The following is a 101,130-nucleotide window of genomic DNA, read 5'->3' as shown; positions in this document are numbered from 1 at the left end:
CTTCAGCTAAGATCATACTGTTCTTGTCTATAATGCATGTATATATTGATTATTCATTTGGGATCCTCTATGGGTTCTGACAAGTTTTAAAAAAATCATACAGAAGATAAGTTTAGTTGGTGTTACTTTAATTACAACAAGCATCACTTTAGACTCAATGACTCATTGAAAACATTCAACCTTTAGAAAATGACTAAAGAGTTTCTTTTTTTTTATTTCTCAGATGTTTGTGTTTTGATTTTGTACCCGTCAGTCTTCCTTCGCTCTAAAACTTACTGTGCACACTGCAACCATCTTGCAGGTTTTTCTCTCCCTGTATGTATTTTCTGCAGAGCACCAACAGATTGCTCAAGTAGAAAAAACCCAAAGGAAGCGAGGATGGCTCACTGTACATACAAAAATGTCTTTATCATGCATACTGGAGAGAAACTCAAATGAGGTCATTATTTGCCCTTAGGATTTGTACTATTGTTTCCAATGTGCGTTTATCCTGATCTCTTTTTTTTCTGCTGTTTGATATCAGTTCACTGCTAGAGCTCTTGATATAATCTCCATGATGTGAACACAAACTATCCTCTGTTGCCGGGTGGAAACATATTCTGCTGTGAATTATCCTCAAATGTCCATGATGTTGCAGAAACAGGGTTTGTCGGCAGAGAAGGTATACGCTGGAAATAATCCTTAAAGGTAAAACTTACACAGGAAGGGCCCACTTCTAAGCTTCAACCTCGTTAGCTCCTGTTGCTAGGCCAGAAAAATGTTTGCAAAAAGAAACCATGTTTATCTTTACAGCGCCAATTCATAACAAATGTTAGTTTGAGACACTTTACCAAAGAGCAGGTGTTAAACTTTACTGTGTGTTATGTTACAAAAGGCCAATTATTATCGTCCTTTTCAACCCTGCTCAGAACAGGCTGTTTCTGTGTCTGTAGCTTTAAATGTAAATGAGCTGTGTCTGACCACGCCCCCTCTCTGGAAGGGCTCGGGTGGCTTCCAGAGAGGGGTGACTCAGTCTTTCTCGCTTCATGTCTTATTGTTTACAGTGAGAAGACAGACTCAGAGGGCAGAACAAACACCGAGCTGTGGGAGTGTCACCCATCTGGGGGAGGGGTTACTGCCCTTTGTGATGTCATGAAGGCAAAATCTCCAAACGGCCTGTTTGAGCACACATTTACTGAAAAGTGGAGCAGGAAAAAGACAGTATGGACTTTTTTCATGATTGGGGGCTTTGTGGACAGACTAGGGGACATTGTTTTTAAAACATAGTATTTTGTATAACGTGACCTTTTATGGTTTTGTAAGTGTGATTCACTTAACGTACATGAAACTTCTTAAATAATACATTAGACTTATAAAGTGATTTTCTGAATACAAATAAATCAAAACGATGACCGGTACTGTGCATGATGTGAAGTCCTTGAAACGGGATGCATTGAATTTTTTTCACATTAAACTGTCTTCAAACTGTTTTTAATTTCAGCTACAACATCTGGAGTCAACAGATAAAGGAAGTGGGAGGCTGGATTACAGATGTGTCTTGAGAAAATTTGGATCTTTTTACCCTCGTTTTTCTGATCAAACTTAAAATAACTGACAATGAAATTAAGTTTGATTTAACCAAAATAGGCTTCAGTGTTTTTATATTAAGAGTATTTTCAGTGAATCATGAAGCTGTAGCTGTCTCTGGTCTTTTTTAAATCTGGTATCCGACTTCCAGTGGGATGGGCATCTGCAATTGGCCCCGACGACAATACTTCCTGGTCATCCCCACAGGATGCTCCAATTGAAACAGGCCATTGGACTGATGTGACCTGTTACAGTGCTAGTATACTAATACAGTATACTGTGTTGACATGTGGACAGATCTTGATTTGGCTAGTAATGCTCTCTAAACATTTAAAAGTGCTGTAAACTTCATAAGAAACGATGTGAAGGCAGACAGATGAGGACCTGTTCAGTTCAGAAAGTGTCAATCCTTTTAACTTTGCAAAGTGTCTCAGATGACTGTTTCGTTTCCCCAAGCGCTATTCCTTCAGTCAAACTAAAGTTGTAACATGCTTTATGTGGGACCAATAAAAGACGACCCAAAGTTTTGCTTATTGTTATGAGCCAGTCCCCAAGAGATCTCTGTCATTGAGTGTATTTATATAACACTGACAAACACTTTCGATCCTCTTCTGTAGCGATGCTCTTCAGTAGAGCGTCAAAAACAGAATACGCACAGAGAATCTGTCGACACTTAGACCAAGGTAGTCAAAAAGCTGTAAAACTTGTGTGCACTTTTGGACATTTTTTTCCTTTTGTACATACTAGCATTGAAGATGTTTGAGTTAACATGTCTGGTTATAGTGCAATATCTTTTGTATGCAAGCTGTTTCAATAAATAAAGGTTGTTTTTTCTTCTCCTGGAGCTCTGGCTGATGTATACATTTAAAGGAGTTCAAGGATGCGACCATCAGTTATCAATAAATAGTCACATGTGGCAATGGACCATCAGGCTGATGTCCTGAATTGAAATTAGTGAATGCTAAATGAACTGGAGCTTGTGCTCCTTACGTCTTCTGACTACTAAAAGTGCTTTTACACTGAGGGTCACACCTACACATTCACACATGGTGACCGCCAGAGGTAACTAGTCCATTCATACACATCCTTTGTTCACAGCTGGTCTTTTTTTTTTTTAAGTGCCAACAAGTCAAAATAAAAATTCATAAGCTGCATTGAAGCTACAATGATGTGATTGATGATTTTGTGTCAATCCATTTGAAACGTGCTGCAAAGCAGTATTTCTACTCTACTACTTATTTCTAGTCTGTAACCAAGAACAAATCCTGCTGGGGGCGCCGGTAGACTAGAGGATAGTGTGACGTACAGATGCATCTGTGGCTCCTTTCCTGCATGTCATTCCACACACTCTCTCTCTCTCCCTGATTTCTGACTCTATCCACCTATCTCTCTAAATAAAGGCGTACAAACAGGAACCTTTAAAACAATCTTGCTCCACTGATAAAACTTACCTTTCAGTGAGTCCTTATCTTGAAATAAGGAACTTAGAGTTTGCACACCTTAAATCTGCCTGTCCACATGTGTAAAATAAACACTGGTGACTGTTCTCCAAATTGCCTAAAAGCTGCCATGTGTAATGTCAGAGCGTCAATTAGGAAGATGAAGCTTCAATATAAGAATGAGTGGATCTTCAGAGACTTAACGACGTAAACAAATACAGTCTGGCCTCTTTGTTGTACCTTTGGCCTGCACATCTGTTTGCTTTCACTAAGACATGTTGGAACAAATGGTGTGGCTGTGGCTTAGTGGTAGAGTGAGATGTCTCTCTGCATCTCCTGCAGTCATGTGCACGGTTCCTGCTGATGCCAGTGTTAAAAGTTGGTGATGATGGAATTGGTACTGTTTGGTGGTTGGCACTTTATGCAGCAGCCTCCGCAGTAAATGGGTTAATCTGCCATAGTGCTTCGAGTAGTCGGGAAGAAAAGGGCTCAAATTAACCTGAAATACAGTATAATCTTATTCAATGAAGGAATAAAAATGGAGGGATTTTAAGAAACAAGGGTAGATCGTCCCCAAAAAAAAAAAAAAAAACTGTTTAGGCTAGAAAACTGTTTTTATTTTTACTTAGAAATAATTGATGATCAAAATCTAGATTTTTTTTATTTAGATTTTGTTTTGTTTGATCTTCACTTTATTAATACCGAAGGGGAAATTTGGGTTATATATGCTTCTCACATACACAGGCCTGACTCACACATGAATCAGACGACGCATGTTACGTACGTCACGGATGAGGAGGACAGAGGTACAGTTCTTTTCTTTTATACAATGACATACAAAGAGCCGATCTATCTGATGGAGGGCTTTGTCACAAGGTGCAACAGCAACCACCTGAAGCTCAACATCAGCAAGACCAAGAAGGTGGTCGTGGACTACCGGAGGCAGAGGAGGCCCCCTGCCCCAGTCATCATCCAGAGGGGTCCACATCAATAGTAAACTGGACTGGTCTCACAAACCTGACGCCCTCTTCAGGAAGAGACAATGCTGGCTGTTCTTCCTGAGGAGACTCAGGTCATTTAGTTTCTGAAACAGACTCCTGAAGACCATACCAGTCTGTGGTGGCCAGACTGGTAGTGTGCTGGTGGGGTGGCATTAAGACTGGTGAGGTCAGCAGGCTGGTGAGGAAGACACGCTCTGTTGTTGGCCTAGCACTGGACAGATGGAGACGGGGCTCACTTCATCTCATAATTGGTCACTTAATATGTCTCAATGTCCTGTATAGATTTAGTGTATCATTCACTCTTAATGGTATTTAGTTTACTTAATATTTTTTGATAATCATTGTAAATACACTCTAGCTTTATCTTTATTTTATTATATTTATACTCAAATGCATGCTCTTCTTCTCGTCATGCAACTCTTGAATTTCCTTATCAATAAAGGATTCTCTTATTTTACTGTTTGACTAACAAGAGTAAAGTAGAAAACACTGAGGCTTGAGTTATGCACTAGGTTTGGTAAAGTCTTTACTAAACCTGAAGCTACAAGTCCAGCTGGTCAGTCAGCAAGACACTTAAACCCCAACTCGCTGCTTTGATGGCAGACTTCTGATGGTCACTTTACATAGTAACCTCTACCATCAGTGTGTGAGTGTGTAGGTGTGACCTGCGGTGTAAAAGTGCTGAATAGTCAGAAGACTAGAACAGAATTAAACAAGCTCAAGTCCGTTTATCAACTCCATTTTTTTAAACATAATGGAAAAGAGCTAAAGGCACTTTTTTAAAGCTGTTACTGTTGTTTCTTTTTTGTCACGTTTCTGATGTCCAAACTGAACAACTTTTCATGAACTCAATCTGATTGGTTAAAAGTTTTCGAAATTTGGGTTGCAATTTTCACAATGGAGTTGGTAGAGGGTCCTGAGGCTAGACCAGTTGAGAACTACTGATCTAATACTTAATTTAACATCAGGACCCTGGACCAAACTGGACAGCCACAGACTGCAACGGACAATCAGGACTGCAGAAAAGATCATCGGTGTCACCCCCCCCCCCCCCCCCATCCAGGACTTATACCGGTCCAGGGTCAGGAAACAGGCGGGTAACATCACACACACAAACTGTTCAAGCTCCTCCCCTTCGGCAGGCATTACAGATCACTGCACGCCAAAACAACCCGTCATAAGAACAGTTTCTTCCTCCAGGCGGTCACTCTGATGAATGCTAAACAGAGTCAGACCTGCTGCTGTGAAATAACCCTGGAAGTAAACTGTCACTGTGAATGTACATATATTATTTAATTTAAATTATCATCTACACAGACTATATTATGTGAATGCTGTAAAAGATAACTACCTCATGTTTACTTTATCATCCTTATTGCACTACTCAAAACTTAGTCTCGTACATATTAGTCTGACTTGTTTATATTTTTAGTTGGTTCTAATTAAATATTTAATGTTTACATTTTACACAGAGAGCACAGTCTGCCAAAGTTAAATTCCTTCTGTGTTAAACACACCTGGCCAATAAAGCCGATTCTGATTTTAATCCAGAGGGGGGAGCTGTGGCTCTGCATTGATTCTCTGCAACTTTCATGGGGCTGGAAGCGAAAGAAAGTCTAGACACAGATTGAAAATTCATGACACGCACTCCCCAAAAATCTGCAAGATACACAGCAAGTGTAATGAGCTGAAAATGAGAACTTGGTCCTTCATGACTATTTTAGCAGTTTGTATTTCTTCTTCAGCCAAGTGTGTGTGTGTGTGTGTGTGTGTGTGTGTGTGTGTGTGTGTGTGTGACAGAGAGAGAGAGAGAGAGAGACTCTCACTGTATGTTTTGTCATTAAGATATGAATAACTGACACAGCTGTGGCCTGCACCAATCTGTAAATCACTTTTCACAAAGACAATAGAACATCTCTAAACATAAACTCTGATTGTAACGACTGTGCAATGAGTGGGCATTGAACTTTTGTGTGGGGCTCTCTTGACCTTACCAGATTCATCTTCATACCTCTCTGTCTGTTTTTATAATCTTGCTCTTTTTTTAGCTTTTCCTTCATTTCCTTTTTTTTTACATTCAGCCATGTCTCTGTCTTCTCCTCTCCCTCTCTCTAGTCATTCTCTCCCTCTCCCGGAGTCTGACCTAATTTTGGACAGCCCTTCTTATTCTCACAAACACGCACACGCACATACAGGCGTGCTCGCACACACACACACACACACACACACACACACACACACACACACACACACACACACACAACCATAAACATGCCCAACATCACACAGAATATCACAGTTCCTTGCAGGTGCATCCAATGTTTGACGAGTGGTCGAATGTAGAGTCTTTAAAGTCCAAGAAGATGTCTGGAATTTAGATTTGGGATGTCAAATGTAACTGAAATTGATCAAGGTCATAATATAACACTCTGAGACAGTATTGCATCATGCTGTGGTTCACTCTCCTCTCTTCTTGTCTCTTCAGCTCAGGCTGCTGTTCCTTCTGGTTGTTTGATGCAGAGCAGTGTTGGCACGTTGCCCCAGACCAGACCAAAACACACAACCGCACAACCACAACCCCACACACATAAACAAAATGACACGCCATCCTAAACAAAGACACACAACACACACACACACACACACACACACACACACACACACAGCCAGTATTTTCAAACATCACTTTAAATACATTTAGACTTCTTGTGCTCTTCCAGTTCAAGGAAAAGAAACACACGTGTTTGTGGGTTGAAGGACTTTTTAAAGGAACCAAATGTATGAGCCTGTTTCATATGCTGCTGTATTGTTGTTGCTGTAACTGTCTGCTACCTTGGCTGATCTGGGTGCATCAAGTAACCTGTCTATCAGTGTTTGAAATTTGATTTGAAGAGGCCAATCAAACAGATCTAACTCATTGCACGCAGAATTAGCTATTAAGACATGTATTTCTTTATTTAGGCCACAGCAGATATACAGCGACTGGATCAACATCGCCATTATTGGAACAGATATGAAGTTATAGTACCGCTATTACTAAAAATATGTGTCAAACACAAGAGAACAAAATAAAAGTTTTACATTCAGTGCAAACCAGTTTACAGAATGCAGCTTTTACAGACCAAATGAACAGGCGCATCAGCAAAAAACAAACCTGCATCTGAGCAAGGAGTAGGCTATATGAAAGCAAAAACAATGTCTGAGTTTTTCTTCTATCAGACTGCCCAGGTCCTCAAACTTGGCCAAGTACCCCCCCCCCCCATCCTCCAGTGCAGACCCCCCCTCTTGCAAAATGTCTTTAAATTCCTTCCTCTTTCCTGATTTTATTAACAATTAATAATCTCCCTATTCATTTACTTCATTCACTAACAGCCTTCTGTCATGTCATCATCAGACTGCACAGCAGACTCTGATATGCAATAACATCTCAAAAGACATATTGTAAAATGTATTTTACAATTGGACTGTGGGAGGAAACTGGAGTACCTGGAAACTCCAAAGAGAAGCTCCCATTCTCTGTACAGAGCTATAACCCCCTGTACAGGCCTGCAGCCCTTGTTACCTGATCTATGTATTTAATGTTGTTTCTATTGTCTGAGTCTACGTGCCGGTGTTTCTAGGCTAGTGTTGTTATTGTGTTTACATGGCTGCAAACCAAAATTCTCCTCGAGGACAATTAAAGTTGAAGTGGATCAAAGAAGCATATCTCAGCAAGCATTAGTTTGGCAATAGCATACTAGGTTAAAATAATTCAAATCAATCTAAATCACATTTTAAGATCATGAAGTGTAATCCTCTTAATGGTGTTTCTCTCATAAGAAAGCTGATTAATAGAAAGGCTGTATTAGAATTAGTTTTTAAATGTCACAGTTGTCCATCAGTCACTGTTCCACATGAAGTGTCATCTTTTTTTTGTTTTTAAGATTTTGTGGCACACAAAGCTGTAAGTGTGAGGGAGAAAATGTTTGCTATGAATATATCAGTGTATTCCCCAGCTCTTTTGTGTGTGTGGCGTGTGTGGAAGTGTGCACGTGTGCGCGCGCGCCCCCCTCTGCCCGCCTGTCAGCTCGCCTCGACCACGTAGCAGCTTCCTCGCAGCGGCCGCCGCTTGTCTCAACTCTGCCTCCTCTCTCTCTCTCTCTCTCTCTCTCTCTCTCTCTCAGTCACACACACTCACACAGCAGCAGGAAGCCCATGTAGAACCACGTAGCACCAGCTTCGGATTTTAAACACCACCAGCAGCAGCAGCAGCGGCGGCAGAAGCAGCACTGAAGCAAAGCAATGGATCTGTTTGAGTTCGACTTCTTCAGAGACTGGGAGATTGAACAACCATGGTAAGTCCTGGACGCACAGCTTGAAGATACTGTGACTTATTTGTGTTATATTAAATTAATAAGCTTACACTGGTGAATGAACGGACACCGAAGCCCTGCTTTAGAGTTAAAATGAATGGTTTCATGCTTTTCTTTCTTTTGGGGGGAGATGGAAAGGCAGCCAAAGAGAGTCCCTCAGAAATCGTGCAAACCTCCTCTCTTTGTCACCTTATAGCTGCCGTTGTTGCTCCAGACGTAATGTCCATACGCACAGTTTATGGCCAGAGTAACGCAGATGGAAAATAATGCAATGTCAGTGGATGGTATCCTCATACTTCAGGTGGCAGAACTGTGAGTCAAAGATCTAATGTTGAACAATGTTGGCCAACAGAGTTTAGGTGAGTTTGCTGCTGCTGCTGATGAGAGAGAGAGAGAGAGAGAGAGAGAGAGAGAGAGAGAGAGAGAGAGAGAGAGAGAGAGAGAGAGAGAGAGAGAGAGAGAGAGAGAGAGAGAGAGAGAGAGAGAGAGAGAGAGAGAGAGAGAGAGAGAGAGAGGGGATTGGTCAGCGGAGCCTTAATTAATTTTCCACGTGTGTTGTTGTGCATTTGTTGTGTCAGCCCGATTTGCCTGTTTGCAACTGGGAATAATGTTAATATTTCTTTATGAATTCAAGTTATCTTTTCAATTAATAAAACTTTTTATTTGTCCATTTGGTGCTGCTTTCAATAATTATTAAAGTCACGTGTTTCTTGATTAATAATAAATGTGAATATTAATATATTATTTTACAATTCGTTTAATATACAAGTTAACAGTTTGGAAACAGTGATTGTATAATCAATAGAATATTAATATCATGTTGCTTCTGTCAGCTGTATATTTGGACTATTTTCCACATTTTAGATTAATATTATAACAATCAAACCTAATTGCTCAGTAGTCTGTCGTCTCTGAACCGAAAGTTTAGGGGTTCGATTCCTAGCTCCTGCAGCCACATGTCTAATGTGTTTTTGGGCAAAACACTTAACCCTCCCGCTGCTTTGTCGGCGGCGTATGAATGGGTTTAGTGACTTCTGATGCCCAATGTTGTAATTTGTTGTTGTCATTTACGTATCAGATATATCAGACTGACTGTGCTGCTCAAGAAAGACGGAGGGGGAACATCAAATACAATTCTTACACATTAGTTTAAAAGATTTAATTTGGAAAACCTGTCATGTGAAGACAGCACAATGCAATGCTGGGATTAAATCTGTGCAGCCTCACACATACCAACAACAATAATAACATTATTCCTTAAAATAACAAAGTATTGGTATTGGGACATATGTATCAGAAACGGGGTCGGAGCTGAAGAAAAGTGGATCAATGCATCTCCACAGGACTGACAACCTGTGTGAACTATAGTGCTGACACTATTTTTTAAATGCTAAATTATTTAATGTTTGCGCTTAACACACATGTTAATGAATTAATTGTGAACAGTTTCAGACAGTTTTTTAATGTTAAGGAGGTTAAGTACATACTTTAAAAATGCCTCTTCAGTCCAACTGTGTATTGGGAGAACAATCACCTGGCAACCGTCTCCAGCGGGGAGAATCTCAGCGAAGACGGTGACGCACACTAGAAAAGAGCCCCGGAGAAGGTTACTTAGCACTGCTGAGGGCCAAACAACAGGCTCATGGCGTCTACACGTGTACCCTACATTTACCCCCCCCCCCCCCCCCCCCCCCCCATGTGCTCTACATGTACCTCTCCCATGTACCATGTTCTTTACAATGACCCCCCCCCCTTTTGTATTTAATGGTTCTTTTTTAACTTTGTTTTAAATGTTGTTGATACACAATTCTGACACCAATTTCACTAAACGCTGATGAGAACTTGTAACTCAAATGTTTCAAAGCCACCGAAGTCATCCCTCTTTACTAAACGGCAAAGAAAGCGCACAATCCTCAGGGATAAAACGTGCTAAAGATGCTGCGTTAACTATATTTGAGTTAGCCTATCCGCAGCATGAGCGAGCGCCAGCCACAAATCAGATTGATTTTTATTGTTTCCAATTATAGAGCGTAATAACTGCCCAGCAGCCCAACGCGTTTCCCCCCCCGACGCCATGTTTCTATTTCCTCGTTTGCTCATTGTAGACAAACAGGAAAGGAGAAAACAAGGGTGCACTACGAGGCGCCGGCACTTCCTTTTTCTTAATTATGTTGTTTTTCAAAGTGAAGATGAAAGTGCATAAATAATATCTACATTTGCATCAGCTTTGACTTGTGTCAACACCGGACACTGTCAAGTTATGTGCAAAGTACCAGAGCCATAAAGGCTTCCCAGAGAGAGACTGCCTGAAAGCCTGCACGGATATTTTGGACCCATCAAGTGCAGAACATGTTGATTCTCTATGTCTTCTGCCAGGCGCTCCAGGAAGCTGCTTTGATGTCACTGATGTCTCAGTGCTCATAAATGTTAAAAAGGATTTAACTGTCCAAGATTATTAGAAGAGAAACCGAGAGACCAACATGTAGAGATGGTCCTATGCTCTCAAATTCTATTGGTTTTTCAGGTATGAAAGCCGACACAATCGTCGAGTGGAAAATCTGTCAAATCGGACTTTAAAGTCTGCTATTGATGTATGGCTCAGGCTCGATAGCAGATCTTCCTTAAGAAAGATAAAAGAGAGAGAAAACAATCCTGAAACTCCCAACACCTTTGTTAAATCTGAATCAATCTGTAGGTTTTCCCCCCCTGAAGAAAAATGCTTTCACAGCTCCTCTCTTAGTTCCTCCTCCTCTCGCGCTCCTCAGGCTCGCTCAGAGATCTGAAGGTTTTGTATTCTTTCAATGGGACTTCAATTGAACGTTGCATGGCTCTTGTGGTAATTGCTGATTGTGTAGCTCACTAATCATGGCAGAAGATCATGGGGGAGATTGCTTTGAATGTTAATTGACACTAAATGGTGATTGGCTAAACCATTTAAGAAGTGAATTGTACCTGACTACACATTTTTCAGCATTGACATAAAATGTACCAGCAGACGGATGTTTAAGGACTTAAAAGACCCTTATTGTAATATTAACTTAAAGGCTATTCATCCCTTTATTTTAGAGACAGGACAGCGGATAGAGTCAGAAATCTAGGAGAGAGGTGAAGTGGAAAATTACATGCAAGAAGGGAGGCAAAGGTGGGATTCAAACCCATATATTTTTTATGTAATTTTATATGAAATTTGTTGTATTTAGTTTCCTTTATTGCTGATTCAAATGTTATGTTCAAAGTATTGTTTTTGTAAAATCCCTGGTCATTGTTGGTAAACCTGCGGTATAAAAGTGCTTTTACTAGTCAGAAGACTAGAAAAGAAATATACAAGCTCAAGTCCATTTGCCAAAGACTCTATGTAGCGAGCCTGAGTGATTAATTAAGCATGATGTTTTAATGCATCAGAGTTAACCAGTTCATCATTTAACCAGTTAATTGATTACTGGTTTAACTGGATGGCAGGTTCATCCTTAGTTTATACTGATCACTTAACATAGCATCCTCTGCCCTGTGTGTCAATGTGCTCTGAATGGGGGAATGTGACAGCGAGAGTAAAAGAGCTTTAATTGGTCAGAAGACGAGATGGTGCGTTTTATTTTTCAGTCCAAAAATGTGGTGAAACATTGATGATTGAAGTGTGCATCCTAGCTTAATGATGAGCCTCGGCTTGGCAGACCAACTCCACCAAATGTTATTTCACAACATCAGCTGCTGCTCAGAGGCTGTGAAAGGAAGTGGGTTCTTCCCAAACTGACAACAAATTACAACAAAAATGTAAGAGTGCTGGCAAGTGCAAAACAAAATGAAAAAGTAAGAAACACTAACTAAATGTGAGACAAATTTACATTTAAGAAAAAAAAAAAAACAATAACAAATTGAAAACACTTTTACCAAGGACAAAATGCATTTTATAAAACAAATTTGCGAAACACTTTTATACGCGCTGAGACAAATTTACAAGTGGCAGAATATTGATGGAAAGGGAATGTGTCATTGTGTTTGTTTGGCGGAAAGACTTGGCAACCAGTGATATGTAATTTGTGGTGACAGAAAGATGTTTTGTGGAAGTCACGTGAGCCAGATGATGTCAGTTGGCTTTTCCTGTAGACCAGGGGTGTCCAAAGTGCGGCCCGGGGGCCATTTGTGGCCCTTGAGTGGATTTTTTGTGGCCCTTGACTTCAAATCGAAGAAGCAGAAGATTTTGGCCCCAGGCCTCATCAGATGCCATATTTCATTCTTTTTTTCTTTTTCATGTTAGCGAGGGAGACCTATAAAAGCCTGAATATTCTTTCCAGAAAATTAGAACACAACAGTTTCCCACTGAAATTAGTTATTGTGTATTTACATTATTTTTTGAAGAGGTCAAAATACAAAAAGTTCCTTCCAATATTTAAAAAAAACAAACAAACAAACCCTGTGGCCCGTGAGCGATTCTAACACGACAATTTTGGCCCGCAAGAAAAAAAGTTTGGACACCACTGCTGTAGACGGTCTCTTTTAAAGGTCTCCATTGAGACCAGATTTGCACTTCCGGGTCACTTGCAGCATCTGGTGCATTTCCTTTCCGTCAAGATTCTGCCACTTGTTAATTTGTCTCAGCGCTCGTAGTGTTTGACATTTCCATTGGTGAAAGTGTTTTGGGTTTTGTAACTTTGCTTTATCAAATGTAAAAAAAAAAATTTTTAACACATTTTTCTCAAGCTTTATAAAAGTGTTTCACACTTTTTAATTTAGTTGCGTACTTCCCAGCCACAGTAGAGTTCAGCACAGCATCAGTTTTTTGAACAGGAGTTTAAAAACTCATCACTGAGCCGTGAGGTCCTCTCGTGCGTCTGCACTCTCTCCCTGTCTTTCACTCTCTCTCGTGCATGCAGCAATTTTAAGAAAACAGGTTGGAAATATACACAAGCAGCCGCCCAGGTATCGTCTATTTGTGGCTACTGTCCACGGTCCTGAAGGCATCCAATGACAGCAAATAATTGATTTTCTATTGTTCTTTAGATTAGGGAGATATGTGGATTATCTTTTTTTCACAGCACTTTCTTGGCCGTGCCATTTTAAGATGTTTTTTTGTTCTGCAGCCGATAAATGAAGAGAAGTTTGTCATGTTTATGATGCTGAAGCCTGAAGACTGAGAAGTCTTAAAGTTTCTTGAGATTATATTTCCAAACTGTAAAGAAAATATAATATTATATAATGAACGTATTTGTAGTTGACTTATTAAGATATTTCATGGAAACACATCAGCGTGCTAACACAAAACCTAAAAATAACATGAGTAAGTGAAGAGATAAAGAATACATTGAACCGGAGAGCTGCCATATTCCTTCAACAGCTCGGGTTAGGGGGCGGCTGCAGACTGTGACAAAGAAAACCAAATATTTGAGATCATACAGTATCGTGTTTCATAGAGCTGAAGGAGCATTCACATTACACACATTTCATCCATTCATAATAAACAAATCATTGAACAAGTGAAAGTGTTCCCAGATTTGAATTAACTGGCAATTGGGTGAATGCAAAGTAATAGTGAGAACTTGAGGACTGATTAGGCTCTAATATTCTACAGATGTTACTTGTTCATGCAGCATCTTTCAGGATTTAGCTGATGCATCATAGAAACATTACACAAGTTCACAAATAATCAGTTCAAGTCCCCCATCTGTGACATATTAAGATTAAAAAACATCCTACCTCACCTCATGAGACGACGGGAACAAGGTTTAACTCTTCTTACCTCAATCAGAACTGAACCGGGGAAACGTTTGCTGCTCCCTTTACTCGGAACCAATTACAAAAAGAGCTGAAACTTAACCACCTTCTCACATTAGATAATTTTAAGAGTAAGTTCAATGACTCTGTTGCTGTTTGTTATTTGTGTCTTTTAATGTCTAATCATGTTTCTTTATTGTCATTTGTATGCTTGACTGCTCGTTGTTTGTGCTGCTGCCTGTCTTAGCCAGGACTCTTGAAAAACAGATTTTATTCTCAGTGAGTTTCTTTCCTGGTTAAATAAAAAAAGAAAAGAATATGAGCTGAAAGGCTGTGTTACGATGAGATAGAGCTATTGCTTTATCAATATCAATTCAGCAAAAAAACATTAAGATATGATTTTTGGTCCATATCGCCTAGCCTTGTTTAAATATAAATAATTCTACTTATATGGTATTTCTATTGTTGCTACAGTGTTTGTCAGTTTAAGATAGATAGATAGATAGATAGATAGATAGATAGATAGATAGATAGATAGATAGATAGATAGATAGATAGATAGATAGATAGATAGATAGATAGAAGTAGTGAAACTAGTAAACTGGTGCTAATGAAATGAGGAGCGTACATGTGTTTGACAGGATTGGAGAAAGAGAGCACAACAGATACAGAGACTTGACAGTCAGTGCTCGGTAGCTTGTGCCCTCATCCACCTAAGATACTAATACAACACACACACGCACATACTAACACACACACTCACATGCACCATGTCAGGATGTCGGCAAAGCCTCTGCCAAGAGGAACATGGTGCTGCTTAAGAATGTTACCACACACGCCCCCTCACACACGCACACACACACACACATTTCTCTCCTGTGTTGTAGGAACAATAACTGTTGATTTTGTACATATATGTCCATGAGACTGTATTTGTGTGCTTTTTTCAGGCTTGTTTGGATTTGTGTTTGAGGCATCGATAGATTTTTTTTTTTATTATAAACTTTATTTGTAAAGGGACCATGTACAATTAAACATAAATGTTGCCATTTGATGTATTGCACCAGAGTTAGCTCAGAGCTAGTTTACATCTGCAGTCCCTCAGATGTCAGGGGGGCTTTGGATCAGCGGTAGAGATGATCCTCTTGGATCTCAGCTCCTGCAGTACACATCTCTGGGAAAGACACTGAAGCCCAAATTGCCCCAGGTGGCATAACCAGGGGTGTTTGAATGCATGTGAATGGGATTAGTAAATACCAATGGGCACTTTACGTAGAGTTGTCTTCAATCAGCGTTGGAATGTTTGTGAAAATGACGTAGGGTTAAAACCGTGCAGCCTGAGGTGGTTTAAATAGTGACTCTCTTTCTAAATGGCACAGATGCTGCCTCTGACTTCTCCTGTTCTCTTTAGAGATGGCATCATGAGGTGAAGACTTGATACAGTAAATGATGCCCAGTACTCTTCAGTTTCCTCCACTTCTGTTGTTTGCCACCAACAGGTGTTCTCTTATTTGCTATTTCCTCGGTCCTCGGCCGAACTGGAACTAGTTCCAGACCCGCCATGTTGAGGATCGTCCCTAAGCTCTTATAGTGAAAGGAGGAGAGAGGATCGAGGAGCGAGGAGGCAGATCTGAGGAGTAATGACCGAGGAGACACGAGTCCTGACTTCACCGAAGTCTTTTCACTGACAGACACGCCCCCTTCTGTCAGCTGTCAATGCAAACCAACACAAGTCCATTTTTAAATGTTTGAACTATGTAGTAATCATCTTGTCATGAATGCTACTGGCTATGACAGAAACTGTGCATTTCAACAGAACTTAAAATAAAAATGCATCCCCATACATTTGATTATAAAAACTGATTATCATAAATCAGTCAGATTTTTTTTTATTACTCTTATTGCTGCTGTTCCAATATTAAGAAGAGAAGCAGTTAGATAAACCTGAACTCTCAACATTGAAAAATGTTTTTTTTAAATCTACAACCAAATTAAATCTCAAAAGCTGCATAATTTCATAACAATATGTGAGTATTTGAACTGTTCGAATAGATTACAGATCAGCTGGGATCTGTTTCTCTACTAGCTGCCACACAACACTTTCATATCCAGTACAACATCAGACTCCTTCATAATGGCTGCTTCTGCTGCTCTGTGTCTGCGTACTGAATTCCCCCCGTCAAGAAATATCATCACGTTTTTCATATTGTGAGATTTCGTCACATGCTACGAGATGCAGAGAGTTTAGAGTTCTTCTATTTAAACAGTGATAGAAAATCTGAATTTGAAAGCAGGACGTCACAGAGAAAGTCAGAGTAAGATGGAGAGGTTTACTCTAGCCTACGCCAATTTACTGTGAGGTTTCAAAAGGTCATCCTCTATGGAGGCCTCTGAGGCAAATGACATTATTTACAGCGAGTCGACAGAGGCATCAAGACCCAGAGAAACACACAGAGTGAACGACGGAGTGGAAGGAAGAGAGTGGGTTTGAATGTAGCTGGTAGTGTTAACAGGAGAACTCGGATGACGTTTGTACTCTTTACTGATGATGAGCATGTCAACGCCGTGGGCTTGAGCATGCACAAAGCGTCTTGTAGTGCAGCCCAGGTGTCGTTCCTACTTTCTACCCTACTCAACTGTCATTTTAAGCCCAACGCTCTGTAGCGCCCAGGGGCGTGTTTGTCATGAAATGAGGCGTTGTCAGGCACAGTAAAGGCACGGTCCTCGTTTGAGGATGCAGGAAATGACCACCAGTCTGTTTGCGCTTTTACAGGATGTATAAGACAGATGAGCAGACGTTGGTGAGTTTGAGATTCACGTCCACTGAGCTCGTTTCAAACACGCAACAGTGCAGCTACTTTAGAGTTTGAATTCAGTGCTTTGCTGATACATTCAAATGAAGTGTTTATTGAAATTGTTTGTTTTTCAGCTCTCTGCGTGTTCACCCCAGATCATCTTCTGACTGACTGCTTAACTCCTCCAGATGTGTGTTCGGTCTGTCTTTATTTAATCCCCTTCATTCACATTTATACGCTACTGAAGAAGCATCGAAAGCAACTTGGGGTTGAGCATCTGAGTGTGTTGGGAGAGACGACCGACTGTACACAGCCTCCGCTCAGTGACTTTTAAATAGTTACTTTAGTGCATGAAATGCACATCCCTAGCATGCGTCAAGTTGAAAAGGAAGGGTTAAGGCAACCTGTGATACGCCTTGCAACACATACCGACTGTTAAGGTTAGGAAACGGGACTGGTTAAGGTTAGGAAACAAGACTGGTTAAGGTTAGGAAACAAGACTGGTTAAGGTTAGGAAACGGGACTGGTTAAGGTTAGGAAACAAGACTGGTTAAGGTTAGGAAACAAGACTGGTTAAGGTTAGGAAACAAGACTGGTTAAGGTTAGGAAACGGGACTGGTTAAGGTTAGGAAACAAGACTGGTTAAGGTTAGGAAACAAGACTGGTTAAGGTTAGGAAACGGGACTGGTTAAGGTTAGGAAACAAGACTGGTTAAGGTTAGGAAACGGGACTGGTTAAGGTTAGGAAACGGGACTGGTTAAGGTTAGGAAACAAGACTGGTTAAGGTTAGGAAACAAGACTGGTTAAGGTTAGGAAACGGGACTGGTTAAGGTTAGGAAACAAGACTGGTTAAGGTTAGGAAACGGGACTGGTTAAGGTTAGGAAACAAGACTGGTTAAGGTTAGGAAACAAGACTGGTTATGGTTAGGAAACAAGACTGGTTATGGTTAGGAAACGAGACTGGGAGAGGGTTAGGGTATAGTTGTCTATGGGTTGACTCCTCCTGATGAAAGTTAGGGATTGGCCTATCATATGCACGCAAAATTGCAATTTGGCGTATGCATTGCACGACATTTCAATGTTGTGTTATTTGTATGCAAACTGTGAGACTGGGCTGGTTAAGGGAAGGAGGAGGAAGGGAAGAGACGGTGGGTAGGTTGAAGAAATGAGAAAACACAGTTGAGCTTGTTGGCTGGTTGAAGGCTGGGTTTAGCTTTGCCCTCCTCCTGAATCAAATTAAAAACGTCAACTTTACTGAAACTCTTTATGACCCTCAAAATGATCTTCCTGAATCATATTTATTATCTGTTTTTCTCCAGAGGCAGAAAAGCCTTCATCAAGTAATGACACTGACATCTGTCACAACAGCGATTACAATACACTCAAATAAATAGTTTGATTTGTGTTTAATGACTTTTTCCCTAAACAGCTCATCATTTGAAAAAACATTAACTTAAGCTATCAACAGACAAATGGGATGTCTGGTGATTTACAAATGATAGTAAAACAAACAGATGATAAACTGAATGTGACTTCAGGGATTCGATAAACTCCTGATTTGTTTCCGTAAAAAATAAAGAAAATAGTGCTGTAACTCTGAATTTGCCCTTTGAGTCTGAAACAGCACAGGGCAAGGGTCTGTCAAACTTGAGAATATTAACCATTATTTTGCTGCGGGTAATGAACATCTTTAGACACAGTACATCTTATATCTTTGTAGACAGAGTTGAGTTTATAATTGTGTGGACTGACTGCCCTAATGCTTCAGTTAAGCCTCATTAGCCCGTTGATAGAGGGCGGTGGTTTGGTGAGGACACGCTGGAAGCTGTAGACCTTAACTCTGCCACTTCAACTATTGAAGAGAAAATTGTAAACAGGGAGCTCAATCAATAAGCTGTATGTGTGTGGGCCTCACTCTCACTGGCTGTGTGTAAATGTGCGTCTCTCGTGTCTATGCGTGATGCCCAGGCTGTCTAAATGTGTATTGATCCAGAGCTGGTGTTTTGTGTATCTGAGGGTCTGCTGTGATTTAATTTCATTAAGTCTGCCTCGCACACAAATGATGATGGATAAAACCGACTCAGGCATCATTTATCTGTATTTTTATGAAAAGTAGTCTCATGACCTTTAAGTCTCTCTGGATTTAAGCTTGATGCATTTTGGGTAGTTGGAGGACCATTCCTTTAATATTTGACTCCGTATTCTAGCACGTCAGGTGAGACAGGGCGGTCTGTGTCGATACTTAGGCTCATATTCAAAAGGTTTGTGTGCTTTTTCCTCTTGGACACAAACACGCCAACTCTGGACACATATTTGTGTGCTAATTTGTTGGTTCATCTGTTTGTGATCACACACTGTAATAGCCAATGAGAGCCTGAGTTAAAACAAGGGAAACGGTAAATGGCCTTGAGCTTGTGTAGTTCTTTTGCCTTCTGACTACACAAAGCACTATTACACCGCGAGTCACACCTACGCTATGAAGAAGGAGATAACTCATGTCAGAGGGATCAATCTTCCTGGATGACATCTAACTTGTAATAGATGAAGAATGTCGTTCCAGTGTAATGGTAAGCTCATCGGCTCCCCGAGCCTGTGTACAATGTGCAATCATCAAGAGCCTGCGTGTGCCTGTGTCGGGGTGACAATTGAAAGCAGGTCACGTCAACACATTTTGACAGAAATGACACTAAGGCTTTGTTCACATTGGACTTCCAAATCTCATTTTTAGCACATGTAGATTGTATGTCGAACGTTTTTTCGCCAGCCTGGACACAAAAAGCCACATAAGATCTGATTTTCCAAATCTGATTCAAAAGACATTGACATGTGGTTTCGAATGCGATTCAAATCTGATTCCTACAGATCCGATTCAATCTGAACGTCTTGGTCACTTCACTTCTTGGTGTCTTCTGCGTCACTCGCAATGCGACACCATTGACAATGACAACGACATAGATCCAGCAACTCGGAAGTTAACTCTGGTCTGGTGGTTTGTGTCAGAAATAGACACACTTCTCAGAAATAGACACACTTCTCTGTCATCCACTTTGCTGTTGTATTTCCTGGGAGTAACCTGTTACCATAGAAATCAATGTGGATTAGACTATGTCAATACGGATGGGCAGATCGGATCTGGTCACTTGCAATTTGTAATGTTGACAGTCAGTCAGTCAGATCGGATTCTTAACGGATTTGGGGAAAAATCGGATTGGGCGGCAGTCTGAAAAAAGCCTAAGTGCTTGTCTGTCTGGATCTGCTGAAGATTGAGGCCTTTTAAAACATGCACATCCCCAGTGTAGCAACCAGGTACGTGGGTGGCTCTGATGGTCTCATGCAGGAGGAAGTGACCGAGAAAACATCTGCTTTCCTGTCAGGCCCTTTTCTCGAGGCCCCAGGTGCAGTTTCACGAAACGGAAGGACAAGTAAGAGTGATTCACAGACTCCTCTGAGAGTCCTCGATTCAATGTTATTTCACCTCAGCTCACATTTCCAGTTCATTGACAACTTCAAACCTAAATGCTTCTCTTATAATTTGAAATCATGTCCTATTCAGAGTTATTTTATTTAGGTTGATTTAGTCTTGAACTGTGTCGCCTTTCTTCTAAGCTTATATTGCGTAGGAAAAGAACCTGTTTTACAAGACAGTTACATAATTGTAGTTTTCCAACACAGTGCTTCACACACACGATATTGCCTGTATATTTGTGTTGCTATTATTTCAATTTAATGGAAGTTATCAAGACTTATAAATCTGACATCTTGTATGCAAGCAGCTTTGCTTTTATGTGCCCATGGAGGGATCTGTATGCCGTTGCAGATAAGTGTTGTGTACTGTTGGGATGAATACAGAGGCAACATCAATCCTCTTATGTCAAGAACAGATAACATCACATCAGATTGAAAATGGCCAAACTGTGGATGTAAATCACCAGAGAGAAAAAGAGAGACCGGCACCACAACAGTATAATTCATATCATGTATTCATTTCGGTATATTAAGCCCCGTTTCCACACAGCAGTCCAGTACGGATCAGTACAGTTTGGTACGGTTTGGTTCAGTAAAGCCTGATCCGGTTTGTGTTTCCACAGCCACCTGTGCCCTATTTGGTAGGCGGCTTGTAAGCTGGATGACGATAGCCGCGTCAGCTACGTAATAGCGTCACATGATAGCAGCTAACAGCTAATCGCTAACTAATAAATTCAACAAAGGAGAAAAACAGGACACAAACAACCAACGATGACGACATTCAGCATTTTATCTACTTGGTCACTGGCATGTGACTCTTTATTGCAAAACTCATTCAAGCTTTGTTTCAGAGAAGGCTGTGTGCGGCGAGGACAAAGAAAGATGTAAACAATTGGCTGGGTATTTAAACACGGCGGGGTTGTGTTTACCGTTGTCAAACGGGAAGTGACGATTCTTTTGACCAATCAACGGACTGCAGTGTTTAGCTCCACCTTTTCGGGTCGGCTCGATATTCTTGGCACCCCAACTGAAGGGTCCCAAAAAGTAGAACGGTACGGTTCGGTTATTTGGGAACCTTTCCCAGGATTAGTCTCTGGAAACGCCACAAAATTCGTGCCGTACCGAGACAAACCGAACCGGACAGCTCGGGGGAGACGGGGCTTTAGACACCTTGTAAAATATATCAGCCATTGATTTATTTTCACGTACTTCTGCTCATAGACTACATTAAACAAGGACTGTGACATCACCGGTTGGTTTTTGAAGCCAAACAATGGCGGTCACCATGTTGAAAATTACTCTCCCCAACTTTTAGCCTTTTTGCAACCAGCTACATCACGGCTGCCTGTCAGTCACCAAGCCACGCCCCCATTTATGCAGATTTATGAACATTTGACACCAAATTGGTTTTATGAACCAGACTGTTTATTAAAATTGTAAATTGTAAAAATTGAAATGAATGGAAATTTCTTGGTTTCTGCAACCTCAAGTGGACACTCAGAGAACTGCAGTTTTTCACCTCAGCATTGATGTCATTTTTCAATACAGGATTTTTCTGCTTTGTTCTGGGGCTGTTGATATATATCTATTTATGTGTCACTCAGCTTCACCACCGCCCAAGCATCCACCTGTAGGCCCAGACTGGTGGTGTTCAGGTATCAATCCATCACTCCTCAGATTTCTGCATGTAAATTCAAGGAGAGGATTTATAAAGTCAGAGCCTAGACGCCAAACTGCTGTAATAAATAGTTGTCTGACTGAACTTGTACTTGCAATTGAAGTAGGATGAGGTAAGGTTAGACAATGACTGTAAACTTTAGCTTGTTATTGAATACCCAGTACCATACCATAAGTAAAGAAAGCAAATTATACAATACAAATGAGAAGTCAATTCTAACAATTGTGTACAAACAACTGGGTGCACTTAACAACAACAAAGTGGTAGTAGTGAACGAGTCAACATGCTAATCGTGAGCATCTTCCAACTAAACATACTATGTATATAAAATACGCCGCCAGGGTGCTCTCAATCGAAACAGTGAAAAGGTGGCGTCGAGGCTCACGGGAATGACTTTCAGAACGCGATGACACATCCAATCCGCAACATGGAAGCAACGTCTGTCGTTTGGATACATCAAACAAAAAGAAGTCAAATGTAAACACTGGAAAAACCGTTTGTAAGAAAGTTATTTGTTTTATGCTGTTTTAGAGAAGTTAATTTCTACTTTAAAACTAAAATGTTTTCATCTCAAGAGATGTTTTGAGTTTGAAACCTTCAATTAATAACCATACTGTAAAGTAGTTCATAATATATGCACTCTGACATTAGAAACCATATCCCAGCTATAATTGATCATATTTACAGTAGAGACCATGTCAGAGAACTATGAGGTCAAAAAACAACAACAAAGGTTCATTAATCATAATCAAGGTCAAATGTTTAGTTCACCGTGTTATTGATTTGAGGTAATATTGCCCAGCCTTATATTATTGTCATCATTAATATTATAAAAATTACTCATATTCTCATACTCACATATTATATGCATGTATTTAATTGCCTTGATGCTGTCATTGCACTTTTACTGCAATAAAATGCAGACAACAGAAAAGGCTGTTTCTCATAGTTGGCACTTGTGTAATGCTCCAGAATAATGTGCAGTGGTTAGAGCCAAGACCAAATGGCTTAAGGTCTGTAGTTGTACAGACACCAAGCAGCTGTTAACCCTCCCTGTGCCGAGGCAAGATAATTGGCTGGAAAAGCCTTTGTCTGAGACAGAGAAAAAAGGAGGTGGTGAGGAGGCATGTTTGCTCTGTGTGCGTGTGTGTGCGTGCGTGCGTGTGTGTGTGTGTAAATGTGTGTGTGTGTGTGTCCTTGGGGGTCTCTCTATCCATCTCTCTCGCTCTCCCTCTCCGGTCTGCTTGTTACCATAGCAACGTAGAAGAAAAGGTACTGCTGCTGGAGTCCAAAAATTTTTATCATCTTTTTCAGACACGTGCATACACACACACACAACACCAAGTACACACATACACACACACACACACACACATGCTTCTCCTTCTCTATGTAAGCCTCTCTTCCATACATACAAACCAACAGTCAGTGTGTGTGTTTATCTGCGTGTATGTGTGAGTCCAGTACAGCTTGCTAGTGCTGGCACGCAAAAGCAGACAGACACTGAGAAAGAGAGAAATTGGTTTATGGAAAAGGAGGACAGGCGGAGTGTTGCAGCAGACTAGATGAGGTCATGTAAGAACAGCAGGGTATATTTAAGCCATTGAAGGGTGATAATTGGCTTTTACTTGTTCATTATTTCTCATGTTTTTGTGGGCCAGCTGTCAGTGTATTGAACAACAAGTAGTTCTGCCTCTGCAAGGTGTAATGAAGCATTGTTAGCTGGCTTATGACAGTTCTGCAGAGTACCAAAAAAATGCACCCTCGCATCTAATAATGCCTGAATGTTACATGCCCACTTTTTTATAACAACAATTATCGGTTGGGTATTGATTATTTGTATTTTGTGTTTTATTTATTACAGTAAGCTCCTTGGGTTGTAACATCTTGTTTTCAAAGGGGTCCTAAAAGAAGACAATCCACAACATGACGTGATGATGAAAATTGACAACAATTCAAAAGAGGAAAGAAAAGAACAGAAGAAAAGGACAATGACAAAATGTTAACAATACACAGACAACAAACAGTAACCCACTAAGACAGAACAGAGTAGTGGGTGAAAAACAATTCAACCAAATGATGGCTAACAAAGGAAAGAACATGAGCGGATTCATATTTACAAATACGGATGGTGACAGTATTAGAGGTAACAATAACACTCCAGCACTGAGAATGAAGACAAAGCCTTCTGAAATGAACAAAATGGCTAAATAGATCTGATGTGTACAGGGAAGTTTTTCCAGTCCGCACCTTTAACTGTAAAAGCTTTTTTGCCACACACTCTTTTAAAACGTGGAACAAAAAATCAGTGTGTGGTAAAGTGTGGTTTACCTGCTTTCTGTAAACAAGAAAGATAAGTATGGTCTTTTTACCTGCTCTTTTCTAATGTTAACAGACCAAGAGCAAGATCCTTTACCTGTTGGTAGTGTCTTGAGATAACACTTGCTATGTATTGATGCTATAGAAATAAAAATTAATTGATTGATACACCGCGGTCACTTGATTTTGACGTGACAACCGTTAGGCTACGCTTCATCGATTTTTTTCAGCGGTTTTGACAAGCTAGTCAAACCGTAGCTTAATAAGTTATTTATTAACCTAATATTTACAAGAGCACTGAAAAACATGACTAGCTGTAAGGAGGACTAGTGAGAGAGTTCCCGGCGTGATGACATGTAATGTTAGCAACGCAGTTTTAAGTATGTGTAAAAACTTTAAAATTCACAAGTGGGGGGTCTTGGCTAACGTAGTTTATCTCAACAAAACGTAAACATCTCTTAAGCTTGTGTTAACCACAGATCTTATTTCAGGCGTCTAACCACAAACCCATTTAAAATCCCCATTGACTTTTGGAGTTTAGACCCCATGGCGCTAAAACAGCAACTCACGTCTGGGTTTTAGGACTCGTTCCTGTGTGTCTATAGCAGAGTGCTTTAAGGCGACATTAACGAAATCTGACATACTTTTATCAACTAATCAATTCTCCTCCGGTACTTATAAACTGTGACACAGACAGCAGTCTAATGAAATGGCCTGCGGGAGCTGTAACTAGCTGGACTTAAGTGTGCAGGTAAATGTTCAGACTGTCTCTGGCAGGAGTCTGTTCGTATGTAAGAGGAGACTGAAGTCCTGGGGGGAGGAGGGGTGTTGGAGAGCATGGTGATGGTTGTCAGCAGGGAAACAGAAAGTGTTCTGAGCTTTAATAGAGCTCTGTTTTTTATTTTCACTTCTACGCATTGTGTTAATTTTGTGTTAATTCTTTTTTTTTTTTTTTAGGATTTAAGTATTATTACCAAATAAGTTCACTGTAAATGTTACGTTGTTTTTTTAAGTCGTATGTATAATTAAAGGTTTTTGCTACCATCAGGATCCCTATAGCATCTTTCTGCACATTGTTTGAGACTTGCTCTAGTCTTAGCACTCTTTGTAACAAATGGATGAAAAATGTCCAGCAACAGCATGAAGCTGTTTACAGAGGAAAGATTCAACCAGTCAGTCAGATGCACAAGCTTAGTGACCTGTTATTATTTCTGGCTCATGCAAAGCCTCCTTTACTAAAACAACAGTAATAACATATGAAAGTCCTGTATTATAGGAAGAACAATTTGGAAGAAATGGGGACGAAACGATCTTATTGGTTTCGGGTTCCAATATTGATGTCATTTACAGATCGGATATTGGATTGACGGCGCAGATCGATATCACTGATTAAGATTGTCTTCCTTTGAAGACAGGACGAAATGCTGCATCATGTTGGTTGAGTTAGTAGATCCCTGTCTTCTTACAGTATTTGCACACAGTTTTTGTCTGTAATCGTCTCACCCCTTTTCATTTACTGTCTCAAGGAAGCCAAAATGCTTTCACACCTCCGATTTGAAACACGGTGGTGCATCCTGAATTTCTAAATCTTGCTCTGCAGCTGCTGAGGATCGCCATATTCTTGAGATTGATTTTTCTGAGCACTGAAGTGAACTTTGACACCTTGGAATTTCACAATTTTCAGATTAATCTTTACATCACTGTACAATAATAGTCTCGACAATATCACCAGTGCAAAGCAATGCTGCACAAACCCAGTGGTGCAACTGGTCACAAATCTTACAGTTTGGATCACACATTGTTTTTTTCTGATCAGCAAAGACGAAGAAACAATATATTGATGAAATAATTTTCTTACTCTGAAGTAAATAACAAATTAGCTGTTATGTGTAAAACATTTTTCTTGTATGAGCTTTGACAATGTTGAACACGTTACATACACTCATCGTTCATTGAGCCGGTTTGTGTGCGTTTCAGTCAAACAGAACAAACTGCAAGCGTGCGGCCTATATTTTTGGATTTTGGACCAAACACAGCGTTCTGTGACAAACTCAATTGGTTGGCTAAGTGTCCATGCATGCTGACATATTAACACCTTATGATTGTTTCTGTGTAAAAAAAAGTCTGTCAAAGTCTTTTTGAAAGACTGAATTGTTTCTTTTCACTGAGACTCTGTGCAAAGATTAAGCAGCAGTACATGTACTTTACAAATTGATCATACCTTTTTGGATCGAACACATCACTCACATCAGTCAGAACTGCGGGGGTTAATCAGAGGTTGCACCATGAACAAGAGCTTATAATGTAGTTTTACGTTTGATTCTAGAGATACAACCACAACTCAGAGCCTTTCACAGAAACATTGTCGTGTCCATGTATGCACACAAATGTTTAATCAATAGAGCAGCAGGCAAAACACATAAACAAACATGAACACAGACAGAATCCCAGAAGTGATGACAAGCATGTGACATCAGAGATACAGTCGACACAGAGATCATAAGCGTGATAATGACTGTGATCACATTAGTAATCCTGTTATGTGCAAGATGACAGATCTCATTACCATTAACAGCCTTAAACACTGCATCCACTGAGGATATGAACTGGCTCACACACACACACACACACACACACACACACACACACAAACACACACACGATGTATATATGCAGGGAGAGAGACAGACTGGAAAGCACAGGAATAATGTGATACAGATATTTACAACATTATGTCATAATGTTGAGAGACACACACACACTCACAGTGTTTATGGTCTTTAATCTTCCTCTGTCTCTTCCTGCCGGCCCCTATGATGAACTGCCTATCTGACATTGCTTTGTTATCGTAGTGTGCCTGTGTGTGTGTTTTAGCTTCACTGTGTTTTCAGAGCTCAGTCCTCTGAGCCACACTCCATCTTTTGTCCTCCTTTAATTCACCTGTTTTTATGATCGTTTGCTGTCTGAATCGATGAACCGCTCATTATAAGGTGTTAACGATACGGCCATGTAATGAATACAACTAATCTGTTTTTCCGTTAACAGCAAGCAGTAAAGGATGTTCACTTGTTTTTTGGGGTTGGCAGCTGGAGACCCATGTAGCCTCTTAGCTTGACACATTTCTGTGAAATGATTAGCCTGAAAACATTATAATTCAAGGAATATAATGCCACTGTTGCCTGTGAACATCCATTTTTCTCAGATTTCTTTTACGTGTATGAGAAGTTCGGAAGTCATTTGGCCGGCTGCCACATGAAAACAGCCGTCAGGCAGACTTTGGAGTTTTACACATCAAAGGCAGAGTGGAAGAAATCTTGAAATCAGATGATGGAAAGCAGCGCTCTGCAGCCTGAAAACATGAGAACAGCTGGGTGTAATCAGAGTTCATTGACAGCCTGTGAGAGGCAGGGCTGACGCAAGAAGGTACTGTGAGGGAGTTCACCGAAAATGTCTACAGTGACGCTAAATTACTCGATAAATACTTCAACTCAATTGGTAAATGATCAGGTATCTAATAAACAAAACAGTTTTACAGGTTTAAAATCCAAGAATTGCATTGTACCTTAAAGAGGCTCCATTTATCTGGGCGGCTGTGGCGACGTTAACACCTTTATGAAATTTGCCTGATGTAATTTCTTCACCGTCTTGAAGAAGGTGTCCATTAAATTATATTTGTAAGAATAAATAATATAATATGAAAAAAAAAGTATGGAATTATATATATATATGTGTGTGTGTATGTGTATATATATATATATATATATATATATATATATATATATATATACACACATGAACACTCAGCATCACCAACACAGAAAAGCAAGCGTTTTAAAGGGATACTTCACCCATTTACATGAAGCTTTGTATCATTAGAAACATGGTAGTAGTGTTGAATGGTCGTGAATCCAGCCCTCATTTTGCCCTGAGACGAGAAAAATATGTTTTTGCCTGGAAGTTTTCTTCATGTGATGCAATATGACGCTTTTTGCATCACATGAAGAAAACTTTGAAGCAAAGAAAAACATATTTTTATTCCTAATAAATATTCCAATAAGGATGTGAAAAAAAAAAAAAAAGGATCTCACCATAATGCATTATTTTTCTTTTTACAAACTTGTGAAAATTCTTTCCCACATTTCATCTGGCCATTTTCAACAACACCTAATTAAAAAAAGTTTCATTCTTAATGAAAACATTGAGATTCTTAACACCTGAGGTGTGAATTATCTCACATCTTTGTCAATGCTCTTTTTGTATTCTAATAGAAGAATAAGTCATCGTCACTGATGTGCTGGACCCAGATGGAAAGAACCTTTTTTTTTTTTTTTTTTTTTTTTTAAGAATTATATCTTCTACTTACAACTCGAAAATATCAATGTCTCTTGCACACACACACACACATACAATGTAATACAGTTTTGCTCAGCTTAGCATAAAAGGGCAACAGGTGAGCTCTGTTTTGGAGCAATGGATGCCAACATTGGAAAGAGAGGCAGAGCCAAAGCCAGAGGAGTAAGAGGAGAAGAAAGACGGGACAGCCAAGGACGGTAATCTCTGATAAAATCCGAGCTCTAACAATGAGGGAGGCAGGGCAAAGTGTGCAGCCACATTTGAGCAGGCATCCATCATCCAGACTTTCCAAAATGAGAATACAGAAGAAATCTACTCTCACTAGATAATTGCAGTACTGCATATCAATACAGCACTCAATGAGTACAGTATTGTATGTGGACTGTTCTGTAGGACTGTAAAAATAGGGTATGTTTCAAGTATTTGGGAAATGTATTCCTACTTTGTATTCCTACACAGTATTTACAGAATTTTACTTTTTGTTTGGCTGAACTAAGAGACTCATCATGACAGTAAATTATTATTTGTTGTATGTGCAAGTTTGTGTTGGTTGGGATGTACAGTGTGATTTTTTTTGGTGGTAAAAATAAAATAGATTTGATCGTGTATTTGTGTGTTCTGAGTATAAAAACAATATTCTCAAATATTTTACAACACACCGTCTGTATGTACTGTCTGTAGTAAGTGTAAAACTGAACAAAAAAAAGCCCAAGCCTTTATGATGAATGGATAAGTTTTTGATTCATTATAGTGTTTTACATTGAGAACATCAGTGTTCAATTAGTTTTTATAAATGTCTATTCATATGATGGTTTGTATCATTTGAAAACAAAAGACCATTTTGAGAATAAATTACATTAATTAAAATGTAAAGTTTAATTTTGCAGGAGAATTGAGGGGTTTTACCCATTGTGTGTTTTATTTTGGATTTGTGTGTAGAGTTCTGAGAGTATGAGGCATGCTTTCAGAAAATGTGCGTAAACATTCGAGAACCACTTCAAAGAGAAATGATTCAAAACGTTTTAATAGGTAAAGTCAGAATGTAAGGAACAGAGGTAAGACGCCTTTAGACTTCTACAATGACTATTGGGAAATGAGATGAGGTGAGGTGAGATACTGTAAGGCAGGGGTGCCCAACCCTGGATACATGTTTTAGATGTCTCCCTCTTCCAACACACCTGATTCAAATGATTACCTCGTCATCAAGCTCTGCAGAAGCCTGATAACGATCCTGATCATTTGAATCAGGTGTGTTGGAAGAGGGAGACATCTAAAACATGCAGGATAGTGGCCCTCGAGGACCAGGATTGGGCACCCCTGCTGTAAGGTGAGTTGAGGTAAGATATGGTGAAATTAGATGAGATATGGTAATGGGGAAGGCTCCCTTCTTTTTCAACATGTTGATGAACTACGTCTTCCTCACAGTCGAGCTGTGTCTGTAGCTTTAAATGTAAACGAGCTGACCACGCCCCTCTCTGGAAGGGCTCGGGTTTTCTTGCTCCATGTCTTATTGATTACGGTGAGAAGGCAGACTCAGAGGGCAGAACAAACACCTAGCTGTGGGAGTGTCACCACCTGGGGGAGGGGTTACTGCCCTTTGTGATGTCATGAAAATCTCCAAATGGCCTTTTTGAGCACACATTTTCTAAAAAGTGAAGGTATCCACTGAATTAAATTTTTTGTACATTTTTAGCATTGTCAGCATATTGCTATTCTTATTTTCTAAATTGCAGGAATCTGCTGCAGAGACAATTGGGACTCAATTAGAGGGCTCAGTGATACGTCCAGTGGTCTAAACCTAATGAAGTAGAGCTTCGTGTGGAGCTATGTAGTGACACACGAGACCTAAAATAGAGAGCTTCATCATGCATTTGCGCTTGTGTTTTTTTAAATATATATATATATATATATATATATATTTTTTTTTTTTTTTTTTTTTTTTTTTGACATTAGCTTTGTTGCAGAGTTTAAAATTATCAACAGCAAGTATCAAGGAGTGTTGGGGGTCTCTCTTCTTTCTTTTGAGAGACCCCCAACACTTTCTTTGAATAATTGTGGATTTCTGAAACAATACTACTCCAGACTATTTCTCACACTGGCTAAACCAAATATCATTCTTATCCAAATGTAAACACAATGCGAATGACAAAAACACATAAAAGCTTCAGATTCCTTGCGATTCCCATGTTTTGTGTTGCCGTAGACTCGCCTACACTCTGATGTGACTCATGAAAGCGCACGGCTCTACAGAGTCTTCTCATTCTTCATCAAACTATTTAATCCATCCATCAGTGTCACATTCGAGGGTTTGTGTGATGTGCATGGAAACAAAGCAGGATGATGTTGGAAGGCTGGGTCTCATTATAATATCTGCTCTCATGTCAAACTTTCACACAAACACAAGGCATGGATTGATCATATTCTTCCTGCCATCAACGTGGAAACCTTAAAGTGGCATATTTCCACACTGATCGCCTAGTGAATCTCCTCCTCCTCGTCCTCTCTTTTATCTAAGACTGTCTGCCTATATTTCCCTTATATTGAAGCAGTCTTAATGAACACACAAAGGAGAAAAAACATGTGAAAGCACACAGAAACTGCGTCATTGAACTGACACTTCAAACAAAGCTTTTGTCTGCTGTCTGACAGCTATTCCTCTTTCCTCACCCTCTCCTCCTCTCATTATGCCCCGTCTTCCAAAACACTCCCAATAAAAACAGCACCGACACACATGCACACGCACGTGTACAGAAAATGCATTTTTGAGTTTGTTACTTAACTATCCTGGATATCCAGCATAAGTGAAATACACACAATATCTACAGGGTTTGAGTTTAAGGTAAACTTTAATTCATTTTAAAAGTAAATAGACGTAAGTGAAATGAATCAAATCTGGGCAAGCCCCTCGCTTAAAAATGTCCCGATTGCTCCTTGAGTTAAAACACATTTCCAAGCCTTTGCCTTGAACTACTCTGACAGTTATTCCCAATAGACACGTATGGCATGTGAGTCCATGAAGACAGGCTCCAGTTGATTTGTATGAAGCAGCTCTCATCACATCTTTCGTTAACTCGCTCATACTGAAGCTGTCTTTACTTCTGACAGCATAACACGGATACTTCAACATGATCAAGCCAACAAGCTGACAATAACATCTGGCAGAAAGAGCGGCCCTGAAAATACTATTTTTATTCATTATAATGTCGATATTTGAATTATTTTAGAGGCATGTTTGAGTGAAAAATGCCATGGATAAAACTTATACGATTACCATGGCAATTTAAAGCTGCAGTAGTCCAAACTCCCCCCATGATACCCATAATCATTAATAGGGTTTTCAAAATTGCAACAAAAATGTAAGATATTTCCAGGAGGAGCTGCATGTGTGAATTCAAGCAGCCACATTTTGTGCTTGGACTTCACCCAGAGTTTATCCTTTTGGCCCCCGATTGTTTTTTTTCTGCAGCAAAAACGAGTGAGCTGATGTGAAAACGCAGCATGATATTCCCCGGAGAATTCACCTCTCCACAATGGGAGGGGAGTGACGTCACTGTGACTGGAGTCAGCGCATGGTGTCTGAACACGACTACTACGACCTCTGCGCACGTAATGAAAGAGCTGCATTATGTTTTCTGTTCATCAGGAGGTTCTCCTCCGCTCTTATGTTGATGTTGTCATTCCTTTGGACTACAAGTAGCATTGATATGAAGGCTGAATATTCTCATTGTAGCGTCATATGAAGTTGTGTCAGAGATGTTGGAGTTACTTTTCATGTGTGCATTGAGTTATCTTGGAAGCCCAGCAAAGCTCTGCTGAGATTAAATCCCTAACGCTTACTCTGGCTATCTGCATTACTCCAGGAGCCAGGAGTCTCTCTCTCTCTCTCTGTCTCTCTCTCTCTCACACACACACACACGCACACACAGACAGACAGACAGACACACACTGGAGAGCAGCATGGTTAAAAAATGCAAATACTATACTTCCATTCATGGAAAATATCAACATTGACAGAATGCCCACTGCTGATATAAACACTGCTATAAATCACCACCAGTCCATCCATCTGTCAGTCCATCTGTCCAGCTAGCATCTTCATTTTTAAACAGTGGGTTATTCAGTATCTTTTTTTTCTGCAATGCAGATGAACTGTCTTCAGGCAGCTAGAATATTGTGTTTTTACAGCATTAAACATCAAATGTCATATTAACAAATGTGCGCCCTTTTTTTTACTTTAAAGGCAGGGTTGGTAATTTTTGAAAACTAGCATGATTTTGAACGTAGCATCCTCTCTGTTCTCCGTATTCACCGACCCCCTCCCCCTCTGTGCTCCCTCAAAAACCCCGCCCCTCACTTACATGCACTAGCATCATTGGACCAGAAGCAGATCTCAGCTCATGTTTTGAGTGGGGGCTCGTGCATGCATGAGTTAGAGAGGCTTGATTGGTTTATTAAAAACGAACCGTCATCCGACATGGCTCGAAGGTTTTACAGCTGCTACAGATGACCGAGTTTCTGTTCGTTTTTCAAAGCACATAAGATCTTAATTACTCTCAGGACACCAAAAACTTGTAAAGTGTATCTGGAGGAAATGAACTACCTTCAAGTATTTGTTTTGAATTTTAGTCAAATAACATTTCAGGACAAACTGCCTGTGGATTTGTCTCCAGTGTAGCTGCAGCAGTTATGGACCAGAGATTGAGCCTGTCTTTTAATACGTAGATAGGCTGATTGATCCCAGGATCGTGTCAACATGTTCTCACATCATCGGGCTTCATTTGAACTGAACCCCAAAGTGCTCCAAATCCATATTTACGTGCATATATGTTGATGTCAACAATTTTGCTGCCTTGGCCATCAGTGTTTGTGAAAGGGTGACTGTTAACGGAAGACTAGAAAATGTCTATATATCATTAAAGAGAAAGACACCTACACATTGACGGTAGAAGCTGCGATGTAAAGTGAGCATCAGTATTAAATAATCCCATTCATATGTCACTGACAAGGCAGCAGGAGCAATTTGAGGTTACTGATGAAATGTATCCATGTTACACACTGGTCAATAAATCCTTGAGTGTTAATCATTGTCTGACCCTGTCCTCTCCACGTGGACATGTGGAGCAGCAGGAGACCGAGAAAGACCGTTGTGTGTCTTTGTGGGTTAACTGTGCCTTTGTCACAGCTGTGTCAGTGATATCTCTGTACTGACATGCACACGTCAACCAGCAATCCCAGTGCACCCAGTGATCACATCTATGTTTACTTTTGTAGCTCACACACACATAGAAACACCGAACATGTCAATCATTTTTTTTCCTATTCTCTCACTGCTCTCTTGCTTTTCGCTCCTCCATTTCCTACCTTCAGCTCCCCATCCCTTCACCATGTATTTCATCGTTCCATTATTCCTCTTTCTTTTTTAAGAAACTTGTCTGTTGCCATGAAAGTGGGTCTTTTTTTTTTTTTACTCCCATGGGTCTCGATATTTTTTCTCCTCTTTCTTTCCTCTCATATTTTCTCTGCTCTGCCTCCCTCTCGCACTCTGCTGTCAGATTAAACAGTGAAGGTGAGGTCTGGAGGAGAAACTTTATTAATTGCACTGAACGTTAATCAGCAGGTGTGCTCGATCTCTCGGCAGTGGATGTGGTACAGCGGGATGCCTTTTAGGTCCACAGGCCACATCTTCATGTACAACCTGTCCTAACTCTCATAGTGACTCAGCAGCTGTGCAGTAAAAGGGGATTTCACTCAAAAAATCTTGAGATTTCACCAAGTGACAACCCCCAGTGTTGTATAATAAAGGCCAGTGTGGAAAGGCAAAATCCTGCAGTTCATCAAGTGCCCCATGAGATCAGGGTCGCGTTAATATGGCATCCTCAAGTCATAATTATGATTATGATAATAATTTGTCAAAAAAACAAACTTATTTGGTGAATGCAATGCGCTTCCTTTGTGAGGAGGATGTTGGTAGAAGACATGATCTGTTGGTGGCAAACGTACAGGGAATATCCTATTATTTGAAAGAGCATCAGTTACATCAACAGCGCCTTTCTGAAAAGTTGATAGGCGTTGCTCTAAATTTGAGCACTAGGAGCAGCTGCGCACACAAAAAAAACGAAGCGCTCTGGAAAAAAAACACCAATAGCTGTGCCTTTTTTTTCTTTTTTTTTCTGTGGACGACCGCCTGCTGCTGCAAACGCATTGAAAAAAATGGAAAAAAAGTCAGATTCCCTGTTGATTTAACGGCACAACAAATCACCATGCATCTCCTTGAATCTATCAAATCAGCATTTTTTCCACCATGAGTTTATGTTGCTACAACTCCTCTATGTTTAAAACAAGCAGTCATAAACCTGAACAGTTCCTTCAAACATCGGAGTGCAGCAGGCGGTGACATACAAAGCTGCATCATTTCAAAACCATTCTGCCTCCGAGCTAAGTTAATTAACGTTACAAACACAAACAGATTAACATCTGTGCTGCATTACAAATCCATTGTACTATGAGACGGCATGTTTTTCTCATATGACTTTACATTGCTGAACAGATATCATGCACACCTATCCTTCCATGGATGTGTATCTGTTACAATACATCACATGTTTGACAGCAAACAGGAAGAGTAACTTTCAGCGGACTGGACAGTGTTAGTGTGTAACGTTTAGGACTAAAGCCAACCATCGTAGAGAAGTGTCTGTAGAGCTTCCTGTCTAACCCTCCACCTATAATAAAATGTGATTTGCCATTTAACTGATGCTGATACAGAATCATTTCAAGGATTTCCTGCTCACCTGTTCCTGATTGCGAGGACATCATTGACCCTGTCCTTTTCCCAGAAAGTCACCAAGTGTTATTTTTTCAGATCCAGAATTGATTTGTTAGCTCTGCTCATCAGATGGTGGCACAGTCACTGCGATCCATCCTCAGTGAGGGATGCTAACAAGCTCTTTCTCTTGATGTCCTTTGCAGTCATCTGGAACCAGAACGCAGTGCACTGAAGAGGAGAGAGTGGGAGAGGAGGAACCAGGAGGTCCAACAGGATGAAGACCTGTTCGCAACTGGATTCAACCTGTTTGGGGAACCATATAAAGTTAGTGACAGTGATTATTCAATGCTGGAGACAATTGAATGTGTATGAATGTATTAGTCAGTACTGATTACTTTTACATAGCAGCCTCTGCTGTCAGTATGTGTGACCTGTAATACAGAAGAGCTTTGAGTAGTCGAAAGACTAGAAAAGTGATATACAAGCTCATGTCCATTTACCATAAACTCAGAATTTAAAACAATAGTGAATAAATTTTTTCTAGTTCAGTGCTTAAAGAAATATATACAAATGTGTTTTCTTTTGGTAAAATAAAGAAAATAGTAGAAGCCTAACATTCTGCTCTGACTGGATTCGTCTTGTTTTGGGATTGTTGAGCAGATTTACATGTGTTTATTCCAAGTGGCAACCTCTGGCTGGCCCCAAGAGCCCTGGAAGTCACATAAACACACCACATTCAAATATGCCCGCTCTGACAGTATAAATACAAATGTTTACAGCCTGGTACATAAACTGAAATGGGCCTCATTAGTTATGGTCCTCATGGACACACACTGTACAGGATCTCCAGCACGACTCGTGCTGACGATGAGCCTCAGAGCCCCCTGCAGGAACAGATAGGTGACTTTGTAACTTCAGTCCGCCATCAACATATGTGTTGTGTGTTCACGGGCACAATGAAAGGACAGAAGTTAAATGAGCTGGTCTGAGTTCGGTCTACTTAAAAATGAAATCCACCATGCATAAACAATGCGCTGGTGTGCAGACACACCTGGCCGACGCTTGCCTCACCTGTGCCTTGCTTAGTCCCCAGATTGTTCACAGCAGATGAAGCTAAATTGCGCTGAGTGCTTTTGGCAGCTCGCTCAAAGCCGTCGAAATAGCGCCCAGTATGTAGTTTCTAATGAGCTCTTTCCCAGTCGATTTCCCCCTTACAATTCAATTCTCTAATATTTCGCTTACTGCTGCTAAATCTGACAAACACTTTTGCCACAATTGATACTTCCTGGTGTTGAATTATTTACCCTACTTCCAAAAAACATCTTTCAATGTGCTGCTTTTCTTGGTAACCACAGCACAAAGATCCTCGTCATTCTCTAAGTGAACTTACTTGACTGCTCATTTAGAGATCTCCAGCAGAGCTCTTCCATGATCACTTCAGAATGACAGAACTTTTAATGTTTCCGTTCTTGCTCATATCTTATTTCTAGTTTCAGTTCCTCCTTTACCTGCGCATCTGCCCTCTATCACTCTGGTCTCCCTGTTAGCTTATCCCTCTTAATAAAGAGAGTTATGTTGTTATCAGCTATTTTACAGTAAATGATCTAATTACACACACACGCCCCACACACACACACACACACACACACACACACACACACACACACACACACACACAACCCCCCCCTCCCCCCAACACACACACACACACACACACAGGTATTCAGCCTCTCATCCACTGTTTTCCATTTTACCTCTCCATAAAAGTGTTTTCTGTTCCTCTTCAGCCACCGGATCTTTTATTCATGAGCTTGAGATGGGAAAGAGATGGGCTAATTTATTCACCGCTAACTTTGGCTTGCCACCGTGTGTGTAGTTTGTGTGTTGTGTGCGTGCTTGTGTGTGTGTACACAGAAATTGTATCTGTTCAGATTATTTGAAATCAATTTTTGCCTTTCTTTTATGAATCCTCATAAATGTGCATCTCTGCTCTTTTTTCCTTTAAATGTGTTTCTATGTTTTCCTGCGTTATGAAAGTGTAAAACCATAGGCGACGTGAGGAAGAGCCTTGTTTCTTCCAAGCAGGAAGATTTGAGTTGGGGGGGGTTTCTGAGTCACAGATCCAGAAGGATGTGACATTTTAAATCCAGAACAATAATCAACGGTTCACCTCGGATTTTCTTTAAGTAATTTTAGGTTTAGCGTCCATGTTTGAAGTCCATTTAAAATGAACAATACAAACAGTATATTGTTGCTCTTGGCATGTAAGGCTTAAAATAATAATATCATAGCCTGATATAACAATGTGTTTTGTTTCATAGACTGAACTGATTAATTCATTATAAGAAAGCAAAAGGTGGCAGATCACCTTCTTCTTCACCTTCAATGGTAAATGGACTTGATCTTGTATATATCTTCTGACTACTCAAAGCACTTTTACACGGCAGCTCACACCTGCACATTCACACACTTGGGCCAGAGGCTGCTGTGTAAAGTGACCATCAGAAGTAACTTAATCTTGTAATTTAAAAGTTGTGGCTCAGTTGGTTGTCTCTAAACCGGAAGTTTGATGGTTCGATCCCCGGCTTCTGCAACCACATCATGTGTCCTTGGGCAAGACGCACAGGGCCTGATTGACTAAGATCCCAATTAAATAGTACTAAATTGCGCGTTCACGCCAATTGATTGCATGTTTGGTTTGTGGGTGATATACTAAGGATATTTGCGTGAATGATAACAGGTGCAAACCTTGAGGAGGCAGAAGCATTTCAGTTACGCTTTTGTGTGTTCTACTGGTTACGTCACGCAAAATAGGTATTAATGAGAGGCAAATGAACGAATAGTATTTTCGAGTTATAGGAGATAAATCTGAATATAACAAAAAGAAAATGTGGCTTTTAAGATTTGAAATTGAATGAATTGTCATACATTGCGCAGGAGGTGTGAGCTGTGGCACAGGCACTCAGGCAGGGCACTCAGGCCATTGTTACGCACCAGAAGCTTGTCAGACCTGTCTGATTGGACATAAATGCCATGGTAACCGGTATCAAAGTCTGGGGTACAAGCAGTGGTGAGGTCCCCCAATCCAAGCGTCCTCCAGCGTATCAGCAGGGGAGCAGCAGGGAGGAGAGGAGCGTGGGAGAGGAGGGCAACACGAGTAAAAGTTCAAATAATGTCGGTGAAAAAAGAGGGAAATAGGAAGACATAAATGTCAATGTTGAAATTCTTTAGAATGCAGAGGCTGTGAATGTTCAGTTATATTAATTTAATCATGGTGTTTCTCTTTGTTCACTTTTATTGAAGCAAAATAAAAAATAAATGCATTCTATATATTTTTCTGTCAGTCGAAACATGAAACACGTGTGGGGGGAACAAAAGTGATCTTTACCCTTTTTTTTATTGAGCCCATGTCTCCTCCTAACTGCAGCTTGTTGTGTGTCACACTGGGCTCCTGGATTATGTAATCATATTACTTTCAAAGCTGGTTAATTCAGACATCGTCACAATCACCACAATATTCGCCAGGCTTGGTAAATCACAATGTGTGTACTAACTTAACTTCTTTGCATTTCCCTCTCCCAGTATTTTGCACGCTGAGTCAGAAATGCCTCATGTTGTATATTCATTAGGGCAAACATACTAAATGGACAATATGTGTTGTTTTGCTCATATGAAAGAGGCAATCCTCACTGCACGCTGTTAGTAGATCAGATTTTTTGCAGGTGTTATCAAGTTTGCACATGTTTTAAGACATACAAACCCTGCTTGGTCGGTGAAGTGTGAATGTGTATGAATGGGATTAGTTTTCCATTCCCCTTTCTTCTGATGGTCACTTTACACAGCAGTCTCTGCCTATTAAATCCTGGTGTATATTTTATTCTTATTCTTGCTCTTGCTTTTATATTGTGTACATTTTTAGTGCTCTTCTGCTTTGTATTCCATGCTATATTGTCTTGTTACTAACATTGTGTGTGTTTGATGTCCTGCTGCTGTAATGCCTCAATTTCCCAGCTTGGGATCAATAAAGTACATCCATCCATCCATCCATCTATCCATCTATCCATCTATCCATCCATCCATCTATCCATCTATCCATCCATCTATCCATCGTGTGTTAATGTGTGAGTGTGACCTGCTGTGTAAAATAAGTTTGAGTAGTCTGAAGACTAGGAAAAAAAAAATACAAGCTCACGTCCATTTACCATTATCCATCTTAATGAATTAACAGGTTCTTTATCAATGTCTGAATGAACTAAAGAATGAATCAATGCTCTTTTTTCTTCACCCCTCCCTCTCTGTTTCTCCTTCAGACAAACAAAGGTGATGCGTTGGCTAATCGTGTCCAGAACACACTGGGCTCCTACGAAGAAATGAAGGACCTGTTAACTAGTCATTCTAACCAGAGCCACTTGGTTGGAATCCCAAAAGGCACACACAACCTTCAGACTCCAACCACTTCATCAACAGAGGGACCTGCCCTTGAGTCCCAGCTTTTCAATGAAGAACTCAGGGGACAAGCAGGTGGTGGGGGAGGAGCAGAGGACAGTATAGACAAGGGGATAGGGAATGCATCTTCCTCATCTTTGACTTCCATGCAACCCCCTACATTGACAGCAACATTGTCAAGTGTCACAACAGTCCCACATCAGAATTTAAAAAAGTCCCACAGCTCCATGGAGTGGTCAAGAACCGGCCCAGGACAGAGTACCCAAGGAGCAGGCCTTCTTCTGGGGCAGGTCACAGCAGCTACAAGTGGAAGAGGGAAAATGTCTGTGCTAGAAGATCAAAGGCATGAAGAGCTGTTCAGCTCTCTTAAAGATGAACTCGGTCTTAAAGGAGACTCTAGTCCTTCTGCCTCTTCATCATCCTCCACTTCCTCCTCTTCTTCTCAGAGAAGACACTTTTCCCATCCTTCCAAAGCACTTCCTCTCCCAGGTAAGTCCTGAACAGAAAGTCATGTTGCATCACATTTTCTCTTAACAAAACTCAGTAAGCATTTTTGGAACTGAGGGAGCAATTTCTGTCATTTTGAATGAAGAATATTTTACTATTCATGTCGAGTTTAGGATCCCAGCAAGAAAACAGTTCATGGTATCCTTTTTCTCTTAAGTTTCAAAATGCTCTGAACATTTTCAATGAGTGACAAGATGGGACTGCTGGAAGGCCAGTTGATCACCTGGACTCTTTTACTGCAGAGCCATGCTATAGTATTGTGTCCAGAATGTTGTTTGGCATTGTCATGCTTAAGTAAGAAAAATCTCCACGAAAAAATATTTTTTTCTAATTTAATGTATGCTGCTTCAAAACTTGAATACTGTATATGGTTTGGCATTAATGGAGTGTGCAGGTTACCCACTGATAACAAGCCGAATGGTCCATTTCTTCTCAGAAAACAGGATGTCGAGGATCTCCAAATGGACGGCCAAATTTGACCACAGGCCTCATGACAGTTTTATACTTGGCCTCAGTATTTTTTAAATGAGCCTGGAGAAGGTGGCGGTGTTTCCCTCTTTGCCCAGAAGACTTTCAGCTATCATTTTAAATATCATGTCTTTAAGGAAGGGCCCAAAGATCATGGCAGCCCAGTATGGGGTTTAGCCATGTGCCCTGCCTACTGAGATTTCTTCAACCCTTTTGAATCTTTTCATGATATTAAGTACTATAGACGATGAAATCCCAAGACTCACACAATTTAGGGGTCAAAAACACAATTCTTAAAGTGTTGTACTTTGCCAGCACAGACTTTCAAAGAGTGGTGAACCCATCCCTGTTTTTACTATAGCAAGACTCTCTGGGATGCGCTTTTTATTACCATGTGAGTCACCTGTTGCCAGTAAACAGTATTACTAATATTTCACGTCGTCTTTGTTCTGTTGTCAATAAAATGTTTGGTTTCAAAATCTTTCAAATCATCACAGTCTGTTTTTATTTACCTTTTATTCAACCCTTAAAGTAATAAGATTGTGAAATTAAAGTATTAGTTAAGATGAAATCAACTTTGAATTACAGGTTGAATATACGTTACAATGATATGAATGCAGAAAGATAGAAAGACAGAAGGACAGACATGAGCTTGGTGCCTCGAGTCCCTCGAATTAAGCTTGCAAAAGTTGAACTCAGGTTTGGTCCATGCCTGAGCCATCCTGAACTATTAGCGTAATCACATGGAAATCTCTAAGCCTACCCTATAAAGTGGAGGGTGTGTGCTTTCCAGGCCTTTACTGGTAGAGGATTCCTATAATATAGAAGAGGGGTCTGATAATTGAAGGCTCCTCCCATACTATTTAAGAATGTTGAGGTACTTTAGAGGTAGGTCTCTGATGAGAACCACCGGCCAGCTGATTTCTGATCCACCAAATAACTCAGTATATGAAGTTAATGGTTCCATCTATATGAGGACCAATATGGACTTTCAACCTTCATGAGATTTGGATTGAACAGAGCAGAGCAACACTGGATAATAACATGTGTAACTTGGGTTATTTTGACTGTTTGTTTTCTCTATCTCTTTCTCTTATACAGATGGTGGCAATTTCCGATCTGTCACGATAGATAGTGTCCATTTTAAGTCTTCCACTTACTCTGAAAATGGAGGACATTTTAAATCCTCTCCTTTTGAAAATGAGGCCAGTTCTCAACTCTCGACATCTTCCTCTCCACTTGCTTCCACATCAGTTCTAATGACCCCTGGTCTAACAACTCCCATTTCTGGACTGACTACCCCTACTTTTCCACCTGGAAGTGTTTCTGGGAAGCCAATCTCAGTGCAGCAAAAGCCTACAGCATATGTTCGACCAATGGATGGCCAGGACCAGGCACCTAGTGACTCTCCCCAACTTAAACCGTCTCTAGGTGCCAAGGAAGGATTTAACAGCAGTCAGACTTATGGAGGGAACTCTGGAAATGTGAAGAATAAACTGCCAAAACTGAGTCTCAGCCACACTGGGGAGGTAAGAGAACAAACGCTACAACTTTGTATCCATATAAATTTGTTTAGTGATGAATAGTATAAAGTATATAAAGTATATAATATTGCTTTTGACAGTAATTTTAAATACAGAGACTTACTAGCTTACCAGCCGTGTCATTGTTCACCGTCAAGGTTTTCAAGTCAGACCCAGTCTGAAGTAACAATGATGATAAAGATGATGTTTATGTGTATCAAGGATGCTATTTAGGCTGTAGGCTTCTTGCATGTCGAATGTTACAGTCAGCATTTTATGGTGTTCAGGGTCTCTAAAGGACTGCACTCAGTGTTGTGTGTATACCCCCCATTACTTACTTTGTCAATCTCCCACTGTATTCCAGTATTCAAATATGATATCGCCCAGAAGCAGATTACAAGAAGTTCATTTAGTACACACAGGTGAATAAGGAAAATTATGTGTTACAATGAATAATGGAAATGGGACTGACAGAGGTTCTTTGGCGCTTGGACTCCATATGGGGGTGTGTTTGGTCAATGTAATTTCTGAGCAGCAACATAATAAATCCCCCCATGGAGTCCAGACCCTGGTGGTGGTGGAGCTGATGACTTGATTTTCTTTGTCTAATTTTGGTATACCTGCACTGTCGTTCATTTGCACCTTTGATTTGACACCATAAATTAAAGGAACCCTTTAGTACCGAATCAGTGCCCTTGGCACCCCAACAGAAGGGTACTATAAAAGTAGGACGGTAGGTATTCCTTATTTAGATACCTTTCCCAACTTTTCACGGTGGAAACTCCAATAAAAGGGTACCATACTGAACCGAACTGACCCGGACTGCTTGGTGGAAACAGGGCTTAGGTGCACCTTTAATAACTTTTCCTCTTTTCTTAAAGATGAATCCAGAAATATCATTCAATTCTTCAAAACAGACAAAAAGACTTTTTTCTTTTCTCCTCATTATTATTACTATTAGTGGTGTTATTAATTCATTGGTTTACAGTGACAAATTATCTGTGTTTTAACAGCAGAGGCTTGACTTAAGTGTACACTGTTAGGAACTCAAATACCATACTCCTTAAAGTCTAAATTAAATATATCATTAATCATGGTGAATATGCACATATTTAGCTCACTGAAGGTCAATGGAATCTGGGGAAAAAAACTTGTGACCTCCATGACTACAACACTTCACCCGCTTTCTCTCGCTCAACATGTCACTCACTCTCCTTTGTGTGTGTGTGTGTGTGTGTGTGTGTGTGTGTGTGTTTGTGTCAGGTGCATGTGCATGTGCATTCCTGTGTTCTGTGTAAAACTGGTTGACAGGAAAGTAGTCATCCATATTAAGCACGCCAGCTGTTCTTGTGCTTTGATAGCATCGCTGTGTGTGTGTGATAATGAGCCCAAGACGGAGCTTTGAGCATATGGTACCAAAAAGTAGAAAGTAGTAGAAACCTTGGGAGACAGAATTAAAATTCATTTCACTTTCAACATTTTCTTATAAATAGTAACTAAGAGGAAGTTGTTTCATGTGACAGTTTGTTTGCACTTTATTTCACCCACACATCAACGGATACACTTGTATTGCTTGCTTTCTTACCGCTGAGTTTTTACTCCTGAAATGTATTGAGGGAAGAGTTCTTTGGAAGGCAAAGGTAAACTTAGAGTAGACTGGGTTGGAGTAAGAGAGGCTTAAGAGGGATAACATGAGAGACTGATCATTAGGAATGGAGGGGGTGGAAGCCAGAGAGAGAAAGCAGGGATAGAGAAGACTTCACAACAGCACCTTATCGTTCTGGTTAGATGAGTTGTATGCCCTTTGTATGGTATGCAGAATGGAAGTAGAAAGAACGTCCAGGATGACTATAGTGGGTTGTGAAAGATAGTACTTACAACAGTCAATGACTGATGTAATCACAATCACTGACATCACCTCGAGTTAAAAACCTGAGAGGGGGTACGAGTTCTCTGTCAGAGGATATTGATACAACTATGTATCTGTACATGCTAGGCATACAAAACTGTTTTCCCCAGGTATCAGTAGTCAGATCCCAACACTTGAAAAATGTGGTGTCCAAATGTACTTTGGACACTATTATTAGGAAAATATTATTACCTGCTTGAATTTCTGAGGACATACAGTGGTTGATGTATTTTGTTTTGCATCCACTCGATACACATTCATATTTTACTCCACAAAAACCTCAAAGGTACAGCCCCATTTTCAGAGGCATTAACCCTTTCAGGGTTGATGGATAAAGTTAACCAGAGACATATTCATAGATATCAGTTTCCTTTTTACAATGAGCTATGGATCCAGAACTTCTGAAAAGAATGCATCAAATTGTAAAAGTCAGCAGACGCTCAAAGAAGCTTTCCCTGTTTGTGCATTCATTACTATAGGAGTGCAGATAGATAGGCAGCATGTCTGCTGAGGGGATACCTGGGTTGTACAAATATAGTAACAGTATATTGAAATAACTTCTGTGAGGAAATGAAGAGCTCCGAGAATATGACAATGGGGCTGAATACTGAGGTGCAATATTTTAACACTTTCTGCAGAACAAGTAGAGAGTTATGAGCAGTCTGCCAATGCAGCAAACAGCTGGCTACATTTGCATAATACCCATCAGGCGCCTCTTTCCCTCAGGCAGCCTGTCAAGTCAAAACCAAGACATACACATATATACACACGACAAAACTATTCACTGCAGCAATGCCTCTATATTTATAGCAGCTCTCTCGAACCTCAGAGTGGTCACATCTCATCAGCTGTGTGGAAGTTCCTCTATGACTCAAGAAAGCGTTTAAATGCTTGAATTTATTTGATTGTCATAAAACCGACTAATTGCGTCTGCAGAGCGAGGGAGATGAAACGATTGAGCTTTTATGCTGATAATAAAATGATCATAAAATTGTCCTCGAGGAACTCTTCTTGAGTGGTTGCAGTAAGACAGAGGGTGCTTTGGGATAAATATGCTGAAGCCAAATAGTGTTCAGGATGTCTCCCATCAAAAAGTAGCTTCCAGTGTTTCGTCACTGCAAACAGGAGCCGGGTGATGATGGATATCAGACGAGGAGACAAAAGAGGCCGGCGTGTTTGGCTAATCTATCGAGGTTTTGAGCTTCAATTATAAAGATCTGAGGTCATTTTTGGTTTGGGAAGGCCCTGCTCTGTGATTCGTGTAAATATGGAGTTGTCAAAGTGAAAATGTCTTGCCTTATTATATGGCAAAACAATAAGCCGCCATTTGTTGCTGTCAAAGTCAGACGAGTACACAAAGTCTATTTAGTGGGTTGGCTGCAAGGATTAGCAAGTGGCTGCCTGTGAATGATTCTGACCTTTAAAAGGAATAAAGCCACACAGCAGTTTTGAATCTTGAGTCTGTAGTTTATGTGAGAAGTACTGCCATTGAATGTACCCTCTGAGGGATCTAATTGTATTGTAGCGTTTTTAATTGATTAAGATATTAATGTTTCCTCAGGGCACCATCTTCCGGTTTAACAGAAGAAAATTATTAATGAATATGTTTCATAATCAAAAGGTTGAATTCTCCAGGAGCACTTTTCAATCAGTAAACAACACAGACAAGATTCTAAATGATTAAGTGTGAATTTATTACAAAACTAGTGAACAATAATGCAGAAAAATATAAAAGCTTATACTGACTATGAATTTCACCTTAATAACTGTATGGTTTGATTCTAATTGTATGGTGGCGTTATAAAGGTACAAAAGTAACAAATGAAAGGACGAGCGGTTGGTAGTGATTTAATGAAAAATGCTGGCCTAGGAACGTCTCGGGTCCCACCAGAAGAGATCAATAATCAGACAGAGCTGCATCTCAGTTCCATCTGATTTATTCAGTGTACACACACACACACACACACGTGTGTCTGGGGTGGGGAAGTCTGGGCGTCTCTGCTAAGACTGCATTACTGCCCCCGCGACCCGGCCCCGGATAAGCGGTGGAAAATGGATAGATGGATGGATGGATGTTAGTAAAATGGTGATGAACAATGTTTGGTTGTTTGCTAACCTCCATGGGCTCTCCCCATGCCAGTGGACCCCAGAAAGCGTCCCCCTGATGGACAGCCTGGGTTTCTGCCAATGTGAAAATGCTTAACAGCACTTCTTCCTCAGGCTCAGCTCGAGCGATTTGGGGGTTTAGTAACAGCAGTTGTGGGCGTGATGTTTAATATTATTGAATCTGTGATATTTTATTCAAAGATCATGACATGCAGAAGTATTGAGGAACTTTGAGGTTTCACAATCCAAAACAGCTAAAGCTCCTTCAAGCTGTTTTATTGCACAAATTGAAATTCAAAGCAACTTTTATGAACTTTATAAACCACAAAAGCAAACAGACCGGCAAGAAGAGGATTGGATATTTCTATTTATTTATTGTCATGTCTTTTACCACTGCCATCAGGTCAATTTCAGTCAAAGGGATTAACAGTAATCTGCCAAAACAGCCTTTTTCTAATTTATTTTTGGGCTTTTTGTATCTTTATTGGAGAGAAAGGACCATGAATGTAGAATGTAAATCTATGACGGGGGGGGGGGGGGGGGGGGGGGGGGGGGAGAGAGAGGATGCAGGGAGGGAGCCACAGGTCAGATTTAAACCTTGGCCACCCGTTTCTATAATAATAGCCTCTGTACGACGCAAAGCGGTCAGACGAACCATTCGGCCACCTGCAACCGGAGAGTGACATGACCACCACTCATACATGTACAGGACAGAATCAGTAAAGACACGCAGGACTTATTTATATAATGCAGAATATACTTGATTTGAACATCTTCAATAACATCAACATTCATAGGGTTAGGGTTAGGTTAGGGTTATTAACATTCATCATTAAACAAGTCGATTTTCTTTTTTTCAATTTTACTCTTGATCGTCAACGCTATGCTTCCCAGTTTTAATGCAATATAATATTATTTAATAATATCGTTGATTGACAGGCAGATTGCGTCAGCAGCACTGCATCGAATTGTTGAGGTAAAGATGGAGCTCAGTCACGAGGCCAAGCTCTTGACTCAAAGTCACCGTTCCAGTCCTCACCCATGGTCATGAGTAGTAGGTAGTCACTGAAAGAATGAGATCGCAGATACAAGTGGCAGAAATGAGTTTTACTCCGAGGGGTGGCTGGCTGGGCTCAGCCTTAGAGATAGAGTGAGGATTTCGACATACGCCGCTCCCTCGAATCCAAAGGAGCCAGCTGAGGTTTGGTTTGGGTGTCTGATCAGGATGGCTTTCTGGTTTCCTGCCTTGGGTGGTCTTCCGGGGATGTCCAACTGGTAGGAGACCCCAGGGTAGACCCAGAGCTCGCTGGAGTGATAAAACACCCTTCTGGCCTGGGAACACTTTGGGATCCCCCGGGAGGAGCTGGAAAATGTTGCTGGGGAGTGGGACGTCTCTAGCTACAGGCTTAGCCTTCTGCCACCGTGACCCGATAATCGGAAGATGACGGATGAATTGATGTGTAGCCAATAAAACATCCTAACTATTGAGATTAGTATATCATTATACAACTTTATTGAAAACAATATCAAAACACTGTCCTGACTGTTCCATAGCAACATGTGTCTGATGCCCACATAAATATGGTAATAAAAATCTTTATTGCTTTTGGCATCAAAGAACAAAACCCAGAGAACCCCCACCGTCAGCTCTTTAGTATTATTCATACAGGCTGTGTATGTGTTTGTGTGTGTGGTCGGGCCTTTTAATAAAAAATGCCCTGCTGGGCTCTGTATTTCCAGTTTGCCAATCAGAGCATATCCACAGTATGCAAATCCCTCTCTCTCTCTCACACACACACACACACACACACACACGCACACGCACAGGCACACACACGCACACACATACAGACACAGACAGGGAGAAAGTGTTTTAATCTTCCAGGGCCATTACAGACATTTTAAAATCCTATGAATATAAAAGAGAGAGTGAGGGGGAACAGGATGGAATCGAGAGGAAGAATATGAGCATGATGGCAGTGAGAGCATCTGGGACGGAGAGCAGGAGGAGAGACAGAACCCTGGAGGGAAAGAGAGAGGGAACATCTTTTTCTGTTCTTTTTTTATCCAATTAATATGAAGTTCAAAGTCCGACCTTATGGAATAATGTGTTTGAGTTTATGTGAAAGACTATTAAATGTCTACAGTACCATCATCGTTCGCTGCCAGTTTCTTTGCCTCTTATAGTTTTCTATAGTTTTCAGAAGTCTGTCAGTAAGAGATGAACCGTGTCACGCTCTGCACTGACCTGGATATGAAAACAGAATGTGTGATTGGATAGAAGGCTTCCTTCAATCAGTGCATGTACCTTGTTATGGTTTGTCCTAAAGCTTTGATGAGATACATTACTGACAACCAACAAGCCAATGTCTTCGGTTCACGTGTTTCATTTTTAAACATCACCCTCAAAATCCCAGTCTGTTTATTCTAATAGTTTGATTATTTCTACTGAAGAGAGAAGACAAGGGAAGGAGGAGGTTGAGGAGCGGACAAGGGGAAAAGTAGAGGCAGCTAATAATGTGATTAGGGAGGAGGAAAGCTGCTGTTGAGAAATAGACTTTGTGTTGGATTATTTTCTCCTTTTTAGAAGCTTACAGACCGTGAGCAGCTGTTTTATACCTCAACTCTTAACACCCCCAAATCCCCTGATTTAGACTTAAACTGCATAGAGAGGGAGGAGAGGAAGATGGGGAGTAGAAAGCAAAGTAAGGGAATTAAAAAGGAGAGAGGAGGAAATAGAAAAGCAGAGCTGGACTAATGAGACAGCAAAAGAATAGTCAAGGAGAGAAGAGACATTAGTGGACGTTTAAAACTACTAATGATGTAATCCTGCATGCAGGAAACGATATGTTTAGATGAACAGAAGAAACGGGGCGCTGAGGTTGATCAAGAACACGCATGACATGAGAGAAGGATGCTCACAAAGTGAGAAGGAGATGCATCTAACTTCAAGGTGTCTTGAAATGGCAGAAAGGGCTTCATGTTTGTGTTTGTTTGTCACAAGCTCACTCCTCAATCACACATGCATCGTGTGAAATCCTGCAGCTGAGCATTTGGCAGCTTTGTAAACACACACACACACACGGTTTACCTGTGAACACGAAGAAGTCTAAGCTCATTATATAGCTCTGTTATTGTCAGCGTCTGGGCTGAGGGCCAGCTCTGACTCATGCATCAGTGCTGAGATGTCTTCGCTGGGTTTGTCTGCAGATCGAGCTTTATTTATTTATTTTTTACATGTTGTTTACACAAAAAAGGCATCAAATACCATGTTTGTTATCAGAGCATATTTGCTAGCTACATCTTTATTAATAATGTTGTTGTTTTCTTGATGGTGTACTCTAAAAAATCCCTCAGGAGAGACAAGTGAGGAATAGAATAATTTATGTAAATAGATAACATCTTTGGCCTCTATGGTCGGGCTTGATGCGTTTGGACAATGACAAGTCTGAGCGTCGACAGCATAAATCCCCCCACATGGAGTCCAGACTCTGGTGGTGGTGGAGCTGATGACTTGTTGACACAGGATGAAGGGGCGGTGATGAGGAGGTGAAGGGGCGGTGATGAGGAGGTGGAGGGGTGCACGAAACATCAGCATGAAGGAACTAAGGCAGAGAAAGAATCGTATTAAAAAAAAAGGGGAGCAGAGCAATGATTGGCCGGCAATGAGAGGGACGTGATTCGATTGGTTTGATAAGTTCTGCTGACGAGTCAGCTGATTCTAATGAATGACAGCGGAAATGTAAGTGAGCGTGCATGAGAGGGATGAATGAGAGAGAAACCTGAAGGTGAAATATGTAGTCTGCCTGACTGAACTTATGCTATAGCTTCTTTCAGTCTTGTGAAATTGAAAGATGGGGTCTTTTTAAAATCAATTGTGTCTTAAACTTGTGCCATCTTTATTCAAAACAGTTTCTGTGGATTTAGAAATATGGATACTAATACACATTCAACTCTTCAGCTTGGCTTGCTGGCTCCAAAATGTGATCCCTCAGAAATCAGGGCTAATGTTTTCAGCTAAAACACTCCAGGTGCAATTAAATGGTTCACAGGCATTGATCCTCACTCCTCTTCTTCAATCTATTCTCCTTTATCACTCCCTGTAATGGCTAAGCCGGTGTTAAATGCTTGATAAATGAGTTCTGAGACTGCCTTCCAATTGATTTATTAAAATCTATAAAAACTGTCTTTTCGTTTGTGTGCATGTATGCTGGAGAAAGAAAGAGTTGGGAAAAGGTAGACTTGTAAACCTCAAGTGTGTGATTATCAAATACTCTTTTGAGTCCAGGCTGATTCTTGAGACATGCAGCCCCTCGTGTTGCTGCTGCAAGCCGCCGCCTCAATCCCAGAGACTCCAAGTGAAACCCGAATGGGCCTCAGTTGATATCTTAGAGAGCTGCATAGAAGAATAAACTTCTATCTCTCTCTTTGCTCATCAGTTCTGAATTTGTAGTACAGTGTGAGTTTATCAATTCTTTGTGACTTAAAAACAACCTCTAACTGTGGCAGCCTGAGAGCTAAAGAACAGGGTTCATGTCTTTGAAGAGCTGCTGAGTAAAGTGACCCTATTCATACAAGATGTATAACATGAAGAGTTTCATGAAGGTGAAAAGTTCATTGAGGAGGTTCATTAGTCAGTCACTACTGTCACACTAAATTATTGAAAGATAGAAAGGTGAAGCCGCAAAGTGAAATTCAATTTTAAAGTCTGTCATTGAGACAAGTTAAACACACACATGCACTAACAAGATCCTATAGACCTATATCAGAGTGAGGGGGCAGTTGGGGGTTTGTTGCCTTGCACAAAGGCACCTCAGCAGTTCTCAGGAAGTTAACTGGCAACCCTGCGGTGCCCAACCCAGTACTGCGGCCCCCCTATCTGTCTGTCTGTCTGTCTGTCGAATATAATACATACAGACTGAGAGTGCTTTAATGTGTCCTATACACAAGGTGTGTGTTGATTAGGGAAACTGTGCAGGCTGTGTTTCATTGTGTATGCTGAACATTAGTGGAATGATATGAAGACAACATATGTTGTAAAGATTATGCTCCTCAACATGCAATGACCACAAGATCAGAACATGTTTCAAATATAAAACTCCAATCAGTTGCAATTTTAGAGTTTGTTGGGGCCCTATAAATAATTGATATGAATCGACTGATACAACCTGCACTCAGCAGGGTAACGAGAGTGAGCGCTGTCAGTTGGGGCCCCCTTTACTGAGGTCTTCTGTCATCACAAAATTAGTACACTTTCAATCTGGGGTCCCAAGCAGTTTCCTGCTTTGCCTGTTCACAAGCAGCACCTCTGACCCTAATACGGTCTGTGCTATTCTGTATACTGTAGGAGACATAATTACCAACAAAAGTAGTTATTGGTCCCTGACAGTCTCTACCAATCGAGTGTGAGGAACGAGATCAGTACTCCGTGAAGATAAACAGTTATCAATAAAAACAGTGTTTCAAAGATTCCACCACCACAACTACTACATGCATGAAGTTACAAAACATACGCAGAAACATACTGACACAGTACACGCAACATTAACTCTGCTTGAGCGACAGACTCAGATAGTCTCTCACACACACACACACACACACACTCTCTCTCTCTCTCCCTTTCTCTCTCTCTCTCTCTCTCTCTCTCTGTCTCTCTCTCCCTCTCCTCTCTCTCTCTCTCTCTCTCTCTCTCTCTCTCTCTCTCTCTCTCTCTCTCTCTCTCTCTCTCTCTCTCTCTCCTCTGAGGGCACAGCTTGTGATCTTTCTTGCATGCTGGTTGTCTCAGTGATAGTGGTCAATACACGGCTGCTAAAATATAGATCATAAAAAGAGCTGATGAAAGTGAATAAACAAAAATCCTTGAAGGTTTTCCAAAATGCAGTTAGAACTTAGTCTAAACCATTGATGACTATACTTTGTAATTATTCTCTATATGCAGAAATAGGAGAGGATGAATATGTGTATTAGAGTCTCATCCACCAGTATCATTAAGCATATCCCTCAGCCATTCATATGTCTCTCTTCCACTGTCCCCCCACTTTTTATAACACACACACACACACACACACACACACACACACACACACACACACACACACACACACACACACTTAGAGAGTGTATTTTGTTAGTCTCAAACACATAATTACCTCTTAATGCTTGTCATTAAGTCAAACTGAAACATTAAAACATTGAGATAGTTGTAGAAAATAAACTCAGCTGAGTGAAAATCACATTAAATGAGTTTGTTCTGTCATTTCATAGGCTGCTGCTTGTCAAGTGTTAACTGGAGTCACACTTATTATGTGACTGCCACTGAGCCAATCAGAATGTCATTCATGCTGTTCATGTGACAAAGGGGAAAATACTAATCCTATTTCTTCACTAATATTATTTATAAGGTTATTAATTTGTATCCCAACATGTGAGCACAACGATTACAATGAAAATGTTCCTTTCTTAACAAAGTACACACTGCACAGTAGAAGCTGCATTACTGTAATATTAATCTACTCTTACATTTGTATTTTTCTTCTTCTGCTGTTTCACATCTAATTTAGGTCTGATGTCTCTCTCTATTTAACCTTTCTCTCTACTTGTTTGCTCCAGGTCAGCCTGCCAAATGACTCCAGCTGTGTTGAAGAGATTTTGCGGGTATGTCACTTGGACACACACACACACACACACACACACACACACACACACACAGATGGATAGACCAGTGAATGTATTAAAATAATTGAAAAAAATCTCCACCTTTTCCCATTTTACAAAAGTGAGACCAAAGTATCCACTTGATGGGCGCTGACATTGGTCCTGGTGACGCGTAACAGCAAAGATCCTTCAGTACTGTACAGTCCAAAGAAGAACAGATGTGTGGCGGTTAGGATCAGACTCCGGTTGGCTGTTAAGGAAAAGAATAGTGGATAAAACCATCCAAGGTTGGCTGACCACGTACGCCAACGGATACTGTTGCCTGCTAGCTAGTTATTTCGCAAACATGAAAAGTACTAATAACCTAGTTATGCTGCAGTGAATGTAGTTTATATATTCACACTACACAAACAATATATAACAACACTCGTTTTAATAGTTTTAACACAACAACTAAAGTTGCTTATTAGAAAGTTACTTAGAAGAAGCAATATAATTCCCAATGGATTGTGGGATGTGTAGTTCCTCGACTCCTGGAGACAAATATGTACACAGCGTTGTATCTTTGCCTTTTTGTCTGTTTTTCAATGCTGTTATGGTGCAAAATCCATTTTACTACAGTCACAAGTATTGAGGTAGCTGGTTGTCTTGGTTACAGGCTTCAATCTTTAGATATAAGGATTTTGTGAGATGTCAAAGGATTTTAATGGAGGAATTTACTTCTGGAACCAGAGCCGCAGTAAAAGTAGGTGGTGTTGACCAGATTTAGACAGCACCCCATCAGTTGCATTTATAAACAGATCTGTAGTGGCAAGGCAAGTTCCACCTTTTTTATTGCAATAAATAACCAATTAAAAGAGATTTTCAGAAAAACACAAGACTCAAGCACAAATCAGCATTATAATAACGAGCATGACTGAAAAATACAGGACTGAGATAAAAGGAAAAAATTGACTTTTAAATTTTAAGACACATTAACATTCACACAAAGACAGAATGAGGAGTAATTTCCCTGATGATCAGCTTTTACCTGTTTACTCACAAAAGCCTTGTCTCACTTCAGAAGGTCTGGTTTCAAGGAGAAAGAAGAGAGAACAGAGAAAAAGAGGGACAGATGGGGAGAGAGGGAGAGAGGGAATTGAGGGAGATCTGTTGGCTCGGCTCTAAACAAGTTTTTATCTTTTTGAGAGAAGACTGCATGCAGAAATCTTTTCCACAGTCACTTCCCTTTTCCCTCCTTGATCTCTCCTTCCATCTCTCTGTCTTTAAATACGTCATGAAAATAACACCAAGAAATACAAACGGGCCATAGTTTCTTCTATATATTGTATATTTTACTGCTCAGTTTCCTCTTTCTTTTGTAACTGTTTTTGTCACTGTATTGTCACTCTCTTCTCTCTGTCAAATCGATTGTCTGACTTGCTCTCTGTTTTAGTCTCTGCCTCTGTCTTCCTTTCTATAATGCTTTCTGCCCCCTGTCATTCACCCCTCTCCCTTTCACAAACAAACGTGCCAAGAGGCTGTTTGACAGACCGTATGCTGTGAGCTCGATGAAAAGCCTCTGTCAATAATATAGGTGCACTGGTGAATTCAAACTGTGGTTCTAAGCCGTGTCAAGTGGAAGGATCAGGGAGTTCAAACTTTGAAGTGAGATGAATCTGAGCCTGAGGTTCATTTTCTTTTGGTCTGACACTACAGATACTTGTCAGACGTCGAAGAAACATTCTTGTAATTGATCTTTTTACAGTTTGTGGCAGCTATGTGTATCAATGAAAGGGTGTACAGAAGCTGCTTGAAGCTGATGTCGCACATCTTTAATCAAATCTTAAAAAGAAAAAAAAGAATGACTTCTCAAGGAGAATTTTTGACGATTTCATGGTAAAGGAATTAACCTTTCTCTTTCTCACGCTCAACTGTGTTATTCTATTCTTCAAAGTATGGTTGGGGTTAGAGTTCAAGGAAGGCTAAGGATTTTTTTTTTTTTTGGGGGGGGGGGTTATCATTTTTGAAGTTTTAAAATATCTTGCTTTCAGGTTGTTTTTGCTAGTCCTTTATATAATCGCCTCCAGAAGCAAACACTCACACTAAAGTACAAAGTGTGTGTTTACTGCTTCTATCTCTACTTTCAGCTACAGCATGTTAGCATGAAGCTAAGCACTGGTGACTGGAACCTGCCTGTCCAATAAAATGGATAAAAGCCAACCCATGGTTGACCCACGTTAGGGAACAAGCTTTATCCACTTAGTGTTTCACCTCCCTCAGAATCACATCTAACCGCTGAACTGTAGCCACTCCTAAACTTACCTGTGAGCCGTCACTGGCTTTAAGAAACACACCCTCCCTGCCCAGAAACGTCCCGAGACAACAAAATCCTCAAAATCCATCTAGAGGACAAGGTCTCTGCAGACACCGTCAACACCACCCGTGTACGGAGGCCAATAAGTTATTGATTGATTTTTTAGGAAAATGCTACAAACTCTGCCTTTAAGCCCTATCTTGTTTTATAACCAAATGAAATGGAAAAACTATTTTTGAAGTATTTCATATCAACTTCTGTTCTGTAACTTTTTAAAGTTTAATTGAGCCATAATTGTCACTATGAATAGTTTTGTACAACTTTAACCCTATTTTAAAAAAGCATGTCCACCTCAATAAACTTCAGTAATTTTAATTTTTTTAATAATAATAATAATTTTAATTATGATGCCAGAGACACTGACTCCATGAGTAGTTGGAATAATATTCAGAAAAATCTGAAATACATTCTCTGCCAAAAAAAAGCAAAATTTAAATCAACTGATAAAATTAAAACAGCGCAACTAAATTCATGATTCATCCTTTCTAGAGTGCTGAACTTCCTCTATTGAAAAGAGCCATGTGTCTGATAAACAGGCACTGGCTAAGACTTAAATCACCATTAACCTATGAACCAGGAATTTACAAAGGGAGAGTTTCTCAACATCTTATTAACATAAAAATATAAATACATAGGGGGTAAGAAACTGGACTTGGTTTTCTGATATTTTTTAATCGCCCCCCGGAACACATAACGTTTTTTAATTGAATTAAATTAAGACTTGCTGTCTGATCGAAGAACACTTTTAATAATCCCTCTGAAAATAATAATAATAATAATAATAATAATAATAATAATAATAATAATCCCTTACTTATATACAAACATTTCAAGTAATGCACCAGATCTCACAACTAGATCACTTCAAAAAAGCAACAGGCTTTAGGACCAAACTGGGTAGGTGCCCTAAATATAGCTTACATTAAAGATAAATAAATAGAAATACACACAAAGACAGACAGATACACACACACACACACACACACACACACACACACAAATACACACAGAAAGATAGACTCACACACACAAGCATACACACACTCACACAGTCAGGATTAACGTCTCTCAGAATGCAGGACCTGTTCTTTTAGGGATGTGGTGATGTCAGAGAAGAGTTGCCTAGCAACTTGCCGTATGTCTAGTCCAAGTGCATTACGATAGCAGAGTGGAAAATAACATGCACAAGGAATAGACTCATACTCTTGGATCTTCAGTACTTTAAAACTCCACACACACACACACACACACACTCACACTCCCTAATACATGAACACATGAGTCATCTAAGGAATATGAATCATCAACTCCAGAGGGGGTGAAGAGAAGCATGATGGGAAATTGTGATGTCACTGACCTTATAGGCACTCTGACCTCGTGGCCTGCTGTATAAGGCTGCAGTGGTGTTGCATAAGCAGCTGTATGATTCCCTGTTCTCACACAAGGGCAAACTTAAATAAGCATAAGTTGTAATCTTTCTATAGTTTGTACTATCACCAGAGGGACGTACATCAAAGCAGGTTTGACATATACAGGTTTTTTTTGAGTAAGCTGGCTGGACAAAGTCTGAAGCTTCAGTTATACTGTAGATTAAGGGTATAACAAATGGTTGTTTGCTTCAGACTCATCATTTGATGCTTCTTCTAGACAAAAAGGAACAATCAGCTGTCTGGTTCTGATATATGGAGATTTGAGAATGTAAAAAAGGTAAAATGGTAAAAAAAAAAAAATGACACTGCTGCAGATGGGAAAGGGGAGGGGGCGCTGCTGAAAATCATTGTGAGTACACAAATAGATGTATGCCATTTAATTTGGAAAAATTACTTTAAATCTGTGTTTTAGCTGTAAAACCAACCTTGACAAACTAAACATAATCAACTGTCCTGAGATGCAGCCTTCTTATTGTTCTTCCACCTTGCTGACATTTAAAGTTTGAATTTTACCCAAAGAAGGTTAAGGATTGTGACTGAATAATTATTTTTTCTTGTATTTATCACTGTAACTGAATGAGTAGGCTTCCTACTGATTCTTCACTGAATAAGATTCACGATGTATGTATCGATATATGGATGTACTTCATTGATCCCAAACTGTGAAATCATGGTGTTCCAACCTGCTGAGTTCACATTGTACATATAGTTTGTGATGCTGTAACTACATGACTTAATTCTTTGGCTCTGATAATGTAATGGTTTGATTTCAAAGGTTTTCATATACAGTACATATTACATCAGCTGAGAATATATACTGCGCACCGAGAAGACCGTCAGGAAATAATCAATAAAGTAAGGACAGGGGGGAAACGATCTTTACTCTTCTTTTATTGAGCCTATGTCTCCTCCTAACTACAATAACTGCAGCTTGTTGTGCCTAACACTGGGGCTCTTGCATTAGCATGTTCCTTTCAAAGTGGTAAATTCAGACACGTTACAATCACAGTTTTTGCCAGGCTTGTTAAATCACAATGTGTGTATTAACTTAACTTCTTTGCATTTTCTCCTCCCAGTATTTTGCACACTGGGGCAGAAACTCCCAATGTTGCATATTTATTAAGGCAAACGTACTAAATGGACAATACGTGTGGTTTTGCTCATATGAAAGACTCCCTGCACGATCTTAGTAGATCAGATAACACAAATGCAAACATTTAGTGAATCAGGCCCATATGACACAACAACAAAAATGGAAATTACATTTTATTTAGTGTGTATTTTTATTGTCGTTTTGAATGAAAAGGGCATTTTGTTTTCAATATTACAGTATTATTGCATGTGGCCTGAATGATCTCAATAAATGGCCCTTTGAGTTATTGAAAAAACTCAAAGTCTTTGTGGGCCTTTAAGTTTTGTATTTGACTAGCCCTGGTTTAGAGTAAATAACTGGATGAAGTCAGGTGAAAAGAGAGCCAGCTTTGTGATACAGAACAACCTTGGCTCTCTGAATAAGTTTAACTTGCTCTCTGTTTCTGTGTCTGTAGCGTTAAATATGTAAATGAGTGGTGTCTGACCACGCCCCTCTCTGGAAGGGCTCTCGTTCCATGTCCGATTGTTTACGGTGAGAAAGCAGAGTCAGGGCAGAGCAAACACCTAGCTGTGGGAGTGTCACCCACCTGGGGGAGGGGCTACTGCCCTTTGTGATGTCAGGAAGAGAAATTCTCCAAACGGCCTGTTTGAGCACACATATTCTGAAAAGTGGAGCAGGTAAAAGACGGAAAAGATGGACTTTTCTCATGATTGGGGTCATATAAGTGTTAACAAAACATGTTTGAACTTAATTTTGTATAATATGTGACCTATGACTGTGTTGTTGTTTTTGTATTTAGGAGATGACACATTCCTGGCCTCCTCCTCTCACTGCCATACACACTCCTGGGAAGGCTGATCATACCAAGTTCCCCGTCCTAAATAAGGTTGATATGAGTTCTCTTTCTTTGTGTCAACACAGAGGTCTATCTACTTCTGTTAAGGCTCAATAGCGCTAATTTGTTCTCGAATACTGTTCCTTCAAATGTTTTTGTCCAGGCAGCCTCCAAGCAAAAATAGCTTGTTCTGATCCCACACATGTTATCTTTATCAGATGGTAAAACTTCCAAACTCAAAGATTTAAAACTTAAAAAATCCTATTGAAAATGCAAAATCATTTTTAAAAAGTCTTGAATGTAAGTGTTAATGTGTTACCTTTGTTACTATTTCAAAAAATAATTGTACTTTGCGTGTGCTTAGAAGTGAAAAAACGAAGACGACCCTGTTATTTACTTATGCATTCAAGGGCTGCTCCTGCATGTGAACATTAAAATGAGGTGGTCGTCCATGCAGGGAAAAGACAGGAAATGAATTCCGTGTAATATCAGTGTTGTGCAGCTGTGAAGTCAATAATGACATCTGCTAGTTAATTCATTTCGCTCATTGCCCTCTGGCTTTCTCTCCCCCTCTCTCCTTGCCTCTAGGAGCCACTGCATGTGACCTCAGGCTACAACTCTCAGAGTAAGTTTCACAGCATCCACATTGTGGCTGTTTGATAATTAACACCGTTGAGGCTGGAAGGGCAAAACCACCCAGAAGAAATGTGAGAAGAGCTGCTGAGGTTCAAATAAACTGAAGCTTCAGGAGCAGAAAAGTCTGAAAACCTTTGCTTTTATTTCCATGAAAAAAGTAATGAATAAAAATAAATGAATAAAAAAATGAATAAAAACTCAATTCATGTGATTGATTGTAGAGGCAGTTTTTAATAATTAGGATTACATGCATAGAAAACACACACATGCGTCACAAGCGCTGAGAAATGTTTTACAATGTGACATCAGTAAATCTATCTGCTTGTCCAATATTGAAAGAGTAAGAGAGGAATTACCTTTGCTTTGTTGCAGAACGATGTAGTGTATCAGCAAAGCCGGCCACTAAACCTCCCACTGCACCACAGAAGTCGTGAGTATCTGTCTATCCTCTCTGACACACACACACACACACACACACACACACACACACACACACACACACACACACACACATGCATACAGGCTGAACTCTTGGATGAAATTCACTGCTCGTTGGAGAAATCAAAGGTCAGAGTGAGACGGTACAAAAAACCATTAATTTAAAGTGAGCCGGGAGCAAAACACAACATCACTGGCTTTTGCACACTTCACTCACATGGCGGCACAGTAGAATGCTCGGGTAATGCCCTCTCAAACTACAAATCACCAAAGGGGATATTACTTAGAAATTGGCAGTTTTCTAAATGTGATTACGTCAAAGACTTCTGCCCCTTAAAAGGACGTTTTTTTCTTCCCATTGTAACTTATGCTGCTCTTTGAAAGTGCTCATGAGGGATTAAGTCCATGTATAACATTAAGTCTTAAAATATTATGGTCTTTGTAATATAGCAATAAGTAATATAGCAATATTATAATATAAGTAAAGTCTTTTACCTGCTTTTTGTAAAGCGTCATGAGACTTGATATGAATTGGCGCTATAAAGATTGATTGATTGAAGTGATGGTCCGAGCGTAGCTTTGAGGATGTGACATGTAACTCAGGAGCAACAAAAAGGAATTGATCAAACATGTGAGTGAATGTACAGCTAACTAGCTTCCTATAAGCATCCTGTTTTCCTAATGTTTCCCTCTTTAGTACTGCTTATTCATCGTAAGATAGGAAGTTATTGAACATGAATTGTGATCCTAAAACACTTTTGCTTACTTCGACCTTTTAAGGGCCATGCTAAGGAAAGCTTGAGATCGTAGTTTATGTTAAACATCTTCCTAACTCCTTCCTAACTCCTTTCAATAAGCAGTAACAAGTAGGGCAAACTCTTGCATAGCCTGAAAGCTATTGAATATGGTCATATAGAGTAAGTACTAATAAATGCTCGATCATGACTAATAAGCATGCTACTAATAAGTGTGCTACTAATTAGCATGCTAGTAAGAAACTAGTTAATGCTAAATAATATGACCTTATTTAAAAGTGTGATAGGGGAGTGAGGTCAATTTATGAGGAACACCCATAAGAGTAGACCTTGTACAAGACAAATCATGTCTTGTACAAGGTCCGTATCTTGTGTAGAAACAATCTCCATAACAAAGTGTTACAGTGTTTTTTATTGTGACACAAGAAGATGTAGAGCGTGTATGAATAAGTGAGTCTTGTTCACAAACAATGACTTTGAGACAACGTCACAAAACTTCAGCTTGAGGGTTTGCCCTGTGAGTCTAATGAGGAAAGATCTCCAGTGTATGTTTGTGTCCGTGTGTGTGTGTGTTTGGACTGTGAGAACACATGCATCTGATGTTTTTTACAGCACAGTGTTTAGCAATGACTCACGAGTAAAGCTTGGCATTAGTTTTAGAAAATGTTGACACCCACTCAATGAATCTTCTGACAGTGCTAAATCTCTACCGGTAACTGTAAGAAAATAATCGTTGTATGAAGACAATAAGGAACATTGTGACACTTTAATAATGTGTTTCCAAAGCTCTGCAAGTCATAGATATGCTATATTTCATAACTCATCTCTGTCTGCATCTATGCTCATCGAGGCCTCCAGTCTTTTTATGACTTTTCTTTCTTGCTTCCCGTCCCTCCTCTGTCACAAGCTTCCCTTCTCTTCTCCATCATTATTATCTCCCTCTCACAGTACATCCTTTCTTAAAATACAGAAAAAGAATCCATTATTCATGAATTCAAACATATCCATCATCGCAATGTGCTCTGCCCCTTATCTGTACGATTTCTTTTTGTGTACTTTGCTTCTGTTACTCACAACTTGCAGGGTCCCAGCTGAAAACACAACAACATGAGGGGATCTTTTTTTTAATGGTGCACACAGTGACAAGTGTGGTGTGTGAGGCAGTAAAATCAAATCCTTAAGGGGATTCACTCCTGTCATAGTAACAATAGCAGTACCAGCTTAAAATAACACAAGTTTATGTTGCGTTTTATATAAAGAAATTAAACCTGGCAAGGTGCCATTGCAAAACACATAAATGCAGAAAAACATGTACTAATGAGCAGTTGCTGCTCTGAGGAAGGTTATCAACTGTGTGTCAGTTGCATCTTTTCACTTGTATATATTTTAAGCATTTCATCTTTTGCATGCACAGTCCCAAATAAATACATGCAATAATGAAATCCAAAGTAAGAAGCCTCTGCAAAAACAATCAGTGTATGTTCCTGACTGAGAGGCTGATCCGAGCTCAGCAAGACCCCTTTGTTTTCAAAGAATTCTTGGCAGTCTGAGACAGCAGTTCGGCTGTCAGACAGAAAGTTTCCAGATGTAAAAACAATCTGGGTTTCCTCTCCAAGCTCTAAAAACTAAACATCTGGTAGCTTTTCGGCAGCAGAGCGTTCCAATCATGCACGAATTCTGAACAATGTTCAAACGTCTGATCAAAGAGAACTGCACATCATTACTTGGCATATCAGACCTACATGTAATACAAGCAGACAGGGATTATGTCTGCAATAACGTGTCCTTTTGTCTCCGTGCAGAATGTTGGAGGATGACCTGAAGATCAGCAGTGATGAGGAGGAGGCCGAACAAAAGGTGAGTGTCTCCTCCAGTCAGTCCATTCATGTATCCCTCTTTTCATCTCAGTGTTCATATGCCCATGTTTCTGGCATCCCCTTGTTCATTAACAGTTTCATCACTTGATCCAAGCACCCAGTCACCTTTAAGAAGCTTTTATTAAGGCTTTTATGACTGTTGACCCGACTTAACTCCACACAACTCTGGTGACCCCAGACATACATCTATTTGCTGAAATGACTTTGTTTCTACTGTGTTGCAAGTAAACATTCATTTTAAAGCCCATTTTTTTGAAGAGAGAGAAAGACACGATGGATTACAGACAGACAGAGACTCTGTCTTGTTTTGTCATTGACTACGGCCAACAGTAGTCTATGTCCAATATATTGTAATATTTAATATAATTTTAAGGTTTGGATTTAGCGTGTTTGCGGAGGTACTTGGTTTGAATCCCCGGAGTTTGCGTGTTCTCCCCGTGCATGTGTGGGTTCTCTCTGGGTTCTCCGGTTTCCTTCCACAGTCCAAACAACCACATTTCCTGTAGGTGTGAAAGTGAAAGTGGCTGCTTGTCTGTCTCTTTATGTCAGCCCTGTGATTAACTGACAAAGAGTCCAGGGTGTTCCCCACCTCTCACATAATGACAGCTGGGATCAGCTCCAGACCCCCGGAACTCTGTATGGGAAAAAGTGGTAGAGATAATGAATATCATTTTTATTGATTATTAAATACACATTTCAGGCTACCCCATTTATAATCCATGCAAATCCATCTGGCATCGGGAACCCAAGGTTGAGAAAACCTGCCTTAATTTGTCAGCAATTGTCTCATGATGTCTTATTAACTGAATATGTAAATTGCATTTTTTTAGGATCAAGGCTACTTTAATAGTGATGTCTTTAAATGACCTACAGAGTGAGTAACCAGACAGAGCTAGACAGTTAGGGAGAAGTAGGATGAGATTGTTTGTTATGGATACTACACACCTGTGTACAGACACACGAGCAGTTAAGAGACCAGTCGTTCGGCTTCGGGCTTAGGGCTGTTAAAGACACATTGAAATACAAACTTAGTTTACAAAATATCCCTGTACAAAATTATTGGGAAAAAAAAGAAAGGCAAGACATGAAACATGAGGAACAGAGAATAAAATGTATAACTTTACCCCAAATTGTGACAGAGATTCCAACACGTTTCTCCTGCATTCAGTTCAGTCTTTTATGTTTAATCTTCAATAAAAAAAGTGCTCCAGGACAACATTATATGGCACCGTATTTATGGGGTCGGAGGTGGGCAGCGAACATTTTTGAGACTTGGAAAAGGTTGGAAAGCACTGATCTATAGGGAGCAGCACATAAAAACACAGAAGTAGAGATCATCTGTTCCCAGGTATTTTGGTCAGCATGTTTGTTGCTATGCGACAGCAATGACACATCATAGTGCAGGTAGTTGCAGACTTGACTTCGGTAATTGTTGTAGTGGCTCGCTGGTGTCTCCAATGGTGTCACATCCGGTCTCATCACCATCCAACTCCACACTGCTCCTGGAGGCTATATGCTTTTCGTGGACACGTAGCGTTAATTTCTAAGAGTATGTACAAAATCAACGCTACAAACCACCACATGGGTCTTGTGTTTGCATATCGTAGTTAAAGCTTCTGAAGTGGCATACTTTAGGCTTCAACAGAGGGGCTTAGCAAACAGTAAAGTGATAGTACTAAGTGACAGGTCTAACTGTCAAACGAACAGAGGCCAAAGTTACTGAACCACTGATTGGATACTGACAACCCCTGATGGGATAATAAATCATCTTGATTGGCTTGTTTCGATTCAATTGTCCTACTTATTTATGTGTTGTTGGGTTTTTTTTCGGTATGAAATTGGCACCGGAGTCTCCGGCCAGTTGGGTCTGACACAAATGATGCCAGATAAGAGTTCAAAACAGTCGGTTAGGGTCTGGCTGCTGCCCTGGCTCCCACTGTGCAGATTTATTTCAACTCTCATCAAAGAGTTAATGAGACATTTTTTGTTAATAAAAAGATACCAGTTCCTTTCAACCCCCCCTTTCAACTGGCCTTCTGATGGTATAATTACCATGATGATAGATACAATAATCAGAAATGATGGCAGGACATTTAAGTGGTTTAATTCATTATAATTATGCTGAAAGTAGATCTGGTAATAACAGTTCGTTAATGTGCATTCAGAATTGTCTATTGGCACGCTTAATCACGGATATTACTCTTAAGCCTGGCTCACAGTGCAGGATTTTCAAAATGATTCCTGATTTTGAATTCAGGCCGCGTCACACAGAAGAATAAAGAATCTCCTCTATTATCTCAAGCATTCACGTACTACTCATGCTACGGGATTTCACAAAGCGGAGGATCGCACCATCTCATGTGACCTCACGTAAACGATGCAGCCGGCAGTTAACTTTTGGCCTCACTTACAGCTTATTGAAAATGTCTTTGCAGATGTTGACATGCATTTAATTGATTCAACATTGAGAATGTCGAGAATTGTGTCTAAATAAAGTTGGTTTTGTTAAAGACTTGAAAGTAATGATAATGTCTTTGAATCTTGTAGTTTACTTCTCATGCTAATCTACACGTTACTGTAGGCTATTCATCCTTTGGTTTCAAATAACAATAGGTGCTTGGTGGCAGCTGTGGCTCAGTGGTCGAGTCAGTCGTCTCACAGACAGTCTGAAGGTCAGGGGTTCAAGCCCCTGCAGCAATATGTCCGATGTTTCCTTGGAAACAAACCTGATTTGTAGCCGGTATATTAATGTGTTTGAATGGGATTAGTTCAAACTGATGAACACCTTCTGTTACTAAATAAAGAAAAGGTATTAGTGTTAACTTATCCACAGGAGGACTCAGGGTTACAACTTGAATAATAGCATTTTTATATTTCTCCTGTGGAAACTGAAGACCATTAAAACTAAGGCCTCATTTAAGTTTCCAGAGAACATCTCTATATGTGCACAAACAGAGCTGAATGATGATGAAAAAACAGACGAATGTGAAGGAGAGAGGAAACAAAAAAGTTAATGAGCTAGTGATACAGACAGGGAGACAGAGAGTGAGACAGACTTAAAACAATGCAGACAGAAAACAAAGATAACAAATGACAACATGGAAACTGAGAGAGAAACAGAGACATTGAATGAGAGAGAGAGAGAGAGAGAGAGAGAGAGAGAGAGAGAGAGAGGCTGAGAAGAATTGGAGGGTATTTTGTGCATGTTAACAGGATTAAAGCAAATGAGTGCACGGTGTATTACAACGCTTTTACAGCCTAAAGTAAAAGACTCTCTCACACACACACACACCTACACACAAACACACACACACACACACACACGCACACACCTTTTCAAATAAACTGATGGTACAATGGATTAAACATATACATATTGTACATATTGATTTATACTCATGGCATGTTTGTGCCAGCATAGACATGCATACACAAGAGGAAGTCTTTCTCACACACAGTGTCATTAATATTCTCTTAGCTCTTGGCGGAGGAGTAAGATGAATGTGGAGTTTTTTTTGCACAAAAAAAAGTAAAGAGACTGAGTAGAGGAAAGATTTCAAAGACAGAGCAGAGGAGGGGGGGAAAGCAGAGAGGGGTAAAGGAGAAAAAAAAAACAGATAGTGTCACCGAAGATGTTCAGAAACTGACTTCCATCTTTGTCTCCAGCTCCCTGCATGTCCTCATTTTCTCTCTGCTGGTTTCAGATCTTCTTTGTTACAGAACATTCAAGTTAAAAAAATAAACCTTAAAATATCGTTTCATCTTGAAAAACTATTGAGTTTAAAAAAGTTAATATATTTACATAACTGTGACTAAATTATATTTAATCTACCTCTGTGGTTGTTTGCCTTGAGTTTATCATCCTAGCCTTTGATTGGCCAACAGGGGGACATGTGATGAGTAACAAGGAAGTGTTGTTGTTATTGTGTCAAGGATCAATGTGGTTAACATAGGAGTGCAGCTGACAAAGCTATCCGTCTCCATCCTGCGGTTTTTCCTAAGTAGAGCATCAACCCCACGAGCCCCTCATGCTACACTCAAATGTTCTGCTGTTGTTCTGTTTTACAATCTTTCTGAGAGTGATTCTTAGGATCACTTCCAAAGGTCACTGGTTGTTGAATTTAGTTTGGTAACTTTGTGAATATACCATTTAAATCTGTATACCAGGTGTACAGCACACGTTCAAAACTGATAAAGTATTGGACACTAATCCGTGTTAAAACAGCAACAGCCTGGAGCGGATAGTAACTGAACTACAAGCTATGAGTAAACGAGAGTGTGCAGGGTATTGAGAAGCTCTTAATAAGTTCAAGTTTGCAGAGTAAGGTATGAGTGTGAGGTTTGAGTTCCAAAGTGGACATGTTTACGATAATCTACAATTGTGACAAAACCTCAGGAAATAGTTAACGGTCAGTGATTGATTTTTGTATTATCTTTCATGAAAATGTGTGAGGCTCTAATTGATCAAATATATGGGTTTTTCTTTAGGACCTTATTTTGTCCACATGAAAATATCCTGGGAAGGATATAGTCTTCAATGGATTAAATCCTGACAGCAAATCAAAGATGCTAACATTTGGGATGAATATTCTACTTCATTTGCAAGTGAAAAGCTCGTAGATTTTCAGCGGTGCAACCTCTGTGCAAGAGTTCCATCAGAAATTCCGGATGTCAAACCAACAGTGTTCAGGTGATTGATAAGCTTCTTAAGGGCTCTCTTGCTCACAAAAAGACACATTGGCTGTGGCTCAGAGTCTCTCAGCCCAAAGGTTGGGGGTTTGATCCCTAGGTCCTTTTTTTTTTTTTTTTTTAATCTTTGTTTATCGCCGTGGGGTAATTCGTGCACCCAGCGGTCGACCACAGGAGCAGCGAACTGCATACACCCTGACAGAGCAGGGGGAGCAATTCGGGGTTAAGTCTCTTGCCCAAGGACACATCGGACATGTTGCTCGCGGATCGTACCCTCGACCTCCCGGTTGAGAGACAATCCTTGGGCAAGACACTTAACCCTATATTTCTCCTGTTGCTAAAGTGGTGTGTGAGTGTGTTTGAATGGATTAATTACTTCTGAGGGTCTCTTCACTCAGCAGCCTCTGCCATCAGTGTGTGAATGTGTAGGTGTGACTGGTGGTGTAAAAGCACTTTGAGTCGTCAGAGTGCTTGAAAAGTGCTATACATGGTCAAGTCCATTTACCTTTTACTCTCTATAGACCAGTGATTCCCAAAGTGGCCGTCAGGGCCACCTTGAAAGTGACACTTCAAGGGGGGTCGGGACAGACAGACGGACGGACGGATGGACAGACAGACATTTCTTTGAAATCATACTGACCATTCTCTTTTTAGACAAATTCTTTGCAATTCCTTTTTGAAAGCAAACGTGCAAATAAATGAATATGCTGCATCTTTTAATAATGTATAAACATATATATAAACATGACTAACACTTCGTCTGTTGACAGGTGTCTGACAAACCCAAAGCCAGAGCCACTGCCCAAAGGTAAGACATTACCAGCTTTATCATTGGGGATTGTTTTCTCTGTTTATTCCAGAAGATTGGTTTATCAGAAGAAAAATATGGTCTACAGAGGGGGCAGTAACCTCCATTAGGTGCTGCAGTGACTACAGGAAACATTTTTTTGTCAATTTGGCCCTTATCTAAATGCTGTTAAATGCACAGTCTCAAGTGCAAGGTCCAGGGTCAATCAAGGCATGTCTGACTAACTTTTGAAAGTTTAAAGGAGATGAATCAAGTCTCTTGACTATACATAGGGTTTTTTTTGGCACAACATCAATTAAACTAATCAAAGGGCCATCTTTCATTCCCTTTGAAAGCCAGGTGTGCCTGAAGGCAGGTGTGTTGCTATTAAAGCTGCACATTTTGAGCCCTTTTCATCCAAAGACTTAGATGTAGACACACATTCAAGTTTTCTTTTCTGCCTGTACACAAACATGGTACATGCCACTGAAATGTGCTGGTGCTCATATTGGATTTACATCCACACAAGTAACCCGCAGCTTCAGAATTGATTTGTTTATTATGAACATATCTGGACACACCAACAGTATCTGGTATTCTCTTAAGATGATTCAAGTTGTATGTTTAGTGCTGGAAAACAACGTATTTATCCTGAAATGTGTGCATGATGGACATGGGACAGTCTAGGTTCATGTCTATGGGCATGATCGTTGGCTATGGCAGAGTCTCCACATAGCAGCACATCAGGGTATGGATGGGTGTGAATTGGTAGGTTTAACCTGCACATGTGTACATTAATACACCACAGATGAAGCAGTGGGTGCTACTTGGGGTTGAGTATAATGCCCAAGCACACAATGGACATGTGGCTGCAGGAGGCTGGGGCTCGAACCCCTGACCTTCTGGTTAAGAGACAGCCGACTCTACAAAATGAGTCAGAGCCATATTCTTTTTATCCTGCTCAAGATGATACGTCACTCCTTATCTCTAAAAGCAGTATATCACCACTACAAAAAGTTTGATCACATCACACTATGGTCAAATGTTCTAGGCCATAATGAACAGTGTGCAGTCAAAGCAAAATGACCTAAACAGGTGAAAGTTACATTTTCCTACAGAATACTGATGTTGATTCACACAAAAAAAACTATGAAACCTTTCACAAAAAAAGCGCAATATAGAAACTGGAACAACTCTGCCAGTCATTTAAAGAACCACAAGTATTCAAAGACACAGACGAGGCTCAAAACTGAAACAGCCATTGACCAGATCAACCAAGATTTGATGCACAGATGCCGCACTGGATGATTGCTACAATAAAGCACCCAGCTGCGAGGCACGAGGCTAATAGAAAGACAAATGTTTTCCAAGACCCACATCATGGCAATTTCCTATCACAGCTGGAACTGATGGAACAACTTGAAGAAGTCATAGATGACTGTTGAGGAGGATTCAAAACAATAAGAGGTGCATTACCTCAGCAGCCAAATAAAAAAAAATCACTAATGGAAACAAAATACTTGACGAGATAATCATAAAGTAAATTAAAAAGCACATTCCATTACAATGGACGTTGTGCTCCCGACATCAGCCACACTGAAAAACTTCCTGTCGTCTTGAGAGTAGTAAACTGTAAACTTTGTGCAATCAGTTGATGAATCTATCGCTGAACATTTTGAGGGATTTATTCAAGTTCAAGGTGCCACTGAAAAGGTTTGTGTGACACTTCTGGACAAGTTGTCCACCTGAAGGAATTGCAGACTGCCGTGGACAATGTTATAATAAAGGGAGCAAGTGGTGGGACGGTGAATGAAAAGACACTGTGTGTCCTCATGCTTAAGTTTTGCTCTAACTTTTTTGACAGCAGATGCAGCCAAATCAGCAGTGATTTTGGGTTTTGTTGTAAGTTGTACAATCGTTTAAACTCATCCGGTGTGAAAATGGTAATGGATCTGCTCTCCACCCCTCTTAGTGCAAAAGAAGGGCTCTGAGGCAATGTCCACTGAAAACAGCATAAAGGATGAACTCATGACATGGACTTTTGTGTTGTACACTGTAACCTGAACAACATGTTTCTTCAGATTTACCATGTCTGCAAAATTCTGCAGAGACAGTGCTTTCCTTTAAACAAACTCAGCGTATATCTTGAAAAAATTTGATATTATTCACTTTTTGCCTCTCATACTGATGCCAGAAAGATAGTAGAAAACCTAAAAATTTAGCAAAGAGAACCGAAAACTGTCGGTTATATGGGGAGAGAAGAGAACTCCATCCACTCCATAAGAGCATGAGGTTTTTTTTCTCCCCCTTGTGGAATCAGCCCTAAACAGATTGAATGAGACACTTTCTACACTGGAAGATGTTTATTCCCTTAAAAGTTTTCTGTTCTCTCAAGGAGACATGTCAAATTCTATTCAGAGTGACACACGTGCAGAAACTGTGAGAAACTGGAGGAAACACTACATGGCGTGGATTCAGAGGATTCAGGTTCTGGAGGTCAGGGCGGCTCCTTGCCCGTCCTGATTATCAAACTTCCTCCTCGACAGTGATGCTTGATTACATGTACTTCAAAAAGTTTCTGGGTCTCCATATCAAACTTCAGCATTGCCCTCTGTCTGTTTTTAACTCTTCCAGTCAGTGTTGCCTCTAGACAGGTCTTTTGATGTGAGGATTCACTGGAGGGAACATTTGCACGATAGTGTATAGTAGAGTGAGCAGCGTTTCTAAAATAATGATGAGCGATGATGGTTGATGAGCACTATTCACAACATTTAGTTCTTCTATGTTAAAACAATGTACTACTGTCAATATTGGCTATTTTTATTAGAGCAACATTTTTAATATATTTTTGATGATTTTGATTATTTGAGATTTTATTGGGTGGTTGTGGCTCTGCTGGTAGAGTCCTGTATCGATGTCGAAAGACATTTAACTCCATTTGCTCCAGCTGCTTCGATTGTGGCATATTAATGTGCCTGAATGGGATTAGTTACTTCTGACTCTAATCCCCACTGCAGAGCACCTGTTCATCCGTAACTGATAAAAAAGGCTTCACTCAAAACGTGTTGTTTTCTGTCTTCTTGTTTTTTTTTTGTTTTTTTTTACATTTGGTTAATAAAATGTCATTTAAAGACTGACAAAGCTCAGAGAAATGGTTAAATCCCATACGTTTGCTTTCACTGAAACACACATTTCATTGAAGCCAACAGGTTGAATGTTTTAATCGATTTTTGTGACACAACATGAAGTTCTCTTCTGCTGGAGAAATATTATTTTCGTCCCCGGTTAGTCAAACATCCTGCAGAATATGCTCTGTGACAACACTCCTTGTCTGGTTCAGAAGGTGTTGAATTGTACTTCTTTTTTCACAGATGCATTCTGTGTGGGCTGTACATGACATGTTTCATTATTGTCTTCCTGTAACATCTTGGTGAAACATGCCACCTCTTTAATCAGCAGGAAAAAGGTTTATCATTAAAGAATATTGGAAATAATGTAAACAGCTAGTGTTGACACAGAGACCACTTTGAAATAAGATCATATTAAACTGTGTAAAGCCTGAACCAGTGCAAAAGGATTGTCTTTTGACTGATGCTGCTCGTTGTGTTCACAGTCTGAAGGCATTAGTATGCAAGTGTGAAGTGTAAATCTGTGTATGAAAGAGAGATAGACAGAGACAGACAGAGAGACAGTGTGCTGTGTGTGCCCCAGGCCATGTGTTACTCTGCTACCGCTAATGAGTCCATTCACTCTGCAACCCAACACACACACACACACACACACACACACACACACACAAACACACAAACACACCATACAAACCCAGCACATGTCCGTAAGGGACGCTGGGACTTGAGATCCTGCAAGCAATCCAGTGGCTGTATCCCCAGGGGAGTGCAACACACACATAGACAAACACACACACATTCACAAAGCCTGCCAAGGAATATGTTTGAAAATGTTATTTTTATGGCTCTGCTTGGTATTATTAAAAATGTTTGTGTTATCTTCTTCCCTGTATGATTTTTTTAGTTATATATAATTGAGTCAATCTATTGTAATATTTACATCAATGAAGAAAGTTCCCAGGAGTTAGAGGTTCAATTTTAATTTGGTCTGTACGTGTTACTATTGATAAAGGTCTGAAATGATCTGTTGTGACTGACACTCGCTCTGCATTAGACAGTTCTTTGTTTTTTAAATGTGAATGAATGAATTTTAAATGTTCACGTTAACATATTTACACTTATTAGAAAATGACTAAACCTTTATTATGTAAATGTTTTGTTCAGTACTTCTTACTGCCATGTGTTTATCGTTGCCGTGGTAACACCGGATGTTACTTCAAAGATCGCTACACAAGGAAGCTCCTGAAAGCTGCCGTACTGTTGGTGTCTGCGCTGCAGTGATAAAAAGTCATGTAAATTATGCTTGGATAAATCGTCTGTAAACATATTGTCTTCCTCAGGTCTGTTTTCTCGTTCACCTTCACTTTAGTCAATGCAAAGATCGTTTTCATCAGGGGTGGGGTAGCAGAGAGAATCACTCCCATGATTCCCAGCAGTCGGCTGAGTGTTGATAAATCCCACGTGTACTTAACCAGCACCGTTATGCATTTTCAAATGGGACATTTGCATTAAGAAACGCCTCCAATAAACCATATGAGATAACAACACACCTCTAAAAAAAACAGGTGAATATGTTTACCTCCCTGGAATGATGACAATGGAAGCAAAGAAAATGAGCTTCATAGCAACAGAAGTGGAAGTAGGATGTGGTTGGGAAAAAAAGTTAAAAAAAAAAAAAAACCTGGTTCAACAACTGTTCTTAAGAACGAATTTGTTCTTTTTCTCAATTGTTTACGCACATTTTCTGAAAGCATGCCTCATACTCTCAGAACTCTACACCCATCTTCTATTTCGGTCTGGCCACAGCACCTCATCCACATCACAAGCAATTTCCTGGCCTGGAAATATCGCTTAGCATGGCGAGTCCAGCCATGAAAAGCATCAGCTGCTATATCTCAACCTGCATCTTCCATAGCTTGGAGAAGGGGTATGCGTTTGTGGATTTCTGTCATACACTTTCCATCTCCAGGCAGAAAAAACTTCCTCAATAGGATTGAGGAATTAAGAATATTGAGGGAGATAAACAACTAAAAAGCGTGGGTGGGCAGTGAACCAGAGGAGCCCGGTGGACTTACATTGTCCCAAATGATAACGTACCTGAGCTGTACAGTGTCCAGGAATATGATCAGATGGGCAGTGTCGTAGGGTCCAAGGGTAGCATGATGATGGATGACGGCATGGTGGGTAATCGCTGCACACATTGTGATGTTCTCTACACACTGGCCAGGGACTTCAACAATGGCATGCTGGCCAATGATATTCCTTCCCCACCTTCATCTTTTTGTAAGGATGAATCCAACCTCATCAATGAGTATGAACTGGTGCTCCACTGCAGCCACCTCCAGCTTAAGGACTCTATGAAACTCAAATAACAATATCAGAAATATACATTGAATGGTCATTATTGTGAAGCACAATCATTATAGCCCCGTTTCCACCGAGCGGTCCGGCTCGGTTCATCTCAGTACAGCGCGCATTTTGCAGCGTTTCCATAGACTAATCCCTAACCCACTTTTTGGGACCCTTCCGTTGGGGTGCCAAGAATGTCGAGCCGACCCAAAAAGGTGGAGCTAAACACTGCAGTCTGTTGATTGTACCGATCCGTATCAGACTGCTGTGTGGAAACAGAGCTTACGATTGCAATACTTGTATATAGGTGTATCGCAATTCTTTCACTTTTTCTGAATTGTGTTCAAATGGCACCCTGTAGACCTGCTTCATCCTCAGATTATTTCTGCCAGGGACACAGTCCAGTGTTGAACAACCTAACCTGTCAATATTTTTAAATATTTCATTGTTTTCAATGATTTTTGCTTGTATTTGTTTTTTGTTCTGCCTAAGAAAAAGCTAAATACTGTAAGGATTTATGTATTCCTACTGTGTAGGAATAAAAGCAGGAATACATTTTTCAAATACTTGAAACATACTTAATTTTTTTCCCCTACAGAACAGTCCACAGGCAATACTGTACTACTGTACTCATTCAGTACTGTTTTGAAATGGAGTACTGCAATTTTCTAGTGAGAGTAGATTTCTTACCTATTCTCATTTCAAAAAGACCGGATGATGGATGCTACAGTGTGCATGCTCAAATTTGGATGTACTCTCTGCCCAGCCTCCCTCAATGTTAGACCATGGTTAAACTCAAGTCAACCAAAGTCGCTCGGATTTCATCAGAGATGACTTTCCTTGGCTGTCCTTGTCCTCCTCCTCTTACTCTCACTCCTCTGGCTTTGGCTCTGCCTCTGTTTTGCTCCAAAACAGAAGAGCTCACCTGTTGCCATTTTATACTAAACCTCTGATTGCTAATTGTAAAACTGCATGACAGGTGTTTGCCCATGTGATGGATTTACAGTTCAAAATTTTTGTTTGTAGTTTAGCAGAATTGGTTCAGGGTGTTGGTGCATTACTTACATGGTATGGTCATTGTGTTTCAAGTACCAGTAATTGTGTGTAAACAATTGAGAAAAACTGTAAATCCTACTGAATATTTGTTGTCTTCTGTGGAATTTGTTCTTCGGGAAGAACAAAAATTAGCACTCATGCTTATTTGAGTGCTGGCTTGAGCAAAATGTTACCTTTGCTGATTGAAAATCTATTTATTTTAGATAGCATGTAGCAAAACTCAGTCATTTCACGTGTGATAGTACAATGAAAAACAATACAGAGAAAATCATTTTAAAGAAAGAAATTGATTGGAAAAAAATAAGGATAGAAATACAAATTTGTTCTCCATATTCTTACCTTAAGTCTTTTGCGGCCTCTTTTATAATCGTAATCGTGTTCTTCCAATTGAGCTTGCACAGGTGCAACATGAGTGAGATTAATTAGTAATCAGGGTGCTACATTTTGAAGGCCACTGTCATCAGAGATTTGCAAAACTGTGTTTCGAATGATATCTGAGTGAGACCGATGGAGTTGTGCTTAGACGTTATCAGTTTGGAGTCATCTCTTTGATACATGAGCTTTATGTTTTCAAAGATTCTGTGCATAGTTTAACTTTGTGTGTGTTTAGAATGCTTAGAAAACTGAAATCTGCGTTAGGGTCTGGATGTGGATTTGAAGCAATATAGACAAGTAGAAGAATCAGGAACATTCAGCCCTTTGTCATCATTGAGATGTTATTTTAAGTTATTAACTACATGTGACCTTCTCACCAAAATCAGTGTTCACTGGTCACAAAGTGAAAAGAAAGGTGGACATACATGCAGTTACATATACATGACTTAATACCTGACTTAAAGAGATACTTCACCCATTTACATGAAGCTGTGTATCATTAGAAACATGGTAGTAGTGTTGAATGGTCGTCTATCCAACCCTCATTTTGCCCTGAGACGAGAAAAATGTGTTTTTCTTTGCTTGAAAGTTTTCTTCATGTGATCAAAAAGCGTCATATTGCAGGGAAATTAACAACCCTGTCTTTATATATTTTTTTAAGTATATGGCTGGTTCAGGAGGGGGAAATTAAAAACATTTAAAATTATTTTTTGTAATCCTTGCTCAGTCACTTGTATTGAAATTCTGGAGAAATGTATATTGGGACCTATACATATTATGCTCAGTTATGAAGACTGCTCCTACACTTCCCAGCAGGTGGCAGAGCAAGCTGTACTTTTGCACATGACTGCAAGACATATGCAAGAAGCTCAAGTAATTAGTCGGAGCCTGTATTTATTCATTTCTGTTGAAGTGTGCACATGGTGACAGCTTGAATGTTTTGACAGCTCCATGTGGAGTGATGAAGTGTTGTTTTCTGCACCATAAATGAGGTTACAGTCTGAATAGTGTAAGAACAATTTCTTGTTCTTGTTTGACACTCATCTCCTCTCAGCTTGTTCTGTTGGCACACACCATAGATGCCAGATAAAGGGGCTTTTGAGCACTCTACTGAAAATCCCATTGTAAAGAAATTACTCTTAAACTTAGTATGCATTGCAAACATTTGACATGTTGTAATAATTCAGAAGAAATATGAAATAATACGCAGCAGGCTTATTGGCTCTCATTCACCTGTGCAAAGCCTCGTTTGTATGGCCCATACTAGGGATGGCAATTTCCTATCATCTCTGTACTTGAATTACCTGATGAACGAGTACTCACAGATTATCATCATTAGCATGACTATCATCATTAGCATGATTATTATGATTATCATGATGATTATTTTCTCATCATAAAAAATTCTTGCGTCAGAAGCAAGATTTTTTATGCCTGTAAAATGACATAAACATCCAGTAAATGCCTGTATGCCTGTTATTCCTGAAAAATGACATAAACATATAAATATAAATAAATAGCCAACAACAGAAAGTGATCGTCATGTCACGACAGCAGCATAGGCAAGTATGTACTTTGTACTGTGTTGCTTAACACTCTCAAAGAACAGCCTCGCACCTGTGGTTCTCGCTTGTACTCCGGCTCGACAAACACCCTGAGCTCTCTGAAGTTCTTCTATAAAACTTAATGGGAGTATATCTTCAGTTACCGTTTTGGTTACTAGCAGGCTAACGACATGTGCTAACAGGGCTGACGTGAGACTGCCTGTTTAGGTCTCTGCTGTTTTCCAATTGTTTTTTAAGCATCAAACTAATATTTCTATGGTATGCAATTTTAACACCACAAATCTTGCACTGAACATCCATTTCATTGTTTTGTCATCACTTTTCTTGACTTACATATCGCAGGTGTAGACAGTTCTGTATTTCTTGTGCAACTGCTTTCTGTCTAATTTGTCCCTTGAGAGTTGCCGTAGCTGCTTGTTGTTTTTGTTGTTCACCTGGTTCATGAGTACTAAAGCTGAAGCCGTGGCCGGAGAAGTCATACGTTTCTATCCCGTTCATTATTTTCCTTGCTCGTATATTCTGTGAGAATAAAAAGCTGGGTCACAAGAATAATGCTGTATGAGCCAAAAGCAGCGCTTGCACAGGTGCGCGAGTAACAAATTGCAACTAGAGTCAGCAGCGAGTACTCGAATGCTTGAGAGCTTGTACCCATCCCTAGCCCATAAAAAAACCCAGATATCTCTTTAATCCTACATCCAGCTCTGATGAAATATAAAATGGGTGTACTTGTTAAAATGCACTCTGAGTTGACATTTTTTTCTCCACATCCTTTACTGCCAAAATTGGGTAGGAATGGTAATGATGCTAGACTGATGTTAACTCTGGGGTGAATTCATAAAGACTGTACTGTCATTGCAGAAGTATGTCAGTACTATTTGCCACCTCTATCTCCAGGTCTACGTAAATAATGAGCTGGATAGGGGAATCTTTTTTTCCCATGAACCTTAGCTACAACAGATTTGACAAAGTCTCATGGCATAAAGGCTCATGTCCAATTAAAATCACCTGCTTTTCTTCTCAACAAACTATTGGCTGTGCAGAGCTGCAAGAACTCTTTGTGTGTGCTCTGATTTACCATCTGTGAAAGAAACGCAATACTTTCTTTCTCTTTTTTTTCAGTACAGCTTTTTTTTGCAGGGCCAAAGCATGAAGAAATGTAAAATTATACATGTTTAAGCAACAGACCTAAACTGAAGTAGAGCTTGTAGAAATTGTCTACATTCTGAAATGCAGCCCAAAGATGATTATTTCTTTGAAGAATTTTAGACCAAGCTTCATTTCCAAAGTTAAAGTCTCCTTGAATTGTACTCTTGTGATGAAACTCAGAACTTCCGACTCTACAACTCTGACACTCAAAAAAAGACGTTGAGGCTTGGGGGGAATCATGGAAGTTGTACAGTATCTGCTACTCAAGCCCACCCCATTGAAAACAAACTGCGTTGATACAGGTTGAAACAGGTGAAACAGACCTCAGGAAGAGAATGTCTTTACAGACGAGGTATCCAAGTATAATTAACATGACGTTTTTATCACAGCAGCACAAACAGGTTGTTTATTTTCATGTACATGTTGAACTTGTGCCACTGACTGCTAATATAAGACATATTGATATACAGTATATCGAGTCTCGCCATTCAGCGAAAAAATATTGAGGTATGAGTTTTGGTCCATATCGCCCAGCTCTATTTGATGTAATGAAAGTACTCAAGAGAAAAATATCTATATGACATAGGTTTAGTCAATTTTTTTTATTAATTTGGATATTTGAATGTAAACATTGTATAAAACACTTTATGAAACCCTCTCACAGCATATTCATAACAGGAGCTCAAAGGCTGCTATGAAAAGACTCGGCAGCCCATCAGTGTGGATGTTAAAAGACTCATATCTCATCGTAAACCAATGGCTTTGACTTTAGGAGCAATTTAGGGTTCAGGACCTTTTCCCAAGATCACATGGACACGTGGACTATCAGCCCAAGGATCTACCCGTCGATCTATACATCAGAAGATGATCTGCTTTAACTTTGATGCACAGCTTTTCTGTACAGTTATAAGCATGGTTCACCCAATGTAGCTTCATTTGAGCTTTCTCATTTTATTCCCAAACAGTTTCTAAGCTGTTTTTAATGTTTATAGACTGAACTGTTATTGATGCTTAGAGGAGGTTATTTCGAGGAAAAACTGAATTCAGGGAATTGAACTCCACACTTTGCCGATCACTTTGATGCAAACAGAATAAATAAACTTCTGTAAAATGTAACTGATATTGAAAACAAAAGTCGGGAGAGAAAGTGATGTGTGGCGAAAGAAGAAAAACAGGGTAGACAACACATTCATACATCGTTTTGTGTGTTTGTGTTTGTGTGCGTGCCTCGCTCACAGAACAGTTGATGGATTTGCTGCTTGACTGCTCACATAGATTGGTGCCTGCTGTGATGAAAGCCTTGAACTGAAATTACATGCGCTCGCTCTCTCTCTCTCTCTCTCTCTCTCTCTCTCTCTCTCTCTCTCTCTCTCTCTCTCTCTCTCTCTCTCTCTCTCTCTCTCTTTCTCACTCACACACAAACACACATAACACACACACGTGCACACAGCTGCAATTTCAGTGTTAAAATGTGTGTGTGTGTGTGTGTGTGTGTGTGTGCATTCTTAAAATGGGATGAGGGCTATACTCATTTAAAAGAGCTGGAGAAGGATAGATGAAGATGAGATTGTTCAAAGAACCAGAGTGGGCAATAACCATGTCAACCCTGCACATCTCCATTTATCAGCAGTCATTTTCTTTGTAGTCGGATTCTTTGGCGTTATTAAATCAATGACAGGTTGGCTCACTCCCTTCTTCTTTTTAATTTTCTTCAATTGGGGATAATCAGACAAAAACATCCCAAAAAAGATTAACGAAGGTGAATTCTATGATAGAGACGTCTGTTTTAGGTAGTCACTATTCTACACTCAACAGTGTGGATTTCTGATTTAAGTATTTCATATGTATTCATAACATGCAGCAAACAAACACTAGGATGACACGCTTCTCTGACAAGAGTTGACTTCAGTCAATTAAAAAAAGTATCACAGATAAGTATTAAATATTGCACAAAAAGTAAGAAAAACATGTCTTTGGTATATTATTTCTTTTATGTAACAAAGTTTCTTGTTAATAAATCTTATACTGTTGGAAAGCTTGTTTATTTCCCTGTTAAATGGTGCTACATTTGTAAGGAACATGTATTTGTGGGATGAGCCGCAGAGCTCAGTATGTGTGTAGCACCCGTGAAAAACGTGCCTAATCTTCTCTGCTTAACTACGTTTTTTAACATATTTGTGAACTGATGGTTTCATCAGGAGAATAAATGTATTGAAGTCCATTTGGTGGCAAGATGAAATCAAATTTACTGATAATTTCCTCTTCAAATGTGAACAGTAGAACTGCCGTAATGAGTTAAGGCCTTGGGTTGAATGTGTTAATTGTACAAAACTGCTGAAATGGTTCTCTGTCTTTCTTTCTCTCTTTTTCACGTTTGCTTCTACAGTGGAGCATCAGGGAGCAGCAGTGAATCAGAGAGCAGCTCAGAGTCTGACACTGACGAATCAGAGAGCAGCTCCAGTGACAGCGAATATAATCCGGCCTCCCGCACAAACACCCCAGAGGTAGGATGATGTTTTGGATATTTGTTTTCAGATGAAAAGTGTATTGCTATGTGTTGATGTGTGGGAATTCCACATGAACAATATAGATCTAATAGATTTAGAAACACTACTGGAAACCATGGTGTCTCCACACTGTCACAGTCACAGTCTTGGACGGTGCTACTCTAAATAAAATCCATGCTGTAACTCCTGAGGTCAAACAGTCCTCTGCCTGACTATGTTCTATCACTGAGAGGTCGCTAAGTGCGGTTCTGCCATCCAAAGCTCCTGCGTTACCCTGTGCTCCAAGCTTCCAGTTGGCCAATCAGAAAGCTGAACACCTAGCATAAACAAATTACCAATCAGAGAAATTCATAAATCATTTAGATCAGAGACAGAGGAACCAGGGGACAAGAAAAAGTAAGAAAGAAAACTGATCAACGGAAAATATATGAGGGATAAAAATGATCCAGCTTCATAAATGAGTGAATTAAGATTTTAAGTTTTTTATATACACTAAAAACCCAACCAGGGGCAGAGACAGACTTCTTGGATGGCCAGGCTTGGCTATTGACTTCTGCAGGGATGGCCCGAAATGTTTCACGTGCGCACACAGTGAAGCACACACACACAAATGATGAGTACAGCGAGAAAGGACACAAAAAAATCAATTCATATCTACGGTCAGTACATTGAAGCATTCAATAAATGTTACAACACTGTGTATATAGATTTTTATATTAAACAATTTAACATGGCACACACTAGTACATGTAGGCCTTTCCCAACATTGGCATTAACACACAATAGCCCAAACATTTACTTTTTTGAATGTATTTTCACAACAATGAGTAAAATATGCCATTTTAAACAATTTTTCATTTTTTGTTTTAGGAGGGAATCTTGAGACCCCACAAACAGTGTCCACAAGGGGCCCCGATCCACACTTTAGTAACCACTTCTCTAAAGTATCATAAAAACTGATTCCCAATTATAAAAGTATTCATCACAATATTTGAACATAGTTTTCGTAGAAACATTCAGTCACACACACAGCAGAAGGAGAGAGTAATTCAAATTATGCTTTCATAGTAAAAATACTTTAACAAAATTAAGTGTTCTGGAGGGTATTCATGAGTTACTAAGTAATACACTGTATATCCTATATATATCCTGATATATTTGTTTTTGAACAGCCTGAGCCACCGTCCAGCAACAAGTGGCAGCTGGACAGCTGGTTGAATAAGGTCCAAGCCCAAAACAAACCGCTGGTTCCCTCACAGCAGGAACATCATGGCACAGGTTAGTGTGGACAGCTGGAGTTGATACTGGTCAAAGCAATGAAATGATTTAATGGAGTCCAACCGTTGTGTGCCCAGGCTCCATCACCCAGGATCCAGACACTTTCTCTCCCCTGAATGAAGCACAAGAAGTGGGTACAGCAGCCAAGACTTCGCCATGTGGTTCCAACAGCAACCCTGTTGAAGCTGCCCCAAAAGTGGAACACACAGATTCAAGGTGCACCTTCTGGTAGGAGCATGAATGATATTTCTGTTCTGATAAATCTGTCGATTATTTGATGAAGCACTGATAGAGGGATGAGGGTCTGTATATCAAGATGGAGGTAACAGCAGCCTAGTAGTAAAGCCAAAATAATATATAAAACCTGGATTTTTGTTGTGATTAGTTATTTGATGCATATGTCATGACTGACAGCTCTGTTGACAAATGCAGTTCCTTACAGCGTTCTTAACCAGATTAGCAGAGTAGAGGAGGAAAGGAAGACTAACAATAACTGTGAGTGTTTGGTCTAAATCAACACAAGAAACTATTCTGCTGTGGACTGTACCGACCTGAGGGATCGTTGACATTTTATCGGCAGGTGAAAGTGTTCTTCGAGTAGCAAAAGGGAAGTGGTGTCAATTAGGCTGTTCCACCAGCCAACTCCTTTTCTGACGTGCTGTCCATAATAATATACAGTCAATGGCAACAACTGACAAGAGTTAATCTCATTCATTCTTGTTTTTTTTCTTCCTTGTAGCCCGAGCAGAGAGAAGGCCAAGGCCAAACCCAGCCAGAAGGCCTCTGGGGAGGTCCAGAGGTCAAAGATGAAGCTATCATCAGGCCTAATGTCTGGGCCAGAGGTCCCAACCCAGAGAAGGAACACCACGGGAAAGAAACAGCCTAGACAGACAGAGACATCCAATAGCTTGGAGGTTAATCAGAACCAGACATGGAGCAGATTAAATCAACATAGGTAAGGAAGAACGTACATGAACACCTGATTGGCAGAATGTAGTGTTGAAAGACGGAGAAATCAACCATACACTGCTTACATTTTCACTCCTCTATTTTGCATTCCTACTAGCTGCACTAGTTTTGAGTTATAACTGAGGGTAGGGTAAGCCTTTTCTTCTCTTGGTCGACCAATGTTGGAACAATATTTTGACAATACTTTGTGCCAAGAGCAGCAGGTGCAGAGGAGATGGCATCTAAGACTTTCACTGCCAGGCACTAAGTGAAATATTTACCTGGCAGACTTAGTTTGGGTGTGTGGGCAGGTGTTGGGTGAAGAACATGTTGGGCATGCAGGCCAAAAGTTCAAATGTTGTCAGAATATGACAATGTAAATGATTATGCCCTGTTAGAGCCCAAAATGTAACAACGACCCGAAATGTTTTTTTTTTTAAAAGTAATAAAACACAAAATGACAAAATGATGAGCCCAAAACAAATAAGCCCCACACAAATAAATAAATAACAATTAAATAAATAAAAATGTGGTAACTTTTTGCCCAAAAAATTCATACGTTGTTACATTATTAGGAAAAACATTTTTTGCCTTCCCCATAATTTAATAACTGACCCAAAAAGTAACAACTGGTTACGTTTTGGGCACAGCATTTTGTTACATTATCAACCAGTTATTACATTTCGGGTCATTGTTACATTTCGAGTAGAGTTCTAACACGCCCAATCACTGACTATTAGGCTTACTGGTAATATTTTTAAAGAAGCCATTTGAATGTGTTGAAAGTCCTGAACAGGATAGACAGAAAAAATATTCATTTATTATTTATTCAACAAAAAAACTTGTTTTGGTCAGAGGATTTGTAAATAAGTACACATTGGGGGGGGGGGCGCCTGTAGGCTAGCGGTTGGTGCGTGCGCTCCATGTGGTTCTCCATGTTGGCGGTCTCGGTTCGGGTCTGATCTTCTTTTCTCTCTTTCTCTGATTTCCAGCTCTATCTGCTGTCCTGTCTCAGATGAAGGCATAACGAGCCAAGGCAATAATAAAATAAACGTGCACATTGGACAGGAATTGATGATTCAGTTTAACTGAGTAAAATCAATTTCAAAATGTCACCTCAGCTTGATATTGGGTTAATTAAATAAAACTGACTTTGTAGCTTTTGTTCTTTTTCTTCCTCCTAGCTCACTGTGTTCCTTTTCCTTTCCATTTTCAATCTCTCCACTTCAAAAAGTTTGGCAGAATGCATGCTGTTTTCAATTATTTCATGCTGACTTACCGAATATACTTTCATTACATACACAGCCTCCCCCTGGAGCAGGCCTCGGCAAACTTTACATTCTTTAGTCAGTCTTACACTACATTACAGAGAGAGTGCTTCACTCAATGCTGCTTTTTCTCTCTTTTTTTTTTGTCGCTCTTCTTCTGTAGCCCTGCAGCAAGGGAAAAGGACATGTTGCCTCCTCCATCACTAGAACATCAGAACCCCTCAAGGACACGAAGCAAACCACCCAGTGGGAAAACAGCCCCCAGGAAAGAACCTCGAAGTGCAACAAACAACAACCCAGTTACTCCACCAGCAGCACCACAGCAGACAGCGGTGCCACTACCTGCAGTCAGTGTTAAATTTGTTTTTGGGTGGTTGCGTGTGTATGCTGTGTTAAGAGTGACGACTCAACATATGAATCATGTCTTTGTATTTTCTAAAAGGAATCGAGTGTATAGGAAGAGAAACAAGAATAACTCCAGCCAGCAGCTTTAAGAACCTTTAAGCTGTGAGGTTCACCGCTGTGCCGCTCAGACTTTTAAATGCTAAAACAAAAAATGTCTGTCAAGCTGCGACAACTTTGGTTTTTCCATCAGTCAATTAATTCACGGTACTTTTACAACTAAAAGCATGTACAACTGAAGTACATGCATGAAATGAGCATTTAGATTCACTACATTTAAACATTTTAAAACACTTTTAGAATCAAATCTGTCACTCTTCCTAAATACTGTAGCGAAAAATCGTTGTGTATCCAGCATATTTTACAGGGTCATGAGGCTCCAGAAACAATAACTTAATTTTAACATGAACGATATGGAAGTTAAGACAGGGGGATGAAAAAGATTCACCCATTATTCTGTTAATGGTGAAATGCATAAAACTGATTTCAAATGCTTGAGGATGTCGTCACTTTGTCTGAATCAAGTTGGTTAAGTTCAAGTCTTAAAAAAGTAACGATAATGTCTTTGCTGAATCTTGAAGTTGACTGCTCATGTCGCATATGCTCCTCTAAACTACCGACCTGTCAGTTTCAGTTAACAATTGGTGGTTACTTAGCATGGGTTAGCTGTGGCTTAGTGGTAGAGTTGGTCGCCTCTCGGCGGAAAGTTCAGATCCCCGGCTCCCACAGCCCCATCTGCTGTGTCCTTGGGCAAGACACTTAACTTAAGTTCATCCTGCTGCTTTGTCAGCGACGTGTGAATGTGTATAAACACTTCATCAGTGTGTGACCTGCGGTGTGAAAGCTATACATCAAGTCCATTTACCAACTTAAATCTGGAATTATTCATCTAAGACTCAATTTGCATTTGCTCAATGATGCAAGTAACAGTGCTATAAAGAAGTTTAAAACATCCTAAAACTTACACTCCAATTTGACAAATGTTTCTTAACGAACTGCTCTGTAAAACATCAGTCTCATTCTTAAATGCATACAAGGTAACTTTCATATTTTGCCTCCCAATCAGGAAAAGAAGAAACACAGAAGTACCACCAACAGAACCATTCCCAAGTCTCGAGAATTCATTGAAACAGATTCCTCCTCCTCCTCTTCTGAATGCCAGTCAGATTCAGAGAAAGCCATCAAAATATTCCCTCTGCCACCTCAGACGACACACTCTGTGATCAACACACAGACACTGTCCAATGCACACGCACACACTCCCCCTCTCCCAAGCATTTCCTCTGGTGGCACTTCAAGCACTACAGGAACATTTGGAGGAAAAGGACTTTCAGTCATAGATGGAAGCAGTGAGGCCAATAACAGTAGCAGCAGTAGTAAAAGTAGCATGAGCAGTGGTAGTAAAGGCCTTAGTAGTAGCTGTAATTCCCTCAGCATTAGCAATGGAAGTGGTTCATTTGGTATTTCGGTCCCTGATCCTGGAGGGTCAGGGGGACAGTGCAAAGACCTGATACCAATGTCACCACCTTCTGACATGGGACACAAGGTGCCTCTCTCCCCCTTAAGGGAATACAAAGAGATCCAATGTTTATGGGTAAAAATAGACCTGTGTTTACTAAGCAAGGTGCCTCGCAAGGGTTTGGGGGAAAGATCCAGAGTGGGAGAATGGGACAGAAGTGAGAGGACAGATACAGAGAAGCAGAAGGACAGAGAGAGGACCGGGTTGACAGAGAAGGACAGACAAAAGCAGGAAGTGAGACTATGGCCTGTGCTGAGTGAGAGGCATAAGTTAACTAAAGTGGAAAAAGAAGAAGACACAGAGTTAATAGTTCCTAAGAGGCCAGATGACAGAGGGAGATTAACAGAGAGAGAGAAGCAGACTGAAAGAGAGGACAGAGAGAGATTAAAGCTTGGGGAGAGGACAGACGGGAGGGAAGGAGACATGGTGAGCCATGGTCTGGAGGTCCTGGACAACCCCCCTGTGCAAGAGCAGAATAATCCTTGGCTGGCAAGGAGGATGGAGAGGGGAGATAAAGGAGGCAAACATAGGAGGCATGCTCCCAAAAAAACAGTTTTCCTAAATGAGAAAGACACCAGCAAGAGCAAGAGGAAACATAAGGTGTGACACAGACTATTCTCCTACATGTTCAAATAGTTCTCACTAAATGATTTAACACACTCCAATAGGTTGAAGTCTCTGAAACTCTCTCTCTCTCTCTATGTATTCAATATTCAAGTCGGATCCCAGTTACCCATCAATGGAAACCAATAAGAAGCTGCGATTGGACAAAGACTGCCAGCTCCTTCCACCGTGCATCTCTCCAATACCCAACCACAGAAACAACAACACAGAGTGAGTAGTAGGACATGTCGGTCACAGTTTTTAGAATTGTCCCCACAGGATTTAACAGGAGAAAAGTGTACTAATGCCTTTACACTTGAATCTGTGCATTAAGTGGCATCCATTAATAATATGGGAACATTCTTCATATCAATCTCATAAATGCTGGTTTGTTGGAATACATGATCGATGAAGTGTTTTGATGCAACATTCACAACAAATTAGACGATTAACAGAAGTCATAGCAGACATGTAGACACCTTGATGAAACTTCCTAAGCTGACATTCATCAACTGTGAAAGTAACCCGTGCATGTGTTTCTGTGTATCCTCAAGACACTGCAGTCCGCCCCACTCATGTCCAGCCTCACATACTGTAACATACAGACTTGAAAGTCATGTTATGTTCATACTGGATGTATTCTTCTCTTGATGTAGTTGTTGTGATGTTGTTCTTGGCACAATAAAGGTAGTTTGTTGAATTTACTGCACACACACAAGGCTGGGCTATCAATGTATTGCTTCTATTTTGGATTTAATAGTAGCTCTTGTGACTCACTTTGTTTGCAAAAACAGATAATATTTTTTTTGTTTTCATCTGCTGGGGTCTCTTGGGGGTTTAATGCGGTGCAAAACAGCTGCAGCACAGCCTGGGCCAAGACATTACTGATATTATACAAGACGATGGAGACAAAGACTGATGGCTTACTGAAGTCAGTGTGTGTGTTGCTGTTACACTAATAATGTTTTTACCTTTTTTTTGTTTTTCTAGCCCTTTTAACAAGAAGCAGTCTCGACACCACAATGACAAGCTGCTTCCACCGCTCCTGTCACCCCTCTCAGATGACCCTCCGCACAAACAAGACAGCAGTTCCTCGCTGAGCCAGGAGGCCAGCACCACCACCTCTTCCACACACAGACACAGGAGAGGTGAAGGCAAAGGATCGTTACATGCAAAAAATGGCAGTGTAAGTGCACGAAAATACTACTTAAAGAGGACTTATTATCCCCCTTTTCCAACCTTTTTCTAAAAGTCCCATGTGGAATAAATGAAACATCTGTACTGTGCTTTAGTTCCAATGAACATGAATCAGAGGAGGTTTGTGACCCGTAGAAACAATCGGATTGCTCCATTTTGGTGTGTGTGTCTCCTTAAATACAATGAGCTCCCCCCAAGTTTTCCCAGTACACATCCTTACTTTGCTTGTGAAAATAAAAATGGCGGACCTGCTCAAAAGTTTTGAGGGGGGGGGGGGGTTACCAGAATCCCTGATTGATCACAAGTTCAGATAATTTGAAACAGAGCATTTTTGTCTGTGTGTAAGACCTATGCAGACCACAAACAACGGACTGGATGGGTTTATTTCACTTTTTGTGGGTCTGTAGACACTCAGTTTACTTTGTAAGAACATTTTGTTGTAGCAGGAAATAGGCCAGCATAATACCAGGATGGAGATATAAAGAGAGACAGAGAAAAGTCCAAAGTACATGTCTTTTTTTTGGGGGGGGGGGGAATGTTTTTCATTGTCTTACTGAGGATCAGCTGTTAAACCACAGCTCTTCCAATGCGCTCATTAAGGTGTTTGCATGGGAGACGAATTCACACACAGACAATTTCCATGGCAGCTTGTACCATCAGTGTGTGAATGTGTAAGTGCGACCTGTAGTATAAAAAGCCCTTTGAAGACTAGAATAGCTATACGAGTTCAGGTCCATTTACCACTCACCATGTAGTCCATTCATTCACAGCTACTGGTCTGAATGCCACATGAGCACCACTCAATATCACCAGTATAAACATCTATTCTTCTTTTCAACAGAAAACTGATACCCAGAGTGAGCAGCTCAGTGGAGACAGCTATCATGCCAATGGACATAATTTGGAGGTGTGGACAGAACCAGTGATGGAAGCTGCTGAACTTCGCAGGCCAAGACTGTCATTTAGCGACACGTATGTAAAAATACACAGTCTTTTATACACACCAATATCTTTGCTGGGTACTGTCAGTATTTCGGCAATTAGAAGTATTCAGACTCTTAGACATTGACCGGGGTTCACTGAGATGGGCTTGTAGTTCATGCTTCAAATATTTACAGACTGTGCAAAAGGACTTAGTGTCATGTCAGTAGGACACAGCATCTGTTCTTTCTACATGTTATTGCTTTTAGAAATTTGAGCTAACTTGTTTCTTAATTAGTGGATTCAAATGATCACTCTACTTTGGCACAGGTTAAGAAAATCCTCCTGGCCATTTCTTATTGAGCTTAGAATTTAATTATGGTAAAGTGAGGAAAATACATATATTGACCATGTATTAGTTATACAGTATATGTATTGTATGCACTTTGTGATCAGGTGTATTTGGTCCACTCTGGTATTTGTTATACTCACACCAAACTGCATAATGCACCCAATCCATCCAATACAATGTCGATCGAGTAGTACGATACTGAAAATAAAGTGGATCCATGTGCTCCTCTAATACATGTCTTGCTTTAAAGACACAGTCTGTAGATTCTGCCAATATATTCCACCATAACAAAAGATGAGGTCAAGGCTGGTGTTGAATCATGGGAGTTCTCTCTGCTGCTCCCAAACGAACTCAGCATTGACTCTAGTAAAGACAAACGGGTGAAACCAACCTGAGAAAGAGAATATGTTTACAGACGATGTGTCCAAGTATCATTTACATGACATTTTTATCACAGCAGCACATACAGCAAAAGTACGACCGCTTTCAGTTGCATTTCTCGCTTCCTTATGGAATGGTCCTTGAGTAACATCTGGTGTTTCCATGGCAACGATAAGCATTCTGTCTGTCATTGCGCCTGCCATGACAAGACACGTCCCGTGTCAACCATAAAATTACAGATTTCTCTGGATTTGATAGCTTTAGGAAATATTTGAAGTAATTTAAGTTTCAGTTCAGTTGTTTAAAAATCTTGAGAGATGATCCACGTTGTGTTTATTTTAGTCAGAGGGATCCTTTATTAATCGTAAAAAGGCATGTTTACCTTTCTCATACTAAGTTTATGTGAAAACCTGTGGTATGGATAACTGGAAACTACCCAGGATTAATGATTATAAACGTTATAGATTTTTTTATTTTTTTGATATACCTTATTTGTGTTTTTTAAACTCTGAGCGTGTTTAACATGTCAGTAATTATCTGCTATTTCCAGGGTCCACGGTGCAGACTACTACATGCAGGAGGCCAAGAGGCTGAAACACAAGGCTGATGCATTGGTAAGGTTCCTGACTGTTTGCAGCTTGCAGAAAAGCATAAACGGAGGGTGGTCCATCAATTCTTAATTAATGTGCACCAGTCACTCAAACACTTCCCCCCTGCCTGCAAAGACCTTTTTCAACCTGACCAACGCCTGACACTACACTGACATTTTCCTGGGCCTTATGATGGGTACACGCAGCACAATGCACAAGTCGCGCCCACATGTGTGTTTAATGTGCCTTAACGTGTTAACGTGTTTGCAGACGCCACACTTTAAAGTGTATGCACACATACGCCACACCTGGCTGACACCTAACAAAAATAAATGTCTTAGTCACACGTAGGAGCAGGTTTGGCGTTAGTGAAGCTACAGTGGTCAGGCGTGGATATGGTAATATTCAAATTATGCCACATCTGCCACGACACCTAACTACTTTAATTAGGTAAGTTTAGTGCAAGTTAGGCAGGCAGGTATACGTGCTATGGACTGGTGCACATGAATTTAGATTGGATTCATCCACCCCACACACACACACACACACACACACACACAGTTAGAAATATGGTTTTATGAGGTAAATTATTTGATGACAAAGAATTACAGTCTATCGTCTTCACTTAAATAGTTTGTGTACTTTTAGCCATATGTCAGTCATTTCTGACACATCTCAAAAATACGTGTATTCCTCATCAGGGACTGTACTGTTTAATATCTTGTATTTATTGCAATGATGAAGTCTGTAGGATTATACAGTGTCACAGGAGCCCACATTACTTTGCATAAATAACGTTATGAAGCTTCTTTATTTGAATTGCAATTAACTTAAGAATTGTTTTACATTTCTCTGACGCTACTTGTCTATTTCTCTTCCTCACCCTATATAGATGGACAAATTTGGTAAAGCGGTGAACTACACAGATGGTGCCCTCTCCTTTATAGAGTGTGGAAATGCGATGGAAAGAGATCCACTCGAGGCCAAATCCCCATATACTATGTACTCTGAGACTGTGGAGCTAATCAGGTATGGAAAACAGTGTCTTTAGCACCTAAATATTCTATGTAGACAGTGCAGTGTAGCCTTAGATATGTTCATGAGACCTGCTCAAGCAGGTCAGCAGAACGGGCAGAAAATTACATGTTGTAAACATTGCCAGTTTAATAATTAAATAATAAATACCACCTCCATTCTGCAGGTACGCCATGAGGTTAAAGAACTTCACCAGCCATTCAGCCACCGTCGCTGAGAAGAAACTAGCTATGTTGTGGTACGCTTCTCTTTGTATACTGTATGTGTGTGTTTCATGTGATTTAAATGTGCCCTGATAATAGATTTCATTTCATCTCTCATAAAAATCCTGTTTTTAAATGTTTGAATATGTTGCACATGCCACAAAATGTGTCATTGTTATTTTTAACATGAATCAGTGCACAGGAAGTGTTAAGGCAGGTGAACTTGGGTCAATGTTCGTCCCAGTACATGTGTGAGGTGTGGTAGCTGGCGTTAAGTCTAATTTATGTTGAAAGTAACCCAAAAAAACTGGTCTAAGGTCTCTGGTGCAGTACCTTCCCTTCTTTTTAGAGGGCGCATTAGTAAATGTGCATAAAATGACGAGTTCACATCGCACTTCTGCTCAGCTTCAAATAGATCCACAAACAGGGATGCACCACAGTACTTTCACTGCTTCATTAAATATCTGTTCATGTAATGACACATTTATAAACAGTTGTCTTTTAATGGGACAGCGGGCTGACAGACAGCAAGCTTTTATTTACTCTCTAATATCCTTTAGGCATGGGGGTAATTAGGGATGACAGAATAAAAGGAAACACTTCAAGGAAGAATGCAACATTTTACATGTACATACAGCAGAAATCCAGTATATCCTCTGTAAATATCTGTCTGAGTCATGTCTACAATGAGACGGGCCAGCTCATCCCTTTCCATATAAAAGCTGTTTAAGTGAGGAACCAGAGAAAAGTAGAATAACAGATGGTTTTTAGAATTTAGAAATCGACATCCAATGTAAAGCTACGAGCAATCTAAAAAGCGCTACCATTAGCTTTCTAACGCGGACAATTTTGTCCACTGCTTAATTAGGGTTAATTATGGTGTGTTCAAATTTGATATGTCCTTTTTTGCAAACGCGAGGGGAGAGGGGTTGGAGGGTGGAGGATTCAGTGTGGCGGTTTGTTTTGGTTAGCCCCTTGTGCTAAAGGGCAACGTCTACTGGATAAAAAAGGTGCTCATTCTCCCTTTTCTTACACACCTCAGGAGAAGTCCTCCTCACGCCCTCCACGCCCCAAAAAAGTCTAACTGAAGTTATAAAATTGTACCTCATGCTTAAATGTACTCTTTATTTGGATGGGATTTTTTTTTTTGCTTTCACTATTAATAACTTCAATCCAACCATTTAGATGTTTTACTTCTATATATACAGTATATATTTCTTGCCTGTTGTCTCCTGCATGGTCAGAGCACAATGGAAGGAGAGCTGTTACCTCAGCATGTTCGGGCCCGCTCTTTCTAAGAATAAAGACTGAAACCCACCATGTAAATAGCAACGTGCTGTTGTATCAGGATGAGAACATGATTTAGTGGAAGTGAAATGTTTTGTAAAAGTTACCCTGCATACAGACAGAGTGAGCATTTTCTTTTTCTCGACTCAAACCTGTTTTTTCTTTGAATTATGAGACTCTTTGTAACTGTACAACCATTTTTTAATTTCATCTCTTACAGAAACGTCTTCTGAAGAGAGATTTTTGAAAGCTTCAATACTCTCCATTTTTGTCAAACATATCCCTCAAGAATTGAAAGCACTCTTAATGTTGCTTTAACCTCTGGCTTCCTCAAAGTAATAAAAGAAACTTTTTTCTCGGTGTTTATATACTTTTGTGTGCTCTGGAATAAAAGAGTTCACTTCACAAGCTAAGTTGTTGATTTTCACATGAGTGTGGTAGCTTTAAATATTCGCCACAGTCTTTACTTCTCTGGAGATCCCCTTAATCCACGAGGAGCTGTGGGGCACTTTTGAAGTCAGACTGAATTTTTGTAGACAACATGAAAATAAGATGCAGCATGAGGTTTCAAAGGGAATCTTCAGAAGTTTCATCTTCCTCCTAATGATTTTGTTTCCATAGTAACCGCTGTCTGTCTCTGCTGTATCTGAGGATGTTCCATCTGAAGAAAGACCATGCTGTCAAGTACTCCCGGTCGCTCATGGAGTACTTCAAGGTAACAGACAAACACATTGACACAAATACAGTTTGACACAGACTTTGTTTTGGTTTTTTAAATCTTCTTCTCTTTTATTTTCCCTCTTTTTGTTGAATAACATGGAAGCACATTAAAATCCCTGAGAAGATTATATTGGTGCATGTGCATTGATGTTGGAATACTTCATGAATCCATCCTTACCATCAAATTCAATTAATTAACTACATCAAAGATTCTACTATATTGTTGAGATAAAATTAGCATATTTAGATTAAATACAATTTAATGTTTACAGATTTGTAGTGACTTTATTAGGTAATTGCTTCGAAGGGTTTTGGCCAACGTTCTTTAACATTTAGTTTCAGATAAACCAGATAAATGAATTAAATTTAAACTTCACTAAATTGGCAAATCGACTGCTATCAAGCAATGATCCAATGATTCATCATAACTGCTGAAAGCTACCAATCACTTATCGGTCTGATATGCTTGCTTTCATTACTGCTTGACTTTGCTCATGTTAGACCAAACACATTCCTCAGTAAAAAATATGGGCATGATACCTTAAGACCTTGAAACGAGATGATCGAACTCTTCGCAAGCCTGAAATGTAAGTTGTTATCCACACATGATAACAACAGAATATGTGATAATGAAGTCTGTTGTTGCTCTGAAGTTTAAAGAAGTTTGTGAAATCCCCTCTGGAGTCTTTTAAGATGAAAGCTTAAACATGAACAGTCTCTGTACATGTTCAACGTACATCCAGAGATCAGTTATTTCCATTGCAAACAAAACTGTGAGTAAAGACTGTAAAAGTGAAATATTGGATGGGACAAGTCCCCACCATTCCTACAAATTCTACAAATGCACCTGGTTAAAGGATTAGTTCAAGAGTTGAGGGATGTGGTCACTGTTACTCAAGTCCTTGTACTGTGAAGAAAATGTTTGTTTTTAATCAAGAACCTTTTTAATCAGGTTAATTGAAGGTTTAATTTTCAAGTAAACTGTTTCCCCATGATTGGATTCAGTTATGTGAGAACTGATGAATATCTAGGACCATATCCAAATTTGAACATAGGGAACAAAATATCAAGTTTCTATCATTAGCAGAGGTCTCAAAAGGCAAGGCCTGGGGCCCCGCAGGGCTGAAAAACTGTAAACCATAGCAGTGGCTCAAAATGTGTACATTTTGCAGTAAACCTCCCTAAGAGGGCTAACAAGCTATCTAACAGCAGCACTCAGCTACGCGTGTTGCTGTGCGTGATATGCATTATTACTGTGAAAAACAAAGTTTGTCTTGTTGTTGAAGAAAAATGAAATTAAGAATTCTCTGTCTGGGAGCACAAAAAAACAAGAACGAGAAATAAACAAGGCAAGACATTGGATCAATACTTAGGTTTCTGACACCAGCAAAAAAGAGGGATGATGATAATGCTAACTATTATTTATTACACAGACGTGGTTTGGTTTATTAAAGGGCCACCCTGGTAAATTTCTGTCTGGGCTTTACCAGACTCTAAAATCAATATGGATCATTGGATGAGTTGTCAGGCCGCTTGGATTTGTTTAAAAAGAAAAAGAAAACAATCAAGAAAAGCAGTTTTCCCCTCATATTTAGTTTTGGATGGAGTTACGTATCAGACTAAGTGTTAGAAATATGACTACTGATGAATGCATCATCTCACTGTCCTTCCTGTGAAAAACAAAATGTTTTGACTGTGAGATTTGTTTGTATCTTTTACCACCCAGAATTCAGCCAAAAGTTCCCACCAAGCCGCCTCTCCCTGGAGGACCAATGGGAAGTGAGTATATGCACACTAACACACCCATCACAAACCCCTTTCATTAAGATATCTAAGATATGTCATTCAAGTGATTAATACATTGTAGTCACTGACAGTCGAAACAAACCACTCAAAGAGTTCAATTGCTTGAAGATATGAGGCAGAGATCACAAAGTGGGATTACCAAGAAGAAGTGTGAGGTGACTGGAAGTTGTAGCTGTGCTTTGAAAATTGCGAGGCGTGAAAAAATCTTTCTTTTTTTAAATTATTTGATACCATTTTCTACATTTATGAGAAATACAAAAGTCTTATTGTTCTTACTTTTTCCGCCAACTATATAGCTTCAAAATAAACATAAAATAGCTTACTGTATGAACAGTTTCCAATAAAATAATTAGGCATTTCTTTTTTGATTGTGTGGGGGAATAATGTGAAATGTGTTGATGACAGTTTAACTTTCTAGGTCCCCTGTGCTTTTAATGTTTCACACCTTTTGTTTTGCTATTAGAACCATATAGCACACTCTGCTGATGAGAAAGAACTGATAGTGTATGAATTAAATGTTATTTAACTGTTGAATAAATCGAGTAATATCAATATATATCTGTGATAAAATGAGCTGATGCAGAAAGTCACTGGATATGCTAATATCGGGCGATACTATAGGCTGGCCGGAGCTAAAGATAAAGACTCATTAGAGTTTGAATTAAAGAAAAACACATCAGTGATCTCGATGTACTTATGGCACCACCCAGCAGTAGAGAGCGCTGGGTGGTGAACACATTGTACTGTAGTGTTAGCACAGTCAGAAGCACAACAGACTAGAAAAATAAAGTCTTTGGTCTTTTGATGTGTTTATTTCATTCAAACTCTGATGTGTCTTTATTATCTTTGAAAACAGAAAACTAAGACCGTACTAAATTTGATAGTTACAGTATCTGAAAACCTCCTGAGACAGACTTTAGTTCCCATCGATTATTTTGTCAAGTAACCAACTATTCTTCAAGCACACAGCCTACATGTTTCATTATTTCTCCTTTTAATGAGACTCACTTCCTGTCAACTGTGTTCAGGGTCAAAGAGACTCCATCTCCCCCATCCCTCAGCCCCTCCCCAGCAAGCAATGGAGGAGGAAGCGGAGATGCAGTGGGAGTATCTGGAGGCTTATCTGTGGCTATTCCTCAACGGATTCACCACATGGCAGCCAGTCATGTTAACATCACGAACAACATTCTGCGAAGCTATGACCACTGGGAGACAGCTGACCGGCTGGCCACTAACAGCCAAGGTAGGACTACGATCTAGTTTGTGCTCCGATGTCCTCCATGCCAGCTGTAAAGACATTGTTATATTGAAAATGGCTCACTACATGTGCACATGAAACATCGGCGGGTTTTAATGCTTATAAATGACGTGGATCTGTCAGTAAGTTTGACAGTTAGTGAAATAAAAAGTGGAAGAGACATAAATACAGTACATTCTGCAGGTTTCAAGTCACCACTTTGTGTGTTGCCAATTTCCAATGCTTCCAAAATGTAACGGGTCAGAGTCCACTTAAATGTGCACATGTGAGTTTACTGTTAGGTTTGTTTTTATAGATCATAAACTTTGCATGGGAAAGGGCATACACGAGTTTCAGGGCCCGTTTTGGGTGTATGCAATAGTTATAAATGAGACCACTGACCCAAGTGCTTTTTCCAACCTGCTGCAGGGACTTTTTGTGTTGGTCTTAATATGAGGTCTGATCAAACACACTGGGGGCATGTGTTAGAGTATGGAGAAATTACAGTCCCATAGACTAACAAAAACTGTTCTATGGTCTATGGTACAGTACTGTCCTGCATTTTGGTGCATTTTGTTTGAGCTCAGCTGATACAGCAGGTATATAGAGTCCAATTCTGCAATGGCCGCTGTTCCCCTTCGACCTGCTGAATCTGGTGCACGCCCTTTCTGATGTATTCTCTTCTTTTTCACATCAGTTTCTCAGTCTTAGAAAGACTGAAATAAATGTAAAAAAAAAAAAAAAAAGAACAAATACAGCTCAAGACTGACTCCAAGCTCTCCAGCATTTGCTACCTGAAATGTGAACTTGCAAATACATTCACAAATACACATGCTTGCATGGTACTGTGAGCAAGACTTTATTTATGCCTATCACATAACAACAAGAGCCATCCATACGCTTGTCCACTGAAAGTAAAATAGTTGCTGGAGGTTGATCTAACATGGACTGTACCTCTTCCCCATGCTTTTAGAGTTCTTCCAGGAGCTGGACTTAGTGATGGAGCCATTGAGTCAGCAGAGCAGCATGACTGAACTGGTCCAGTACATCAGACAGGGACTACACTGGCTCCGCTTGGAGGCTCACCTGCTCTAAGAACTGGACCAGCACAAGATGAAGATAAAAAAGAAATAAGCCTGGGAAGTCCAAGTGCAATAAAAAGTCAGAGGAGATTCAGGAAGATGTTTCAATTTCTGTCACCACCGATGTAATATAGAAGCATAGATGGTGTTTCATTTCACAGAAATGTCCATGCAGTTAGAACTCAAGGACTAACTTTTTATTTTGAAATAGGAATCAACGGATAACTTTGTCTCTAAGCAGTGTAGCCTAAATTCCTGAAATTCATAATTATTGATAAATCTGCAAGATAATAAAGAGGCTCAGCAGTCTCTGAACTGCTTAAACAGTGTGTGTGTTTTAAGATGGGACAAAAAGTAAAGCCTCGGGCTTATATCGATCAGAGTACAGTATTAAGGAACCTGCTTGTACAGGAAGTGTTCAGCCACAGTATACAGTACGTGATCTATGTGAAATAGAAACGTCTGAAGTCAGATCTGGAATTCGTGAGTACACTGAAAGCCTCATAACTTCAATATGAAGAAGTCTGTAGCTGGACTGAGGAGGACAAGCCCCTGTAGGGTTGTGATCAGGCAGGTTTACAGCCCAGCTGAACATGAACACTTTGATTCTATAAATGGGGCCACACAGTTTGTTATTAACGAGCCTGTTTGACATTGAAATGCTTTCATTTCTAAACAGTTACCCATCCATCATTGTGTCAAACTCTTGCTAAAGCAAAAAACGACCATTCTGAATATAATTTGACAACCATGAGGCTTAATGGGATCGAATCACTGTGATCTCATAAAGCCTCGTCTTTGTTTTCCATTCTCCCTCGTGTGCAGGTGTCGGTACAAATATGTATACAGCTGACTGCCAAGTCTATCTTTAGCACTATCTGACTGGTCAACACTGAGTTTTGTATATTGTGTATATTGTAATGTATATACTGGAATTCTTGTGATTGTTTTTGAGTCAACTGGTAAAAATTCTATGTGGATCAATCGTATGAAACAAATTTCATATGAGTGTGTTTGTACGTGTATCTGTGCGTATATCTGTGTGTGTGTGTGTGTGTGTGTGTGTGTGTGTGCGCGCGCTTATATGTTGGTGTGTGTGTGTCTGTCTGTCTGTCTGTCTGTCTGAGTATTGATGACTTTGTGCCTGAAATTACACAGACACATACGATCAGGTTTTGAACCCTTATTGATGAAAAAGGAAACTATCATTTTGATGAGGTTAAAAAATGAAATGTCATGGGTTAGAGACAACAAATATTGAAGTCAACCTTAGATTAATACGACGAAGTATTAGGGCCACGTTAAGACAAAGAGGTTGTTGAAAAAGAAGTCGTGAATTTCGGAAAATAAAGTCAAAAATTTAGGTTACAATTACACTGAATGTTATTTTAAAAGTTTGTATCAGAACTGCAGCCAGCCGTATGCGATAACATGAAGAACCTGGAGCATTTTATGAAATTACTGTAGTGTACTTTTTACATGTAAGGAAATACCTACTGCAAATTGTCATAAGTATCAGGACTTTGGAAATACCATGTAAGAAACAGAGCATATCTAAAAGACACAACCTCGCTGACTTGGAGGAAAAAGCCTCTTTGTTGTGGAAGAAACAACTCTTAAGTTTTCCACTACAGTGGTTTCGTTTGTTACTCCTGTGTGCTATTCAGAGGTAGTTACTAGTTTCTCAAAAAAAAACTCTGATATCAGGAAGTTCGATCCAGAAAAACAAATTGTAAAACAAGCTTGTTCTGGAGGCAAAACAACATGGCTCTATCTTCTACCTGATGCTTCCAGTGACCTCTCTTTGCTTCTCTCTTCGCTAATTGAGGACCCCTGCCCTAATGTTTATGGTGAGAAGGCAGACTCAAAGGGCAGACCAAACACCTAGCTGTGGGAGTGTCACCCACCTTGGGGGAGGGATTATTGCCCTTTGTGATGTCACAAGAAAAAAATCTCCAAATGGCCTGTTTGATCACACATTTTCTGAAAAACTGTAGCAGGTAAAAGACAGAGAGGGTGGACTTGAGTCATTTCAGAGGGAGGCTTTACACATAATAGTGTTAGAATAGTATGGTAAAGTGTATTGTGCATAACATGACCTTTAAATAATCAGAATCAACACTTTCTGCCTGAACTGCATGAAAATAAATGGTTGAATAATGTAATTAAGTGAAGGTGCCTGCAGCCTGATGTGTATGGCATGGTATCACGCCTGAGGTAAAACAGCAGCTGAAGCTGAGCCCATTTATTAGACGGCCCTTCTTCGGTTTCTTGAGCTGGCTGCTCTTCTGTTATGACCACAGTCCAATCATACGCGACTGCCTATATGGCTATGACCCACAAGTTGTAGATCATGCTATCATAGCAGAATGTGTTTGAAAATCCATGGAGATTTGGAAATGTATTGTCACTTTGATAAAAAAAAAATAACTCAAGTGCCTTTATTTCTGTCTGTTGGGAATTGCTCTATTTATTTAAAAAGAGATAATCTAAATGAGTTTCCATACCATATTGGTATAAACATGAGATTGTTTTTGTAATGTCAAGTGTTTCCATAAGCTTTGAACTGGTGTTCATGACAACACCAAGGTTTGGCTTTAAAAATATTGTGTTATTTATTGTGTTGAGCTACATTATCTGCTGTCTTCTCTGTCCAAGATACCTGACAAACTGAAACAAGTGCATGCAATAAAGGATAGCTTCAGACCAAGAACTACTTCTGTCCATTGTAAAAAAAACAAAGATCCATTTCATTAAAACACAGAACCATTTGCTCAAAACTAAAGTGAACTGTCAACATCAGTATTACTGTGAAACAATATGAACATACATGAATGAAATATGAAATTAAGACTTTAAATGTGTTACTGTCAACAAGTGTTAAGCTAATTCTAGCACAAACACTGATGAGAGTTGATATAAGGTGAACAATTCAATCTTACTTTTTTTTTTATTCTTGCTCTTATCTTGCAGATAAATACCTAATATTTGTTGTTGATTTTTTTTCTTTCAGCATCCATTTGAGTTGTCAGTTTACCCAAGTAACACTGAAAACCAAAACAAGTTTTGGGTTTCAGTGTTACTTTCTGGATTTTTTTCTTGGCTGATAGTTTTATGTGATTTCAACTGTATTTGATTTGCTAGCTCACTGACTGCACTCCTCGTTGAAGTCAAGTTTTCCCTCCACACTCACTGTTTGGGCTAAGCTAACTGGCTGTTGACAATTTCTTGACATTTCGCTTCACTGGCCTGTTTTTTTAAAATGCTTTTGTGACACCCTTCCATGAATATTATCATGACATTTTCTATAGTGCTCACTATAAATACATGTAATTTAAAAGTTGCAGGGAGGGGGTGAGGTTCATTGGCAGGCATGACTGTGAGTGACTGTGATTTTCAAAGCACAGACCATGGTTTAGAGTCCACACTTAGACCTGTGTTGGCGGAGAAGGTTGGTTGAAGAAGTTCATAATTGTATTGCAAGACTGTAAACTAAGTCCAAACGAATTATACAGTAGGATCTTCTGGAAAGATTTGATTAATATGAGACATGAGATTACAGTATTAAAACACCTAGTAAACTTTGACTTTCATTTTGCTGTAACTATATTCAAATGTACAGTAATGTTTGGGAGATAAGATAAGTGAAAGTCATCAAGCAGGTAATGAAGCTTGTGATGTCCTCAGATCCCATGTTATCACTCTGGGATCAATTTTTTTTGTAATAAAAAAAAAAAAAAAAAGATTTCAAAGTGCTAACATGGACCTGTGGTTCCTTATGTGAAAGCCTGGACATGTTTACTGATAAATGGTAGATCTGACACTCCAAAACTCTGTTACACCATGTTGTTGTTGCTTTTCTTTTTCTTTTTTTTTAAATATTATTTGAAGTCATGAAGCTCCATCAGCGCATTCCAAAGATGAAACTCTGTAGCATCTGCTTCTTTTCACTGGATACACGTTGACTTCATACTGAAAATCAAGATCAAGCAAGCTTTTGCCCTTCTGCTCCACGTGAGTGTTGTTTAGTCCAGTTCAATCAATGTTTTGTTTTATCGTCTAACAGTGACGTGGCTGTATGGTTAGGGTTAATTTCACAAAATGATCCTTATTTTTAACAACATGCAGCAGTGCAATCTATCTGTTTGATATAGTGCTGTAACATTCATTTTAAAAGATTGCTCTGTTGACATCATGGAAAAACATCCAACACACGTCACAAT

At 39.9% G+C, this 101,130-nt stretch overlaps 1 protein-coding gene across 2 annotated transcripts; it reads left to right on the top strand.

The window, feature by feature from the left end:
- Window positions 1–8,158: 8,158 nt before the first annotated feature.
- On the top strand, window positions 8,159–100,538 carry aff2 (AF4/FMR2 family, member 2). Of its 2 annotated transcripts, none has more exons than XM_079353052.1 (26): window positions 8,159–8,340; window positions 35,647–35,767; window positions 39,754–40,378; window positions 41,966–42,393; window positions 53,012–53,056; window positions 58,735–58,821; window positions 59,359–59,395; window positions 59,779–59,836; window positions 62,402–62,456; window positions 67,936–67,973; window positions 79,958–80,075; window positions 81,251–81,356; window positions 81,434–81,572; window positions 82,096–82,311; window positions 83,736–83,919; window positions 85,041–86,093; window positions 86,212–86,327; window positions 87,087–87,282; window positions 88,135–88,265; window positions 89,498–89,561; window positions 90,430–90,566; window positions 90,739–90,810; window positions 92,684–92,777; window positions 94,509–94,561; window positions 95,617–95,831; window positions 96,799–100,538. In XM_079353052.1, exons 1-26 carry the CDS (start codon window positions 8,288–8,290, stop codon window positions 96,918–96,920), a joined length of 4,563 nt encoding a protein of 1,520 aa, XP_079209178.1. In that variant the 5' UTR covers window positions 8,159–8,287; the 3' UTR covers window positions 96,921–100,538. The 2 variants fall into 2 exon arrangements, with proteins under 2 accessions (XP_079209178.1, XP_079209177.1); XM_079353051.1 differs by having other exon boundaries at window positions 81,434–81,584.
- The last annotated feature ends 592 nt before the right edge of the window (window positions 100,539–101,130 follow it).

The sequence above is a fragment of the Symphodus melops genome (genome assembly GCF_947650265.1).
Source record: "Symphodus melops genome assembly, chromosome: 9".
Taxonomy (NCBI): Eukaryota; Metazoa; Chordata; class Actinopteri; order Labriformes; family Labridae; genus Symphodus; species Symphodus melops.
This window is presented reverse-complemented; position numbering and strand designations above follow the sequence as displayed.

Bases quoted from the DNA above. Each gene is read 5' to 3' on its own strand.
- aff2 (XM_079353051.1), top strand. From the start codon at position 8,288: ATGGATCTGTTTGAGTTCGACTTCTTCAGAGACTGGGAGATTGAACAA. The intron at 58,822-59,358 runs GTTGATATGAGT...CCTTGCCTCTAG, and splicing joins AGTTCCCCGTCCTAAATAAG to GAGCCACTGCATGTGACCTC. The intron at 94,562-95,616 runs GTGAGTATATGC...AACTGTGTTCAG, and splicing joins CCCTGGAGGACCAATGGGAA to GGTCAAAGAGACTCCATCTC.